This window comes from Maniola hyperantus, chromosome 24 (assembly GCF_902806685.2).
Source record: "Maniola hyperantus chromosome 24, iAphHyp1.2, whole genome shotgun sequence".
In the NCBI taxonomy this organism is placed as follows: Eukaryota; Metazoa; Arthropoda; class Insecta; order Lepidoptera; family Nymphalidae; genus Maniola; species Maniola hyperantus.
In genome coordinates, this window is record NC_048559.1 from 4,119,040 (window position 1) to 4,260,865 (window position 141,826).

The 141,826-nt window shown below is 37.5% G+C and overlaps 3 protein-coding genes across 5 annotated transcripts; 1 reads left to right on the plus strand and 2 right to left on the minus strand.

The window, feature by feature from the left end:
• Positions 1-26,227: 26,227 nt before the first annotated feature.
• Positions 26,228-79,523, minus strand: LOC117993630 (octopamine receptor beta-1R-like). The gene is made up of 5 exons (XM_034981431.2): positions 79,375-79,523; positions 38,840-39,755; positions 35,647-35,844; positions 34,351-34,518; positions 26,228-32,206 (listed from the first exon to the last, which is right to left on the minus strand). The coding sequence occupies exons 2-5, from the start codon at positions 39,631-39,633 to the stop codon at positions 32,026-32,028; spliced, it is 1,341 nt and encodes a 446-aa protein (XP_034837322.1). The 5' UTR covers positions 39,634-39,755; positions 79,375-79,523; the 3' UTR covers positions 26,228-32,025.
• Positions 79,524-88,229: 8,706 nt separating this feature from the next.
• LOC117993404 (uncharacterized) lies at positions 88,230-109,523 on the minus strand. 3 transcript variants are annotated; one of them, XM_069506810.1, is made up of 15 exons: positions 109,155-109,250; positions 107,872-108,653; positions 107,579-107,841; positions 105,027-105,169; positions 98,843-104,739; positions 98,294-98,424; positions 97,421-97,502; positions 96,355-96,503; positions 95,732-95,827; positions 94,865-95,063; positions 93,725-93,873; positions 93,076-93,232; positions 92,728-92,827; positions 92,180-92,290; positions 88,230-91,814 (listed from the first exon to the last, which is right to left on the minus strand). In XM_069506810.1, the coding sequence occupies exons 2-15, from the start codon at positions 108,450-108,452 to the stop codon at positions 91,446-91,448; spliced, it is 8,427 nt and encodes a 2,808-aa protein (XP_069362911.1). In that variant the 5' UTR covers positions 108,453-108,653; positions 109,155-109,250; the 3' UTR covers positions 88,230-91,445. The 3 variants fall into 3 exon arrangements, with proteins under 3 accessions (XP_069362911.1, XP_069362910.1, XP_034837088.1); XM_069506809.1 differs by lacking the exon at positions 109,155-109,250 and adding an exon at positions 109,413-109,523 and having other exon boundaries at positions 107,579-108,653; XM_034981197.2 differs by having other exon boundaries at positions 107,579-108,653.
• Positions 109,524-110,793: 1,270 nt separating this feature from the next.
• On the plus strand, positions 110,794-112,767 carry EMC6 (ER membrane protein complex subunit 6). Its single transcript, XM_034981274.2, has 2 exons — positions 110,794-111,061; positions 111,630-112,767. The coding sequence occupies exons 1-2, from the start codon at positions 110,929-110,931 to the stop codon at positions 111,836-111,838; spliced, it is 342 nt and encodes a 113-aa protein (XP_034837165.1). The 5' UTR covers positions 110,794-110,928; the 3' UTR covers positions 111,839-112,767.
• The last annotated feature ends 29,059 nt before the right edge of the window (positions 112,768-141,826 follow it).

Here is a 141,826-nt window from a genome sequence, read left to right on the forward strand (position 1 = left end):
GAGGGATTGTGTTGCAACTTTGTACACTTGTTGTCAACACTTGCGTGAAGGGTGTTGGCGTGGTACCATCACCATTATCGTGCAAGTCGCATTGCAACGAAATGCCGAGGTAATTTAGGTTGTATTTTATAAAAAACTATCTGACACGCCCCGGCTTCGCTCGGGTGGAGTTTAGAAAATTGAGGGGGAGGTTGAATTTTTTTCTCTCCGTAAAAACCATCCTCGTACTTCAAGGAATATTATAAAAAAAGAATTAGCGAAATCAGTTCAGCGGTTCTCGAGATTTGCGATGAGCAACACATTTAGTGATTCATTTTTATATTATAGAGAAGATACGCTTTCCTTAATGTTAAAAAGTTACAGTAGCTTTCTATTCAAAAAAACTGAAATAAGTATAGTACGCGACAGATCAAGACGGCAATCGGGGTATGAGGTGGGGGGACGCTTCGCACACCCGCAAGTCACCCACGCTCGCCCGTACCGGGTTAGCGCTGGGCTGTGCGTTCCCTGCCCGATTGCCATCTCGAACTGGCGCGGACTATATATAGGTTAGTACCTATATTATGTGTGTATGTATTGATCAATAAAGTAACTTGATAAGGTAGAGAGGAACCGCGATGTGTCGCGTACATTTTAAGCGGTTGTGGTATGTAATGTGACGGGGAGATAGCGTCCACAAAAAAAGAAAAACAAGTAATTTAAAAAGGTTTCAAAAAACCCCGGTTGCGATTTGGACTGCATCTTTTTCAGCCCGCACATTAAAGTACTACATACGAGTAAGTATATACAGTAGTAGACGTTTCAAAAGCACTTGTAAAAGTTTACTTGAATAAAAATATATTCTATTCTATACTTACATAAAACTCGCCAGTTTGATTTTTAAGAATTTTATTTCCATACCCAGTGCCCCTCGCGTGATCAATAAGAATCTAATGATGTATTATTTATCAAAATCGGTTGAGCCGTTGAGTAGTTACAAGCGGACATACAATTGGACATACATACATACAGGTCAGACGTATAAGCCTACCTTTTTTACCTTCGCCGCAGTTGGAGATAATATTTAACAAGTATTTTTGGAATTTGTCATATATGTTTTTAGTGTTTGTTCAAATAATAATTTATCCGAATGCGATAAAAAGCTGCCTAGATGAATTTTCAAGAATCCATTCTCAGCGGATGCCTACGTCATAAGAGCTATCTGCATGCCAAATTTCAGCCTGATCCGTCCAGTAGTTTGAGTTGTGCGTTGATAGATCAGTCAGTCAGTCACCTTTTCCTTTTATATAATATTTAGACTAACAAAATAAATATTTAAATTGTTTTTTTTTTGCTAACCTTACCAACCTATATGTCGGAACGTCAACCTTACTATGATTTTCTTGTGAGTGATATGACGCGTACATAATATGATATGCGGTGTTCGTTATGACGACTTTGAGAGTACTCGCTGCAAATAAATTTTCTATACTATAGTTAAATATTTGTGTGTATGAATATTTATTGCATGCTTAATTATGTGGCTGTGTAACAACTATTATAGTAATTTATTTTTAAAATGGCTGTTTCACACAGACAGACAGACAAACGGAATCGATGAAACTATAAGGGTTCCTTGTTTACCACGAAACCATAAAAATCAAGCCCAATTTTTCCTCAGAGAGCATTGAGAAAAGATACTGCCCCTAAATTAGAGAATGTATTTTATAAGCATTTTTTTGCGGACGCTACATCTAATTACACGCTCCAGTGCGCCTTTGTAATGAATTCAAGCCAGAATGTTTATATGTTGCGGCATTTTACCTTCCGTTTTTATCTACTTGTGGCTTTTTTGTTGTATGTAGTACGTAGGTACCATAATTTTTATTATTATTCATGCGGTCATAAATTACGCCAAAGCAACACGTCACAGGGTGGCATAATACCATCTTTATCATCGTGATTAACTCATCGCTGGATTACTACTAGTTACTTAGAGTACGTACTTTCTCTCCGAATGAGAAGAGTTTAGGCCATACCTACTCCACCTCGCTGGCCCAGTGCGGATGGGCATACTTTACACACCTGTCTTTTCAATTAAACTTCTAGTTTTAATTGAAAAGACAGGTGTGTAAAGTATGCCCATCCTATGGATAGGATGTATAAAGTATGCATCCAAGTATGCTCATCTAGATATTTGAGCAGTTTTCAATTCATTTCTGATTTGGTCACGTAAAGTCTCTCTCCATCGCTCGCTGAACTCAGATTAAAAGACCCAAAATTGTATTAACAGTTTTCAAATAAAAAGCTTGCAAAAGTCACAACATTTTGCATATGCGCCCTAGAGGTTTCTGTATTCAACCGTCGCGTTGCCTTAAATTTAAAGTTAGGTAGGTAGGTAAGGTAATAAAGTATGGAACTAATTCCGAGAACCGGGAAAAGCTAAGAAAGCTGTTTAATAGTTGTACGAAAACTTGGATGGCGCAATCTCAGCTCGGAAGATGCAGTCAAGTTTAATTCGAACTTTCTGCATTGATACCTTATTTACATATTAGGTACTAGATGATGCCCGCGACTTTGTCCGCGTGGATTTAGGTTTTTAAAAATCCCATTGGAACTCTATAATTTTCCGGGATAAAAAGTAGCCTATGTCCTTCCCCGGTATGTAAGCTATCTCTGCACCAAATTTCATCAAAATCGGTTGAACTGTTGGGCCGTGAAAAGCTAGCAGACAGACATACAGACAGACAGATAGACACACTTTCGCATTTATAATATTAGTATGGATTATATTAGGTATTAAGGCGATCCCCTGAGCAAAGCTTTGCGCTAGCGTTTTGTAGCTAGGTTGCCAAAGAGTGCCAACGGAATCCTATAAATAAATAAAAATAAAAATAAAAATCTTTTTTATTCAAATAAACTTTTACAAGTACTTTCGAATAGTCGGATGCACCTACCACCTATCTATAACCTAAGCCTCCGCTGTCCGTCCCTCCGTCTATCTGTCTGTAAGCGGGCTGAATCTCGTGAACTGTAGGTAATAGGTAGAGAGTAGAACTTTTCACATAATGTGTAGTTCTATTGCCGCTATAACAGCGAACAATAAAAATTTCAAAATGGGTGCCATGAAAATTAAAAAAATCTTGTAAGTACGGAAGCCTTCGTGTGCGAGCTCGACTCACACTTGATCGATTTTTTTTCTTCGTTATCTTCTCATGTACATCTTCTTACATATTATTCTCTGAGGACGACAAGAGTTGATTGCCTACGTCGTCGACCTCATATTGTTAGAAAAAAGAAAGAAACAAAAACGTTTATTTTTGAAAGTTTCGCCACACGTCTTATTCCTAAGGTTTTGATTATCCTGGTGCCTCTAACATTTGAGTATTAAAGCCAAAGGTCTGAAGCAGAAGAAGTGCCGAAATAAACTACCTATGATTTTATGCTGATTTCGTGGTTATAACGACATACCTAATAAAACGGGTACATGCCACGATTAATAATAATTACACAGTTGCATGAGTCGATCGGATGAGTGCGTGATCGCTCTTACAAAAGCAACAAAACAAAGTTCGTCAAACATAAAGGAACGTCTTTTCTGCTGCGATTAGCATTTATATTACTTTTCAATGCTCCTTCCCCGTCCTTGTTCATATACTTTAACTTGGCGCAAAGACTTTGAGATTATATAGATACCTAATATACATGCCACATTTTAATCCACCATTGAGTACCTCGTGATTTTAAAACTCTATTACTTTGAGTGAGACCATGATATAAACCTATAGTAGGCGACAGGTTGAAATGGCAATTGGGGAGGGGTTGGTGGCCCCGCACACCCGCACAGCCGCCGCGCTAATCCGGTGCGGGATAGCGCGGGTGAGCTGTCGCGTACTATAGAGCAGTTGAGTCAGTAGACGTAAGAAACTCCCCAAAGTTGATAGAATATCAAAAGACTATAAGTTAGTATAAAGTAATAAACACGACACACGAGTAGATTCTACTCGTGTGTCGTGTTTATAATTGTAGAATTTAGTTTCGTTTCGCTTCGCTCCCAGTGCGCTTACCACGTGTGTATCCATGCCTTTATAAGCGCGAAAAGTAAAGTCAACCTCACTTATCGTCTGACGCTTCAGATTTCAAAGTAAAAGAAAATAAAGGTCGCGTGACTCGTGAACCTTATATTATATAAAGGTCAATACGGTGAATTTATTTGTGTTCTATTCAAGCAAAGTTTATTGTTCTAATCGAGGATTGTGATTTGTGAACTGTGAAATCTGTAGCGAATTAAATTGAAGTGGTGGCGGTAAATCAGGCATTTAATAGTTTTAGGAGAGTTTTGGTTTTGTTTAATACAATATAAACGATTTCTATTGTAGTTGAGGTTTAATTACATTTCAGTTTATCACTACCCATATATATTACTAGCTTATATGCTCGCGACTTCGTCCGCGGACTACGCAAATTTCAACCCCCTGCTTTACCCCGTTAGGGGCTGATTTTTCAAAAAAAAAATAACGTTTACGTCATACTAGTTATCTGCATGATAGCTATTATGACGTAGGCAACCGCTAAATAGGGATTTTTGAAAATTCAACCTCTAAGGGGGTAAAACACGGGGTTAAAATTTGCGTTGTCCACGCGGATGAAGTCGCGGGCATTAGCTAGTTGAAATATATACCTACATTATTTTATTTGGATAAATATTAAATTCAATTGATAAATTTAAAATCCTCTGCCCTCCTGTCCTCCAGTCTGCGCAGTCCCTAATTTGTTAACTATTTAAGGAGGTAAGCTCAGAACCCTCGATTTTGCTATGCGTTATTGCTCTGCTAGATCCATTGACTTATATATTACTTCGTAAGGACAGGGCCATTGAACAAGCAAAATGGCAACGATTCAATGGTCCTAAAAGGTTTATTTAGCACCAATGCAACCCCAGTGACGTCTGGATTTCAAACGGGTCGTTCATTAGTGTCTAAGAGCTGGCGCTGATTTATTTGGTTCCAAAACCGTGAAAAATTTTGTTCGCTTGGGCATATCTTGTCATTTATATCGATGGCTAGATCCAATTTTTTTTCATTAAGAACTCCCAGGTTTTTCATCAAGGACTACTTTGCTCAGAAATAAACTAAGGAAAGCGTACTACAAAGAGCCGATCGGAGATCAATTTGTTCGACGTACAAAGATATCATTCGAATAGAAATGACCCAGTAAGCAATGAAATATTGTACTGTATACCTAAAGTCTTTTTTTGTCGCATAAATAATTAGCTTATGCCCGCGACTTCATCCGCGTGGACTACACAATTCAAACCCCGATTTTACCCACTTAGGGTTGAATTTTCAAAAATCTTTTCTTAGTGGATGTTTACTACATCAGCTATCAGTCCAATCCGTTCACTTCTTTGAGCTGTGCATTGATAGATCAGTCAGTCAGTCAGTCACCTTTTCATTTCATTATTTAGAAGATTACGTCATAGTTTTTACTGCCTAATGCCTTCGGCGCCTCCTCGGTTGGATTTGGTATATGTAAGTTTTACCAATATTAATGAGAACTTCAATAGTGTTATACCAGTTCTCCCTTTACAAGTTCTACAGTAACCTTTTTATTTTGCTTTTGTCCATTTCTGAAAAATAATATTGTGGTTTGTCACAAAAAACTCGTATAGGTAAGTGCTTAAACTTTTTTAAATAATTATTAAAACACTACTTAAAGAATGATGAACAAGGTTTTCGTGTTGTAAATATTTAATAGAGTAAACTTCTTTTGTTAATAAATAGATGAGTAATATCAAGCGCACTGCAATTTAGCACTTCTAGCTTCAGTGATGTTCAATACATCTTTTACAAACATCATTTACTCCAGGAAGTGTATTTCTACAACATACCTACTCTAATTGCTTTGATCGTCTTTTCCAGTGCTAGGTATTTGCTTGAAACGTTTATTTTTGAACGTTTAAAAAAAATTGAAAACTTATTGAACTGAATATCAGCATTCACTGTTGGTTTATAATATAATATACCTAACAGCGTTTGTGTGCCACTTGGATATAGTATTTATACAGATCAAAATAAATTTAAAACTTATTGAAAATGGAATGTGAATCTGATTTATTACAATGATTTATTCAATAATTATCTTCTAAATATATAGAAGGAAAAGGTGACGTCACGTCAGGAAAATTCTCTCAGTAAGGTTTTAGTTTCTAAAAACTACAAGAAATACTTGCGTTTGGTTAGCGTACAAAGTTGGCTTGTTTCCAACAAATCCCTTATTAAAAAGTTCCCGTTTACTATAGCTTATTTGTTCCTCAGTGTTCTTTGCTATACAAAGCTGTATTTTCAGGCTACAGCTTTATCTACTAAATATAGCTTCAGGTTGTTTAGATTAACCAGAATGTTTAGTGTTGTTACTTACATCAATAGTAATATCATTATTCAGTTGCTTTAAAGGCGAATTTACATTCAAAATTGTTAAATAAACATTCACGATCCGTTTTGTTGTATCGTGTTTGAATATTGAGGTGCGGTGCGAATCATAGCGTAACGAATTGAAACAAAACGGCGCTAATCATTCCGTCTCACTCACACACTATACATACCTAATTTTAGTAGGTATATTGTGTAAGTGAGATCAAATGTCAACCCCTCCCCCCATCTCTCTTCCCCGTCATAGGTAGGAGGAGGAATGCGCAGCGCAGGTGATTTTTCTGAAAATCTTTGCTTCGTAGAATCTTTGCTAGTAGAATCTCACTTTGCTTATTGCACTACTTGCTAACCTATATCATCATCATCATCATCAACCGATAGACGTCCACCGCTGGACATAGGTCTCTTGTAGGGACTTCCACACGCCACGGTCCACGGTCTTGCGCCGCCTGAATCCAGCGGCTCCCTGATAGACGGACGACATCAGACGAGTCGCATGGAGCCGCTAACCTAGTTATATGCAAAACTTCAATTGTAAGTAGGTACGCTGTATTATTGGAAGTGGTTATTGGCCTAGTGGATAAGACGTCAGGGGTCGGGGTTCGATCCCGCGCACGTGCCTCTATCTTTTCAGAGCTATGCTGTTTAAATTAAATTATAAGAGGAATTGGAGGAAGCGCCGGGATAATCAACTTTTAGTTTTAAGATGTAACGTGTGGCATAATATTTTAAGAAATATACCTTTTTTGTCTTTTTTCTTAAATATCACTTGCTTTAACGTTGAAAGAAACTGCATGCCTAAGAGTTATCTATAATGTTCTCAAAGCTGTGCGAAGTCTGCCAAACCGCACTTGACCAGCATGGTAGACTGTAGGCAAACCATTCTCATTCTCAGAGGAGGCCAGCGATATGGGTTGATCATAATGTAATGCTGGAAAGGGCCAAGTGTTTACTATACGCTGACGACCTGAAATTGTTTATGGAAATAAAATCTGAGGCCGAATGTGTTGAACTCCAGGATGATATCGATGCTGTCATCAAATGGAGTGACGAAAACAGAATGGAGTTCAACACCAATAAATGTTCGGTCATGACTTTTGGACGCGGAAGGTGTCCAGTTTTCTTCCCGTATAAAATGAGCGGAGTTCAATTGCCCAGACAAACTAATGTAAAAGACCTGGGAGTAATATTTGACCATAAACTGACATTCCATGACCATATTTCTACACTCGCCTCCGAATATTCCAGCGGTTGGGGTTTGTTTTGCGTAATACTCAAGATTTTCAAAATTGTTACACGATAAAACTGCTATTTGACGCTTTGGTTCGTGCCAAGCTAGAAACCAGCGCTTGTATTTGGAATCCATATGAAAGCACTTACACCTTGCTACTTGAAAAGGTTCAAAAAGCCTTTCTAAGGTATTTATATAAAAAATTGCACGGGTATTACCCATTTATGTATCCCACAAAATTTCTCCAAGGGCACTTGGGTTTCCACTCGCTCAAAACCCGAAGAGACTGCGACCAAATTGGTACAATTTGCAAGATTCTTAGGGGTGTGATTGACTGCTCTGAACTACACAACAAGCTCTGCTGCGTTTATGCACCCTCTAATTACAGCTATCTCCGCCACCGCTCCAAATTTTTCGTAAGTCCGTTTAGTCGCACGGTAGCGCGTTCCAGGTCACCCATACCGCGCACTTTGGCTGCGCTCAACGCACTGCTGAAGGAGTCCCCTCGCTGTGACATATTTGCTGACAAATGGGCTGACCTCATGGGTCAGATCTTGCACTTTTGTGAAAATTTATAATTTTGCTTTTTAAAATTTATAATTTTAAGTTGTTAATTTTTGTAAGTATGTTTATGTTAGTTTGTACTCGTATTTTAATTAGTGTAATTGGCTTTATGGCCGTTCTGATTAAATAATAAATAAATAATAATAATAATAATAATAATAATAATAATAATATAATGGTAGTTAGGAAAAATATATGGAAAGTCTCAGCTTACAGTACCACCACACCCTATCTTCAAACAGGCTCTTAACAAGCGCTAGCTTTCGCCTCAATTTCCTTATAATCGCTGGCGTCGGAATTTGCAATTGAATCGAAATATTTAATTGTTATATATTCAAATGTTGGCGTACCGACTTTGCAAAAACATCCACTCAATGATTTCCACCTAAAATATTTATCCATATTCATACTAATCCATACTTCCATATACCTACATATATTATAAATGCGAAAGTGTGTCTGTCTGACTGTCTTCCATTTGTTCTGTTTGACTAGCATTTAACGGCATATCCGTTCAACCCATTTAGACGAAATTTGTTACAGATATAGCTAATATCCCGGGGAAGCACATAGGCTTTCTTTTTATCCCGGAAAATCAATGAGTTCCCACGGGATTTTTAAAAACCTAAATCCACATTATTCATAATTCTGCTTATATTATAGGGATTTTAACTTTGCAAATATATTTACCTAAATCCGAATTTGTTATAACAAAATGAATATTAACCCTCTAACAAATAAACCTGGAATAGCGGTGGAATAGTTATACCTACTCTGTTTTGTCTTTTTCCTTCAAATGTCAAATTACTGATGACAGAGAAAGACAAAACAGAGTATAACTATTCCACCGCTATTCCAGGTTTATTTGTTAGAGGGCTAGTGTTTCTTCTACATTTGTAGAAGTGCATATATTCCTATCGAGACTCCATTGCACATCGTCTGCTATTGCCCTGCTCTAATGCATAAACCTTATCTAATGCATTCACCTATAGGGAAACACATCGTATACCCTGAGGATGTTACTACAATTCTAGTCAAAAAAGTGCTTCTGTATCTGGCGGCCATAGGATTTGACAAGGAAATGTGAAGTGGAGGCGATCACAATGAATCGGAGACGGTCGCTCACAATGAATCGGAGACGGTCGCAGAGATACAGGGTATTCAAGAACCTGCATAGCCTCAAAGTACCTATAAGAAGAAGAAACTCCGAAACCTGCCAAACGATTCAATATGATAGATAAAAGAACTTTATATAGACCTATCATTGGGTAGGTACATACAAGTATTTGCCTATCTTCTTCACATACGGTATAACCCATTGATGTTAGAGGAATACCTTTTCACTGAATACCTGTGGAATGAATTTTCAAGCGATTCTTTTGTTGGCGGCTAATCTGAAAAAGTACAGTTTGAGCTTTCCTTTCTGTAGCTCACTGCATTGCAGAAATAATAATAATATGTATAAGTATGCGACAGGTCGAGGTATGAGGTGGGGGGGACGCCCCGCACACCCGCATGTCACCCGCATTATTCCGTACCGGGTTAGCGCGGGGACTTTGCGGGTGTACGGGGCGTCCCCACCCCGATTGCCATCTCGATCTGTCGCGTACTATATATTAGGTGTATCTTGTAGGTAGATACGAACGGTACGGAACCTTTCGTCGGCGAGACCAACTTGTACTTGACCGGTTTTTACACCTAACGCTCATTGCTGTCAAACCTCCGGCTAGAGAGAGACAGCAAATGAACTATCATTCATCTAAGATCGTATTGCTACTGCTGTCGCTACTGCAATGTTTTACCCCCCCCCCCCCCCCCCCCCGACTTCTTTTTAATGTCTTTTAAAGCCCCAATCTAATCGAATTGACATCGGTTTGCCCAGGATTCCCCTGGAGATCGAGTTTATTAGAGACATGTCTTTTAGCCCTGTGTCACAAGAAATTTTGGCACAAGAAATTGCTTAAAATGATTTGATCCATTAGATTATTACTTTGTGGATTATAAACACAAAGTTTAATCCCGTGAATGCTCAAGAGGAGTAAAATATAATTTCTGTTCTGTTCACTAAACCAGAACTAAGACGATTTAGGAATTATGTTTAGGTACCTAAATCACCAGTTTTAGGTACCAAGGGCAATTTTGTTGCTCTTTGGGTATGGTGGAAGACATTAGGCACCGATTTTGAAGGTCTAAATTTGGCTTCAAAGTCGGTCACCGATCGCTCAATTACGGATTTGACTACATACCTACTATACTCCTTTCATCGTCGTCATCAACCGATAGACGTCTACTGCTGGACAATCTAAGTCTCTTGCAGAGGTTTCCACAAGCGGTCTTGACGTGCTGTCTGAATCCGGCAGCTTCCTACGACTCGTTTGATGCCTATAGCTCTCTCCATTGTCCGCTAAGTAATCTTGAGTTTTCTTATCTAAATATAATCATCATCATGATCAATCCATCGTCGGCCCACTACTCAGCACAGCTCTCCCTTAAAAATGAGAAGGGCTTATGCCATAGTGCGCCACGCTGGCCAAGTGCGGATCGGCAGACTTCACACACCTTTGAGAACATTACGAAGAACTCGCTGGCATTTAGGTTTCCTCAGATGTTATCACTCAGACCCTCACCGTTAACGCAAGTTATAATTACATCAGCAGCAGATTTTTTATGCCTTTACTAGCTTATGCTCGCGACTTCATCCGCGTGGACTACACAAACTTTGAACCCTTAATCTACACGTGCCAAATTTCAGCCAGATCCGTCCAGTAGTTTGAGCTGTGCGTTGATAGATCAATCAGTACGTCAGCTTTTCCTTTTATATATTTAGAAGATTTAAGAGGCACACAATTCTAAAAAGTTAGAGGATCGTGCCCGGAATTGAACCTCCGACCTCCTGAATATGAGGCGGACAGCGAATCTAAATAAAATACATCTAGTATTCCCGCTTCCACTTATGCCACAGACCACAAACAAATCCTTATAATCGCGTTAGTGAAGCGCCCCTCAGGGTCGGCCGGTCGTCAATTCAATTGTGGCTGCCCACAAATTTTGTCACCTATCACTGAATAATCTAGCGGGGAATTATGTTACTATGTTACACAGTACGTCACTGGACGCTACAGATCAGAATAGGTAGGTAGGTCAGAGGTGTCAGACTGGATTTTCTGTGCCATTTACAGAATTTAGGACGTGTAACCCGGCGGGCTAGACGGAAAATAACTAGACACATACTGAATTGGTAATATCTTTATTTAGTTAGAAACATGCTGGCTGATGCCGGCAACTTCGTACGCGCGGATTTAGGTTTTTAAAAATCCCGTGAGAGCTCTTTCATTTTCCGGGATAAAAAGTAGCCTATGTCACTCTCCAGTGATTCAGCCAGTGGGGTGATTCTCTAACTCAATGTCTAACACTATGATGGGTGGTGGAAAAACGACATTATTTTCTTTGTTAACTTTTTATTATACACGTTAGCCCGTGATATGTTAATATTGCAAACCTCATTTTTCATAACTCCAACAAACGAGCGCCGCGGGAACTATGAATGGTGCACTTAGGGTTGTCCCTTACCAGAAAAACACATTACAATAAACTAAACACCAAAAAATTCCTAACTTTTATCTCTGCATTTTATTTTCCCAGGTTTAGCGAACGTACATTAAAACTGCACGTTTCACTTAGAAATATACACGCCAATTTATATTTCATATGTTATGGATATTTAAAAATTCAAGGTTTCTATTGTGAATATAATATTTTATATTATAATAAGTCACTTCAACCAGTCCCTAACCGTTTTACGTCCTTATTTTCGATTAACGTAATCAAATTATCTAATTGCATTTCATGTTTTAATTTTGATTTGTACGAGAAAGGAAAAACAAAATATACCAATCGAGTTAGGTAACCCTAAGTATAGAGCGTAGGCTGAGCACTAAATATAGGTCAAATACTGCGTTGCATATTTTAATATTTTCTACATTTTCAATCAAATCAACAGCTGCACTACTTGATTTTGAATTTTACAGACAGAAAAACCTGATTTTATTTATGCATCATTGGATTTTCAGATCTGATTTTTCTATAAGTGTCTCGAGTTGACTGCAGTGGTAAATTAAATATCTAAGTACATTATGGCTGTCGCTTAAAAAGTCTAATCTATGTAGGTATAGGGCTAGTTTGCAGCTAGTTTGACTCTCGAGTCTCGCTGTTTCCCTATTTTACCTACGGTGCCATTATAAATTTCATTGCATATGTAAGTATAATGTATATTTATTTTCATGAAGTTAGTCCTTAATTATTGGTACATGAATAAATAAATAAAATTATAGGTATTATAAATGCAAAACTGTATCTTTTTATACCTCAACCGCTGCACTGATCAACTTTATACATCAAACAGTTCCCAAGGACTTTTAATAATCTAAATCTATGCGGTCCTAAAGTCAAGGGCATCAGCTAGGACGTAGGAGTGCCTATTTCGGCAGATTTTCCATAAAGTATTCCTGAAAATTATAATATTTGATAATCAAACCCAGACCCTGCAACATTCTGCGAACACCATGTGTATTTGTGTGCATGTGTATGTGTGTGAGAGAGAGAGAGAGAGAGAGAGAGAGAGATTGCGTGCGTGCGTGTGTGTCTTGCACAACAAAATGCCTTTTTAAAAAGGCTGCGCTCTTGTAGAGAGCATATATTGTTATTATATTGAGAGGAATTACAGAATAGAAATTAAGTCATACTTACGTATAAACATTTTGTAACTGAATGCAGTGTACGTGAAAATATGAAAGGTCACTGTAAAATGAACTCGTGCCAAAAACACAGCTCTAGTGAGGTCACACAAAAAGTTGCTTACCCTGGTTCCGTACAGAAAAATGAAAAGTATTTAATTGATAAGAAAAACATGAAAGTTATATTTGGTTACGACGCGACAGAAGAAATACATGTTAAAATTTTTATACTTTACTAGGGTTCCGCACCTCAAAAGGAAAAAAGGAACATATAGGATCACTTCGTTGTCTGTCTGTCTGTCGTGTCTGTCAAGAAACCTATAGGGTACTCCCCGTTGACCTAACTAGAGTAATGAAATTTGGCAAGTAGGTAGGTCTTATAGCACACATAAGGGGAAAAAAATCTGAAAACTGAGGATTTGTAGGTGTTGTTTTTTAAATAAATCTGTTCATGAACATATATTAGTATTTTCAACTAAGATAAGTAAGATAAGTAAGATTAACATACCAAGTGGGGGTATCATATGAAAGGGCTATATCTGTACATTCTAAAACAGATTTTTATTAATTTTTATGCACAATAGTTGTTGACTTATCATCCAAAATGTCAAAAAATAGGACTGTACTACGAAACCCTCAGTGCGCGTGTCTTTCTCGCACTCTTTTGTAGTACTTAGTACTACATTATTTATAATACATTTGAAAAGAAAATTGATAATAGTAAAACATTTTGCTTATAAAATAGATAAAACTGGTTAACCGGTTGTCATAGCGACAATAGAAAAGCACACTCTGTGAAAATTTCATCTCTCTACCTACTACCTATTTTGATTGATAACATGCAGCCCCCTGATAGACAGACGGGTAGACAGACGGACGGATAGCGGAGGGTTAGTAATAGGGACCCGTTGGTATTCTTCGGGTACGGAAACCTAACAAGGTACTTAGCACGGATTACGGAAGGCACGTAGAGATATCGTTAGGCGGACGTCAGGATTTTTTGCGAGCATTAAAATGTTTTGCGTTATCGTTCCAATAGGGGTTTTTTTGTTCCGTTTTCAAGCCAAAAATATGACGAGTGATTTATAGTGATAACAAAATATAACGTTTTGCGTGAAATGAAACTTGCGCTAAATGAGCGTCACCGCCATAATCATCCTCAGCCGATAGACAACTACACTGGAGATAGGTCTCTTGTAGAGATTCCCACACGCCATGGTCTTGCACCGCCTGAATCTAGCTACTCTTTGCGACTCGTTTGATGTCGTCTGTCTGTCTGTCGTTAAATAATGTGTATTCTATTTCTATTCTATTGGTACAGTTAGTAGCCCTATTTATGCACATAGTCATGAATCTTCTATTTCAATTTACTTAGCTAAATTAAAAAAAGCAAATACACATCCCGAAAAAACCACCTGTCACCATTACATTTCATAATATTTCAAAGCCCAACAGTCAACGAAATTAATTTATCATTTACTCGGGACTCCAGATCCGGGACGTCCCGACATGTCCCGGAGTGTCCCAGAATATGCGGAGATATCCCGGGAGACTGTAATGTCACACCTGAGTCGTATTTCTTTTTGCTGAGATATTGCGAATTTAATCTGGTACAACATGAAAAATATTATTTTTTCCGGCCGGTGAGCTGTGTTCAGGTGCTGTTATTATACAATTGCACAAAAAAGAGTGTAATGTTTTTAGGGTTCTTATATGTAAGGTATGTGAGTTCCTTTATTAGAATATAACTTCTAAATGTCTGTACAGATTCGTGACTAGTTGTAAGTACGACAATAAAGCAACGAGTGGGGTTTGAAGCGCTGAGCTTTCGAATTTCAGTCCGCTCCTTAACCTTGAGCTATATATAGCTGAGACTTATAGATTGACGCTTTAGTTTTCCTTAGTTTACTTAAAAGGTAAACAAGCTTCTCGTTGAAATGAGGCGCACTTTACGCGGCCCATACCTTGTTACCGTGAGTTGACAATGAAATTATGATAGAGTGAAAAACCTTACTCCAGAAGCTAAAGCGCCGCCGTGTAAATCGCTTCGCTTACGCGTTTCTCCGAGAAGACTACTGCTATTTGTTTATCTTGCAAACTAAGGAAAACTAAAGCAGGTAGGTACTAGGTATAATATTAATTTCGTTAAACCTTAATATAATTTTGATTGGACGGGGTTGACCTTTTATCTCAAAACTCGTGAATATTTGAGATCCGATGCGATCTGAATAAAATATTTATTTACCTTTCATGTTTGAGGGGCTTTGTTATGATCTATGTCTATTTTGGTCTCTTTGTTTTTAATTTGGTTTTTGTTTGCTTTTGATTTGGAATATTATACGGGTCATTGTTTTGATTTGATTACTTGCTGATCCGCCCCGGCTTCACTTTACGTAGGATTTATGGAAATCCTTTCTTTGTGGGGGTCTACGTCAAATAATATTAGTGACTTACCCTGGTTCGCACGGGTGCAATTTTGAGTGAAGCTACACGCGAATCACGATGCGTTGCGTTGGCATTGGCAGTGCGGCGCGGCGCGGCGCGGCGCGGGCGCTTCAGCGGTGCCGCTGCATCATCCTACTTACAGAAGCAAACAATAAAAAAAACTACTATGTATATAAATAAATAAAAATCTGTTTTAGAATGTACAGGTAAAGCCTTTTTATATGCTACCTCACTTAGTATAGTTATCTTACTTTGAAAATTTAAAATACTTACTGATTATTTGTTCATGAACACATTTTAATTTTTTTTTTTGTGATTTAACCACAAATTCAGACTTGTGCTATAAGACCTACCTATCTACCAAATTTCATGATTCTAGGTCAATGGAAAAGTACCTACCCTATAGGTTTTCTTGACAGACACGATGGACAGACGGACAGACAACGTGACAACAACGTGATTCTAAAAGGGTTCCTTTTTTCCTCTTGAGGTATGGAACCCTAAAAATACCTACCTACTAAGAATAACAGGTGTGGTACAAGCCAAAAAAGGTCTCAGCTCAGCATAATACTGTACCTATGCTTGTTACACACAAGAACCTACAGCGGTCATTTTCAGGAAAACATTCTTATTTTTAACGTGGAGCTAGGTATGTATAGTATAGTTATAAATTTAGGGTTGCCATAACTTCTAGGTACCAATACGGGAAGTTTTCTCCTCCGATGTACTCGTATGTACAGAGTATGCATGAGTGATGTGATCTCAACCGTATCAAAAGTATAAAATGAAAAATCAAAATTATTGAATCAACTTTTTTTTTTTTATTGTAAATAAATGTTTTGCCAAGTCATATTTTGAAGTTGATTTTACTTTTGCAGTAACTTCTTTTTCTTTTTTTATACATATAATCGTAGCACTGGGCGCGCATGTCATTTTAAAATTGCGTGAGCGATCGGCCCGTACGCCGCCCCCGCCGGAGACGGACGCCCGCGCCTCTCACATCTATTTCTGTATTTTGTTGTAAATACGGGACAAAATCGGGGCATGTATTAATACGGTACGGGATGGTCAAATACGGTGACAGTCTCGTATATACGGAACGTATGGCAACCCTAGTTATAATGCCAGCTGGTTATATTCAAGGTAAGCTCGAAACCTCGGAATAATGGGCGAGAAGTAGTCAAGAGCCCTTTAAGGCATGCAGCCCTATGGGTGTTCTTAGTAATGACCGCCACCATTATACCTACTCGCAGTTTCATACCAGCCTAATTGCTGTAATGTTGGTTCTGTGTATTTTCTTTTAAGGTTACACTTAATACGCGTTTCTCCATAAAATCGTAATGCGTATTACGCCGATTATTCTTCTGTTATTTTTGTTTCTAGATCTAAAACTAAGCTGATTACCGATTTATCGCTTAATTATATATCATCATCATCATCATGATCAACCCATCACCGGCTCACTACAGAGCGCGGGTCTCCTCTCAGAGTGAGAAGGGTTTTTGGCCATAGTCTACCACGCTGGCCATGTGCGGATCGGTAGACTTCACACACCTTTTAGAACATTATGGAGAACTCTCAGGCATGCAGGTTTCCTCACGATGTTTTCCTTCACCGTTAAAGCAAATGATATTTAATTAATTAAAACAAAGTCATTATATGCTTGACAATAAATTTAGTAAAATTGCCGTGAAAAGAAAGCAGCAACAGGCAGATAGACTGAGACACTTCCGCATTTGTAACATGCATTTATTTGATTTATTGCGGTTGATATAAACGTTATTACCTACGTCCAAACTAATAATTCGTACATCTTTTTCACTATCTAGATTCAAGAATTTATATAAAAACCGGTCAAGAGCGAAACAGACTCGCGCACCGAGGGTTCCGTACTATATTCGTATTTTAGACATTTTGCACTATAAATCAAAAACTATTGTGCATAAAAACAAATTAAAATCTGTTTTAGAATGTACAGGTGAAGCCCTTTCATATGATACCCCACTTGGTATAATAATCTTACTTTGTTCAGTTGAAAATACAATTATTTGTTCATGAACACATTTAAATTTTTTTAAATGATGGAACCACAAATTCATGGTTTTCGGATCTTTCCCTTGACGTCTGATATAAAACCTATTTACCTGCTAAATTTCATGATTTCATGTCAAGAAATCTCGACCTTGTCTGTCAAAGTTTCTTGACAGATACGACAGACAGACAGACAGACTGACAACGAAGTGATCCTATAAGGGTTCCTTTTTCTTTTTGAGTTACGGAACCCTATAACAGAATTAAATATGCTTAGTTTCCGAAAAAAAAGAAGTGTTTTTGAATTTTAGTACTTTATTTTCGTTACCATTTATATAATTATACATACAAAAAAGTCAAAATATCGAACATTTAATTTATTTTTATTCTAGTTAACAAAATAACTATTCTAAAGTTTATTTACACTTCGGTACGACTCCACTGTCGGGATTCGGCAAATCAATTTTTTTAAGAATATTAGCCATGTTAAATGACTAATCCCTTTCCTCTCCAACTAAGCAGCAGGCTTGTGCTAGGAGTAGGTACGACAATAGTGCAACGGGCGGGGTTTGAACCGTCGACCTTTCGGTTTTCAGTCCACTCCTTTACCGGTTGAGCTATTGAGGCTCTTGGCCATACTATTCGGGATACGGCTCGTGAACTTTGCGATTTTTTAAAGAAGTTCCATTTTTTTCCTGTGGTGTATTAGATCTACTCCAGAAAAACAAGAAATTCTGTTCGCAATCATAATTTGAGAGAAACATTAACGTGTAAACTGTAACGTGTAACGGGTAACGTGTAAATTGGTATTTAAACCTTCGAGCATTTTGGCTAAGAAAGTGTATACATTTGTTAGCGATTCTCTGAAATTGTTATTGTTTTAGGTTTAACTATGTATAGTTTGATTTTAATTTAGTTTATAACGATGGGGCTAGCATATATATCATCTGTAAAAGCCCCTTACAAAACGCACAACAGACGGAAACGTTTAAGTGCGGAAACCAGCCCAGAGCGAAGAAGAAGAAGCCCCTTACAAAATGCCAGATAAAAAAAACCCGCGGGGTTTTTTAAAAGCCTATATTCGCGCCCACCATTCGGGTTAGCGTGAATGTGCGGGTGCGCGGAACGATACGATTGCAGACGTCCACACAAGCGCGATGTCACGAACCATTTGCTGAATTCCGATAGTAGAGTCGAACCATTAGAGGCCCACCAATAAAAAATTACATAAGTACTATTTTTACATATTTTCTTATTCAAGTCAATCAATGTACATAATATATAATAATATATTTTCTTATTCAAGTATAGTAATAGCTATTGTGCAGCTAGTTTGTGAGTAAGTAGTGTGATTTTTTTAGTAAGTATAAGTACTAAGTATTAAAATAAAATTTATCAAATGTAGCATGGAAAACAAAGTAGAATAGTATTCCTTTTAAAAACGTAATATTCATATCAGTACCTACTTGTAAATAATCATCACACTTCACACTAATGTTATGAAGGCGAAAGTTTTTTTTTTTTAATTAGTAAAAAGAAAAAGTTAGTAGTTTGTTTGTGTGTTTGTGTCTATGCGTGTGTATTTGTTACTCTTTCACGTGAAAAGTACTGGATTGATTTAGCTGGGAATGGAGATAGATTATACCCTGAATTAACACATAGGCTCCTTTATATGAATAAATAAAATATTATAAACCCTATTGAAACTTAAACGCTCAATATTATGGACATTGTAACTAATTCCGTTGTACACAATTTCTAAACTAAACTAAAATGACACGTCTAAATCTATTGCTTTATAATGTTGCCTTTCATAATGTTGCTTGCGGAAAAGGATAGCACTAGTTTAAGACCTGTTAATTTAGTTTAGTTTAGAGATTGTGTACAAGAGAATCGGCCCCAGTATATTATTTAAAAAAAAAAAAATCTAAAACCATATAAGATACAAAACATTTTCATTATTATATTCAGAATATTAATAATAATTTATAAAAGAAATATTAGCTCTCTATAACATTCCAAATAGAGCAAATAATATGAACCTTCTTAGAAGGAAAATGTGATAAAAGACGCAATAAAGAAAAAAGTTCAAAGAAAACAAGTCCATTTATGTTATTCATGTTTCTTATGAAATATGAAACTCCTTTAAAGCATTGTTGTTTTTCATTAAAATTTGTAGTACTTTCTAATAGTCAAGGAAAAAATTACCAAATTGTTTTTGGTTCATAAATATTTTTTCATTTTCATTTTAAATTCTTTTACCTTCATCAACATAATATGGAATGTAAAAGTTTGTGTACAACATAAACTTAGTTAAACCTAGTTTTAAGAGTTCTGTGTCCAAAGGGGCCAACGGGACACTGGCGTTCTCCTAATACAACGCGATTACGCAATCATCGCAAGTTCGCGCGTTTACGAACGCGCGATCAAACATTTCGAATGGTGTCCTAATTGACATTTGCGCGATGATCGCGTATTCGTGTAGACGCAAACACGCGATAGTTGCATCGTTTATTCGCGCGATGATCGCATAATCGCGTTGTACCTATTAAGACGACGTTAAGCCTCCGTCGGTGTCTGTCAGCGGGCTGTATCTCATGAACCGTAATAGGCAGAGAGTTAAAATTTTCAGTGTGTATTTTTTAATAAAAACCAAGACGGCGAATTTCCAAATAACCACAATGCAAATTCTATATTAAAAAGTAGTTACTAGTTACATATAGTGTTATTGTTATAATATCTTTTACCATACCATGAAATCATTCGTGTGCGAGTCCGATTCGTACTCGACGGTTGTTTTCCAGTTGTGAAGCATTTTGAACTAAATCTGAAACCATATTTTTCAGAAAATTCACCAATAGATCTCTTGGTTGCCTTAAAAAATATTCAACATTCGAAACGTACCGCTAGAAAAAATAAGGGTAAAAGCTCAATAACGGAGTGAGTTGTAACAGAACCGTGCTTTCCAAAAAGTGAGCGTTGGAATCCAGCTATTGATAAAGTGATGGAATTCCAATAACATCCTCTCCCTACAATATGGAATGCGAAAACTGGAAATCAATAGAGTGAAATCATTTTCAACTTCAACGCAGTGATGTGAAATATTTTAACGATCTCTCTACCTTTAGTATGAGTTTGTAAACTAGTATCGGAACACTATAAAGCCAAGGTAAAAAGGACCTAAAGTATTAAAGTAATAGTAATAGATAGAAAAAGTTTTAAAGTAATAGATAGATTCAGTATGGGCGCTATCTGTAGAGATACCTATAGAAAAGATATTGTACATATTGGAATCTTAAACTCAAGCCTTAAAATCAGGTTATTTAGGTACAAAATTACTTCAGCATTAGGTACCTATAGTGTTTCGAAACTCGAAATTTATCAATGTTGTTGAAAAGTTCGAACACATATTAAGCTTACAGAATGTTAGAGTGTAGAGAATAAAATATGTTTATTAATTTACACAATTAATGTAAACATTTACATAAGTAATATGTACAAAAATATTAAGCGTACTTTAGTGTTTTTAAACAGCTATTATTATCCTACTTCTCTGCATACATGTGCCTTATCTGTTATACACAAATTTTGAACAAAACTAACATGTCTTTTGCTTTGCATATGAAAATTAGCGATTTGTGTAGCTCAAACAATAGGCACCAATCACTGAAATAGACATCTTACAAAAGAATCCATGCTACTAAAAAAAGTATTTATGTGTATTTTTTTTTAACTAATTTGTGTTTTATATACATTTGCCGACTTAGATAAATAGGTATTAGACACATTTTATAGTAATCATTTATTCCAAAATAAAAACTAACTTAATATATTGACTCTTTACAATTCGAATAAACTTTAATATGGCACATAATTTAATATCTCAATAATTGCATTAACATCAATAAATATTTTTATAGATTTACATAACTAATACCTACTAGGTATATTTTATTACTCAAACAGATATGTAAATGTTTTTTTAAATTTACAATTTCTGAACTTATTCTAAATACAACGAAATAAAATTCTAATTAAGCAATAAGCGCATTCGCTTTTCTGAAATAATGTTATTATTCACACATAATAAATACTTAATAATATTACTTATATAAGACTAGATGATACCCGCGACTTCGTCCGCGTGGATTTGGGTTTTTGAAATCCCGTGGGAACTCTTCAATTTTCCGGGATAAAAAGTAGCCTTCCCCGGGATATAAGCTAACTCTGTACCAAATTTCATCAAAATCGGTAGAACGGTTGGGCCGTGATAAGCTAGCAGACATACAGACAGACAGACAAACACACTTTCGCATTTATAATATTAGTATATTAGTATAGATTAGTATGGAAAAAAAATATAGGGCTTATATAAATTATTATCATACATAATATACCTACATCTCATATTATACTTATTACTTAGACTTACCTAAACATTATCTTGTACAATAACTGTTAAAATATTTATAAATAATTATATTTTTATTAAAATTGTAGGTACACCAAACTACCCTATCACACTCAGTTCTATATTGTATTATAACTAAATTAATTAATATTTACACATTTAAAATATAACTAGGTACAATTATATTTTGTGCTCTCTTATGAGTTTTGACAGCGGTTATTCTATGATCATTTTTAAGTTGAGGTTTTTGACCTGAAAGATGATGGTATTATGTTAAGAATATGTTACTCATCTTCATCACTTGTCGCACTGTACATGCTGCATGTACAGTGCGACAAGGCTCTCTTGGCACTTGAACGACGTTGACAGGGGGCGCTGTTGGAGAACAAATGCTTTAGAATATTCAAACAAGAACAAAGGGGAACTTGACGGCAACGTTAGTTCCGATTTTCGCCACGCGCCAAGATATTATAGCCTTGTCGCATTGTAGGTATCTTGTAGAGACTTCACCTAGTGGGGGGTTTGCCAATGCTGCGCTTTCTGGTGTGAGGAGGGGGATTCTAGCCCCTTGGGATCCTAACGTCTATTGGATTTTCGAACTTATTCCTTCCCCATTGCCACTTTAGCTTCGCAAGTCGTAACCCGTTGAGCTAAGTCCGTTACTCTGGTTGTCCGACGGAGCTCCTCATTTCTGATTAAATCACCTAGATAAACTCCAAGGAATAACTCTGTGATAGTTAGCGATAACTTTTTGATTTTGAGTTAAAAATAGCATAGATATATATATGCGTCTGCAGGATTCAAGCTTTATCTATACCAATTCGTAATCTATACGACTTCGTCTATACTACATGGATTTAGGTTTTTTAAAAGTCCCGTGGGAACTCTTTGATTTTCCGGGACAAAAAGTAGCCTAAATGCCCATTTCCCATCTCTGGGATGCAAGCTGTCTCTATACAAAATTCAAAATGGAATGGTCCGTGAAAAGCTAGCAGACAGACAGACAGACACACTTTCGCATTTATAATATTAGGTAGTTTAGTATGAATATTATATAATAAATGAAAAAAAAACCGGCCAAGTGCGAGTCAGGCTCGAGCACCGAGGGTTCCGTACTACAGTCGTATTTTTTCGACATTTGGCACGATAAGTAAAAAATTATGATGCATAAAATTAAAATTAAATCTGTTTTAGAATGCACAGGTAAAGCCCTTTCATATTATGATACCCCATTTGATATAGTTATCTTACTTCAAAATTTGAAAATACTAATATTAGTTCATGACCACAATTTAATTAATTTTGTGTGATGTAAGCCTAAATTCGGGGTTTTCAGATTTTTCCCCTAATGTCTGCTATAAGACCAACCTACTTGCAAAATTTCATGATTCTAGGTCAACGGGAAGTACCCTGTAGGTTTCCTGACAGACAGACAGACAACATAGTGATCCTATAAGGGTTCCTTTTTTTTCTTTTGAGGTACGGAATCCTAAAAAGAGGTAAGGTATATATTATTATGATAAATTCTATAGTGAATTAATCGCGCCCCTACAGAATGGCACGCAACCTTATCTGCGGGGCCATGACATCTCAACATTGCCGCCATTGTGAGGGATTCCTGGCATTCCCGACGCTCCCGCATCGAGCCTCGACATTTAATGACGCCTTAGTTTATAAACTAGTTCATTACCCATAAACTTGGTCTTACTATTTTGTTTATTATTAATTATTATTGCTGACAACTGACAACACAAAGTAAAATAATTCAAAAAAACATACAAGTATCTTAATCTAATAGCTGTAGCATGCAAAGGCAGACTTATTGCTAAAGCAATCTGTTCCAGATTAACTATTATTATTGAAATGAAAATTGAAAACTTCTTTAGATGTGTTGGACGATTTTTGGGATTAATAAAAACTTCAAAGTCTGTGAAAAACCACAAATACTTAGCTTTTAAAATTTATTCCGCATTTATAACGCAACCTTTGCTTAAATTTTTGATGGGGGACATAGTACCTCCTAACAACTCTTATAAGTTTTTAATCACAGCAATTTGTTTTTCATACTATCAGTATTTTTTTCTAGAGTAACCTGATGAATTTATTTAGTCTACTAGACGCCCCCGTGGATTTAGGTTTTTAACAATCCCGCGGGAACTCTTGGTTTTCCGGGATAAAAAGTAGCCTATGTCACTCTCCAGGTCTTTGACTATACCCCATAGAGGTATATTAGTTTAAATACTCTAAGCTATACTCATGCAGAAAATCACGTCAATCCGTTGCTCCGTTGTGACGTGATTGAAGGACAAACTAACAAACCAACAAACAAACAAACACACTTATAATAAGGATACTGATGAAGAAGTTTTTAATCAAATATCACATTCGGCTCTTGAATAACGTTAAACTCAATCGCCAAACTCTTGTCGATCAAAGCGTCTATAAAATTAAAAGCAAATCCATTTTGCTATGAGTACTACCCTCACAAATTAGCAGCCAATAAAACATAATTAATTATCTTGCCCTTATTTCGATAAAAGTTCATAAATCTATCCATAGACTGCAGCACACTTAGTTGATTGAAAAATATGTTGATTAATCCGTAAGCTACTTATTTCAATAAAGTTATTTCATCCTCTAAGCTCACAGACTAGCCTTTAATAATGATGATGCAGCTTTGAAACTTGACTTTTCATTATTTTGAAAACTATAAATTTATACGCGTACAGTAACTTTATTGTTTTAATAAACTAAATTCCTCAAGGAATAGGAACACGATTGGATACAATTTCCTCGATTAAAAAACCGAAAATTGTTCCAAATATCTACATTTTTAGTTTTAATAGAATGGTGATAGTTTAGTAGTTAAGACGTCAGCCTTATATTTGGAAGGTCGGGGTATCCCGGGCCTCTAACTTTTTGGAATTATTATATGTGCGTTTTAAACGATTAAATATAATATCACTAGTTTTAACGGTGATGGAAAACATCGTGAGGAAACCTACATGCCACCAAAATGTTCTCTATAGTGTGAAGTCTGCCAGTCCGCACTTGGCCAACGTGGTAGCAAGGCCTTCTCATATTGAGGAAAGACTGAAAGACTGCTAAAAGCATAATTCTTCCTTTTGGCTTTGCCGTAGTCGGGTTAAAAGAGTTTGAAGGCGAACTCGCCGTTGAAAATAGAGCTTTTTTTATGATAAGTAGGAACAACAAAATAGACCGGCCCGGTCATTGTACTCCAGAATTTCCTCGGCTGTGAAAAAAACGTCGTTGCCTAAAATGTTATTATGGCTATAATAAAATACCAATTCCTTTGAGCTATACAAAAATCTACATTATGGGTTTCAATATTGAAAAGCAGTGATTATTAGAGTTCAAAGCCTTTTATCGATTAATCATCAGGCCTTGAGTGAAAGCCAAAAGTACAAAGGTGGTAAACGGTGGTAAAGGTGGTGATAAAGGTAATAAACAGCTAAAAATTCGAAATAAACGTTGCTGAAAAGGCAACTCGAGTATTATTACAAATACATTTACAGTAAGTACATTTTTAGTAAATTTTTTAGGGTTCCGTCCATCAAGGTTGCCAACGGGACCCTATTACTACTAAGACTCCGTTGTTTCAAACCCGCAATGTATAGCGTGCAAAACTCGAGTCAATGCACCGCCTACGACGCGGCATTGACTCTAGTTACGCAACGTTCGTTGACCTCTAGCGTCAGTCAGATGTTTTAATTGCAATATATTGTAAACTTTTACAAAATGTAAGATTTTTAATATATTTTTTCGCGTTCTTTTTTGTGGTATCATATCAGTAATCATCAGTACTATCGTATTTACCTGTATTCGTTTTTGCTAGCGTTCTGATAACATCCTGTATACCGGAGCTTAAATTCGCTTTCAAGACTGATCGCTCCGTTAACAATGTTATCTTTCAACGCTCCCAAGTCCCAATACAAACAGCCCCCATTACTTTACGTACTCCTATTTTAATACGGTCTACGTAAAGTTCACAGCCTACGCGAACATGAAAGGGAATGGCGATATCCTTTTCGAACACATCAATCCTGTTTATTTTACCCGCGACCAAAGGTGAGGTGTAATCAATATAGTGAGGCATAGAATTTGTATCGTCATCGGTTTTAGAAGTTATAGGTACGGTCCGCAACAGGTCGAGATGGCAATCGTGGTATGAGGCGGGAGGACGCCCCGCACACCCACACGTCACCCGCACTGGATTAGAGTGCCTGTCCACTGAAGCGGAGCGGAGCAGAGATGTGTGTAGTTGACCAATCAGTTTTGTCAGATGACGGAATACGTTATTTACTGGCAATCTGATTGGTCTGTTCAACACATCTCCGCTCCGCTCCGCTTCAGTGGACAGGCACCCTTACCGCAGGGCTGTGCGGGGGTGCGGGGTGTTCCCTCCCCGTTTGCCATCTCAACCTGTCGCGTACACTTTGAAAGACGCCTAGTTCTAAAGCTCTAATATTACTTTTCAAGACATAATTCATCATCATCATTATGATCAACCCGTCGCGCCTCTACTGAGCACGGGTCTTCTCTTAGAATGAGAAGGGTTCAGGCCATAGTCCGCCACGCTAGCCCAGTGCGGATTGACGAAATCTCATACTTTTAAGAGCATTTTGGAGAACTCTCAACGGTAGGTTTATTCACGATGTTTCGAAAGCAAATGGGGACATGAGAAGAGCCTCCCCGCGTGGTGCTTAGTTTTATACCGATCACAAGCACCCGGCATCCCTGGAAGCAGCTACTACATGAACAAAATCAGCAGGCTGACTAATCTTTTCACCACGACGACCTTTAAGACCGAGCTATCGCGGTTGCGGCTTTTTGGGCTGCTCATATGTTTGAGGTGACCGTCGACTCGAGAAGAAGAAGAAAGCAAATGAAATTTAATTGCTTAAAACGCATGTAAAAATGATGTCCTACCTATGATGACGTATGGAGCGGAAACGTGGGCACTGACAGTTCACAACAGACAGGCCTCGTCCACAAACTAAAAGTCGCTCAGAGCGCCATGGAGCGAGCTATGTTGGGTATCACTCTCAGGGATAAAATCCGAAACGAGGACATTCGCAGAAGAACAAAAGTGACCGACATAGCTCGAAGGATTAGCAAGCTGAAGTGGCAATGGGCAGGTCATGTCTGTCGCAGAACCGACGGCCGATGGGGTAGACGTGTTCTGGAGTGGAGACCGCGTACCGGTAAGCGCAGTGTGGGACGACCTCCAGCCCGCTGGACCGATGACCTGAAGAAGGTGGTGGGGAGCGGGTGGATGAGGAAGGCTGAGGACCGTGTTTGGTGGCGCGCTCTTGGAAAGGCCTATGTCCAGCAGTGGACGCAAACAGGCTGAAGGATTGGATTGGATTGAAAAAATAATTGGTAGTCTGCGTTAGACTTTATAAGTTTCTTTTCGTGCTCTGAATGAGGTTGTTATGGACTATGGTCAGTGATTAAGATTTGCGTGTTTATGTTCTTTGCGTGTAACCTAATTTAACAAATTTCCAAGAAAAGCATTTTTCAAATTCTACTAGCTTGTAAATAGTTCACACGTGGAAATATTCAAAGGTCGAATTTTATACTATGTAGAGATATAGATATTAGTATGGATAATAAAAAAAAAGATTCCGACGAATTGAGAACCTCCTCCTTTTTTTGAAGTCGGTTAAAAATCGGTAATTTCAACATTTAATAAAAACATGAAAGACGAAAATTAATGTCCACCTTTTAATCATAAACCCCTAGTACCCTTAAAAATTGGGTTCAAAAATCCATTAGAACGGCGACCTGTAATGAAAAAATAAACGTTCAATCGAATACCAATTTTAGACTATTGACTATAGGATCTTTTTTCGTTTGCTGTGAAAACAAAGATTGTGAAGTCAAGATACTCCATTCGGATTCAACGTTAACCTTCGGATTGTTTTTGTCAGCTATCCGTGAGTACTACAATGGATTGAATAGATAAAGAGATTATAGGGGCTGGATCGATCTCCTTACAAAGATCGCCATTTTATAATAATATCTTTAGAAGTTTAGATCATCGCGGTTTTGAGAGGAATCAGGTCGTCTTAAGTAAGATAGGTATACCTACTTATATTGTAAAAAGATAAAAGGAAATCAAAATGATTTATCGAGCAAAGTTTCGAAAAAAATACCACCCCCTAAATAAAAATAATGCCCATTCATCTCTGAAGTTTATCAATTTTTAAATTATGGTCAATAGAGGTTTATGTATATTTTACAGGAAAAATTTATATTAGCATAGTTTTTTTTTTTATTAACAGGCATAGTTTTTAATATTAAACCTCTACAAACAACGTTAGTTTTGCGGTGCGTTAACAAAAGTGTTCATACCGTTACTTCTGTATATAATCTTCGTATTTCAATTTCTAACTCGATTCCGGTAAGCCAATGAAACCTTTCCAGTCTCTACAATTGCTCTACATTTTTGCTCTACATTTTTACTCTAAATTTTATCTCAATGTAACCAGGGCGTTTTTCATTAGAATAATAAAAAGACCCTGGCCCATTTCTGGTTCAAACAACATAATAATATGGTCGTCCGGAAAAACAGCTCATTTTTCCTTTGTTACCTACAACTATTACTGTTCTTTTGAACTGGACTTTGAGAATTTCGCAAACATGATTGGATTTAAGTAATTAAAATATCACTTGCTTTAACGGTAAAGGAAAACATCGTGAGGAAACCTGCATGCCGGAGAGTTCTCCATAATGTTCTCAAAGGAGTGTGAAGTCTGCCAATCCGCACTAGACCAGCGTGGTAGACTATGGCCAAAACCCTTCTCACTCTGAGAGGAGACCCGTGCTCTGTAGTGAGCAGGCGATGGGTTGATCATGATGATGATGATCATGATTGGGAGAGGGGTATCACGACCTTCAGGTTATACTGGTCATGGTTCCGTAAAAACGGTGATAGAGTAGTGGTTAAGACTTTGGTCTCCTATTTAGAGGATCCGGGGTTTGATACCGGGTACCTACATATAATAGGTACACCTAAGATTTAGGAATTTGGTGTATTACTTGAGCAATCCTTTGGCAGGATCACGTATTGTTAACTAGCTTAATATTGGGAATTATTTTTATGGAGTAAAATTGTAAAAGTCATTTTTGTAAACAATTAAATAAATTGAATTAAATTGATTTTAACGATGAAGGAAAACAGGAAACCTGCCTGCATAATATTCGAGCTTTATTTGCTACTGTTGGGTACTGTACCCGTAGTACAAGATTTTACGTCTCACCAAACCAAACCAAATTCGAGAGTCAAAATACTTCCGCGTTACAGTAAACTGGATCTTAAATGCCTTGTTTTAAAGCTCAAGTTTGTCTACACTTCTACAGCCAGCGCTCCAAGCGGAAACATTGCGAAATTAAAATCAGTGGCATTGAATATTTGACTTCAATTCAAGGCTGTTTAGGTCCATTTTACTGTAACGCGGAAGTATTTCGACTCTCGAATTTGGTTTAGTTTGGTGAGACGTAAAATCTTGTACTACGGGTACAGTATCGATTTCGTCGAATACAATCCAACATTTCACACGACTATTATTCGATTCGATTTTTTATGAAAAGGTCAGAGCGCTCATTCACGCGGTGAAATATTTGTCCGTGTGAACGACACAATATAAACATACGTCATTACATAACGTGTTCAATGAAATCATTGCCAGATTTTTCTAAAGTTCGCTGACTTGCGAGAAAAAATATTTTTTACAGGGACCTCCTTCTGTGAAACTGTCATAACACTGAAGGAGGCAGAGGCGTCTTTACCTATGGTGCAGGGTGTGCGGCGCACACGGGCGCCGGGTCTAAGGGGGTGCCGAGCGCCCTCTAATGCGACACCTCCAATGCGATGCGTCGATGCCGGCGCTTTCAAAGACCCTGCGCTCGTTTTATGGCCGACGCCGTCATCATTGAAAATCATCACTTAAAATTGCGCCATTTGCATCCGAATTTCCGTTTGAAAATATAACTGTTAGTATTCCATTTTGACCCTGCTCCTACTAGACTAGAGGGCGCCAGGGTACTGGTTGCACACGGGCGCCACAAGGGCTAGAGACGCCTCTGGAAGGAGGTCGCGGGAACGAGAGCTGGACGTTGACGCCTACCCGCTCCGTAAATGGTGAGCATAGCGACTCCCGCCTTAGTAGGTGCAAATCTTTTTTGTTCCTGCAAATCTTCAAATTTGAATTATTTATTCAGATTGGTTGTTCAGATGGTATTTATTCAGTTTGGTATTGTTTACACTTTACAATTGCTGAATTTGCAATACAATGATGCAGTGGTGACACCTGACGCGCACTGTGCCGCTGGGTTTTTTTTAGTGGGTATCCTGTGACAGTGCCAGTGAGTCCCACATACCCGCTTTAGTGTGGATTTTTTTTTTCATTTATTGATCACGTAAATTTCAATAATACATTTTAAAATAAACAGTTCGCCATCCTCTAGAAACTGTTAAAGTTTATGTGAGGATGGCGAGTTCGCGTTATACAAATTTAATAAAATATAGGTAAAAAAAAGGTGCGATCAATAAATAAAAATAATTTCGATTCAAAATGAATGCCCTATATAATTGCATGATAAAATCTATTATAAAATAATGTAATACGTAGTTTGCATGTAATTGTATAATAATTATATATTTAGCATGTATGTATTGTTAATGTACCTAACTTTGCAATGCCCTAACGGGGCTTCATGTAACCATGAAAGCAAATGAATAAATAAATCATAAATAAATCAAAAAAACTGTTCTAAAAATAAAAGCTGTTAATTAGTGCGTATTTGTACATATAAAATATCGTTACATGAAACACTTCGCGTATGCGAAATGCGTAAGGGCATTTTCCCCAGCGAAAAAAGGGCTCTATCTAAGAGTGAAAGAATTTTATAATATAAATGTGAAAGTGTGGATGTTTGGATGTTTGGATGTTGAAATTTGACTGAAATTTGGAATGGAGATAGATTATACTCTGGCTTAACACATAGGCTACTTCTTATCCCGGAAAATCAAAGAATTCCCGCGGGATTTCGAAAAACTTAAATCCATGCAGACGAAGTCGCCGGAATCAGCTAGTTATATTATAAGTGTTACTTATGCCTACAGTTATAACTAAAATTTTCGCGTAATATCGCTTTCACTATTTATTAAATATTCAACCAATGTAATTATTAGCATAGACCAAACATTCAAAGTTTCAACGACTTGAACCTTAGTAAAACAAAATTTAAATTTGAAGTCATTACAAGTTAAATTGTATTTCGTCTATGAAACAAATGGCCCAGGGGTAAAATAATATTAGTGTTAAAGGAGTTTTGATTGATTATGTTGACGAAGTAAACTTAAATGGGGTGATGTTACTTGACTTGTTGCTTAATGGTCTTAATTAAGTTTTACGCAAACTCAAACTAAGTAGATAAACTTATTGAATTAAGCCTCGATAGTGTAATAGTCAAACGGACTAAAATCCGAAATGTGAAAATGCCGGCAGTTCAAACCTTTAGTTTAGAATTTAGATTGTTTACAATACTTAGTATTAACTATATTGTACACAATTTCTAAACTGAACTAAGATTTGAAGGTTTTAGGTATTTGAGTGCTTCCATTGACTTATATATTACTTCGTATGGACAGGGCCATTGAACAAACAAAATTGCACCGACTCAGTGGTGCTTTAGCACCAATGCAACCTCAGTGACGTCTGAATTTCAAACGGGTCGTTCATTAGTATCTAAGAGGTGGCGCTGATTTATTTGGTTCCAAAACCGTGAAAAATTTTGTTTGCTTGGGCATATCTTGTCATTTATATCGATGAGTGCTTCACTAATAGGTATATACCTATTCTTTGCTGAAAGGAAGAGCAACTTTAGTACTGTCAATTCAGTTTAGTTTAAAGATTCTGTACAACAAAACCGGTACCTCAAGTGACTAACTTAACAAAAGTAGGAAAATATTAGAAACTAAAAGTCGAAAGTTCTATTTACAAACATGTCACATTTGGGTACATAGTAATAATATTATCAACCACCCAATATAATACCATCAATCTTCAGATCTACGACAAGATGTTGATTTAAGACAATTTAGTTCACGTGTATATACCCTATGGCACATTAAACGCTCTAAAGAAGATTATATTTACAACCTTGTCGCACTTAGGTGCATATAACAACGTCTTCGGGTCTTGAGCAAGACGCTTGGTGAGCCCGGAGCACGTCCGCTGAGGTTGATTTGAAACAGTTGTTCAAATGCATGTCCGATGAGACATTTGAGTGATGTTGCTCTCTACGCGGGAACTGCTGGCAGTAGCGGCGACTGAAGCTGCCACATAGGGACCTAAGACAAAGAAAAAAATATTAAAAACCGATCGAATGCGAGTCGGACTTGCACACCGAATAAGTTGAATAACAACAATAACATGTTTAGATTTAGAAATCTGAGATATCATTAAATTTTTAAGCCCCTTAATTGGCGCTATTTTAAAAAATTCATGTTATTAAAAATTAATAACTGTCTAAGTATAAAAACAAATCAAGAAAAGTTTTTTTCAAAGTAAGCGAACCTCCAATTAACCTTTTTGAAGTCAAAGGACAACGGAAAATCAAAGAAGGTATAAAAGTTATACCTACTTAACTCTTAAATTTGTTTTAAACCGGGACCCAATTAATAAGCCTTCGGTGTCCGTCCGTCCGTTCGTCTGTCTGTCAGCGGGCTGGACCCTAATAGTTAGAGATTTGAAATTTTCTCAGAATGTGTATTTCTTTTGCCGCTTAAATGGCCCCCTTAAAAATTAAAAATATTTTGAAATCTGTTATTTCTTTCATGATGGTACGGAACCCTTCGTGTGCAAGTCCGATTACACTTTTTTTTATTTTACATTATACTTCGATGTGGCATCATTACGCCTAATTTGTAAAAGTTGAATAAATAATTTTATTTTTTTATGAAGAATTTCTCACATCAATTCTGAAATACCTGCAAGATGAATCCAACACCTTCCCGAAAGCGGCTCGAGGTATAAGTTATTAGGTTGCGATCTATAGAGTGCACTTTAACTTTGCTCAGACTTAAGATTGAGTTAAAACGAGACAGATTTATGTAAGAGATATAGCTCTGTCTCGTTTTAACTCTGTCTTCAGTCTAAGCTAAGTCAGACTGCGCTCTATAGATCTCAATTCTCAACCTTAGTTTTTAGGGGCTTAACGCCGAGTGGACGTCACGCAGAAAATACTTAGCTATTGCATTTACACAAGTGAGCGAGCTTTCTCAACGCAAGTTTTAGATATACAAAATTGTTTTTTTCTTCACTGATATTATAGAGCAGCAAGAAGTCGTGAGCATTCTTATGTAGTTGACATCCAGTCGACCTGCACGAAACGTTCTTGTTCAACGTTTGTGTTACGAAAAGGCGTGGAATGCTCTTTGACTTTTGTTTCCTGCTGCGAATAACTTGAGTACGTTCAAGGCTAGAATGATCTGTGAATAGAAATGTAGGCAAGCGCGCTCTAACCTAGATTCCATTGTGGCTTTCAATCAGACGTGATTGTCGTCAATTGCAAACCTATCTTGCAGTGAAAAGTGCTACCCAATATGTCTGCAACATCAGTCTAGGTATTTTTGAACGCGGTTTTAAATATAAGTAGCCATTTATTAGCAGGTTTGATTAGGTCCAAGTTGCTACTTTAACGGACTTCTTCCGTTTTCCCACCCTCAAGCACCCTATGGTGTACACCTACTCGGAAACGTGTGTCCATCTATCCACCTTTTAAAGGATACCTAGTAAAATAAAAGAAGGTCGCTTATACATACTTAGTTCTAATTCATATTATTTTACACATCCTCTGTACTCATATTCAGCAAATAAATTTCATGTCACTTAATTTCATTTCTTTTCAATTGGTTATTGAGTTATTATTTTTAGTCCGGGTTGGATAGACGGACATAAGTTTCCGAGTATACTACCTTAGGTACCTTAGGTAGGTTAGGTAGGATGGTTTAGGTGGTTTTAGGATGGAAAAACTGGCCAAGTGTGAGTCAGACTCGAGCACTGAGGGTTCCGTACTACAGTCGTATTTTTTCGACATTGGGCACGAAAAATCAAAAAATTCATAAAAATAAACAAAAATCTGTTTTACAATGTAAAGATATATGATACCCTACTTGGTATGGTAATCTTACTTTAAAGTTGAAAATACTAATTATTTGTTCATGAACACATTTTAATTTTTTTTTGTGATGTAACCACTAATTCACAGTTTTCGGATTTTTTCCCCTTTACGTGTGCTATAAGACATACCTACCTGCCAAATTTAATGATTCTTGGTCAATGGGAAGTACCCTGTAGGCTTGACAGACACGACAGGCAGACAGGCAACCAAGTGATTCTATAAGGGTAATTTTCCTTTTGAGGTACGGAACTCTAATAAATGGAATAAGCTCAACTCTAACACAAGAGAGAGAGTTATGGGTCATATAAATACCTGCAACATGAATCCAGGGTCTTCCTGAACGCCGCCCTGAAGTCTCTATTGAAGTAGGCATAGATTAGCGGGTTCAGTGCCGAGTTGAAGTAGCCAACCCAGAACACAGCTGCCACCACCGGCGGCGGTGATGGACAGGCTGGTCCGCATAACGCTGTTATTATGTACCTGGTGAAAAAGGTGAATGCTCTTTTAAAAGTGGTAGATGCATTTTTTTTTTTAAAGAATATTAGCCAAGTTAATTGCTGACTAATATTCCCCTTTCTCCTCCAATTAAGCGTAAAGCTTGTGCTAGGAGTAGTACGACAATTAGTGCAACGGGTGGGATTTGAACCGGCGACCTTTCGGTTTTCAGTCCGCTCCTTTAACCGTTGAGTATATTACTTGATACTTCGTATGGACAGGGCCATTGAACAAACAAAATGGCACCGACTCAGTGGTGCTTTAGCACCAATGCAACCTCAGTGACGTCTGGATTTCAAACGGGTCGTTCATTAGTATCTAAGAGGTGGCGCTGATTTATTTGGTTCCAAAACAGTGAAATTTTTTTGTACGCTTGGGCATATCTTGTCATTTATATCAATAGGTAGATGCATCTGACGATTCAAAAATACTTGTAAAAGTTTAATATATAAATATTTTATATAAATATTTTTATTTCATTTTATTTTAAAAAAGCTAGCTTATGCCCGCGGCTTTGTCCACATGGACTACACAAATTTCAAACCCCTATTTTACCCTCTTAAGGGTGGAATTTTCAAAAATCCTTTCTTAGCGGATGTCTACGTCATAATAGTCATCTGCGTGCCTTCAAGCCCAATTCGTCCAGTAGTTTTAGCTGTTGGTTTGCCAAAAGCCACCTTTTCCTTTTATATATTCAAGATATGATCATCATTCATTCATTATGATATCATTAGCGACTGCTTCGTTAGTCAAAAATAAAAATTCTTTACGGGAATTACGCAAAATGGCCGCGACTTCGTCCGAGTGGATTTAGGTTTGTAAAAGCCGTAGGAATTCACTCTCCAGGTCTTTAACTATACCTACCCATGTAAAAAGTCTGCCAATCCACTTTGGGCCAGCGCGGCAGTCTATGGCCTAAACTCTTCTCACTCTGAAAAGAGACCCGTGTGCAGTAGTGGGCCGGTAATAGGTTGATCATGTTGCTGATGATGTGAAAAATCTCGTCGATCCGTTGCTCCGTTGCGACGTGATTGAAACCACAAACAAACAAACAAACAAACTTTCGCTTTTATAATATGGGTAGTGATGACTAGTGATTATACCCTGAATTACCATAAAAAGAAGGGCAGCCAGCACGCCAGAAAAGCGCTCATGATGATGCCCAGCGTCCTCGCAGCTTTGCGCTCCCTCTTCATCTTATTGCTGGCCATCGGCTGCATCTGGATGCTCTGGCGTTCTCGCATCACGTCCCCCATGGATATACCGTTGATTTGCAGGTGCTTGTCGAGGAGTAACGATGCTACTTTGCTCCTAATTGACAATGGAATGGTTTTAATCTATGGACTTAACAAAAAAAAATATTGACTAAAAACAAAACGTATGGACGCTTGCTAATAACCCAATTACAGCTACGTGCGTGGTCCGTAGATTTGTGTATGTGTGTGGGTATGTTCTCTTATATTACCAAAATGCTTATCAGATTTTTATAAATAAAATATCCTTGGCTCTATGTCTAGGCTAGAATTTATGACGTCTTAGCTTTAATATAGCGATATGAAAACAAGACAAGAAAAAACTGAAATAAATACAACGACTTTGGTATCAGACGAAAGGTAGACTTCGAAATTATATGATTTGTATAAAATTTAAGTATGAGTCCGTTTACCTGTGGCATATTTTAGGAGGACTACGTAAGGCTTAAAAGGACTAGATCCCAGAGACGTAAAGCCAGTTAAAAAAGGGCTAGCTACGTAGTTGTCGCGTGACGGAAACGTTTTTAGATTCAAGTTTGATTGGAATAATTTTCACAAAACAGTGGGTAGTAAGCCATTATAGCGCCCCCAACTATAAAAAAACTCAAGACCAACTTAAATAAGCTTCCGAGACATTCAAGCGACTTGATGTCAAGCACGTAGTTTTGCTTAGTTGATGCGCCAGCTTGAGCGGCACTTTTCTCATTTATCGAACACTGTCCAAACGTCGCGTCAAGCAAACATATAAAATCATCAATCACCGTCAAGCACATATAATGCATACAAAATGAGATCTCAGAGATTTTAACTTTGTGTCAATCGTCATGTGAAAAGTATGATTTTAGTCCTTATTTTAAAAATGAACCGTTATTATAATAATTCCTTTAATTGTGTGTTCTTTCCATTTTGTACACAATGTAAAGGTGAACCGTGCTTTTGACATGACAGTTGACACATTAGAGTTAAAATGGTGAGTGACTCCTTATTTTGCACGGGCTACACCTACTCGTAAATGTTTGACTCAAGCATCAAGCAAACATTGTAAACTGTCAACATGCTTGGCTCAAGCAAAAATCTACTTGATTGACATCAAGCCGGTTGACCGTCTCGGACGCCCTTAAAGATTAAAGTAAAGGATTCAACCCAACCCCTTGTTTTACATTATTTATTCATGTACCTGATTTAGTAAGCCATGTTGTCAGTGCGAACAAGAATTTTAGTGTATGGTGCGAACATGTACACGTCTTTTCTTTGAACCCTCTTAGAGCTTACAGGGGTCAGACCCTCGACCTTTGAAAGTGGGTTTTCCGGGCATTTCATGTACGTAGGAGGGTGATAACTTCACTAACTTTAGGTAAAGCTCAAACAGTCAGTAAATATCTATATTTTACTCAGACTAAGAATCAAGGAGACTTGGCATTAAAATAATAATACCTTGTTAGAGCAAGTTAGGTGTGTAGAATAGTTCTGAAGATGATAAAGACTGATAAAGACAAAACACAGTTTTCGTCTTTCCCATAGTTTAGCTTGTTTTGTCGGGCACAGTTTTCATCTGTGCCCAACAAACCTCTGTGATAGTAATTGATTGCGAATATTACGAGTTTTCGTTTAGTTTTCTGTTTTAAATTTAGTATTAAGGGGGTGTAGAAGCCATTTATGGTGCATTGCTGTGTAAAAGTTGTAGCGAACGCAAATTATGAACATAACATATTTTTTTTCATACGTAAGTATGATTTCTTTTGTTGTTTTGTCCCTTTCGGGTATACCTACGAGTCTGACAAGTCTCCTCGGTTCTTAGTCTGGGATATTTTACTACTACTTACACAGTACACGTCATCTCCACCTAGTTATAAGTTGTTCGCTCGGGTAGAATGACTGAAATCCTATTATATCTATAGTATGCAACAGGTCGAGATGGCAATCAGGGTATGAAGTGGGGGACGCGCCCCGCACACCCACATGTCGCACACCCACACCCACAACGCGGGGATGTGTGAGTATGCGGAGCGTTCCCTCCCTGATTGCCGTCTCGACTTGTCGCGTACTGTAGAATGTCACTAGCAATTAGATTAAACCTTTGAACCAAATCTCGGAGATTTTCAATTCGGCTTACATTCCCTTTTATTTTATTGGTCGATTTACAATTCAAAAAGCCCCTAAGCCCGAAATTTTACACATTACAAAGTTAAACAACCTTTGATCGGTCCCTGACCAGTTTGCTCATTTGAAATTCGTAATAACAAACTTGTAAAATGTAGATGGATATCTAAAACATGGTAATTGGTTGAAAACCTCAACTGTCGGACTGGCAATAGTAAAAGTTTTAGAAATACATAGTTTGTCGATAGTTGATCGGACTGTTTCTCCAGTAGGTACGCTTACTACGAGATTTTATGTCTCACCAACGTTGATAGTATTCGAATTTCAAAAACCTTCCGCATTATAGTAAACTGGATCTAAACTGTCTTGTTTTAAATCTCAAGTTTGTCTACACATCTACAGCCAGCTCTCCAAGCGAAATTAAAATCAGTGGCATTGAATTTTTGACTTCAATTCAAGGCTCTTTACGTCCATTTTACTTTGACGGGATTGTGTTTCGACTCTCGAATTCTAGCAACGTTGGTGAGACGTAAAATCTTATGCTTGATATCAATAAAACAAGTGGTTTGATGTTTAAATTAAACCGATCAAAATGAAACTAATAATGCGTAGGTATAATAAGTTTAGAATTTAATATAACTTTTAATGCAGGCTCGCAGAAATTATGCGGGTTTATAGGTTTGTATGTAAATTCTTGAGATCGTGTTCGCTTTGTTGTAACATAATATTTTAACGGTGGATAACCACAGACAGATTTCTTCCTAGAACATATCTACAAAACATCATTGAGTTTGATTGGTTCATATTCAAACGAAAGTCAAACTATGTTTGCCTGGAGCGCACTACATAAGTACAAGCCCATCTTAATATAACACTATTTAACATACAAATTCCTGTGATATAAAAAGCCATTAAGCAAACAAAGAAGAAGAATAGTTCAAAATCCAACTCACCTGTACAACATCCTCTCCTGCCGATCTGCCTCCATATAGATACGATAATACATATAAATCATTATCACACCCGGAATCCAAAAACTGACACTGCTCGATATCACCGCATACACTCTGTTCACTGTAAAACTGCACACTTTCGGATGTCTTTTCCTAAAGTCCAGATGCTCATGTGTGGTGTACCAACCCATAAAGATCGGGAGAAAAGATACCAGTGCAGGACTGAACCAGACGACGGTCAACATGATTCCAAGTTTACTAGTCGTCATGATCAATGGGTAGTCCAAGGGTTGAACGATAGCGTAGTATCTGTCCACGCTTATACAACACAAGTGAAGGATCGAAGCCGATGAAAAGTACACGTCCAATGAATTCCAGACGTCACACATGAAGTATCCGAACAACCATATCCCGTTCGTTATTTCCACGCTGAAGTTGAAGCACATCGCCCAAATCGCTACCAACATGTCAGCCAAAGCAAGAGACACGACGAAATAGTTGGTAATAACTCTTAGCTTCCTATGTCTCATGACAGATACTATGACGAGAAGATTCCCAAAAATCGCAGCCAAAATGATGAACAGCATGATAACGCATTTGAGAATTATTAAAAAGACAATCACAGGATTGCCTGCGAATTGGTTCGTGTAGACCAAATCGTTTGTCGTCTCGTTGAACTCGAAGCTCTTGTTGACGTAATAGTCCGTTAGATACATTGATGTCGATAGATCTCTAAAGTCGAGGGTTAGGTTTTCAGGGGTGTCGCTTAGCACGATATCGATATCCACTCTCATGATTTTCACATTTTGTTCAGTGTTTACCCCTTAAGTTATGTTTGTTTCCTTTGTTAACGTGAATGGGACTGTAGGACCCGGGTGCCTCTTAATTCCTCCGCCCATTGTGCCTCGCTCGTTACCTGAAAAAGGGAAAGTTGTTTGTAAAAGTGATTTCTTTTGTGCGTGCCCGAGTTAGTTGTTGACGGCTCATTGGGAAAGTTTTCCCTTTTTATGTTTTGTGATAACATTGTGACAGCATTTGAGAAATAATCGTTTTGGGCAGTTTGTCGAAGCCTTCATCAGGAAAAGTTTGGAATTGAATTTGAAAAATGGTAGAAAATAAAAAAACTGTTTATTTTTTGTACATAATATTTAGGTACTATGATATAATATTTTTCATGAAAAACCTAAATCCACGCAGACGAAGTCGCGGGCATCCTCTAGTGATTTATAAATTATAAAATAGTTGGTGCGTACTGAGTAGTTTCCTAACACAACTAATTTGAAAATCCAAAAAAAAACCTTTTTTTGATTCATAATTTCATACTACTATTGAAGTTTTCACTTCGGTCGGCAGTACCCACTGACTGACTGTAAATTTTTTTATTAGAATGAAAAGTCAACAGGTGGTTATTTCTTTTATTTCTTTAACTTATGAGCGTAGAGAATAAACAACCTACAAAAAGTTAGCTACAAAATGTCGTCTATAAAACCTATACAGAAATGAATTGGATTGGAAGAGATGAAACACAGTTTACGACGGTTCTTACAGAATCGCTTTTATCTCTCCGTTTCAAATTAAGACGCTTCGATAGAATTTAATACACGGGTCATTTCCGTTAGCCGTGCGATTTATTTCACTAAATGTATAGTCCGCGACAGTTTGAGATGGCAATCAGGGTATGAAGCGGGGGGACGCCCCGCACACTCGCAAGTCACCTTATAATCTTCTAAATATATTTAAAAGGAAAAGGTGGCTGACTGACTGATCTAACACACGGCTCGGCAACGCACGGCATGCAGATAGATAGTGCTATTATAGACATCCGCTAAGAAATGATTTTTTCAAAATTCATCCCCTAAGGGGGTAATAGGTGTTTGAAATTTGTGTAGTCCACGGGACGAAGTCGCGGTCATAAACTAGTATGCAACTAAAGGGAAAAATCCGGAACCGTGAATTTGTGGTAACATCACAAAAAAAGTCTCGTGCGAGTCTTTAGAATAGGTACCCTAAAACCTTAAATCCAAACCCCCTAAAGTCTAAAATATAACTACAACCAGAGAAGAGCGAATTTTGAAGTTTCAGGAATTTGCACGGTCTACTATAAATACATCTAAGATATAATTATAATACATCTATACAACAAATAGGAACCGCCGAGTTTCTTGCTGGTTCTTCTCGGTAGAAACGGCATTCCGAACCAGTGGTAAATTAAACTACCTGACGATTCAAAAGCACTTGTAAAACTTTACTTAAATAAAAAAATATTCTATTCTATCTCTCTGCTTTAAAGCATAAAATAATCTCCCTTTTATCCAGCTTTGCTCTGACGCATAAAAGTGGTCGATTTTTAAACATTTTAAACACCTCTTCCCGCCTTCAAACTCGAATATCAAGTAGGTATAAAGGCTATATAAGCTCAGTAACAAAGACAAATCCTCTATGCATGTATTTGTAGAACACTTGGGTCCTGAGAGCCTTTGAATATTTTACGTCTTCTGGTTTGAGGCATCTCTGTTGAGTATTTTGCATACGTACCTACTATGGTGAGACACTTTAGAAATATTTAAGAGGAATGGCGACGGCCATTTTTAAGCAGAGATGAGCCTTTCAAATTTATTATCCTTTAGAAGTTGTTTTGTAAACTAGAATGTAGGCAATTTTAAATACATAGCAAAAATTACGAACCGGCAGGAATCGAACCCGCGTCTGGTTTTTTTATGTTTTAGAATTTTATTTTAGAATGCACAGGTAAAGCCCTTTCATACGATACCCCACTTGATATAGTTAACTTACTTCGAAAGTTGAAAATACTACTCATTCGTTCATGACCGCAATTTTTTTTGTATGATGTGACCAAAAATTCACGGTTTTCAGATTTTTCCCCTAATGTCTGCTATAAGACCAGCCAAATTTCATGATTCTAAGTCAACGGGAAGTACCCTGTAGGTTTCTGGACAGACCGACAGACAGACAGACAACAAAGTGTATTTGTTGTTCCGTTCCGTTCCTTTCCGTTTTTCCTTTTGAGGTACAGAACCTTAAAAATCAAAGAATTTCCACGGGATTGAACTAAACAAAGACGACCTTTGAACTCACAACTCTCTACAGTGAGTTATATAAACTGAAATAGTTTGAATTTTAGCTTGATCTCCACCAGTCGTGGTCGTTAGCCCAAATTCGCTAAGTAATTACAGAGATCAATATAGGTGCAGCTGGTGTCCGCTTTTAGTTAGGGACACCATGATAATATGTACAATACTTTTATACTGGACTAGCTTGTGCTCGCGACTTCGTCCGCGCGGACTACATAAATTTCAAAGCCCCATTAAACCCACTTGATGGTGAAATTTCGAAAAATCCTTTCTTAGTGGATACCTACTCTTTACAAAGAATACACCCTCCTTTCATATCCACCCGCGGTATATATAAGTCAGTCAGTCAGTCGAGACTTTGAATCTATATATATAAAAGGAAAAGGTGACTGACTGACTGGCTGACTGACTGATCTCTCAACGCACAGCTCAAACTAATGGACGGATCGCTGAAATTCGGCATGCAGATAGTTATTATGACGTAGGCATCCGCTATGAAAGGATTTTTTAAAATTCAACCCTTAAAGGGTTAAAATAGGGGTTTGAAGTTTGTATGAAACTCTGTCAGTTTTGAAGTTAAAATTGCGAAATTTTGCAATTTACACTAATCTATATATATAAAAGGAAAAGGTGACTGACTGACTGACTGACTGATCTACCAACGCACAGCTCAAACTACTGGACTGGTGGTGGGTAACCCTATAATGGTGTTAAGTAGGGGTTTAAAATTTGTGTTGTCAACGCGGACAAAGTCGTGGGTATAAGCTAGTTTTATATATACAGACAGATAAGACTATTTTCAAAGGTCTAAAACTGCCTCTTGCGTTTTTGGTAACTCTTAGAGCTATTAGGTACATATATGGTCGACTAGTAGCTTAGGTATACCTCTCACGGGTCTATTACGATGAGTTGAGTGGTTGATGATGTTAATATTTTTTATCCATTTTTATCATCATCAACTATTTAACTATTGACTACTATCAAGCTATTTTTGTACCCGTCAAAATCGGTTAAACGGATGGGCCATGAAAAACTAGCAGACAGACATTCATACTTTCGCATTTACGATAATATGGATAGTGATGACTTGCTTACGAAGCTAGGAATTTTAGAACAGTACACGGCCGAATGCCTCGGCCTTTATGACATTTCGGCTTTGTAGAGCGTTCTCGCTGTCACTCATACCTATATGACGATTGGTCGGAATCAACGACGACGGAAACAGTGTTCTACTTTACTATCTCCTTCTAAAGGTCGATGTAAATTACTTTCGACCGCGTACTGTACCTACCTACTATGAGTCTAAAGTTAACCTTAACAAATGTCCTTCAATTACTACAACCATGGTATCCATAAGCCCTATTTGTCTAAGTCGACCGACATCTGCGGTTATGATTGCCCAAATACCCAAAGTTATGTGAGTCGAGGTAAATGCCTATTAAAGTAATATAACCCAAACTCAACCCGTGTAAGCTGACTTTATGATTGCATGAATTAATTGGCATACCTAAAGCATACCTACATGTCATTCAAATGTATGTAGGTGTGTACTCTACAGTACTCGGCAGGAAATATTGTACATCGACTATTAGAAAGAGGTTTTGGCTTCGTAGAGCGTTGTCTCTGTCACTCATACTAATGAGACGTTTGTCGGTCTCAACGGCAGTTACAACGCTCTACGAAACCGCTATTTTTTTCTAAGGATCGATGTACAACATTTTGTGCTAAAATAGCTAATTACTTACTAAAGTATTGTAAATTTCATTTTTCTTCAGCATTCTTAATTGTTTTCACAGCAACCAGCGTGTTCCATAGAAGAGTACATTTTGAACTTCAAATAAAATATTCAGGAAAGTTTTATATTTTTGACTGTTTGTCTGTGTGCTTTTTTTAAGTTTAATCGATAATTTAAAATGGTTATTATACTTAAAACTAACAAAGGGCGTGGATTTTACGTATTTTGGAAGACCCTCTATTTAATAATCTTTGAGAAATAGTTTATTTTTGATGTATTCAAATACCCAATTCACTGAACACGGTGAGTTTGCCAAACGAATAGCCGAAAAACAAGTTAAGGGGCATATAAAAGTTTGAGGGTTAATAGAACTAACCTCGTTCTAAGAATGATGGCGGCCCAATGGGAGTTTCATCTCGGCCGGAGCTCTGTTTATCTTTCAATTTCATGTTTGGGAGGTTGGTATGATACAGCAATATTTAGTAGCTCATAAGGTCAGCGAATCCTAATCCTAATCCTAATCTATAATATAAAAATGAATCACTAAATGTGTTGCTCATCGCAAATCTCGAGAACAGCTGAATCGATTTCGCTAATACTTTTTTTATAATATTTCTTGAAGTATGAGGATGGTTCTTACGGAGAGAAAAATTTAATTCAACCTCCCCCTCAATTTTCTAAACTCCACCGGGAAGCCGGGGCGGATCAGCTAGTAATATTATAAATGTGAAAGTGTGGATGTTTGGATGTTTGGATGTTTGTTACTCAATCACATAAAAACGGCTGAACGGATTCCATAGGCTAATTTTTATTTTAAAGAGTTCCCGCGGGATTTCTTATCCCACACCGAGCTAGCACGGGAACTGTGCGGATGTACGGGACGTCCCCACCCCGGTTGCCGTCCCGACCTGTCGCGTACTATACTTATAGAGAATGAATCCCGTAATAACAAGGACCAACCAGCAATTTTCTACCATAAGGATTCATTCGTTTGAAAACCAAAGGATTCCTTTATCGAAAAACCCTTGCAGTGAAAATCGCAAGCAAAAGTCAGTCAACAATAATATCTCATCCTTTATCTTTCCTAAAGTCACGCTGCATACATAGGAATACAAGCAACTTTATTCCACATTCAAATAAAATAATCCTAATTCACATCAAGTTCACATCACATAAATCGTAAAACAAAAACCTTTTTCAGTTAACGACGTTGAATCGGTTCATTAGTTGCAATCAAGCGGGCTTGACGTTTCAACCCGCCTATATAATTCTGCTTACTGCGCATAAATCATTCGTACATATTTAACGGCAGTCTCTCCGTCGTCGCTCCATACAAGCGTAGTTTGACTCTCATTTGAATACTAACAAATCGAACTCAATGAAATTTTGTAGATATGTTCTAGAATACGTTCTGTGGTTTGCAAGATTTTTGTAAAAATATTTAGTTTGACTTAAGTATATGAGTTAAGCTGTGGAAGCCTAGAGGTTAGGACGTCCGCCTTCCAATCGGAGGTCGGCGGTTCGATCCCGGGCACGCACCTCTAACTTTTCGGAGCTATGTGCGTTTTTAAGTAATTAAAATATGAAGGAAATTAAACGGTGAACGAAAACATCGTGAGGAAACCTGCATGCCTAAGAGTTCTCCATAATGTTCTCAAAGGTGTGTGAAGTCTGCCAATCCGCACTTGGCCAGCGTGGTACACTAGGTATAGCCAAAACCACTCACTCAAGCTACTGGACGGATCGGGCTTAAATTTGGCATGCAGATAGCTTTTATGACATAGGTATCCGCTAAGAAAGGATTTTTGAAAATTCAACCCCTAAGGGGGTGAAATAGGGGTTTAAAATTTGTGTAGTCCACGCGGACAAAGTCGCGAGCATATGCTAGTTTAATGATAAATCTACTGACTTTCCTTTTTTGTGGTGAATTGATAAAATAAGTCAAAATTGGCAACTTTACTTCTGTATACTTGCTAATTTAGATTGAGGTTCGGGTTGTTTTATGAATACCGTGCAGTTGCTTTTTAAAAGTTTCTGTTGGACATTTTCTGGTTTTTGGCTGACCGAAATGATCAAAGCAAGCATCTCTAGATTCGCTAGCAATTGACTTCGGAATGTTAAAACCGTCAAAAGCGTTCAGCTTTTATAAAATAACGAAGAACAGGCACGCGCTGGCTCTTAGTCCATTAGAATTTAAAAGTGAAATCAGGAAGAGCGGCTGGTAAAATAAGTATTTAGTACTCAACTTGATGCCTAACTACCTACTTTTATATAATAAGCTTCCAGAAGACATATTGGAGATGTCTCTCAATAAGTTCAAAGTTTTCATAAAACGTAAACTAATTGAAAAATCCTATTACAATGTAAAGGATTATTTAAATGATAAGCAAGCTTGGGAATGAGTTGCTTAACGGCTTTGTGATAGTTCTAATAAGTTCCAATAATTTTGTAAAGTGGTGATAATAAAAAGAATACCCGGCTGAGTTTGTTGTGGGCTCTTCTCAGACCTGGACGCGTTTGGAACCCTCGTAGCTTTAGTTTTAAGTTTGCGCAATAATTATCACCACTATATCTTACAAATCTAACACCAGACCATCAATAAGAGTAATTTATTACCTGTCCATACTAATATTATAAATGCGAAAGTGTGTCTGTCTGTCTGTCGATCTGTCTGCTAGTTTTTCACGGCTCAACCGTTCAACCGATTTTGACGAAATTTAGTACAGGGGTAGCTTGCGTCCCGGGGAAGGACATAGGCTACTTTTTATCCCGGAAAATTCAAGAGTTCCCACAGGATCTTTAAAAACCTAAATCCACGCGTACGAAGTCGCGGGCATCAGCTAGTTTTGAATAAATCATTTGACTTGACTTGACTATAACAGGAGTAGGTATTTCTGTATTCAAAACGATTTAAGTCTGCCACATACTTGGCACATATTTTTTGGAGGTGGAAAGGTCAAAACCTAAATTGGACGGAAAATTGTATTATAAGAGGCTTCTCAACAAATTAGGCTTCATATTATTCAGGATCACAGAGTATTCCCTGTAGATAGTTATATGAAAGAACGAAAAGTGTATTATTACAGTAAGGGTAAGACAAAGAATCAAGTATTACGTAAAAAAAATCCGTCGGACTCGAACACGCATCACTAAAAATTTCATATTAAAAAAAAAAATTAAAATAAGTTTTGTCTACACGTAAATATATATACTTTTCTTTTATATTTAGAAAGACAGATGGCCACCATTAAAATTAGGAAAAAATTATAAAATGTCATTTCTTGTACGATGGTACGGAAGCCTTCACGTACGAGTCCTACTCGCACTTGACCGATTATTCTTAAAGTTATGGCGTAAAAGTAACAAACAAACAGATACCTTTTGACTTTATTATTTTAAATACTAGCCGACGCCCGCACTATGGCCGCGTGGATTTAGGTTTTTAATAATCCCGTGGGAACTCTTTGGTTTTTCGGAATAAAAAGTAGCCTATGTCACTCTCCAGGGTTTATTTATACCAATGCAAAAAATCACGTCAATCCGTTGCACCGTTGCGACGTGATTGAAGGACAAACCAACAAACCAATAAACCAACAAACAAACACACTTTCGCATTTATAATAAGGGCAACTGATATTGAGTTAAGTAGTTACATAAGTATATTTTTTATTATTATTAACGTGTTGACTTCTAGTAGGCACTGATTAAAGTCCTGGGGCTCTTCATTAGGTAATGTGTCTTTGGGGAATATACCCTGCCGCCATAATATGAATGAATGAATGAACTCAACCTCGATGTTTATTCCCAAATGTATAATACTAAGATACATTTACAACTCACACTAATTTGTTTAAAGTGAATTCTAGCGAGTGTGACAGGATAAGTAGAAATAAAGTAGATAGTTATTTGTTGTTTTAAGTTTTAACGCATTTAAGAATCAAGTGACTTTTTTTTCATTCACTTCTATTGATCGTAATTATTTCAGATTTTTAGATTGGTAAACTTTGGAGATAAAGGACGACGGTAAAGGGGGCACGGTATTTTATTCAACATTTTGCACGATAAACCAAAAACTATTGTTTAAAAATAAATAAAAGTCTGTTTTACAATGTTTCTTGTGATGTAACCACAAATTCACGGGTTTCGGATTTTTCCTTCACTTATGCAATAAGACCTACCTACCTGCCAAATTTCATTTCTATTCTAGGTCTACAGGAAGTACCCTGTATTGTTTTTCTTGACAGACACGACAGACGGACAGACAACGCAGTGATCCTATAAGGGTTCCTTTTTCCTTTTGAGGTACGGAACCCTAAAAATTAACGGAAAGGTAACCACTATCATATATTTACATATTATGTGATGTATTTATATAAAGAGCCGTAAATAAAAAGTTCCCTCAAGCAAGAATCAACCAGACTTAAATCAACTTATAGAAAACATTGTTAAAGAATTGTTAACTGAATTCAATTTAGAAAGGAGGCTTGGCTCCCTCCGTCGTCAGTGTTGGAAGGACTACAGAAAATAAGATACAACAAAATACTTATACAATAAAGTTCACCCAATTTGTTTGCCAACCTTTTTTCGTACGGTTTCTTAAAGCTTGATACACATACAACAAAAACGTTGCTCTGCGGCCCATGTGAGATCGGGTGCGTCCTGCGCGGTGGCCAGCGGGCGCGAAGCCATACTCTCCGCCCCGCTCTCGATTAGGACGCGTCCATGCGTCTTCCTTCCAATTTCTTGAGTTTGTCCTACACGCCTGATCGCCTCGCAGGGCGCACCCGCTCCCACCTGGGCCGCAGACTAACTTCTTCAATAACAATAACTTCCAAACGATACAAGGAGCTGTATGAAGACGGCCTCTCTTCGTATTAAATGACTTCTTGAAACGGAGAGCGCTTAGATCTTATAGGAGGTTCTGGGTTTGGTTCATGACAGAGCCTTACTTGTTTCTGATCTGATCTAGTTGGGAAATTTGGCCATAGGTAACCAAGTAGCTTTTTTTTGTTTGGGGAGGAGGAAAATATACCTATGTATCCATGAGTATTTTACCCCTTCAAATGGAGTCGGGCATGACTCATGGATACCTATCCATTATGTATGTCCGACTCCATTTGGGGTGCCGTCCATCGGCCAACGGACTAAAAACCTCCTCCCCTCCTTCGCTCTATCTTTCAGGCAAGGCCTTTGCATTGCATCTGAAAGATGGCTTTCTTTAGGCGCTATCTTTTTTCTGCCTATCCCATTCGACCTTGAATCTTCTTTTTATAATAATAAAAGCTAAGTGCCTACCACCCTACTATGGTCTCGCAGCGTTCGTGTGTGTTCATTGTTTCTTCCTGCCATTCAGTCAGAGTGAACTAGAGTAAGGGAAGTTCGACCCTAAATCGATGATATTTCAAATATTGGGTGACGTGAAATCAAAGAAAAATAGGCTATTCATAGGCCAACTAACGCCTACCAGTGACGTCAAAGCCAGGTACCTAACTGTCGTGAACTTGATTCAGTCGTAATCACGTCGAACTGCTTTCACGAATCACGCGTCTTGTTTGTCTCAGCCTTAAGCCTTTTCATTTAAAATGTCACGCTAATGCTCGGTAGCGTTGCAAAAAAAGTTGTGAGTACTTTTGCTTTATTAAAACTAATGGTGGCGCCAGATGTTTAAATTTATACAAGGGTTAAAGTAAATACGCGACATTATTTGTGAGATACATCACACGTATATTAGGTGTGTTTCCACAGACGCGGAGCTAGACGGAGTGGAGCGGAGCGGACCGTGAATTGGCCAATCACAGTGCTCGAAATATCCACTCCGCATCAGTGGAGCGGACTTTCAAATCACTACCCATATTATTATAAATGCGAAAGTGTTTGTTTGTTGGTTTGTCCTTCAATCACGTCGCAACGGAGCAACGGATCGACGCGATTTTTTGCATGGGTATAGGTTAAGACCTGGAGAGTGACATAGGCCTATGTCACTCGGATACTATGTTTTATCCCGGGAAATCAAAGAGTTCTCATGGGATTTTGAAAAACCTAAATCCACGATGAACATGCGACCCCGAGTCGGTGCCGGTGCAGAACGGAGTCGAGCAGGCTGTGGTACCGAGTGGAGGGCACGAAGCGGAGGGTAGGGAAGACAAATTTGACTGATCGGAACACGGCTCAATGCAGCTCTAGTCTGCTCAGCTCAGCTGCACTCCATCCCGCTCCGGTTCAATGGAAATACTTACCACTTTCACTGCTCTCCTCCACTCCATTCCACCCAGCTCCACGTCAGTAGAAACGCACCCTTAAGCTTGTTACAACGATGTACCCTTTTGTACGATGTACGAGGAGCCCTTTTTTAAGACAAAAAGCCTCTCCTCGGCTCTGCAAAATTTGCGTGTTAGAAGGACAAACCAACAAATAAACATTTTTCATCCCTATCCATCACTACCCACTATCACTATAATCCGAAAGTGTGTGTGTTTTTTTTTAATAAAAATAGCGAGCAAACGAGCAGGCGGATCACCTGGTGTTGAGTGATTACCACCGCCCATGACATATGCAGTACCAGAGGAACTGACAATGCGTTGCAAGCAACGGATCGACGTGATGGACAGGGGGAATTTTTTGATCCTGGAAAATAAAGAGAATTTTGAAAATCTAAGTGGCGAACATGAGCTAATTTATAATTTATTTCATCTAAAATGACATGCTAAACCTATGTAACCTTCGAAAAAATAGAAGGTGAAAATTTATACAAGATCTCAAGACCGGAATACATCTAACGGAATTTACGTTATCAACCTTAAGTCTCATAATTATGTTCTACTCTATCTACCACACTTCAACGTATATTGCTTGTCTTTGGTATATTCAGTTCACAGGTGGGGTCCTAGTAAAATACATTAAAATATAATGCTTTCAAGGCAAGCTTGTAAGCCTGCCTTAAAAGCATTAAGCTTAAAAATTATTTCAAGTAAAATACGTAAGATAGGTACTTATTGTAGAAAATAAAAGTATTTTTCATTTTTAAACTAAAGCGAAGTGGTTCTTAATACCAACGGAACCCAGGGATCGTTAATGGACGAAAAGTTGCGACAACTTTCTCAAGAGGGGCCTATTTTGTTATTTTGTTGCGAAATTTTAAAATAGGCCGCTTTTTATAAGTAGAGCCTAGAAAATGAATAACAATAATTTGGTTGTGACCTTTTTACACGACTGCCTTTGGGCAGAAGGAGTGTAATATTTTCAAGATTCGTGTAAGTATTCGGGTACCTATGAGTTTATTTATCCCACCATAACTAGGTACTTTTCATTGTAGCGTAGTTGTACAATGAACGCTACAATGAATATAAACTGCCACTCTACATAGCGTTCATTGATTACTCGAAAGCTTTTGACTCTATCTCACACGAGGACCTCTGGAGAGCGCTAAAACAGCAAGGGATAGAGACGAAATACATAGATCTGTTACAGGCCATATATCAAAATAGTAGAGCTACTGTAAAATTGGATCGGATGGGCACCTCATTCCCCATAAAGAGAGGCGTTAGACAAGGGGACCCGATCTCACCGAACTTGTTTACGGCCCTACTAGAGCACATTTTTTCAAAATTGAAGTGGGAATATTTGGGAATAAAAATAAATGGAGAGTGCCTAAATCATTTAAGGTTTGCTGATGATATAGTGTTGATAAGTGAAAACCACGAGGATCTCTACTACATGCTCAAAACTTTAGACCACGAGAGTCAAAAATGTGGTCTAGAAATGAACCCGAGCAAAACATGCATATTGACTAACTGCGCAGAGATCCCCACGGTAATCCAAGGTCAAATTATTAATTACGTGGAAAGGTACATTTATCTCGGTCAAAGCATATCTTTCGTTGACCATCCTGTAAAAGAAGTAGAAAGAAGAATTAAGATTGCTTGGGGAAAATATTGGTCGATGAAACATATATTTAAGTCTAAAATTCCACTATCTTTGAAGAAGAAGGCAATGGACTCTACAATCCTCCCAACATTGTTATATGGATGTCAAACCTGGGCGCTAACAAAGCGAATAATAGGGAAAATACAAATATTTCAACGGGCGACCGAAAGAAGCATGTTGGGCATAAAACTAAGTGACCGCCAGAGAAACCTGGATATTCGAAAAAGAACACAGGTTACTGACGCTGCGGAGCTCGCATGTAAACTTAAATGGAGGTGGGCGGGCCATGTGGCTCGGGCAAGAGACGGTCGGTGGAGTGAGATGGTACTACACTGGTGGCCGCGCGACCACACCCGGCCGCGTGGGCGACCGCGCGCCCGCTGGAGGGACGACATCGAGGATGTAGCAGGACCGACATGGACGAGACTCGCCACGGAGAGATCACAGTGGAGCAATATGGAGGAGGCCTACACCCAAAGATGGGTACCCAAAATATAAACTAATACAACCAAACTAAATAATAGGTGCATCCTTTGTTTTAAATAATATGTTACATCTTTTAAATTTTTTGATAACTAATACTATTAATGGCAAGTAATAATAATAACAATGAAATAACTTAATTTAGTTTTAATAAATAATTTACCAACTTTGTATAATAATTTAATTGAAGCAATGACATAAGAAATTTATATAGATCTTACAAACTAGACAGATAACAAATAATCTAATAATGTACCTACTTAGATAACAATTGTAATTATGTATTTTGGAAATAAATGGCTATTTATTATTATTATTATTATTATTAACTAGGTACTTTTAGAATAGGCTACTTGACTCATATCTAATTTCGTCCAATAAATGATTATTTATATAGTATTTTGCTTAAAACAACGAAATATATCAATAACAATTATTAAAAACGCAGGATGGATATATAAATCCAATTTAAAAAAATACAATTTTTATTTTTATTTGAAACGCAGAAAACGCTGTCAGCCATGATGTGACGTCATTAAATATGTAAACAAAGAAATGTCATTCCTATGTCACGCGGGGACTAACGTAGTATCCATATATATAAAATTTAGAGTCCTGACTAACTTATATATCAACGCACAGCCTAAACATCTAAACAGCTGGTCCTAGATACATGAAATTTGGTGAGTGTGTTCTTTGTAGGTAAAGAGAAGGTATCCACTAGGAAAGGATTTTTTGAAATTCCACCCCTGAGTGGGTTAAATGGAGGTTTGAAATTTATGAAGTCCACGCGGGCGAAGTCACGAGCATAAGCTAGTTTTTATATATTTCTAAAAACTCATAGTAAACGTAAAAAAATATCGTTTTCTCTTTATAAATTCAATAAGTTATTAAGTAAGACTTACAACAAAGTGATCTTTGCAAAAATAAATTTGGGTTGAAGTCGTTAGTCATATAGGATCCCTTTAAGCAAGTCTTTGCGTGTTACGTATATTTATTTCACTGGGCACTCTAATCCACAACTTTCCTGTGGTCTTTATCGATGCGTTTTTTACATTCTCGGATGATACAATAACGATAATTACTATATTTTTCATGTAAACTAGTATAGAAGTCATGTTTATTAAACTTTGGTAGGTTATGCTCAGTATATATAATGTACTCTGTGGTTATGCTGTTGTTTACAAATGCATGACGTCAGAGCACAGATAATCTATCGGCCAAACATGGCCGACAGTGTTTTCACCTGTCTAAGAAAAATATTTTTTTAAATTAAAGTTTTACGGTTTTTAGGGCGCAAAAAAATATAGTGTTAATTTTTTTGATATAATAGGACAAATATTAACCATTTAAGACCAACTTAAAAAAATTGTCAAGTAGCCTATTCTTTACATCATCCTTCTATTTCTTAACATCCTAAAATACCTACTAATATAATAAAGTGGTAAGATTTGTTTAATTATTGTTTCGATATATAATATAATATATATATAATCGATAAATCCTAAAACTACTCAGCTGATTCAAACACTTCTTTCACCGTTAGAAAGCTACTTTATCCGGAAGCAGGCCTGTCTCACTCTTGGTACTTGCGAGACATAAGTAACTACAATCGCGCTACGCGTGTAGGGCGTAGGACGAACTTGAAATAGGGCTGGCGCGTTCTAATTATTTGTTCATGAACGTTTTTTTTTTTTTTTTTGTGATGTAACCACAAGGAGACGGTCCATTTTGGGTGTAAAAATTTGATTGATTTGATTGGATTTTTCCAAACGTATGTAGGTACATTTATGCCAAACATTTTCCAAATGTAAGTATGCCCGGTTCCATACAAAAATGTTCGAACCCTTTTCATTGCATTTTTTAGGGTTCCGTACCTCAAAAGGAAAAACGGAACCCTTATAGGATCACTTTCTCTGTCTGTCTGTCGGCCTGTCAAGAAACCTACAGGGTACTTCCTAGACCTTCCTTGACCTAGAGTCATGAAATTTGGCAGGTAGGTAGGTCTTATAGCAGACATTCGGGGAAAAATCTGAAAACCGTGAATTTGTGGTTACATCACACAAAAAAAATTAAATTGTGGTCATGAACTAATAATTAGTATTTTAATTTTTGAAGTAAGATAACTATATCAAGTGGGATATCATATGAAAGGTCTTCACGTGTGCATTCTAAACAGATTTTCATTTATTTTTATGCATCATAGTTTTTGAATTATCGTGCAAAATGTCGAAAAAATACGACTGTCGTACGGAACCGTCGTTGCGTGAGCCTGGCTCGCACTTGGCCGTTTTTTTTGGTTGAATCAGACTTCCCTTGTAGGGGGCGAGCTCGAGAAAGACTACCTCCTGATTTCCTCTGAGGTAGTAAACAACACGCTTAAAGTTTGTAATCTACTTTGATAGTTTAGATACCTCCCAAGTCCCAGACACCTAAACTAAGCTAAGTGAAACTTGGTGCAAAAGTGAAATCGCATTGCAGCGAAAACTTTCGCATTACCTCTCTTTCTGAGGCAATTAATTAGATTACTTGTTAGAAAGAGGTTTCGGCTTCGTATAGCGTTGTCTCTGTCACTCATTCCTATGTGACGTTATGTCGGTCTCAACGACAGGACAACGCTCTACAAAACCGCTCTCTCTTTCTAAAGATCGATGTACAATATTATCTGCCACGTACCTTACATTATTTACTTTTGTATTATCATCTTCTTCGTGTTATCATCATCCTCATGATCAACCCAATGCCAGCTCACCACGGAGCATGGTTTTTCTTTCAGAATGCGAAGGGTTAGGACATAGTCCGCAACGCCTAGTGCGGATTGACATCCTTCACACACCTTTTTATACCTCTCTAAGGCTGAGCTGGGCGTGAAGCAGTGATAGCCTTGTGGTTAGGATGTCCGCCTTCTAATCGGAGGTCGGGGGTTCGATGGATGAGGTGCGTGCCCGGGACCTCTAACTTTTCAGTATTATGTGCGTTTTAATTAATTAAATACCACTTGCTTTAACGGTGAAGGAAAACGTCGTGAGGAAACCTGCATGCCTGAGAGTTCTCCATAATGTTCTCAAAGGAGTGTGAAGTCTACCAATCCGCACATGGCCAGCGTGGTAGACTATGGCCGAAACCCTTCTCACTCTGTGAGGAGACCCGCGCTCTGTAGTGAGCCGGTGATGGGTTGATCATGATGATGATGATGAAGGCTGAGCTACCGTTTGTGAGCCCTCGTCTATACCTAGTATTATAAGCTCAGATTATAAGTCAATGATTACAATAATCTTTTTGACCCAGTGGACCAGCACTATGACAGGAAAACGATGCGTATATAATCTATTCAAAAGAGGCCGTGTTGCTCTTTGAGACGACCCTATCAAGATCTGAATAAACGATCAAAGGAACGAGATTCGAAAAAACAAATTTTGATAAAAAATAATTTGGGATAATCTTCAATCGTCTGCTGATACTTATCAGGCTTAGAATCTTTGTACTGATGAAGCCAGGAAGATTCTATAATGACTTTTTGATTAAGTAGGTAGGTAGCAGTAGGTATGTGTACTTATTTTAGACATGTAACAGAGTAAGCTTGTTTCGGCAGTAAAAATTACAGAAATAAATAAGCGTGTAGAATATATTATGAACTGAGCATAATATGAAAAAAAAAATTTTTTTTCAGATACAAATTATTAGCCCTCGACTGCAATCTCACCTGGTGGTATAAGTGATGGTGCAGTCTAAGATGGAAGCGGGCCAACCTGGAAGGGATATGGCAGCTTTTTTGTTAAACCTACACCCTTTGGTTTCTTTACGGCATCGTACCGGAACGCTCAATCGCTTGGCGGCAAGGCTTTGCCGGTACGGTGGTAACTAGCCACGGCCGAAGCCTCCCACAAGACCAGACCAGAAATTTTAAAAATTATAAAATTCCAAACCCCTGCCGGGAATTGAACCCGGGACATCCCACCAATAAGACAACAGCGCTTACCACTGCGCCAGGGAGGTCGTCACAAATCTGATGTCAATTTTTGGGTTTTGAAAATGATGTAGAAACTATTTAATTTTCCGGGACCAAAAGTATCCTTCTCTATCCTTCCCTGGGATGCAAGCTATGTTTGAAAAAAAACACGCCGTGACTTCGTCCGCGTGTATTTAGGTTTTAAAAATCCTGTGGCATCTATCTGATTGTCCGGGACCAAAAGTTCACCTACGGGATGTAAGCTAACTCTGTACCTTTCGTTAAAATCGGTTAATCGAATCGGCCGTGAAATGGAGCTTGCATTCCGGGGAAGAAACATAGGCTACTTTTAGTCCCGGAGAATCAAATCATTACAAGGGTATTTTTGTAAAATCTATTTGGTACAGAGATAGCTTGCATCCTGGAGAAGAGTATAGACCAAGGGATTTTAAAAACCTAAATCCACGGGGGTGAAATCTCTGGCATCATCTACTCGTAGTTAAAAATATTAAAAGGCTAAACATTGGGTAAATTTGAACTTGTAAGTATACTTACGTACCTATATAATATCGTTCAAACTATAAAGAAAGAGATGCGTCTCCTTATAGTTTGAAGAATAACTTATTATAATACTTATAAGTACGTTAGGTACTGTCTACAGACAGACAGATGGACCTTGAACAGCGGAGGCTTAGTAATAAGTTCCCGTTGGCAACCTTCGGGTACGGAACCCTAAAAAATGATTACACTGGAACGTTGTAAAGCCGCAGATAAAAGCTGGTGTTTTCATACACTTATTTATTTAAAGCGGGTTAATAATAAATGAGAAAGGTAAATCACGTAATCCTGCTTTTCATTACGCTCAAATTGCTGACCCGCTGGCACGGTCCACTGGCTACCGATTAAGGTACGGAAGGGACAAAAAATATTACCTTGAAATTATGAAAAAATCTTAAAATCTTCATGAATATCGGAGGCATAATACAAACAATGTACCCTTTGCTAATTTTATTTTCTTTATTGGGTTTACCAACAGCTTAGTCATTCACAAAAACAGTCACAAAAACAATTTAAACTATTTAAAATACATTCACAAAATGACAAGCTTATTATAGGCAAACACAGCATGCATACAAATTATCATACATTTCCTAAAGCTAATTAACAAAATTAAATTACATATTAAATACAGATTAATGATTATTATTTACATACAAATATTTGCAAGAAGATTCAAAACACAATTCCACAATTAGTATTTATTTATTTATTTAATTATTTTTAATCGTCATTTCGTACCTATTGCTTAATACTATGTCAAGATTTTTTTTTAATTTTTTTTTGAAGCTGGAATTATATCTGAGATACTACATCAACCCATTGACTTATATATATTAGGACAAACGACATGACTATGACAAAAACTCAGCTTGGATACGGGATACGAGAACTTTAACGATTTTAAAAAAGAACTGAAATCAGCTTAGTTTGTGAAAACTTCTTCAGATGAGTTGGGCGGGATTGAAACTTCAAGGTCGTGTCATAATAATCATGACGTGTTGCACGTATGATACATGCGCGTTTGACAGTGTATTATTAGCTAATCAAGACCTAATCACACTAATATCATAAGGGCGAAGGTTTGTGTGTGTAAGTGTGTATGTTTGTTACTCTTTCATGCAAAAACTATTAGACGAATTTGGCTGAAATTTGGAATGGAGATAGCTTATACCCTAACTTAACACATAGGACACTTTTTATCCCGGGGAATCAGAGTTGCCGCGGGCTTAAAAAACCTAAGTATATTTACGCAGACGAAGTCGAAAGTATCGTCTAGCATATATGTATGTGCAAAATCTTAAGTTAACATACCCAGCGGTGTGAGCTATTTATTTACATTGATCTGCCAATCAATCACTTTCTTCTCTTGTATGTATATAGGCAAGATAAATATTATTATAAGATTTGCTTTGAGTAGGCGAAAACTTTGTTCTATCCCTTCCGGACCTTTATCCCATCTAATGGACTATCTCCGCCGGGCAGCAATCTGAGCGTGGAATAGTCGATAATACCCATTATTATTAAACCTCTTCTTTAATCTTTTATTTCGATACCCACCCCGGCTTCACTTGAATAGAATATCTGAAATCCTTTCTTAGTAGGTCAATATATGTAGGACCTATAAGTCAATATAGATTACAGATATATAAAATCGTACTTTTGAAATGACAGTTGATACATAAAGTTAAAATGGCGCGTGAGAACTCATTTTGTACGCATTATATAGAAACAGCTTGCATCCTGGAGACGGACGTCGACTACGTTTATCCCAAAAAATCATAGAGTTCCCACGGCAAAAATCTAAATCGGCGCAGATGATGACGAATTAAGAGGTAATAGCGTTTACTAGTCAGTAGTTTTTTTTTTAAGATTTTTTTTCAAAGAAGAAGCCATGTTAAATGACTAATATTCTCCTTTCCTCTCCAACTAAGCGTCAAGCTTGTGCTAGGAGTAGATACGACAATACGACAAACCGGCGGGGTTTGAACCGTCGACCTTTCGGTTTTCAGTTCACTCCTTTACCCGTTGAGATATTGAGGCTCAAGTTAACGCTATACCTATTAATTTTCTTATCGAATGTTATCGACAGTAATTTAATTGCACATTAAACAATTTACGCAAGTATAAACATACCAGAAGTAAAGTTAAATATTAATTACGACCCGCAGAGGCTTATCGAAAGTTTTACCTTTTATAATAACCTAACTGCAATATAAACTTGATTAGGGCACAATAATTGCTATTGCAACCACTCAATCAAAATGGCGACCTAAAAACAAAAAACATTTACTATAACGTTTGAGTCTCGAGGCGGAACAAGACAACCAACCTAAAAACTTTTATTTTTTTTAAACCTAAAAACTATCAATCACCCGCATTTATACAATTGACTCAAGATGGCTTCCCCGCAACGTGCCCGCAACAGATCGCGTGACTTTCGTTTCAAAAGGCGACACCAGCTACAAATAAGACAACATTCGAAATCACAAACAATAGAAATATCAATAAAGATCTTGAAGAAAATATAACAGGCGTTAGTACTTACCAAACTACTTATCTTAACGGCCATTGAGTGCAAGCGACTCTACCATTTTGCTTTAACGACTTGTGATACCATTAAATGCAGTTCTATTGTATTCAAATGTATATTTAGGTTCCTCTGGTGCTACAAATGTTCATGGGCGGTGTTAATCACTTAACATCAGGTGACACGCCTGCTCGTTTTCTCGCTATTTGTATTTTAAAAAATGTAAGGTAAGGCCGGTCGTCCAATAAATCTCATTAAATCAGAGCACTCGAGATGACGCCGCTCCAATTATACTATCGACAGGTGCTCGCATAACCGCTCGTTAAGCCCGCCATTAACATTGTAATATTGGCTCACACCTAGGGCGCTTTTCCACATACGACCGTACGATACGACAAAATGCAGTTACGGCCGTAACTAGCAGCAACGTTGCAGATACCATAGATGAAAATCCGACACGAAGTCTATGCCGACTAGATCCTACAAAGATCTATACCTAGGTCAGTTTTTTTATTCCATTAAGTACAACTTATTTTTATTTCTTATTTTTATTTTTCATGTACTGAATTTGTAGTTACATAGTTGTAATAAATTAAGTTACATTGGAAATGCTTATCTCTGAAAAGAGATTTTATGAATACTTCAAGCTACCACTGCGGTCCTTGAATAAAATAGCAGCAGCCACACTGCACCGGTCGTATTGTGATCGCTATACTCCGTAATATTAGCCTCCTAATTTACAAATCCTTAATTACGACTCCTAAATTACGAGGAGATCCGTAGGAGAACTAGAGTAACCGATATAGCTCAACGGGTTGCGAAGCTAAAGTGGCAATGGTCAGGGTACATAGTTCGTAAAACCGACAGACGTTGGGGTCTCAAGGTGCTGGAATGGCGACCTCGCACCGGAAGACGCAGTGTTGGAAGACCCCCACTAGGTGGATGGACTAGTCGCAGTGACCCACTGGATTCAGGCCACTTCAGGCGGCGCAAAACCGTGGTGTGTGGAAGTCCCTACAAGAGACCTATGTCCAGCAGTAGTCGTCTATCGGTTGATGATGATGATGATGAGGATGATGAATTTACGAATATAAGCTAGAAAAATGCTCCTAGTTATTGGCTGACCATGATGCTGATGTGTCGGGTATTGTGTCTCGTGACGACAAATCGTGTCGTGTGGTGGTGCATGGAGAAACGCCCCACGTTAATGGGTTTCAGGTAAAATTCATAATTAATTTTAACTTAACAGAGCAACATGTGTGGTAGATGTGTGATTGGTTTTCATATAGGTAATTTGATTATTTGATACATATTTCGATGTTTGATAGGTAGGGTATAAGGCGGGGAGACGCCCCGCACACCCGCACATCGGCCGCGCTCGCCCGCACAGTCTCCTCTCAGTATAATAAGGGGTTGGCTATAATCCACCACGCTGACCAAGTGCGGATTGGCAGACTTCACATACCTTTGATAACATTACGGAGAACTTGCGTCTTTCAGGCATGCAGGTTTCCTCACAATGTTTTCCTGATATTTAATTTCTTAAAACGCATATAACTCCGAAAAGTTAGAGGTACGTGTCCGGGATCAAACATAGACCTCCCGAATAAGAGGCGGACGTCCTAACCACTAGGCTATCACAGCTTACCACGGCCATTACCGAAAGAACGTGGTTTATCTTACTCTCCCTTAATGTTTCATTACTGTTTCATTCCTCTTCTATTTCCTCTTCCCAGTATCAGATCGTGGTCGGTACAGATAATGAATTGCTCTGGCATCATTTATTTATGTTTCATAATAAAATTCTGAGCGTGTTTATACAAAGTGATATTGCAAACTCGGAATATCATTGTATTAGTTACAATAACCAATACAATGATATTCACCTACCTACTTCAAAATTTCTTGCGAGTTAATCTTGTTATTATAATATTAAACAGCGGTACTCAGAGTAGCTTAATCGTTACTTATGGCATTCCTTATCCATACTAATTAATGCCTTAAGTAACGATTAAGCGACTCTGAGTACGGCCTAAGAGTCGCTTAATCGTTACTGAGAGTCATGCCTAAATAGCCTACCAGTAACCAGAGTCCGTGAATTCCAAATATTATCATATTGTAACGATAGTCCATACAAAATGAGAACTCACTCGCAATTTTAACTTTATGTCAACTGTCAAGTCAAAAGTACGATTTTAGTCCTTATTTTAAAGGTGAACTGCAGAGTAAAAGCTGACTGAGTAAACTACTGGACGATTCGGGCTGTGCATGCAGATAGCTAATATGTATCGCTAATATAACATAGACAACCGTTAATTAAGGATTTTTGAAAATTCCACAGGGAACAGCCCTTTCACACTGAGTGCAGTTTTTTGCTATCAAACGGGATCCTGCAAAAAACTGGACGCAGTGTGAAAGGGCTGTAAGGAGGTAAAATAGATGTTTGAAATTTGTGTTGTCCAGGGCGAATGAAATCGCGGGCATTAGCTAGTCAGTACCCTTATTATAGTATAGTACCCTTATTATAAATGCGAAAGTGTGTCTGTTTGTTGGTTTGTTGGTTTGTTGGTTTATCCTTCAATCACGTCGCAACTAAATATATATAAATAAAGACCTGGAGAGGCTTTTTATCCCGGAAAATCAAAGAGTTCCCACGGGATTCTTAAAAAACCTAATTCCACGCGGACGAAGTCGCGGGCATCAGCTAGTCTTTTTATAAAGTAAGAAAGCTAGACTCAAGCAGGTATAAACTTAAATCAAGACACAAAAACACACACGAAACCATTTGTTTGCCCAACGGCTAAAAAAACGTGCGAGCCGGGTAATTTTTCCCTGGGAATTGCTTTTTACCTAAAATAAATCTTCCCGGGTAAAAGGGTTGATAGCTCTTACCTACACACACGATCTCAATGTGTTCTGGAATGTGACCTCTAGACAATAAAGAGCAAGTTATTTAGTTATCTCATCTATCGGAATTCCGCGCGCGGAATTTCTGCGGAAATTGATTTTAGGATTCAAGCAAATAATAATAATAATAATAATAATAAAAACCTTTTATTCAGCCAAATTTACAAATAGGTAGAAACAGGTAGGGTGCCGTAGTCCCTGGGGAACCAAGGAGCCGACCAGTGTCCATGCTCCTTGGTTCCCCAAGACCCAGGCACCCACTTCTTAAAACTAGCTTAGAGTCTATCTTGGCCGAACGGGGCGCTGCCTCAGCTTATTGCTGCAGCCGGTCGACTGCAGCGCTGATTTTCAGGCATGGCCCCCAGTGATATCACGGGCCGATCGGGAGCGCGAACATCCCGTGCCTATTTTATATTGACACATGCCGAGTTACTTGCTGGTGCTCTTTTGGTAGTAGGTAAAGCAATTTCAACCCAATACATATATCTAGGCTTTAACGAATCAGATCTCTATCTATTTAATCTATTCTATTGAATATTTTACATTTATATCTATTATGTCTTTCTATCTAACTACTTAACTATCTATTTATCTTTCTACCTATCTATATAACTAATCCATCGAACTACATATATAATAAAATTATCCGCTATCTATTTATAAGTCGCTTAATGTTGTCCTGTAAAATTTGAATGAAATTGGACGTCCAAAAAATGCTGTCTTACTCTTACAATTGTTTTTGTCTTTCTAGTAAATTTTTCAAATTTTTTTTTTTCTAGTAAATCAATCAATTAAATTTTATTTCTTCATGTAGGACCACTAGTGTAGTCTGTCCACAACACATTAAGATGGCAATCGGGGTATGAGGCGCGGGGATGCCCCGCACACCTGCACGTCACACGCGCTCGCCCGCACTGGGTTAGCCCTGGGGCAGTGCGGTTGTGCGAGTCGTTCCCTCCCCGAATGCCATCTCGACCTGTCGCGTACTATACGTCTGTGATTTTACCACCGGTACGGAACGCAGATACAGAATGCAGTCCCGTACCCGAAGGGCAAAATGGAGCCTTAGCGCGCTCCCCACTGCTTTCCATACAAACGTAGTTTGGTTCTTATTTGAATACTATCTTATGCTCACGACTTCATCCGCGTGGACTACACAAATTTCAAACTCCTATTTCACCCACTTAGGGGTTAAATTTTCAAAAATCCTTTCTTAGCGGATGCCTATGTCATAATAGCTATCTGCATGCCAAATTTCAGCTCGACCCGTCCAGTAGTTTGAGCTGTGCGTTGATAGATCAGTCAGTCAGTCAGTCAGTCACCTTTTCCTTTTATATATTTAGATTAACCAATAATGTCTTCATTGAGTCTGATTGGTTTAATATTAAAATGAGAATCATAAGCTTTAAAAACAGCGAAAACCATTTCTATTTATTCACTTAGAATTCTGTGGAAGGTGGTCTATATACTACAGCTTTAAGTAAGGAATCGCGGCAAAGAATCTGTTCAAGTTATCGCTTAATTAGGCATTCCAATGAAAAATGATGAAACTTAATTAAGCCCGCTACGCTGCAGATATTTTACAAAACAACGTAGGTGTACCAACTTGAATTTTCTCAAAAGAATTTTCCCATTATTAATTTTTGAACGGGTCTGATTTCTAAGTCTTCGTATTTTATTATCTAGATATAAAATCCAATAGAAAGAGTTTCAAATACCAGGTCTTGTAATTGGTATGATGCAGTGTAAATAATACTTTTTTACGTAAAAATATCTACACTCATCTTTAAAGGAACTAACTTCTATCTTAGTTTATCATTTATCATATTAACTTACCTACGAAATTCTTGTTCAAATATTTGCATTTCAGATCTCGGATTATGTGAATATAACATAAAATTGTTTTATACAGCGCTATAAAAACCTTTGTTTTATCTTCTTATTCAAAGAAGATGATGTAAATCCCTGTATTACTTAAATACCATTTAAAAATACATATGGTGGTAGATAGAACATTAAATTATATAAATTTTAGGTGGATAAGTGATTAATAACATACGGAATACTACTTGATAAAGAATAGAACATCATTCTAATAATATTAAAACACAAAATTCAATAATAATTTTCAATTTGTCCGTAATGTACCTTAAGATTATTCAATTTATTTTGTTTAAATTCAAAATTACAATTTTTAGGGTTCCGTACCCAAAGGGTAAAACGGGACTCTATTACTAAGACTCCGCTGTCCGTCCGTCTGTCTGTCCGTCTGTCTACAGTTGAATTTTTCACAGATGATGTATGGTGATGATGACGATGATGTGTTTTACAATAAACACTAAAAAACAGAATAAAATAAATATTTAAGGGTTCTCCCATACAACAAACGTGATTTTTTTTGTCGTTTTTATAGATAGTGGTACGGAATCCTTCGTGCGCGAGTAAAACTCGCACTTGGCCGGTTTTTACGGACGCGTCTAAAGTGAACAATTAATAACTCTACCGCATTTGGGTCTCATCTGTAGCTATCTTCTACTCTCGTGAAACATAGATGTGTGCAAATCTGGCCAATTTGTTCGTGAGCTGTCATCTCTTCCTACTACATTTTACATCAATGTATAATATCATTAGTGTTACCTAGCTTTTATATAAACGTTTTTCATTGTTTCTTTCTAAGTACATAAACTCCAGTGAATTCACGTAGCCAACATAATTAGGCGGTCACAAGTGCTGTTGTGAATCCTACGAAGTAGGTTAGTCGGCCACGAAGCCACAAGTGGACTGTGGAACTGATTTAGATTTCTGCGATTTTTCCGTGGAAAACTTTTATAACACATCCTTTTCTATACATTTTTTTAGTAGGTACAATTTTCAGAGCCTTTTTATCACCATGTTATTAGATAAACCTTTTTAAATATATCCTATTCCATTCATTTGCCTAAAAATATTCCGTGGAAATTGTTTAAAAATACGCCAAAATCTGAATTAAATATAGTAGATCTATAATATTTTCTCCGTAATGGTTTTCCTGTGTAGCCAATAATTGTCAGCACTCAGCAGTCCTGGAATAAAAGTTAAATAAGTATGTTGCTTGGTTTCGATATTTTCGATATTTACGGTTCACTCAATAAATTATTTTCGATAAAAGCCTTTGATGAAAATTTACGAACGAAATATTCTGAAATTCTGCGATCGGAACCGATCACTGTGGTAATAATATCACAGGACTTCAATAAGTCATGTGAAAACTGATGTATTTTTATCAGAACAACACCTAAAATCACTTCAGAGTAGGTATGTCTATCTGTCACAGATGCTTTATTCAAAAACTATTAAGTACTTACAAGTTTATTAGTAAGGACAATATTACGGAAATTTGATTATCATTTTATCCAATCGTCGGTCCACTACTGAGCTCAGGTCTCCTCTTTAAGGGTCTAGGCTAGGCCATAGTTCATCACGCTACCCAAGTACTAATTGACTTCACACACCTTTGAGAACATTATGGAGAACTCTCAGGCATGCAGGTTTCCTCACGATGTTTTCCTTCACCGTTAAAGCAAGTGATATTTAATTAATTACTCCGCATATAACTCCGAAAAGTTAGAGGTGCGTACCCGGGATCGAACCCCCGACCTCCGATTAGAAGGTGAACGTCCTAACCACTAGGCTATCACAGCTTTGTGTGTAATGAACGAAGACCTTTATTTGCCACTACAACGCGAAGCGTTCAACTCATTTCATTTCAACGCAGCTACACAATACACATTATTTAACTGTATACAGTTCTGTGGTTTGTTCAATGCTATATGATTTACGCTACATCAAATGCCAAATGATTGATGTGGCAATACCAGTAATCGATCCAATGTCAACTGCCCCATACACACCACCTATACTTATACATCCCGGTGCGGGCGAAAGTGGTGATAATAAAAAAAGATTCCGACGAATTGAGAACCTCCTCCTTTTTTTGAAGTCGGTAAAAAAAAGCTTTTCACAAAACAACTTCGAAAGCTACTGCAAAGTATAAAAATATTTTTTGTCTGAAGTGAACGTGTAGGTATGTTAAAGTGAAGTCAGTTGAGCGTACAATTTTTTTTAAATTCTCAATATTCCCCTTTTCCTCCAAATAATCGTAATGCTTGTACTGGGAGTAGGGATGACAATTATAGCGCAAAGGGTGGGGTTCGAACCGTCGACCTTTCGGATGTCAGCCCGCTCCTTTAACCGTTGAGCTATTGAGGCTTATTTTATACTAGCTGATGCTCGCGACTTCGCACGCATGGATTTAGGTTTTTTAAAAATCCCGTGGGAATCTTTAATTTTCCGGGATAAAACGTAGCCTATGTCCTTCCCCGGGATGTAAGCTAACTCTATACCAAATTTTATCAAAATCGTTTAACCTGTTCGGCCGTGAAAAGCTAGCAGACAGATCACAGACAGACACACTTGTGTACTTATAATATTAGTATGGAAATATGGATGTAGATATAACTAATGATACTTTTTTTTTTATCTATTACATATATTATTATTACAATAAAACTTAAAGCTAGCCTTATCTAATTACTATATAAATCATGACCGCGTGGAATGGTGCCAAGAACACTGGCTGCATTTCCGCGCTAGACAGCCAGGCTGATCCGTTGCGCAAAAAATGAGCCAGCCCTTCTGTCACCAGATGAGGCTATTAATCGCGGTGAAATGAGTACTAATGATACCCGTGACTCCATGTGAATATAGGTTTTAATCCCGCGGGAACTTTTTGATTTCCCGTGCTAAGTCAGGGTATAAGCTATCACCATTAATCCGTCCAGTAGTTTTTACGTGAAAGAGTAACAAACATACACACACATGCAAACAAACTTTCGCCTTTATAATATTAGTGTGATAAGTTTACTTAAGTCTACAGAGGTTACCGACCTTACATTTGATAATATAAAGAGGCTATTAATCACGAGCGATGGAGATAAAAACGAATAGTGTGGCAATAACAAATGGACTTGGAGTCATATTTTTTGCTACGCAAGTATTCACTATGATTTACGTCTCGATGGTTTTGCAATCATTAAGCTCAGAGTCACTCAGCGGGTGATGGAGAGAGTCTATGCTTGGAGTTTCTCTACGTGATCAAATCAGAAATGTGGAGATCTGTAGGGGAGCCAGAGTAACCGACATAGCTTATCGGGTTGTGAAGCTGAAGTGGCAATGAGCATATAGTTCGAAAAATCCAGTAGACATTGGGGTCCCAATCCCAAGCTTTTTTATTTTTTTATTTAGATACAAGTTAGACCTTGACTGCAGTCTCACCTGGTGGTAAGTGATGGATGCAGTCTAAGATGGAAGCGGGCTTACCTAGAAGGGGTATATCAGCTTTTTATTAAACCCACACCCCTTTGGTTTTTACATTGGTTCTCTGATGGGTTCCAATACGCCGACGCGGACGAACAAAATTAATGATTTTCAAAAAAAATATAAGAACAAAACCGCCCTGTTTTGTCGGGCAGCTGTAGCTTAAAATATAGAGTTTTTGCAATAGATTTGTCTTAAAACAAACATTTTGGGACTTAATATTACCTTTCAGTACTTAAGCCAGGGAGAAGACAGGGGAGAAGAAGGAGACATTGTGCTCACCTTCTCCCGCCCTAGGTATTGGGTATAAACCTGTTTTATTTTATTAGTGGGTATGCTAAAGGTGGTTAAAAATTGCCTGAGTCCCACATACCCGCCCTTGTGCGGGATGCGTAATATTTACCAGCGGAAAAAAAGGTAAGCAAGGGTGGTTAAATGGGTTATTCCCGTTGAGTCACACCCCCGTGTGTAACACTGTGACACAAGGTACCAAAAATTTCAAAACATTCCCGTTGAGTAACACTGTTACACAACGGGAATTTTTTGAACTTGTTGGCACCTTGTGTCACACCTACATAAATACATATTATTGCGCGTGTATCAAGTATTAACTGATTGTGCACTTTTCCGGGATGTTATTTATTTATAAATCCAAGATGGCGGACATGATTTTTTTTTTTTCAAAAAATTGACATGGGTGTCGTTTTCAGGGTTTTCGAGGGTGCTGAATTTGATGATGACATTTATTCTGAAATCCAAGATGGCGGATATGTTTTTTTTTTTCAAAAAATTGACATGGGTGTCGTTTTCAGGGTTTTCGAGGGTGCTGAATTTGATGATGACATTTATTCTGAAATCCAAGATGGCGGACATGAATTTTTTTTTCAAAAAATTTACATGGGTGTCGTTTTCAGGGTTTTCGAGGGTGCTGAATTTGATGATGACATTTATTCTGAAATCCAAGATGGCGGACATGATTTTTTTTTTTTAAAAATTGACATGGGTGTCGTTTTCAGGGTTTTCGAGGGTGCTGAATTTGATGATGACATTTATTCTGAAATCCAAGATGGCGGACATGATTTTTTTTTCAAAAAATTGACATGGGTGTCGTTTTCAGGGTTTTCGAGGGTGCTGAATTTGATGATGACATTTATTCTGAAATCCAAGATGGCGGACATGATTTTTTTTTCAAAAAATTGACATGGGTGTCGTTTTCAGGGTTTTCGAGGGTGCTGAATTTGATGATGACATTTATTCTGAAATCCAAGATGGCGGACATGATTTTTTTTTTCAAAAAGTTGACATGGGTGTCGTTTTCAGGGTTTTCGAGGGTGCTGAATTTGATGATGACATTTATTCTGAAATCCAAGATGGCGGACATGAATTTTTTTTCAAAAAATTGACATGGGTGTCGTTTTCAGGGTTTTCGAGGGTGCTGAATTTGATGATGACATTTATTCTGAAATCCAAGATGGCGGACATGATTTTTTTTTCAAAAAGTTGACATGGGTGTCGTTTTCAGGGTTTTCGAGGGTGCTGAATTTGATGATGACATTTATTCTGAAATCCAAGATGGCGGACATGATTTTTTTTTCAAAAAGTTGACATGGGTGTCGTTTTCAGGGTTTTCGAGGGTGCTGAATTTGATGATGACATTTATTCTGAAATCCAAGATGGCGGACATGAATTTTTTTTCAAAAAATTGACATGGGTGTCGTTTTTAGGGTTTTCGAGGGTGCTGAATTTGATGATGACATTTATTCTGAAATCCAAGATGGCGGACATGATTTTTTTTTCAAAAAATTGACATGGGTGTCGTTTTCAGGGTTTTCGAGGGTGCTGAATTTGATGATGACATTTATTCTGAAATCCAAGATGGCGGACATGTTTTTTTTTTTCAAAAAGTTGACATGGGTGTCGTTTTCAGGGTTTTCGAGGGTGCTGAATTTGATGATGACATTCATTCTGAAATCCAAGATGGCGGACATGAATTTTTTTTTCAAAAAATTGACATGGGTGTCGTTTTTAGGGTGTTTGAGGGTGCTGAATTTGATGATGACATTTATTCTGAAATCCAAGATGGCGGACATGATTTTTTTTTCAAAAAATTGACATGGGTGTCGTTTTCAGGGTTTTCGAGGGTGCTGAATTTGATGATGACATTTATTCTAAAATCCAAGATGGCGGACATGATTTTTTTTTTCAAAAAGTTGACATGGGTGTCGTTTTCAGGGTTTTCGAGGGTGCTGAATTTGATGATGACATTTATTCTGAAATCCAAGATGGCGGACATGAATTTTTTTTCAAAAAATTGACATGGGTGTCGTTTTCAGGGTTTTCGAGGGTGCTGAATTTGATGATGACATTTATTCTGAAATCCAAGATGGCGGACATGATTTTTTTTTTTCAAAAAGTTGACATGGGTGTCGTTTTCAGGGTTTTCGAGGGTGCTGAATTTGATGATGACATTTATTCTGAAATCCAAGATGGCGTACATGATTTTTTTTTTCAAAAAGTTGACATGGGTGTCGTTTTCAGGGTTTTCGAGGGTGCTGAATTTGATGATGATATTTATTCTGAAATCCAAGATGGCGGACATGAATTTTTTTTCAAAAAATTGACATGGGTGTCGTTTTCAGGGTTTTCGAGGGTGCTGAATTTGATGATGACATTTATTCTGAAATACAAGATGGCGGACATGATTTTTTTTCAAAAAAATGAAATGGAAATTATGGTAATCGTCTTCAAAAATATAACGTAGCTCGTAGCTTTAGTTTTAAGTTTGCGTAATAATTATCACCACTATATCTTAGAAATCCAACATCTGACCATCAAAAAGAGTTATTTATTACCTATTTTGAATAAATCATTTGACTTTGAGTTTAACATTTGCATAACAGAACGCATTAAAAATGTTTTATTTTTGAACGCATCCATAATTATTTAAATTCCTAGAGAAGTCCATGCTTTTTCTAAACTTTTAATCGATTTTATTTCAAAATCGAAATAGATCCAATCGCATGTTAACCGTATAAACTGATGTTAAATATTAAACTAAGACAAGCTATTAACATAACCTGGTGTTACAAAACCCTGAAAACAACACCCATGTCAATTAAAAAAAAAAATCATGTCCGCCATCTTGGATTTCAGAATAAATGTCATCATCAAATTCAGCACCCTCGAAAACCCTGAAAACGACACCCATGTCAATTTTTTGAAAAAAAATCATGTCCGCCATCTTGGATTTCAGAATAAATGTCATCATCAAATTCAGCACCCTCGAAAACCCTGAAAACGACACCCATGTCAACTTTTTGAAAAAAAAAATCATGTCCGCCATCTTGGATTTCAGAATAAATGTCATCATCAAATTCAGCACCATCGAAAACCCTGAAAACGACACCCATGTCAACTTTTTGAAAAAAAAACATGTCCGCCATCTTGGATTTCAGAATAAATGTCATCATCAAATTCAGCACCCTCGAAAACCCTGAAAATGACACCCATGTCAATTTTTTGTTAAAAAAATCATGTCCGCCATCTTGGATTTTAGAATAAATGTCATCATCAAATTCAGCACCCTCGAAAACCCTGAAAACGACACCCATGTCAATTTTTTGAAAAAAAAATCATGTCCGCCATCTTGGATTTCAGAATAAATGTCATCATCAAATTCAGCACCCTCGAAAACCCTGAAAACGACACCCATGTCAATTTTTTGAAAAAAAAAATCATGTCCGCCATCTTGGATTTCAGAATAAATGTCATCATCAAATTCAGCACCCTCGAAAACCCTGAAAACGACACCCATGTCAATTTTTTGAAAAAAAAATCATGTCCGCCATCTTGGATTTATAAATAAATAACATTTCGGAAAAGTGCACAATCAGTTAATACTTGATACACGCGCAATAATATGTATTTATGTAGGTGTGACACAAGGTGCCAACAAGTTCAAAACATTCCCGTTGTGTAACAGTGTTACTCAACGGGAATGTTTTGAAATTTTGGGTACCTTGTGTCACAGTGTTACACACGGGGGTGTGACTCAACGGGAATAACCCGGTTAAATGACCGGCTGGTCAAATAGCCGCCTCGATAAATCATACGGCATATTATAAAAGCGGCAATTTCAATATACTATGTATATAATAAATCGAAGCGGCCATAGCCGGTTATCACCGGTGAGCGTCTAGCCTTAGTTTTGGTTCGTTCCCGGGAATTAGCGGAGGCTTACTCATTAATCTAAGCCGTTTTTTGGTAGACATCTGTTCAAATTAACACGCAAAGCTCATTGATTGCAATCTGGATTTGGCGACCTGTAGCTTTGTTTTAGAAATGATTTACTTTAGTTTATCTAAATATATAAAACGAAAAAGACTGCCTGACTAACTGACTGATCTATCAACACAGCTTAAACTACTGGACGGATCGGGCTGAAATTTGGCATGCAGATAACTATTATGATATAGGCATCCGCTAAGAAAGGATTTTTGAAAATTCAACCCCTAAAGGGGTGAAAAAGGGGTATGAAATTTGTGTAGTCCACGCGGACGAAGTTGCGAGCATAAGCTAGTTTATGATAAAAATTAAATTTTAAGTGGCCGTATGGTGCAGACTAACTTGGGGGTCTCTCTGAGACATAGGTTCCGTATTGAGAAAGTTCGTCGGAGAACGAAAATAGGTGACATAGCCCAGAGGTTTCATCGTCAACCGATAGACGTCGACTGCTGGATATAGGTCTTTCGCAGGAACTTCCACACGCCACGGTCTAGCACTGCCTGAATCCAGCGGCACCCGCAAAATCTTTATTCATTGTCGTCTATCATCCTAGTTGGGACTTCTGACACTGCGCTTCTTTAAATATAAGGCAAAGGTGACTGACTGATCTATCAACGCACATCTCAAACTACTGAACGGATCGTGCTGAAATTAGGCATGCAGTTAGCTATTATGACGTAGACATCCGCTAAGAAAGGGATTTTGAAAATTCAACTCCAAAGGGGGTGAAATAGGGGTTTGAAATTTGTGTAGTCCACGCGGATGAAGTCGCGAGCATAAGCTAGTCGTATATAAAATCGGATCGGATCAAATGAAAATCGACACCGAGTTAATTTTCACAAAATAATATCAAACACGACGGGATGTAGTAGGTACCTATTTATATCTGTAAATGTCAGAGATACAATATGTTTACATTATGTATCAGGCTTTTCTTTGATCTACCCACGTTTTTACTATAATAAGTATATTTTGTTTTTTAGTCATAAAAAGAAACAAACTGGGAGAGAAAATAATAATTATTCGTATAAAACAGAATATCATAAAGGAGTATTATGTTCTTTGTTGGTGTTAATAATAATAATGGTTTCGCTTTCATTCACGCTCTGCTTTAATAGAACTGTATTCATTATATATAATATCTCTCACCCGGCTATACTCACGTGTTTAGTCGACGCTAGCCCGACTAGTTTCGAACCCATCCGGGGTCCTTCTTCAAAGGGGAGTCAGTTCGCGCACGCGTCGCGGTTAAGACTCCCCTTTGAAAAAGGACACTGGATGGGTTCAAAACTAGTCGGGCTAACGTCGACTAAACACGTGAGTATAGCCGGGTGAGAGATATTATATACAATGGAAATCACTCACGATAGTTTAAACGCTAAAAAAGAACTGTATTCGTTTGTTTGGTTTATATGTATAAACGAGCATTCACCCAACCGTCATCGCGAGATGATCTGAAGCCACCTCCTCGCCAACCGCAGCCCCCTCATAGCGTGCCTTACGCGTCGCAGTCCTCGCTGCCTCCTGTTCACTGCGTCGCGTAGGTACAGAAACTACAGAGGCCCATGAATGAGGAAAACCAAACCCTACTCGTTAATCAATGTGAATGAAGTCGCAGACCATCTGGCACAGAGATCCGTCCTGGATATGAACAGAGGGTTCTTTTCATCCCGGAAAATCAAAAAGTTCCCACGGGACTTTTTATAACGTAAATCCACGCGGACGATATCGAGGGAATTATCTAGTAGATATATCCATCAATACTAATATTATAAATGCGAAAGTGTGTCTGTCTGTCTGTCCGTCAGCCTGTCTGCCTGCTAGCTTTTCACAACCCAACAGTTTAACAGATTTATTTACATCCTGGGACATAAGGCTACTTTTTATCCCGGAAAATCAAAGTATTCTACGGGATTTTTAAATAAGTAAATCTAGCAGATATGTATATTAATATTATAAATGCGAAAGTATGTCTGTCTATCTGTCTGCTAGCTTTTCTTTACTCATCCGTTTAACCGATTACGCCGAAATTTGGTACAGAGATAGCTTGCACCCCGGAGAAAGACATAGGCTATTTTTTATCCCAGAAAATCAAAGAGTTCCCATGGGATTTTTAAAAACCTAAATCCACGCGGATGAAGTCGCGGGCATCATCTACATAGTACTTTATAAAAACGTCTAAAACTTTAACATTCTCAATCTGAGATTTATTCTGAAAGTCTCAACTCGCAAACTTCATCTTGCCAAATTCGACATCCTCTCCCGTCGGAAACTTTTGCAAATATTCCGAAGTATATGATTTATCATACTTTCCCTACATGTTCTTAAAAGATTCAAGAATATGATTATTTTGGCTGTAGGTACCTATTGTACTCAGCAACAGTCATCATCATGATCATTGATCAACCCATCGCCGGTCGAACACGCATACCATTAGCTAGACCAATGAGGTGAAATACTCTACTACTACAGATATGACTCCATAATAATATCTAAATATATAAAAGGAAAAAGTGACTGACTGACTGACCTGACTGATCTATCAACGCACAGCTCAAACTATTGTACCGATCGGGCTGAAATTTGGCACGCAGATAGCTATTATGACGTAAGCATCCGCTAAAAAAGGATTTTTGAAAATTCAACCCTTAAGGGGTGAAATAGGAGTTTGAAATTTGTGTAGTCCACGCGGACGAAGTCGCGAGCATAAGCTAGTAGTAATATAATCCACACTAGATTGTCTGTCTGTCTGAGATATGAGCGATCATGACGAAATTAGGAGGGAGATACCAAGTGGTGGAAATGCCTAAATTAAATAATATCCATATCAAGATAAGGCAATTACTTAACATTTATGTAAGATACACAGACGTAGACAAATAAAGATAGTAGAGGGGGAGCCAGCGCGTGCCAGACCTTCGTTATTTTATAAAAACTGAAAGTTTCTCTGCGTAAATTGTCTCCAACACAGGGAGCAACCTTTGCTTGGATCATGGTTATTGGTGGCTTTGGGAGATAATGGATAGTAAAGGTGTAAAAAATCTTACGTCAAAGTATGAAGTCTATTTTTTATATTTTCTTCGGAATAGTATTAGAAATCACTTCATGCATTGCCAGACACTAGTGTCGTGGCAACCCCCTGCCAGACACCCTTTAATTTTAACAATTTATTAAACTTGAAGGGTGTCTGGCAGGGGGTTGCCATGATATTCGCTATTTTATAAAATAGCGAAGGTCTGGCACATGCTGGCTCTTAGTCTATAATTACATTACATTGTTTGCATGGGAAGAGAAAACGTTTATGATACTTGATTTATGTTCCTGTAACCTGTGTATCTAGTAAATGATTAAGATAAATTTTCCTAGCGTTCTTCCCAGCGCTCTCCATACAAACGTAGTTTTGTTCTCAAAACAATTAAAGTCAATGAACTCTTCGTAGATACGTTTTAGAAACTAATATCTGTGTCTGTGTTTTGCCAAATTTCCGTGAAAATGTGTATTTTCAAAGTTCATTATTATAAGCTCATTGCCGGTTCACTACTGAGAACGGGTCTCCTCTCAGAATGAGAAGGGTTTGGCATAGTCTACCACGCTGGCCATGTGCGGATTGGTAGACTTCACACACCTTTGAGAACATTATGGATTATTATCTCAGGCATGCAGGTTTCCTCACGATGTTTTCCTTCACCGTTAAAGCAAGTGATATTTAATTAATTTAAACGCAAATAACTCCGAAAAGGTGCGTACCCGGGATCGAACCTCCGACCTCCGATTAGAAGGCGGACGTCCTAACCACTAAGCTATCACAGCTTATCAGGTATAATATTGGTGTTCAATTTCTACGTATACAACAATAGAAATACTCAGAGGATTTTTTTTTTCAAATAAACCTCGGAAGATTGTTACCAAAGGCGTACAACCAACCTATACAATCTCCGCAGGTATGAACGTGAATACAATCGTACTCAATTTTGAAGGCGGCTGTGATTGCAATTGGAACGGAGAAAACGCGATTAGAATCATAATAATTAAGCGTGCCTACTGGCTGCTTGATTACGGAAAAGCAGCATCAGTCGTTGCTACGACCTCAATAGGGTCTTGGACTGTCTGTAGTAATAAATGATGTGATTTTTTGTATAACGGTAGTTTATGGGCCTAGAGAGATAATTTTAAAAAATCGTGACTGTAATTCATTTTAATTACTAACGTCACATGAACGTCACGAAAGGTCGGCGGCGGCGGATCAAACCCCACCCGTTGCACTATTGTCGTACCTACTCCTAGCACAAGCTTGACGCTTAGTTGGAGAGGAAAGGGGAATAGTAGTCATTTAACATGGCTAATATTCTTTTAAAAAAAACACTTTGTCGTGATTCGTGAAGGAAAGTAACACACGTCCAATCTCTCACATTTAAAATCTAAATACCTATACAAATGAAAAGGTGACTGAATGACTGACTGACTGATCTATCAACATACAGCTCAAACTACTTAACGTATTGGGTTGAAATTTGACATGCAGGTAGCTTTTATGACGTAGACATTCACTAAGAAAGGATTTTTGAAAATTCAATCCCTAAAGAGGTAAAAGAGGGGGTTGAAATTTGTGTAGTCCACGCAGACGAAGTTGAAGGTATACCGTATAAGCTAGTATAATATGAAAGGAAAAGGTGACTAAATGACTGACTGACAAGTTAAAATAATTTTGGCGTAGTTGTGTACCTAAATAATACTGGAAATTTTAGATTAGATATTTAATAGACGCTAACAAAATGCGTAAATATGAGTTAATTAGATACTTTAGCGTTTTAACTTTATACCTAGCTAATCCGTGATGATAACTTTTGATAAAGTTAATCCTTCGCTTTTTTATGTTTGTTATACTCTGCATAATAGAAAATACTAAATAGTTGCATATACAACCACCATGTACATAAACCTAAATTTTAAAGTCTGAAAGTCTATAGTCGATAGGTCATAGGTTCAGATCCTATCCGTTCCACTATTGTCATTATCTTCTCCTACCACAAGTTTTATGTTTAGTTGGGGGAGAAAGTGGAATATTTTCAAGCATGCCGTATTAAAACTAATAGTGATATAGGCTGTTTTTTATCCCGCGAAAATCAAAGAGTTCCCACGGCATTTTCAAAAACCTAAATCCACGCGGCCGAAGTCGCAGGCTTCAGTGAGATTTTTCGAAATTCCACCAATTCAATGATTATAAAAATTATCACTTGACCAAAACTGGGGCGGGTCAGCTAGTAAGTTTATATTGGAAAAATATTAGGACGAAAAGGAAAAGGTATACGATTTATATAGGTATCTAATAATTATGAAACATAGGAGTAATATTGCATGGAAGAAGCGTAATGCCTGTGTTATAATACAGTCTTCATGCCTATGCAATGTGTCTTCATGTAGCGCTTACAAAGATTTACGTTCGCAACAATGCCGCTGGTATATTAAGCACCTCATTACAGCACTTTGTTACTTTTCTGTGCTTAATTATGACTATAATTAAGAAAAATATGGTACAAGAATAATTACTGCTTGCGTAGGAACTTATATAGAACCGGTTGGTTGTTACACTATTACATGGTTTTGGCACATCCTCGACAAGCAATCCATACAAGCGATCTGATTTATTGAGCGAATTACGGACAGAAAAGGTGACTCACTGACTGATCTATCAACGCATAGCTCAAACTACTGAACGGATCGGGCTGAAATTTGGCATGCAGATAGCTATTAGTATGACGTAGGCATCCGCTTAGAAAGGATTTTTGAAAATTCAACCCCTAACGGGGTGGAATATGAGTTTGAAATTTGTGTAGTCCACGCGGACGAAGTCACGAGCACAAGCTAGTGTATTATAATCTTTACCTATATAACAAGTAGGACGTAGGTAATCTATTATTCTTCAGAAAGCTATAAACTCCGGGTAGAGTAGGTAATTGGCTGTGGGAAAGACGGATGTCAAGTGACTTAATTATTTAAGACGGGTTTATTCGTAGTGCACTATATACAAACGTACCTAACGCGACAGGTTGATGTAGCAAACGGGGTGAGGACGCCCAGCACACTCGCAGACGCACAGCCTCCGCGCTTACCTGGTGCGGGCGAGCGCGGTTGACGTGCGGGTGTGCGGGGCGTCCCCCCGTCTGCCATCTCGACTAGTTAGTAGTTTGGCTCTCATGTGAATACTAATCAATCAAATTCAATGTTTTGTAGATACGTTCTAGGAACTAAGTAATAATATTAGTTTTTTAGAACGTTAGCTGCGAAATTTTATCGAGTTTGATTGGTTAATTCAAATGAAAACCAAACTATTTACATTTGTAAAGAGAGAGTGACGGAGAGAGACCGCTGTAGAGTAGACATTTTCGAAGTGGCATTTATTTATTATACCTCTCTAGGCTGAGCTAATAAGAGCTGAGTGGTTAGAGAACCTGAAACCTTTACTAGGATATATCATCAACCCCTCGCCGGCTGACAACTGAGTATGGGTCTCGGTTCAGAATGAGAAGCGCTTACTCCATAGTCCACCCCGCTGGCCATGTGCGGATTGACAGATTTCATACATCTTTGAAACATTATGGAGAACTCTCAGTCGAACTGTTTCAGATTAAGGACTATGAATCGGGCAAACTTCGTGATTCTTCATAAAGATTTGGCAGTGTCAGGTTTTTCAAAATGAAAACTACACTAAGGGAGCTGAAGGTAAGAAAAAATAATAAAAATCCAGTCAAGCGCGAGTTGGACTCCCACACGAAGGGTTCGTACCATCGTAAGAGATATAAAACTATGACTTTTTACTTTTTTCTTAATATGCATAGCTGCCATTATTATATGTAACGGCAATAGAAATACACAAATTTTAACTCTATACCTATTACGGTTCACGAGATACAGCCCGCTGACATACAGACAGGCGCAAAGCGAAGGCTTAACCCTAAAAAGGCTGTAATATATTATGTCTCTGATAAAATCATATACGTACATTTAGAAGAAAAATAAAAGTTTTCATTTATATACAAAAGGTAGACAAAGGCTTCTTTAGTTAATATAATTTTATTACAGTTAATTTAAGTATTTATTTTCCTTTAAAATCGCATGAGGACGTATTTTGTGAAGTATTCAATTACTTAGATTTTGTCTCAGTCCCAAGTAATTTACGTTCATGCCGTAACTCGTAGCGTCAGCTAATTTAATGAAACACTGCTGAATACTTTACATAATACGTCAAAAATAAATACGTTCTTGTTTTTAGGGTTCCGTGGCTGAAGAGAACCCTTACACACAGAGACAGACGGATAACCAATTTAACCAGAAAATTTTACAGGTGTCAAGCTGAAATTTAATAGAGATATTAGAACCTTTTTTGACTGGCTCATGAAAATTTAGTATCGATAGAATAGCGTATCAATAATTTCTAAAGTAACGCACAGTACACGTCATTATCAAAAATAACTTCCATTAAAAAGATACACACCTAGTTATAAGTAGAATCATTAAATAGCTGATATTATTGTTGTAGAAAATTTACTAAGAATTTAAGTAGGTACAATATATTAAAGTTTACTTAAATAAAAACATTATAAAAACTTAATTGGTATCTACGTAATTATATATTTATTACTATTATTTTATATTAAATAAAAAAGTATAAAGTAATTTTAGATTAGGTAGGTACTCTGTTTAAAAAAAAATTAAACTTACTTTTAAAATATGAGTTCGTTTGCACTTCCAAAGTTTATTTAATAAGTAAGTCACAAAAACAACTGTCACTGTCACAGAAACACTATTTCGCGCTGTTTTTCCAATATTTGACTATCGAAGTCTGATAAAGGAGCGTACAGACGCGCGGCTTGCCGGGATCGAGACATGAAACTGGGCTTGCTGCGGCAACTCGTGTTCGGCGCAGATTCCTAAACGCGGTGCATGTATACACGCGTTTTATGATGCAGTAATGTTTGAGAAGGAAAATATTTACTTTAAAGGATGTTTTTTCCTTTTTCTATAGAACTGAAATTAGCATATTCAAATTTGAGTTTCAGGTAGTTTCCTAAAGTGTAGTTAGTGTAGCGTTCTTTCTTTTTAAATTTTAGTCAATAGATTTGAGTATTTTTTAGTTGTTGGATTTTTTGGTAAACAAAGTTTCATTGGCCACCTGAAGCTAGTGTAAGTATCTAAAATAACGCAGGATTTCATGACGATATCTTAATTTCGGAGTAATGTGTGTTTTAAGCATTAAATATCAATTGCTTTAACGGTGAAGGAAAACATCGCGAGCAAACCTGCACGCCTGAAGGTTTTCCATAATGTTCTCAAAGGTGTTTGAAGTCTGCCAACCCGCAATTGGTTAGCGTGGTGGACTATGCCTAACCCTTCTCATTCTGAGAGGAGACCCGTGCTCTGTAATGAGCCGATCATATTATAGCCGATGTTGCTTCTGCTATACTAGGGGCGGCACGGCACGTTCCCAAAATTCAACGTATTTTTCGTAGCATCGTAGCTACGCAACGCAATTGTAGAGCATCTACGACGGACTCTACACGACTACTTTTTACCATTTTAATTTTTTAAACTCTAAAATAGCTTTGTAAACAGTAGGTTTTTAACCAGGCACAGCATATTTTTATTCAAAAAAGGAGGAGGTTCTCAATTCAATTGTATGTGTTTTGTTTATTACGCGATTTCTCCGCCAAATATGAACCGATTTTGATGATTCTTTTTTTTGTACCACACATGTCTTCCAGCGTACTTGTTCTAATAGAGGGTGTCGAATTCTAGTCTATACACGACTAGGAATTGATTTTGGTAGTCTTTGTTCTGGGTGTCCATCAATATGTGAAATGTTAGAGACTAGAGTAGACAAAGCCTTTACACCTGCATAGAGCGCTCAATCACTTGATTGCGAACCCGGTATTCACAGTAAACTATATCGGGTGTTATTGAAACTAGTAATCGGCCATTGAGTTAAAGTAAATTAGACTATGGAATGGCAAACTTCATACTCCAGGTATCAAAGAATTGAGATTTGAGAAACCACCTCTTTTTTGTAAGTCGGTTAAAAAGCGAGCGGTTTTTGCCTCGCAATCGCAAAATTTGGATTTTTTTGTTTGATTGCTAGGACAAGGTTTAAAATTTAGATGACAGATTTTTTTAAAGAAAGTAAAAGACAGTTGCCGAGGGATACGAATGAAGTCGCGTGCAACAGTTAGTAAGAGTATAAAAAGATGTTAAATAGGTTTCTACAGTAGGTAGGTTTCGTTGCGCGTAGTAGAACTCTTTCCCCTAACTGCGAGCGCTGCTTGGTCGACAGTTGGTTGGTTTCCTGCTTAGTTTTCTGCAAGGAGAAAAAATACAGTCCTACTTTAAAAAATTAGTCACAATAAAGGTCTTGGACTGTAGTAATAAAATGATGTGATTTTTGTATATCGGTAGTTTATGGGGCTAGAATTCATTATAAAAAGAATAATTTTAAAAAGCATGAGTTTTACTTATTTTTAACATAGTTAATTATTAACGTCACGCTGTACAGAAAGCAAATAATGACGTCACAATTCGTTAGCGACAAATATTTTTCAATTTCTTAACATAACCATAGAGTAATTTCTGCTGGAAAATATTTTACTCATTGTGACTTCATTATTTGCTTTCCGTACAGCGTGACGTTAAGAATTATTTTATGTTATAAATAAAAATCATGATTTTTTGAATTATTATTTTTAATAATGAACTCTAGCTCCTATAAACTACCACTATACAAAAAATCTCATCATTTTATTATTACAGTCCAAGACCATATTGTTTCTATTTAATGTAATGCCCAATAAATTACTCTCACTGAAATAACGGTTTATATTTCAGAGTGGTAAAAACTCGTAAATCGTTGGAATTTATCCCAGAGGCGGCCGGGTGCCTCTAACGCGGTAGCTATGACTCAATGTAAAAAGTACTCTGTGCTCTGACTGAATACGACCCACAGGGTTAGTACATACTTGTCAAACAGAATATTTAATAGCACCTTGTGGATTAAGAGCCAGCGCGTGTCAGACGTTCGTTATTTTATAAAAGCTGAAAGTTTCTCTGCGTATTGTCCCAAACACTGGGAGGAACTTTTGTTTGGATCGGGGTGGCTTTGGAAGATAACAGGTAATAAAGGCGTAAAAAATCTTACGTCAACGTATTAAGTCTAATTTTTATATATTTTCTTCGGAATAGTATTAGAAATCGCGTCATGCCTTGCCAGACAATTAGTGTCGTGGCAGCCCCTTGCCAGACACCCTTAAAGTTAGTTTAAGTTGATTTTGAATATTAAAAAGAAAATGCAGATACTCTAAATCTAGTTTAGAGAAATACAAGAGAATCGGCGCCATTATTCCTCTAGTAATATGACTCTCTTTTGTAGGTAGTTTCGAATGCTAGTCTATACTCTACATACAATTAATACATACAGTTGCTGCCAAGATCTCAAGACTTTCAATAAATCTTTAATGTTAGTGAAAGCCGGACTGGTCTCCATGTAGACGAGTCAGGTTTTAAGTTGATTTTGAGGGGCATTGTAGCTCTAGTAATATGACTACTCTCTGCTGTAGCCTGTAGGTAGTTTCAAATGCAAGTCTGTAAGTAATGATCTAATAGCCGCAGTGCAGTTGCTGCCAAGTTATCGAGTCTATCGGTGAACTCTCGATATTACAACTGTGATTTAAGTTTAAGGGATGATTTATGCTAGACCGTGCCAGGCCCGAGCCGTGCTACGTCTGAGCCACGTCCGACGCGCGGACTCTCCACGGATTGCAATTTTGTAGGAAGAAACGTAACACAGACGAACTTCGGACAACTTGGACACGGCACGGTCTGATGTGATCTCATACAAATTCCCAATCTGGTGCCTCGGACCGGTTTACCATAAATCATCCCTAACGGTATTCACTCACTTCTCTGATGTCGGTTAAGCCAAAAACACACTTTTAATATGCGATGCAAATTGATATGTAACGCATGTTAGTGCTAATTTTCATGTTTACTTTATTGTCTTTAAGTTAAACTCAAAGATAGTGTAAATTAGGATACTATTTTACCTATATTCTCAATATTCAAAAGCAAATATCTATTCAATATATTTTATAGTACCCTCAGCTGCGTATTGCGATAGTTCTCAATAAGAGCACCACTCTGAATATTGTACGTAGCTCCCGCTTCACGACCGCCGCTCGGGCCCGAGTGATTTGAACATATTGAGTGCACTTGTACCGAATATAATGAAGTATCGATCAATAGCCGTGTTGTATTTTAAATAACTTACTAGGTAAGTATCTGTATGTATAAAATTCCCGAGTTTAGAATCCTGAGTATAGGAAAACGTAGTGATTACATACCTACTCTTTTGATAAGGATGTGTTTCTATGGTTTACATGAAGGTATATTATAATGGATATAGAAATATATTAGTACTTAAAAATTCTTAGAGGTAAATTAAACGAGACATTGGCATTACGTGCTTGACCGGAAATATAAAAACTTGCTCTGGGGACGCCACTTATAAATGGTCTACAAGGTCTACTACCTATTCACGAATGAAAATTAAAGTATATACTCGTAGGTATGATCTAGGTATAAATGCTGATCAGAAAATCTTTGGTGGGGGCATGGTTAAGATGGTGGGGGTCTCTACTTTGGTCTTATCTATGGTTTAAAGAATTTTTATTCAAGTTTTACATAAAGTTTTACTTGTTTTGTCCTTAGCATAGATATCATCTAAGTTCCCTGTGCCTTAGTTAGACCTTCTATCTATGGTTCGTGGTAGGAAACTAAACTATTAAGAAACTGAAAAACTGTAACTTGTGTCATCATCTTTTTACCTTTGCTTTTTATCATGTCAAAAATTTCTATAAACAAATCAAATTGAATAGGTATTTTTGATTGGGTTTATTAAAGTGATTAAAATTAAGAAATTCAGAGCCGTTAGTATAAGATGAGACTAAAAGGATGTGTTTATTTAACATGTAAGCTATTTTAAAAATCCGAGGCCTTATCAAAGAACTTTAATCAAGTAGCCGCTTAGAATACTAGCAGGTTTCCGTGTCAGTAATTCCATAACAGTTTCTTTCTTCTAACAGCGTTAAGTGCTGCACATGCTCTCCCGTCTCGGAGTCCTTCGAAGAGTTTAAAATAGAACCCAAAAGACGTACGCCAGTGGATAGTTTCGGGTATAAAACTAAGTGCTGTAGATGCATTAATCTCAAGCTAGCGGCTATTGTCATTGGGGTAATTTTTATGGTAAGGATGGGGTTATTCAATGGGCGGATCAACAAATACCTGAAAAGCCGACAGCGCATTGGCGATTCCTCTGGTGCTGCAAATATTCATGGGTGGCGGTAATCACTTAACATCAGGTGATCCGCCTGCTCATTTGTTTTGACTTCAGGCGACGTTTTTTGAAATCATTGAAGCTGGCCGTATATGTGATTTATGAGTTGTGGTGCCTTCCATTCCAATCACTATGTAAACAGGAAAAAAACAGTTTGTCAGTTCAAAAACGTACCTACAGCAATATTATGTCAGACTACATTATTAGCCACTTGTCCTACCGCCAACGATAAAGCGACTGGCTATCGACTAGTTTTTCGCTGAAGATACGTACAATCAATGTGTGATTCTATGTCCATCATGATCATCATCATGATCAACCCATCGCGGGCTCACTACAGAGAACGGGTCTCCTTTCAGAGTAAAAAGGGGTTTGGCCATAGTTTACCACGCTGGCCATGTGCGGATTGGTAGACTTCACACACCTTTGAGAACATTATGGAGAACTCTCAGGCATGCAGGTTTTCTCACGATGTTTTCCTTTACCGTTAAAGCAAGTGATATTTAATTACTTAAAACTCATAACACCGTTAACAAAGTTAGAGGTACATGCCCGGGATTGAGCCCCCGACCTCCGATTAGAAAGCAGACGTCCTAACCACTAGGCTATCACAGCTTATCGTCCATAGCAGAGTTAAATACGTTAATAGTTGATCGCTAACTGTGCACACTGTGCAAGGACACTTTCTTTACTAGTTTGTCGCAGTGACAAGAGCTATCAGAAAAAAAAACTCGCTGGCGCACATCACATCATCATCACATCCTGTCAAAGTAAAATGGACCTAAAAAGCCTTGAACTGAAGTCAAAAATTCCATGCCACTGATTTTAATTTTGACACGTTGGAGCGCTGGCTGTAGATGTGTAGACAAACTTGAGCTTTAAAACAACGCAGTCAAGATCCATTTTACTATAATGCGGAAGTTTTTCGACACTCGAATACTATCAACGTTGGTGAGACATAAAATCTCGTACTGGAAAAATTTGTAAGTCTTAAGTCACTTTTCAGAGATAGTTTTATTTTAGTTATGGGCAGTTCTACTGATGGTTTACGCGGATAAAATGATGTCGATTATAATACCGGACAAGCAAAGCTCAGTCTTCTATTACAGCAAGTTTGCATACATGCTTATTGCTGCGGGTCTGTTCCTGGTCACTGGTGTTCTCTTACTTGGCATTATAATGGTGAGCTTTTCCTTTTGAGGTACGGAACCCTAAAAACATTTTCATATTTCACGAAATAAGATGTCGTTGGCTACGTCGTAGGCCATAGGCCGTAGCGTTCTACATTCTACGCAGACTGACTCTAATAAAATTATTACCTATGTATAGAGTTTGGTAACCAAGCTTTTTTATATTGTGTCTTTTATAATGTACCAATATTATTACACTCTTCATGGTGGTACCTATATTTTATTTAAAAAAAGGAATCGAATTTTGATAACGTATTTTTGCTTTGTTTGTCTTCCAATCCGCACTTGGCGAATTTGATGGATTATAACCAAACCCTTGTCAGGAGACTCCGCAGTAGTAAGCCGGCAGCGAAACGGGATTGATTATGATAATTTTGTTTCTTTCTCTATTTACAGAACAACTTCGATATTATAAACATATTTGTATGGTACGGGTTCATTTTCAACTGCATATCTATTGCTTTGAATATAACTGTGTTTGTATTGAACATTCTTAAAACAGAAGGAAAAATACTAAGACCTGTTTTACGGGTGATTTTACTTTTAACATGGAATTTTTGTAAGTATTATGTATATCTAGATTCATGGTTACGTATAAGTAGTAATTTATTAAATTTCATTCTTTTCAGTGATATTTTACTTCCTTGTAATTGTAAACAGTTACAAAATAACGACGTTATGGACGTACGGAGTATAAAGTACCTAAAGTACTAAGTAGTATAAAGTACTAGTACTTTAAGTAGCACCGTACCGGCAATGTAATTGAAAATTGTCATCAAAAGAAACAACTGGATAAAGACAGTTTTCATTATGTACCTACTTAAATAATAAAATCATCGCTGTATGATATACCTATCCTATGTCGATGAATAAAATGAATAGGGTGGTTTAAATTGGATGATACATTGCGGCAAGAAATGCAAGCATTTTTCTGCATACATCTGAAGTACAAATAGCGTAGAACAAAATAAAAAAGGTTGAGTGATTTCAGATTATAGGTACCTACCTACTTAGCGTAACTTTTTTTAATTTAAAGACTAGCACTTGGCTGAAATCAGACTTGCTGGCAAGTTATGATGCAACCTAAAATGGAGTACGCTATACTTATGAAATGCATATGTATTACTCTTGTCTTAAAAGTGAGTAGGTAATATTAAAAGTGAAGGGGAACACTGATACTGGAAGTGTTCTATATCCTACCAGTTAAAATTAGAAACGAGGAGGCAAATCGTTTTGTACGTGTCCGTGGAATTTTGACTACATATGGGTGCAGACCCTGACGATGCCTTGCGGTACGATAGAAGAAAGATGAAAAAGCAACCAGCGAAGTGATTCGCTAACTCAGTGTCTAGCACTGAATGATACCCACCGAGTTCATTTGACATTGGTTAGTTCTACATTGCTGCTTCATTGAGTGTTATTAAAATATTTTTTCGTAGAAAACTCTTAATGAATTAAATGTCAAATGAGTTAGGTGGCTATAGACACTGAGTTAGCGAATCAGTAGGCAGGTCAAAAATTTCTTGGGCACTTATTTCCTTTACAATGACAAGACACTAGACAGTATGGTCTGATTTCAAATCTAAACTGCCTATTTGAAAACACAAGTATTGTTGCTTTTAACGATAATGGTTTCTTAGTTCCTTGATTTTGTTTTGCCTTTTACGCTGACAATTCAGGATGAAGTCTCGGATGAATCGTTTTGCTCGTTTCTGATACGAATTTCCTGAGCAGAACGCCCTTCCGGCGTCCGGTGTTTCCCATACATTTATCTATGTCTTATACTATACAGTTGGATTACTTAAATAAGTAGGTACCTGTGGAGGTACCTTACTTACCTCTGGTATGAATCAGATTTTGGAGATTTTAGTACCTATGTATCTATACTAATTAACAGCTAATGGTTGGAAAAGTTTCTCGTTTATTTCCTTTACAATGACAGATTAGATCGCCACACTCAAGAGTCGTTTAAAGACTCTAAACTTTTTGAAAACACTCGAGTACCTACCTAAGTAATGTTGCTTTTAGTGATAATGGTTTAGTTCCTTGGTTTTGCCTTTTACGCTGACAGTTCAGAATGAAGTCACGGATGAGTCGTTTTTGCTCGTTTCTACGTACGACGGTACGAACCGCTAACGGAGTAGAACGCCCTTCCGGCGTCCGGTGTTTCCCATACATTTATCTATGTCCTATATTATACAGTTGGACTATGATAAATCTATGGTGATTCCTGCCACGTATAACTTCAGTTATAGTATGCGACAGGTCGAGATAGCAGTCGGGGTGGGGACGCCCTCTACAGCCCCCGCGCTAAACAGGTGCGGGATAGCGCGGGTGTGCGGGGCATCCCCCGATTGCCATATCGAACTGTCTCGTACTACAGGTACGTACCTAAAGATACGCTTACACGAGCAATTGAAATTTCGCTATTCCAGACAATTTAGTAAATTATGACGTCACGACCACATGAAGCAATTTACCGCAATACCCAGCCAGCAACACCTGAAAATTTCAGCAATGTTATCCGAAATGTTGTGTCGCCGAGCAACAATTGCTTAAAATCCCATATAAGCGCACCGCTACAAGAGGTAAGTAATGAATGGTGCGCTTACATGGGCAATCTTTTAAGTGGAGCAATTATTTTGCATAACAATGCTGAAATTTTCAGGTATTGCTGGGTATTGCACGGTAAAGCACTCCATCAGGTTTTATATCTATTGTATTTTAATATCTATTGTTTCTACCATTTTTATGTGTACAAGTTTTAAGGAGTCTGTCTTGTCCAACATTTTCTTTGAATAAATAAAATATTATTATTATTAATACAGTAAATTGCTTCATGTGGTCGTGACGTCATTATTAACTAAATTGTCTGGAATTGCTGAATTTCAATCGCCCGTGTAAGCAGAGTTGCTAATTTTTGGATAGTGTCATTTTTGTTTTCAGTGTGCAATATTATGTATATTGTTTCTAGATGTCTTAATTCTCAGAAAAAAATACCACAAATATTTGAATACGTACTTTATTCTGCGGCTGATATGTAAAAAGCGTTAACTAAAAATATTTACAAGTAAAATAAAATCCATGATTCTCACGATACAAACGAAATAACTATCTGAACACTCGATTCTATACAATTGGTAAATATTGTTCGTTCATCGTAACTTGACGCGTGCGGCGTGAGTAATATTATGTTGGCACCATTGAAAATCACACAATAATAAACCCTAAGCCCTAAGGAATAAAGAAATAAAACAATGATGCCAAAATATTACTCCACGCGTCAAGTTACGATGAACGGACAATAAAAAGCAATCGATACGGCCATTACGTCAAATGTAGAGAAAAATGGATATAATATTGCCATCTCTTTCTTACATGTGAATGTGATACTAGCTCCACACGCTCGCCGAGTGAAGGCGAGCGGCAGCGTGTGCGAGCGAGAGTACCGGCCGTTCTCTCGCTAGCACTCGCTGCCGCTCATCTTCGCTCGGCGAGCGTGTGGAGCCCTATAAAACCACTTCTCTCTATTCACTCTACGGGGACTATAAGCTCGTTTTCAGGGTTCCGTACCCGAAGGGTGCCAACGGGACCCCATTACAGTAGCCGATTTTATTTAATTCAATATAGGCTTGCGTTCGACGACAATATCTTAAGCTCATTTCACACTACGGGATATAATAGTGGTTTATGAAACGGTTGCATAATGGGTGTTTTAATACCTAATTTTGTAGAGTTTGATACACTACTTTGTCTTAACTCATATTATTATCTTAAAATCCAAACCATAAAATATTGGTAACATATTTTGTCAAAATTCATTTTAATTTTTTACTAGCTTATGCTCGCGACTTCGTCGGCGTGGACTACAAAATTTCAAAACCCTATTTCACCCCCTTAGGAGTTGAATTTTCAAAAATCCTTTCTTAGCGGATGCCTACGTCATAATAGCTATCTGCATGCCAAATTTCAGCCCGATCCGTCCAGTGGTTTGAGCTGTGCGTTGATAGATCAGTCAGTCAGTCAGTCAGTCACCTTTTCCTTTTATATATATAGATTGTCGAGTATAAATATAAGAAAAGGAGCTGACTTTTAGAAACTCTGTAAGATCGTGATCTCCATTTCATGAGTAAAATATTTTTAAACAAAGACACTTTTCAAAAGTCCTTATAAAAGTCGCTAAAAGTGAAACAAAGTCACTCGCGTCTTCGAAATGTCATCAAATCAAGCGACTAAGTTGTTAAATTGGCAACACTACCTACTACTTTGAATGTCTATTTTGATCAGACTATAATATAATTTATGTCCCGTAGTGTGAAATGAGCTTTAGCCGTATCGATGCCATTTTCAACATAACATAATGTAGATTTCGATTAAATTCTCAGCTCCACAATTTCTTTGTACTTAATAACTATTTCTTATGCGATACAATCGAATTTGGGTTCGATTTTCTTAACTTAACTACTACGATTTTCAGTTAGGACCTAATATGAGTAGGTACTTTGCAAAAAAAAATTGTAAAGTTCTTGGTTTAAAGAGCCCAACGCAAACGTACATACGAATTGCTAACGCATTTGGCCAACTTGTCCAATGTGCCACAAGATGATTACTATACTCTATCCACGCAAAGAAGTTAGTAAAGCGCTCTTTCTGGTACGTAATACCATACAAATGACAGAGCCCAAAATCTCAGTGGTCGTTAACCATTTTGAGGCACCTACGAAACTATGACTTAAATTTAATTTCGAATGTCCTTTGAAAATATTCTCGAATTGAATTTTGATTGTACTTTGAAAACATCTTTTTTTCTTACACTTTATCTTTTCCTGTTTTTTCTTCTTACCTTTGTATTTCTTTCATAGGCTTTTAGTTCTAAGTTCTTTTTGCATGCTGTATCCGCCTATAATTTAAATCATATAATAACTTAGCACCTAGAATTTGAATAATGTAAATTTTTTGGTACAATTCTGTAGGTGGTTCAGTAAAAATAAAAAAATAAAAAAACATTATTGTGGTTGGTTGGTGCCTCAAAATGGTTAACGCCGTCATTTGTATGGGATTACGTAACAAAGAGAGCGCTATACGAACTTCTGAGCGTGGAAAGAGTATCCAGTTTCGAAATTCTTTGGTACTTGTCTCACAAACAACATTAAAAATATTTTTTTTTTTATTTGTGTTATATAGTCATTGCTTTAATGTTTCAATAAAGATTTTTCAGTTGAACTCAATTAATATTTCTTTTTTTTATATCATATTTCAAGAACAGCATTCCGAACCGTGGTAAATTATTTTGACGATTCAAAAGCATTTTTGAATAAAAATATATTCTATTCTATATTCATGATTATTTAGCGATTGAACAGTATAGTCACACAGATTATTCATATTATCAGTAACTGTATGTACAGATGTTAAAAGTTATTGATTTCTTTTTTCAGTTTAGTATATCATGATAATTGGTAACACTTTTTAAAACATGATTTTAATAAACTTAGTACTTAAGAATTCAGTAATAAAGTGTGAAAAAATCTTAGTTGAACTTAATCAATAAAATCTTGATGCTGATGCTGAGATCTATAGAGCGTACTTTGACTTTGTTCAGACTTTATTTAGAGTTAAAACGAGACAGAGTTATGGCGCTAACATAAACCTGTCGTTTTAACAGTATCTTAAGAGGGATTCACTTAGCGACCGCCAGGCAAAATTAGGTTCAGTACGCGGCAGAAAGTTATGTACATCGACCTTTAGGAGATAGCAGATTTGTGGAGCACTATCTCTGTCTTTGAGACCGACAAAACGTCATATAGGTATGAGTGACAGAGACAACGCTCTATAAAGCTGAAATGTCATTCTGAAGATCGATGTACATTACTTTCTGCCGTGTACTGCATCTGACATTTATGTTGCTGTTCCTATCATGATGACGATGATGATGATAGTACTTTTGCTGCGACAATGAGTTTCAGCAAAAGTACTATGAGCCAATAGCAAAACAATATTTATGTTAAATAATTTTTGATATGTATTTAAAATTATTTAGTCATTTCCTTGAAGGTGTAGGTAAAACACTAAAAAATTATACATAAAAAAATTATGTTCTTTTTACTTTTTGTTCTTTTAGTACTGTCGTTAACATTTGAACTTTTATTTATTTATTTTATTTATATCTGAGCAAAGTTAAAATAGGTTCTATAGATTTCAGCCTTAGCGTTTTCCGGCAGATCTTAAATACTTATTTTCTCAGTCGAAACCTCTTGATACTTGGCATCACTTTCTTGTGTGACGTCTAGTAGTTTATCAGTCTTGATTTTCTTGGTACTGGGTGACAAAGTATCTTCTGTTCTTTTTCGCTTCATACCCTTAGAATCTTTACTATCAATGCTCAGTCTACTAGATTCAGAATCACTAGAGATGCCGTTGCTAGCACTTTTGATTATTAACAGGTCTTTCTCGATTTCGGTTAGCTCTCTAGGTTTGTACGGCCTGGGGGCTCTCTGTTTGGGTTTGGGCGATGGTGATATTTCTATATTTTTTCGCTTCTTATAAGTGCGTTTGGTTGGTATTCCTGGTTTGTTTTTCTTTGGTTGGTCGTCCTGGAAAAATATTTTTTTTAAATCCCGATACAAGTTTTTTAATTGTAATAATTTGTAATCTCTATATATAAAAATGAATCGCTAAATGTGTTGCTGATCGCAATCTCGAGTACAGCTGAACCGATTTCGCTAATTCTTTTTTTATAATATTCCTTGAAGTACGAGAATGGTTCTTACGGAGAGAAAAATTAAAAACTTTGAATCGACTGTTAGGCGGTACGAAGTTCGCCAGGGCAGCTAGTTGAATAAAAAACCTTGACTTTTAAAGATAATAAAGAGAATCAACGACCGCTATCTCTGTATTACAGACATATCTTTTCCTTTTTAAAGAATTCTATGAAAATAGGACTAGCGTAAATATTTACCTGTTTGGGTTTCTCTCCGATGTAACCCGAGCATCGTTTAGCGCCGCACATGCACTGCTTTTTCTCGATACCCGTCGATTCCAAGTTATAGTTGAATGTTAGCTCACTGTTCTGAAATGTATAAATAACACATAATAATCACTACCTCACCTACCACACCATATGACAACTAGCTCATGCCCGCGACTTCGTCCGCGTGGACTACACAAATTTCAACCCCCTTATTTTTCTACTTAGGGGCAAAATTTTTCAAAAACCATGATGCACTTTTTCTATGTTTATAACAATTAGTGTAAATACACAATTTTACGATTCTAACTTCAAAACTGACAGACTTTCATACAAATTTCTAACCCCTATTTTATTTCTTTAGGGGTAGAATTTTCAAAAATCCTTTCTTAGCGGATGCCTACTTCATGTTAGCTAATTGCATGCCAAATTTCAGCCCGATCCATCCAGTAGTTTGAGCTGTGCGTTGATAGATCAGTCTGTCAGTCAGTCACCTTTTCCTTTGATAGATTTAGATGATGAACATAAAGCATACTTACAGCAGGTATATCAAAGATTGCAAAAAGCCCAACACGGACGTCCCCCAAAACTGTCCACTTCTGAGTTTCACAATTTGGCTCGCACGAATGGTTCATAAACCTTAAAAGAAAATAATTCAATTTATATATTACTCTGAACTTCGAAAAATTAGGTATTGTCAATTGGGATGATGCTTATGTCAAAAATAAATTATTTCTTAGGAATTGTTAAATAGACTGCTTTCGCAATTTCGTAAAAATACAAAAACCCATAATTTTACGTATTACATAAAAATTCGTAAAATCCACGTCTCCTCCTCGTCGATCAACTAGCCCACGGGCTCTATCGCTCTACACTCTATGGCTCACCTCGCCAAGTTCCCCTTGGGCCCGGCGTCGATCATGCGCTCCTTGTCCAGCGTGAGGTAGTAGAAGTTCTCGTCGCGCACCTCGTGTTTCCTGCGCATGCGACGCCGGAACTCCTCCTCGTCGATCAACTCGCCCACATACTCTATCACAAATTGACCTACAAACAAAAACTGTGTTGAAGAAATTGCAGCAATCCACACTAATATTATAAATGTGAAAGTGATCTGTCTGTCTGTCTGCTAGCTTTTCACTGCACTGATTTTGATAAGTTACAGAGTTAGCGTACATCCCAGGGACGGGAGGCTACTTTTTACCTCGTAAAATCAAAGAGTTCCCACGGGACGTCTAGTCTTCCAAATATATAAAAGGAAAATGTAATTGACTGATCTATCAACGCACAGCTCTAACTACTGGACGGATCGGGCTGAAATTTGACATGCAGATAGCTATTATGACGTAGGCATCCGCTAAGAGAGGATTTTTGAAAATTCAACCCCTAAGGGGGTGAAATAGGGGTTTAAAATTAGTGTAGTCCACGCGGACGAGTATAAGCTAGTAATTTATAAGTATTTTTAAGTTTTAACGATTCAAACGTCATTCCAAACACTAGTGTGAAATAGGGTTTGGATAAAAATTATTAGGTAGGTACCTGCTTTAATATCCTCGAGGGTTTTCAGCCCCCATCCCCTGTGCGGTGTCCTGTAGGGGGTCAATTTAGGGTAATGACGTTTCTCGAAAGCACGATTATTGCATCGGTCACCAGCGCGACACGTTGGCCCGCATTCTGTTAGTAACATCCTGAAACAAGAATAACATTATAGGTATAGTCCGTACAAAATGACTTCTCACGCGTTATACAACTCATTAAACTGTTATGTCAAAAGTATGGTTCCCTTTTAAATAAGGACTAAAATCGTACTTTTGACATGACATTTGACACAAAGTTAAAAGCCGCGTGATAAGTCATTTTTTACGCATTATATCGGATAATAGCTTATGCCCGCGACTTCGTCCGCGTGGACTACACAAATTTCGAAACCCTATTTTACCGCCGCGCCGGAGGAAAAATATAATTTTACATAAGGCATTCTTCGCTACGTTCTATACGTGTATTGGCTACACGCCGAATAAATTCGCGTAACGTTCGAGTGGACTACACATTAATTTACTTCCTAGGCGTTGAATTTTCAAAAATCCTTTCTTAGCGGATGTCTACATCATAATAGCTATCTGCATGCCAAATTTCAGCCCGATCCGTCCATTAGTTTGAGCTGTGCGTTGATAGATCAGTCAGTCAGTCATCTCTTCGTTTTATATATTTAGATTATTATTTTTTAGTGTTTAAACTATCGTGAGTGATTTCATGATGGGTTCAACTAACGTCGACTAAATACGTGAGAAAGTGTGTTTGTTTGTTGGTATGTTGGTATGTTGGTTTGTCCTTCAATCACGTCGCAATGAAGCAACGGATCAACGTGTGTTTTGCATGGGTATAGTTAAAGACCTGGAGAGTGACATAGGCTATTTTTTATCCCGGGAAACCAAAGAGTTCCCAGGGGATTTTCAAAAACTTAAATCCACGCGTACGAAGTCGCGGGCATCAGGTAGTAGCAAAAAACAAAATGGCGAATTTAAAAATGGCCGCCATGCAAATCAACAAATTTTTTCTGTTCACAGCTAACAGATAGACAGCAAAAACACAAAGACGACATTCTCTCAGACGAGAGTTCTCCTATACGTCCATCCTCTTCACACACACAAAGACAAACTTTGTCACTACACCACTCACCTGTTAAGACACTGTGTGTAGGGGCCGCAGGGGTCGAGCTCGTTGGGGTCACACTCGCACTGTGTGAGCGAGCTTTCCTCTATATCTATCCTCTTCCCACACAGCGAGCCACACGGCTTGTTCACTTTCAACTTGACATAGTGCGGCGGTAGAAGTGATGACGCTATGTCCATCGATTCTTCTTCATTTGGTGACGCGGCTTAAAAAAATTCAAATATAATAATAGTAATAAAAAGAGATACTCGACAGAAACGTCTTTTTTAGGGTTCTGTAAGCGGAGGTTTTATTATTGTGTATGTAGTTTAATTTTTTTTTTCTCTTCTTTCATGAATCTTTATTTCAAATATTTCTATTAATTATTAAATTATAAAACATAAATTAATATTACAAGTTAGTAAGTATTGTTAAATATAAAACATGAATAATTACTATTTGATTATTATTTACTAATGGAATATGTGAATATCGTGTAATGTATACTTTTCATTAAGGATTAGAAATAAAGGCTTTTTTTATTTTATTTAACCGAAGGATGCCAACTGGACCCTATTACTAAGACTCAATTGTTCGTCCGTTTGTCTGTCAGTGGGTTTTATCTCGTGTACAATAATAGTTATAGAGCTGAAATTTTGAAATAATGTGTCTATTGCCGCTATAACAACAAATAATAAAATATTCAAAATGACTGCTATAAAAAAGTGTTATTTCTTGTACGACGGTACGGAACCCTTCGTGTGCAAGTCCCACTCGCACTTGACCGATCTTTGTAAAATACAGTCATACGCCTCGTATTCTTGCACTACTCGTTTTACGCCAACTGTAAAACCTAGTTAAAATTAGAAAGAAAGATTGCAACTAAATACTTACTTTTTAATATTTCACAAGCCCTTTGCGCATGCTCTATCGCCATAGTGAATGCAGCGTCTATTTTGGTTTTTTGGGTCGACACTCTGCCAGAGTCCCCTAAAAAGTAAAAAGAACTTAAGAACCTATACTTTTTTAAGGTTCCGTACCCGGAAGCTGCCGACGGGACCCTGTTAATAAGCGTCCGTGAACCGTCCGTGTCTGTCAGCTAAATCTCATGAATCATAGGCATAGAGTTGAAATCTTCAGTGTATAATTATATTGCCGCTATTAGTACCCTTATTTTAAATGCGAAAGTGTGTTTGTTTGTTGGTTTATTGGTTTGTCCTTCAATCACGTCGCAACGGTGCAACGTGATTTTTTACATGGGTATAGATATAGACCTGGAGAGTGACATAGGCTTTTTATCCCGGAAAATCAAAGAGTTCCCACGGGATTTTTAAAAACCTAATTTCACGCGGACGAAGTCGCGGGCATCAGCTAGTAGCAAAAAAACAAAATGGCGAATTTAAAAATGGTCGCCATGCAAATCAACAAAATTTAAGTGCTTAGTGTACTACATGTACGATTGTACGGAACACTTCGTGTGCGAGTCCGACTCGCACTTGACCGGTTTTTATATTTACCTTCTTGGAATGGAAACACCCGTCCTCTATTTACCCAATAATAGTCATATTGTCCGAAGAATCGAACTACGAATTCGCCCTGAGAATGTTTTACAGCCAGGATGTTCAGCGGGATCTCTGACGGGTGCAGGATTATGCCCGGCCACCATCTGAAAGGAATTGACATGAAAACATATTTAAAACGAGCTTAATTTTTATTTTTTTTTAATTTTTTTTAATTTTTTATTTGAAAGGACAATCAACAGGTTACACAAAGAAAACTTACAACTACACAACACAAAATAGATACATATAAATACTATTACGTAGACCCACTTAGTAATTGCCACAACTTGCGATGAGCAAACTAGATAGAAGGAGAAAAACAAAAAAGGAAATAGGGACAAGAGAAGAGATGTTAAAAATTAGATCCAGCAAGCTGAGGCAATTAGCTAACTGGATCAGTGCCACTAAGAAAAACATACAATCAAGACCAAAACCAAATTTAATCTAAATAATAATAATAATATTATATAAAAGGAAAAGGTGACTGACTGACTGACTGATCTATCAACGCACAGCTCAAACTACTGGACGGATCGGGCTGAAATTTTGCATGCAGACAGCTATTATGACGTAGGCATCCGCTAAGAAAGGATTTTTGAAAATTCAATGAAAAAGGGGGTGAAATAGGGGTTTGAAATTTGTGTAATCCACGCGGACGAAGTCGCGAGCATAAGCTAGTGCATAATATGTTGACGAAGTCGCGAGTAAAAGCTAGTCAAATTGGACTAATTTTCTAAAAAAAATTGATTCAAACCACACTTATGAATTTCCAAGCAACATTATTTTTAGAAAATTCCCGTTTTTTTTTCAGTAACTCAAAAATGTTTTTTGCTGTAAGTAACAGCTTTTCAGTTAAAAGACGGTAGGTATAGTACGCGACAGATCGAGATGGCAATCGGTGTGGGAACGCTTCACACAACCCCCGCGCTAACCCGGTACAGGCGCTGTGCAGGAGTACGGGGCGTCCCCCCGCCTCATAACCCCGATTGTCATCTCAACCTGTCGCGTAGTGTATACTCACCTATAATGTCCTAGTTTAACCCACACCATCTCCCCATACAATGGCAATCTTCCTGTTTCACAGTCTTCACACATGTAACCACCTAAAAAAAGATACAAATAAGTATTTAAGTAACTAAACAATGGAAAAAGCTCTGTAAACTAAGTGACAAGTCTAAAATTAGCTATCCTTTTTGCATTGAGGAAAAAAGCTATTACACAATATACTGGTTCTATCAATTTAGTTAAGAAAGTGTACAAACAATTAACAAATAAGTATTCCAAAATTATGATACTGGGGCCGATTCTCTAGTACACAATCTCTAAACTAAACTAAATTAACAGGTCTAAATCTAGTGCTTTCCTTTTCCGCAAGCAACATTATGAAAGGGATAGCAATAGATTTAGACGTGATATTTTAGTTTAGTTTAGAGATTGTGTACAAAGGAATTAGCCACACTGTTAATCATATTTCTCTAATTAGGTATTTGCCTACTTTTGAATTTGATAAATATTATTACTTTATTATAAACTAGGATAAAAATAATGACGTACGCTGAAAAAAATATTAAAATCGAACAAAGAGTTACAAAGTTACAGGCATTTTAATTTTGGAGTGGGAGGGCGTTCTATCCCTTTCTCGCAAAACGAAAATTTGTATGTAAACCGCACGAAGCTACTATGGCGTTAGTAAGGTGTGACGTCAAAATACTATATCGCTATCTCTGTCTAATCAGAAATATTTAAATGCTTATAACTTTTTTGTTATTTGATCGATTTAATTTTTTTTTTTTCAGTTTACGTCATTATTTTTATCCTAGTTTATAATAAAGTAAATAAAAAATTGGAGTCAAATACCCTATTAATTTTATAATTCGCTGCAAGTTATAGTTACCTTCAGGCGGGTCTATGTTAAGGCACTCGGCGTGGAAGGACGTGGGGCAGTACTCGCAGCATATCAACGTACCGCCCAGCGCACATATGAAGCACCAACCCGTGTTCACGTGGCAAGGCACTTTGCCCGGCCTGGGAAAGGTAGTTTGATGTACATTTCAATGTTCTAAAGAGGCCAAAACTAAGCCAAAACTGTAGGATAGATTTATCGTCTGTGGTGTACTGAGAAAGAAATGGCAATAGAGCAATATTCTCTGCCTTAGGATCAAAATTATGTAGCATTTTCAAAATAAACTAAATTCATTGATAATCCACAAAGTTCCACCTAAAATTAATTAAATTAGTAATTCCATTAAAATAATTAAGTTTCCCAATAAAACTAAAATTTTGACAGTTTGTGGAATTTTTTCAATTTATTTTACATGAGAAATTTAGATTAAATACCCAAAACCATTTAGAATTATGTAGAATAGAATTAGAAGTATGTTTACTATTAAAAAAAACATAATTTAAGGACTATTTAAATATAGTGCATTAAAATAAATCTCACCTGTGATCATAATGACGCGGGCAAATAATATGTGAAGCAGTCAATATTTGAGTGCCCGCTGGAAGACATTTGGTGAACGTATGGTATGTAGCAGGACACCTCACACATCGAGCCAGCTTGTCCCCACTGAACCTAGTCTTACAACCCCGAGGGTCATCACACACGCACGTGTGGCAAACGTGCCGCGGGCAAGTCAACGCCTCAACTAACTGATTGCTTTTATTTATTCTCGAAAGCTCCCCAGCGACGAACTGAGTCTGTGGCCAATGGTCCAAACACTCCATGTGATAGTACTTATGGCAATGTGCAACTTGACACTTTTGTCTATGTTCCGCTTTATCTTTCGGTGACACCGCTGATTTACAAACGAAACAAACCGGATTATCGTATTTCTCACAGTTGTTGCATTTAAAATTAGAATAGTCGATGTCAATTTCGCGCTCTTTCTTGCGTGGCAACACGTCCACAATCTTGCATTCGCCATAGTCAATGTCATTCCAATCTAGTTCGTCCGCGCTAGAAAACGACTCGTATTCTTTGCTTTCGGGGTTTTCAAGGAGTTCCTTCATTTTCACGGCCAACTGAGCTTCAAAATCATCAGCATTTCCTATCACAATAGGTTCTGCTTCGTTTTCTATAGACGTGTTTTCAAGTTCGTCAGATGCGTTGAGGTCTTGCGATCTCTCGTCACTTTGGCACTCGGAGTCTAGGCTGTTAGAGTGGTCTTTCGCCTTTCTACCTCTGGGTTTCTTCTTCTTTTTTCTACCTCGAACCGTTGTCACCGCTTCGACAACTTCAGGCTTTTTTCTCACACAGTCAACATGAAACATGCAGTGGCAACCCTTGCATTTTATTAGATTGTAACCTTTCTCACAAATTTCACAAACTTTTTCTCTTAGTAAACCTTTAAATACATTCGGCTTTGGTACAGTCAGTTGTCTAAAATATTCCTCTACTTCATCTATTTCATTTTCCTCTACGTCGACCATTTGGATGCCTAAACTTTGCTCTTCAGCTCCCTCTATTTTAGTAGTTTCCGTTAGAGCTGAAACTGGTGTTGGTGTTTTGGATGTTGGCTTAAATATTTCGAAAAATTCGATATCATCTTCTATATCAGAAAAATGTTCTCTGTAAAAATATGGTTTTATAATCTTCCGCTTAGACTTTTCTTTGCGCGTCATATCCTCAGAACTTAGATTGAAGTCTATCTGTTTATCTTTTTCGACTCTCTTTTTACGAGCTCTCTTGACTGGTTCGACATCTTGATTCGCACTTTTAACTAAATTAGTGACAGTTTCAATATCATCCGCTTTTTTTACATCGGTTTTCAAGTTTTCTTCATATAACCATGTTTTATACAAATAATTTTTTATTTCTTCTACAGTTAGCTCAGGGTGTTCATCGATTAGCGTGTCTTGTTTTAACTCTAGATATTGTAAAAATTCCGGTTCTTCTAAAGCTTTTCTTTTGTCAGAAGACATTTTATCTTTGGCACGTAATTTTTTAGTAAGAAACGATATTTCACTATTTTCTGCTTTTACTGATATATTGTCTGTGTCGTCTTCTTCTTTTATGTCTGTAGTGTTTGTATTTATTATTTCACCATCTGCAATACAAGCAGATTGGTTTTCGGAAATTGTTATTTGTAGCTGGTGCGCTGCTAGTGATCCCTTAGCATCACAACCATCTAAAGAGGCATTACTCGGTTTACCTTCGTGACTTACATTACGCGTTGCAAGCTCGCTGACTTTTGGCGATAGGTTTTCAACACAGTCAGTCTTGTTAGATGAATGCAATTTTTTATCTTTCTGAACATTTTTATAACCATTTTGTGTTGACGATTTACTAGAAACTGAAACTTCTTTACAAGTATCGTCTTCGTTAGCATCAATTTCTATTTTAATCTGACAGTTATCTTTTTCTTCTACTTTGCATTCTTTTGGTATCAATTCGAGAATGTTGTTACTAAAACTGTCCTTTTTAACACTGCTAAGAAAATATTGTTGAAAACTACTGCTGAAATAATTATTTCGTTTTATACGTTTGCTTCTTTTTGGCGATGATTTTGTCTGATTTACACAGTCATTTTGTTTGTTTTTATTTATATTGTTTAAATCAGTTTTAATTTTTTCATCAAATATACTAACAGGAGTATTGTCATTATTTTCATTGTCATTTGTTATTTGAACCTTGTAAGTTTTTCTATTCTTTTTACTTGATTTATTAAGAGATAGCTTGATTTTTATAGGACTATGCTTCAAACCATTTACTAGTTTAGAATTTTGTATATCATCAGTTTTCTTGATATCAGTTTTCAAACTCTCCTCATACAACCATGTTTTATACAGATAATTCGTTATTTCCAGTTCAGTAAGCTCGGGTTGCTCCTCGATTAACGCGTCTTGTCTTAGTTCTAAATATTTTATAAAATCCGGATTTTTTAGAAATTCTCTAGTGTCAGACAATTTATGGTCAGTATGTAAATTATTTTTTTGTGGCGATGTTTCACAATCATCAGAACTCATTGCATTCATTTCTATACTTTCATTATCGTCTTCATCTAAGATAGTTTCTGCAACATTAACAACTATCAACTCTTTCTCAGTATCATTTTCGATAGCAGATTCTTTTAGCAAGTTTGTTTTATTTAATGAGATTTTCTTTTGAGTTTCTTCAGACGAGTTATGCTTATCCACATTTTGGCTTTTAGTCTCTATTGCAGCATTCTTTTCAGTTATATTACTCAAATTTTGTAGTGAAGATTTTTCTTCAAGCATTAGTTCATTTTTTATTTCAACTAAGATATCCTTGCTTTGCTCTTTTTGTGTACATATTTCTTTTTCTGGTGAACCTATTTCTATTACATTAACCAATGCGTTTTCGTTTGGACCGTCAAGAATAACTTTTTTATTTGCATTTATTTGCGTACATTCCGGTTCATCGTCAGAATCAATTTCGACAACTTCATCTATAATTTTAACTACACCAGTGGAATTTAAAAACTTAAAAGACTTATTACAGGATAAATTTACGTTAGATTTTGGTGATTTTTTATTCGATAAACCAAAAATATTATATAATTGAGTTTCAAACTCTTTAAGTTCCCGGTCATTTTGTCGTAGACTCTTTGATTCAGAAATCAGATTTTTTTCAAAGTTTCTTGTAGACACGTCTGGATAACATTTTATGTTATTATCAACATATTTCTTTGAGTTAATAACATTTGACACTTTCAGACTTTTTGTACTCTGGTTAGCAGTTTTGTATTTTATTTTTGAACTATTTAAATCTGCTTCTTTGTTCTGAAGTAAATTTTTCGTCATAACATTATTTTTGTATGCCTGTTCTGTAGTTTTTACTACAACATTTCCGGATATGTCAGAAAAATCTTCAATCCCATCATCAGCACATTCCTTTAATTTCACAGAGTTTGACACTTCCACGCTTTGAGTACTCGAACTAGTTGGTATGTTTTCAGCGCTAGACTTTGGCTTAAGCTCATTCATGTTAATATTAATTCCTTTATTTGGGGTTCCATGTTCCGTCAGTGGTTTTTCTTTGATAGTTTTGGATACATCAGGAAAATCTTCAATCGCATCATCTGTACCTTCCTTTAAATTTACGACGTTCGAGACATCGGAGCATAGTGAGATCAAACTAGTCAATTTACTCTCAGTGCTATTGTTTGAATTTAACTCTTTATTTAGAGCTAAATCATCTTTTGTTACAATTTGTTTGCCTGGTGCTATCTGTTCCAAATTGTTTTTATCTAAGATATTTGTGGATTTGTCAGGTAAATCTTCAATTACTTCACTGGCATACTCTTTCAAGGTTGAAAAATTTGACACCTCGGAACTTACTTTACTCAAACTAGTCAGTTTCTTTTCATTATTGGAGTTTAATTTTTTCGTCTTATTTGAAAGTAAACGTCTTTTTATTACAGTTAAGTTTTTTTTATTTTCGGGTTCCGAAGGAAAATCTTTGATTCCATCATCAACATATTCGGTCACATTTATAACATAAGGTACTTCTAGGTTTTGTGTACTCAAATCAGTCATCTTGCTTTGAGTGCTAGTATTTGAGTTTAACTCTTTTAGAAATAAATTCGGGGTTGTGTGTACTGTTGTTTTGGGTCCGGTATACTTAGGTTTGTTAGAAAAATCTTCAACCGCGTCATCAGCGTATTTTTTCATGCTGAGAATATCAGACTCTTCTGGGTTTTGTGAACCCAAGTTAGTTGTCTTGTTTTCACAATTATTTAAAGCTAGCTCTTTGTTCTGAAGTAAATTTTCCGTCGTAACGCTTGGCTGCGTTAAAGTATCTTTATCCAAGATTTCAACGGATACATCATGAAAATCTTCAATACCATCATCCTTTAAGGTAACATTTGGCAGTTTATTGATTTCAGCACGAATGTTTGACTCTAACACATTCTTCTGAGATATGTTTTTTATGAGAACACTTTCTTTTTTTAGGTTTGCCTGTCCTAAGATGTTTTTATCAAAGCCATTAGAAATAACATCAGGGGTTGAACTTTTAGTCAGCTCATTTTCATTAAATAAATGAACCTCATTATCTACTTTAGAATTCGTGTCTTGCATGTTGCTTCTGAAGTCACTTTGTTCCTCTGTTACAGTTCTAGTCTCTATTGCTACATCCATTAAGACGTTATTATGATCAACGATTGTGACTGAATCAATATCACTCTTATTATTTGTTGTTTGAGTCTGTGATTCACGTACATCAACACTTTGGTTATCTATGCTTTTATCATCTAAAATAATTGTACATGGTAGATCACAATCTGAGTCCTTCAATATTACTATATCAGAATCCTTGATCGATAATGTCTCTAAATTATTTTCATGCTTTCCAGTGTCTTTTGACGCAATAGTCTCAACTAACTTAAGTTCGTTTTTATTATTTATTTCCGTGACTTTCGTGTCATATCTAAAGAGGGATGATTCATTATTTCCTTCTTCAAGTACTAAATTATCTGTATCTAATGATAGTCCATGATTGTTTTGTATATCAATTTGATTTTCAACATCCATATTTTGCATGTCATTTGCGTCATTAATTTCTGTTATAATTACGTCATTTTGATCATTGATGTCAGCTTGTTCTTTACCAAAAAGCGTTTCGACTTTAAAAATAACACCTAATCCTGATCCCGGTTCTATAACATCACTTGTAAGCATTTCAGCATTTTCGTATTCAATTTCAATGTTGTCTAAAAGAATAGGTTCATTAATCTCGCGGGCACTTAGGCTATAATCGTGTTCATTTTGATGTGACAACAGTTTATATTCAGAGTGAGATTCAGTGATGGTTTTTCTAAAATGATAAGGTTTGTTAGGTAGAGATTTTTTGGGCAACTTTCTTTTAAATTTGGCTGTATTACTTACTTTAGTATCTTTCTCTATTTTAAGAGACAGTGATCTGAGATGAGATTTTTCTGGGGTTTTAGATTTCGCTTTTTGCAGCCACCTATCCATATGAGATTGCCTTTGAATCTTAGTAATGCCAGTTTTGGCTGCCATGTTATCCAGACAAGCTGTAACAACCTCAGAAACATCAAAAGACCTATTCCTGCTTTTGCTTCTTGATCTATCTGCATCATTTCCTTTCGAGTCATCTTCAGAAAACAATGTATCTAGCAAACTCTCACTTAGAGACACATCACTATTTGTTCTTACAATTGTCTTGCTTGTTTCATGTTTTGGGGTGGTTTTTATTTCTCTAACGTTTTGAAGCATGTCATTTAAAATGTCAATTCTTAATCTTTTTGGCTCTTTCAACAACATTTCTGCTTCATCGACAGAAACCTGCCACTGTGACATCTTTTTCTCTGAAATAAAAAATGCGGCATGCAATCTGGGATCCTTTTTCTTAACCTGCAAAAAAGAAAAAACTCACAATGAACCAAACAAATAACAGTATGATTTTGATTCACAAATAGAGCAAAATTTAAAATTTGTATTATCTGACTGACGCTAGAGGTCAACAAACGTTTACCTAAGTTAAAAAACGCTGAGTTTTTGCTAGCGTTCTGGTTACACCCTGTATATCTTCACTCTTACCTTGAAGGTATTCAAATCAAACTTGGCAGGAAACACTGACGCCGGAAGGGCATACTTAGTACTTAACTATTAATATTATTATTATTGAAGAAAATAATAACCTCAGGTGGAAAATTTGCCCTTGCAGCTTCAAACTCTAGCTGACCAAGAAACTTGCGGAGCATAGTGCCCACGATCCAGCCGCGGCGTCCGTTGTCTCCGAAGAAGGTGACATGAAGCACGTCCCGTTCTATACGTCCAAACACTGTAATTAACGTATAAAAAATTACAGAAGTTATATAAATAAAGCAAAATTAAAAAAAAACCTGTTATTTCTTACATTTAACAAGATTTTATATCTCCTTTTTACTATATTTATATTTTTATGAGTCTTTTTTACCTACACTTCAAGGAAATTTCTGAATATTTTTTAAATACATAATAATTCAAAATTGCAGAACCGGTAGGGTTCGAACCTGCGTCTCCTGGGATCACAATTTTTGATATCCGTAAAACCTGCTTCAATCAGTGTTACAATCGCAATTGTTGTGATTGGCTGAATTTATGGTATATGGAATATATGAGGGACAAATAAACAAACACACCTTCGCATTTTTAATATTAGCATAGATTTTCAAGTTTTGCAATGACAGTATTTAAATTAAAAACTCATAACATTATCAACCCATTGCCGGCTAACTACTGAACATGGATCTCCTCTCAGAATGGGAAGGATTTGGCTATAGTCTACTAAAATAAATGTTTATGGACTTTGATGTGAAAACGACATAAACCTAAGAGTGGTTTACCACTTTTATGGTAGATCTTACAAGTAAAAATAAAAAAAATTGTAATTGAATATTTTAGGCAACTTTTTAATATACAAATCAAAATATTTTAAACCAATTAGTTAAGTAGTTTGTTCATTACTTTATATTTTTATGTAGATGGTGGAATCATTTTAAATTAATATAGTAATCATCATTATCATGATCAATCGCCAGCTCACTACTAAGCACAGGTCTCCTCTCAGAAAAAGGGTTTGACCATAATCTACCACGTTTGGGAGTATACTAATATTTTATATATATTTTAACATTTAAGTAGGTACTTGTATTGTAATAAAACCAAAACAATTTTAGTATGTAACATAAATTGCATTATCAATAATTATCATAAATATAGATAAGTATAGTTATGTTTATGCTAATGTAATTTGTTTTATCATGCTAGACTTTAATGTGATTCAAACAAAACTATACTTACATTGGATCCGATTCTCTTGCACACCATCTCTAAACTAAACTGAATTAACACGTCTAAATCTAGTTCTATTCTTCTTTATTGTCATTTTAGTTTAGTTTAGAGATTGTGTACAAGAGAATCGACCTGTGTCTTGTTAATACGAAGAAAATGGTGCATTATAAACTTAGAATCATGTAACTATCACAGTGAAAAAACTTGATCATTTCATCAATGTTGAATTGATGTTTAATTCAAGAGCCTCAATAGCTCAACCGGTATAGGAGTGGACTGAAAACCGAAAAGTCGACGGTTCAAACCCCGCCCGTTGCACTATTGTCGCACCTACTCCTAGCACAAGCCTGACGCTTAATTGGAGAGGAAAGCGGAATATTAGTCATTTAACATGGCTAATATTCTTTTAATAAAAAAAAAAAAAAAAAAATATCTAAATATATAAAAGGAAAAGGTGACTGACTGACTGACTGACTGACTGACTGATCTATCAACGCACAGCTCAAACTATTGGACGGATCAGGCTAAAATTTGGCATGTAGATAGCTATTGTGACATAGGCTTCCGCTAAGAAAGGATTTTTGAAAATTCAACCTCTAAGGGGGTGAAATAGGGGTTTGAAATTTGTGTAGTTCACGCGGACGAAGTCGCGAGCATAAGCTAGTTTTTTATAAAGCACAGTACACAGTTAAAATATTTTTAAAGTACCTGCCTATATTATGTGTGAATGGTCACCTTTGCATAAATATATTTGTCTTTAATTAAGTAGGTAAGAAGAAATACACATAACAAAGTACAGAAATTCTGTGCACATCAAAACTGACAAAAAGTTACTAGTAATAATTAATAGAATAGATCTAAATATATAAAAGGAAAGGTGACTGACTAACTGATTTATCAACACATAGGTTAAACTACTGGACAGATCGGGCTGAAACTTGTCATGCAGATAGCTATTATGACGTAAGCATCCGCTAAGAATGGATTTTTGAAAATTCAACCCCTAAGAGGGTGAAATAGGGGTTTGAAATTTGTGTATTCCACGCGGACGAAGTCGCGAGCATAAGCTAGTTATATTATATTTTAATTAAAAACAACTTTTACAACTGCTATATGTTATATGAATCATGATCAACCCATCGCCGGCCTACTACAGAGCACGGGTCTCCTCTCAGAGTGAAAAGGGTTTTGGCCATAGTCCACCATGCTGGTCAAGTGCAGATTGGCACACTTCACACACCTTTGAGAACATTATGGAGAACTCTCAGGCATGCAAGTGTCTTCACAATGTTTTCCTTCACTGTTGAAGCAGGTGATGTTTATAATTACTTTCAAAAATATGAATCAATGAATATGCTGTTATCAGTTATGTATGGTAAATTTTAGTTTGACAAAAAAAAAATATAAAAATACTTACACTTCTTTTTAACAAACATTCCACTCAGTGGGTCTCGGGTAATGATGCAAGGCCAAAATGGATAAGTTCCCATTCTTGCCCATGCCAAGTCTCCAACTTGGTACTCACACTGTGCCTCTAAATCAAACAACTCACTTTTTGACAAAACAGCCTTTTTCTCTTCTTTCTTTTTCTTTTTACTATCAAAGTCCAAAGTTTTCACAACGGAAGATGTATTTAAATACCCATTTATTGGTTTCCTCATGTTATACTTTTCAGAAGATCTCTCTTTCTTATTAAACTTTTCAGAAGACCTCTCTAAGTAGTTGGATAAATGAGTGTTAGACTTTTTTGCACTCTTTGACGGAGAAAACATATTTTTTATGAGAACAACAGTGTCATCCTCTTTATCTTTACTCTGTATCAGATCTTTTCTTATATAGACTTTAGGGGATTTCTTCGTTGTCGACTTGCAAGCTTTCTCCTCAGAACCAAAACGACTTAACGAAATGTTTTCATTAAAGATATTTTCAATTTGATTTTCCAGAGACATGTCTCGTTTTGGAGTTTCAATTCTGACAGGAGAGTTTGAGGCATGCATTTTATAGGCAGGCGACTGTACTTTGCTAGGTGACTTGTCGAGTGCAGGAGTCTTGTGAAGTTTGGGTGCACTTTTCTCCGAGTCGCAGAAATCAGAATTGGATTTAATTCGGCGAGCTCTCCCATAGCGACTTGTGCTTGTTGCATCCCCATTTGTTAAAGGCGATGTAACTCGCGCCGTCAAACTCGTTTCCAATTCTCTTTCAACAAGTGACCTCTTTTTTGGCTTAGCTTTGATGAGGGTGTCACCAAACTTGATTTCTTCAGCACTCATATTGTCCTCAGATTCCTCCATTTTGTACAAAGGCGAGGAGCCATTCGCTGGTGGGCGACTGACGTAACGCTCACATACAAAGCTAGAACGAAAATGTCGTGAAATTGTATTCCTCAACAGAACATTTAAATCGCCATTTTATTGTCCATAACCAAATTGAAAATACGAAGTCATGTTCCAACAAACAAGTTTAGAGCCCCAGAAATCATTTACATCTGATTACTGAAACAAAAAAATCGAAATGAAGTTGGGCATTTTGTAATAAAGGTTATTCAAATGAATCTCTGTTTATACTAGCGTATTAAACTGTGGTGTTGTGTTTTAATCAATATAGACCATAGTATTCAATTTATCAAAAAATCCTAACACAATAATACTCCATTCGCCAAACGATGCACTAAAATGAAATGCAAGATTCGGTATCCATAATGGACTATCTATGTCATAGTATCGAAAACTTAATTTTCTTTTTTACAAACCACTTGTACCGCCAAAAATTAATTTCACGTCTGTTTTAGAGAGAGAAATATTAGCAGGTACAGAATGTTTAATTAAAAAACACAACGCCTTGATATCGTTCGACCAAAGTCCTATTTTCTTACGACCTGGGATACATAAGAGCCGTCATCCACGCGCCATCACTGTTTCAATATGCTGATATAATTGATAACTCGACCTTTAACACTGTTCAAAAATATTTCTACGCACGTTAACATTAATTACCTCCAAATCACAATAATGTAAACCAATATTATCACTTCTTTTATGCTTTTTAAAAGAAATTAAGTTACCGACGCTCTAGTACCGCGAAAACCACCATAACCGATATGTCAATGTGTGAGTGAGAAACACATATTATGGAATGTCACTCACACTTACAAAAGAGTTCATTGGCAGTGCACTCCAATGTTTTTAAAAATCATTAAAATTTTATTTTTCGAGGTGTAAATTTTAAGTATATAGGAAACAAACCATACAAACCTGTTCATTTAATCATATTAATTCGAAAATAATCATCGTCATGATAAACCCATCGCCGGCTCACTACAGAGCAGTCTCGCACGGGTCTCCTCTCAGAGTGAAAAGGGTTTTCGCCATAGTCCACCATGCTGGCAAATTATAATGGACCAGAAAATAAGATGAAGAATTTAATAGGTAACTAGGAACATACTAATACCGCCTTTCTAAAACATAATTTATTAAAAATCTTAAAACTAATAAAACTATATTATTTAGTTCATTTAGCATTAATTTTGGTATTTGAGACGATCCAATTTTATTCCAATCAATTATTAATTTAAAACCTGAGCCATCAAAAATATTATTAAGTAGATAATATGATTTTTGTTTCCATTTTGAGATTTTAGCAATCATAACCAGTAAACCACCTTTATGCTTTATAGACTCGTGCAAGTCGCGGCTTGAACCTACTAATTATATAAAGAGGCATATTTTGCTTGTTTGTTTGCTTGTAATCGATAAACTCTAAAACTACTGAACCGATTTTAATAAAACTCTTTCACCCTTAAAAAGCTACTTTATCCGGAAGTAGGTAGCATATAGGCTATAAATTACCTAGTATAAATATTTCACCTGAGTGAAGCCAGTAGTGATTCTATACTCTTTGGCTAGGTGGATCGTCAAACACTTGTCAAACACGTTTGTTTATCAGTTTGACACTTGGCCGTCACTTTCGACGCAGAATCGAAAGGGATACATAGGTACATGGATACTGCGCTGAGCATAGGGGCTGAGTGGTGAGCACCGCGGACAAAGGATTTCTTGCATTAACAGCTTTAACAATGCGTTTAAAAAAAAAGGAGACGTTGGGCTCGAGAATGATTAAAACAGTGAGATATATTCACACATGAAAATTTACTGAAAGAAATATGGAGCTAAAATGGTACATTTGTTTGACAAACATAGCCGTACACCTTCTCTATGCCGTACACCGTCAAGCATGTTTGATAAATAGACCGTCAATCAAATTTGCTAAACATGTAGTTTGTTTGACAAGCACGTAGTTTGTTTGTCAAACACGTAAAATTTGACAAACATGCTTGACCGTCTGCGGGGCCTGTTACTTTCGGCCGCGTTCTGTAAATAGCACGGACTATAATAAATAGTCATATAGGCTTGCAGTGCCCTGTAAACAGTCAAACATGTTTGTGAAACAAATTACGTGTTTGGTAAAGATTGTGGATTGATGGCGTGTTTGACAAACATGTTTGGCCGTTTATGAGGCACTTAAGAAATGCCAGAAATGCTGACAGAAGTTGACATGACATTGACACTTGACAGTTGAAACAAGTTTTAAGCTGTGCCTCAAGTGTGCCCCATTGCCCTTAGCTCTGTGAGAAACACCGACCAGAAATAAAAGGTGAGAAATACGGAATACGGATTACTGGTCTGTGGTGGGAAATTAAAAAATTGTAAATCAAAATTTTTATTGTTTAAAAGTTTTTTTCGATTAAATTACATTTAAAACATTTATGCAATGTCATCTTCGACGAAACTAAAAGATATAAAACCTGAACCAATAGCGTACAGCGAAGCTGCACTTAGAAATAATGCGGCGGTTGTGGAATACTGTAGGACTTCAATGGCAGCTTTATCGGGGTCCACTGCAGGTAATTCTCTAATTTAATCATGCGGATATTACGCTATTGTACATACACGTTCAGTGATCACTTCACTCACAAACCTACGATTTAGTTTTTTTTTAATCTCACGGGAACTCTTTGATTTTCCAGGAAAAAATACTTTTTATCCCGGAAAATCAAAGAGTCCCCGTGAGATTAAAGAAAACTAAATCGTAGGTTTGTATGGTACTCCATATGCCCCTCTTCAAAATGGAAACTATCTCTGTACCAAATGTATGACACTTGCTATTGTTGGTCATGTGGATTTAGGTTTTTTTTAGAATCCAGGAACTCTCATTTTCTGGGACAAAAAGTAGCCTATGTACCCCTGGGAGACATGCCCCTCTCCGCTGAAGTCTTCACTCTAGCCATCCAAGCTTGCTTCAGAAGTCAAGTAAACTGCGGGATGCAAGCTATCTCTATACAAAATTTCATCAAAAATGATTTTACAGATGGGCCGTGAAAAGCTTGTAAACCAACAGACACACTTTTTATAATATTACTTAGTATAGATTTTCTTGAAAAATGTTTATCAATCCTATTTATCTGCTTCCAGGTATCCTGGGGTTAACAGGACTATATGGTTTTGCCTTCTACGTATTTGCAGTACTCATTCTATGGGTGATGTTTATGATCAAAACTGGCCCGAATTGGCACAAGTACTATGTATCAAGACAGAGCCTTTTAACAAACGGTTTCTTCGGTGCACTGTTCACCTATGTACTGTTTTGGACTTTTATATATGGTATGGTTCATGTGTATTAGAGTATGGTTACTGTGTAAGCGAAAGTTAATATTTTGTTTTGTATTTACGGATGTTCGACTGGGATGTTTATATACTGTAAGTTTTAAAGTATAGCGAGCTTGAAATCATAGGAGCATAATGGCACTGATTCTGTGCACACCTAAATTTTAGAGAATTTGCATCCTCTTCTTACTAATGCATTTAGAAAAGGATAAATACAGTTTGACAGTTTTAAATTTAAGTTAGAGCTGTCAAACCTCGTGAGTTTAGCTGTCAGTCGCGAGCCTATTGTTTAAATTTGTAGCGTGCACAAAAATTTAAAGTCTTTAAATGTAATATTCATGTTCCGTCCCTTTTCAGCAATATTAAAAAGAAAAAGATGCAGATAGTCTAAATTTAGTTTAGAGAAAGACAAGAGAATCGGTGCCATTATCCGCACTGTATACTTACTTTGCTGGAGATAAATACTAGTAAATAACCAACATGATCGTAGGTCTAGGCTGTCTCTCACTAACATATTATGTAGAAGCATTTTTGTTTAAATACTCCTATGGTTTGAACCCCGCTACATCATTAAGGAAAGAGTTATTTATTATTTAAAATGAACAACAGATGATTTAGAATGTCACGAATGTACAGTACACAGCTGAAAGTAATGTACATCGATCTTTAGAAGGAGATAGCAAATTTGTAGAGCACTGTCTCTGTTGTTGAGACCGACAAAACGTCATATAGGTATGAGCGACAGAGACAACGCTCTACAAAGCCAAAATGTCATTCTAAAGGCTGATGAACATTACTTTCGGCCACATACTGCACAAATTGTAATATGCAATGTATTGTAATTGTAATAAACATTACTACATTAGCAAGTCGACTACATAATACATAGTAGTAATATATTTAATGTAACATTATAATAGTGATATATAAAAATGTTTTTTTTGTTCATCCATAACTATTATTTTAGAGCTAAAATTATATACCTACTGCAAAGTTTGCCTGCCAGTATGGAAATTGTAGTCTAAATCACACCTTCATCTAATCCATACTAATATTATAAATGCGAAAGTGTGTCTGTCTGTCTGTCCGTCTGTCTGTCTGCTCGCCTTTCACGGCCCATCCGTTCAACCGATTTGACGAAATTTGGTACAGCGATAGCTTGCATCCCGGGGAAGGACATAGGCTACTTTTGGTCACGGAAAATTAAAGAGTTCCCACGCGGACGAAGTCGCGGGCATCATCTAGTTCAGTATAAAACCAGTATTTATATCATTAGTTTTCACAAAATTGCAGGACTACCTACTTCTATAATGCATTAACATAGCTGATCACACATTACAATAATTTTGAGTCTGGTTTCACATGGCATCAATGAAAAATACTTTTTATCCCGGAAAATGAAAGGGTTCCCACGGGATTTTTAAAAACCTAATTTGACGCGGATGAAGTTGCGGGCATCAGCTAGTCTTTCTATAATATAAAAATGAATCACTGTGTTGCTCATCGCAAATCTCGAGAACAGCTGAACCGATTTCGCTAATTCTTTTTTTATAATATTCCTTGAAGTACGAGGATGGTTCTTAAGGAGAGAAAAATTTAATTCAACCTCCTGCTCAATTTTCTAAACTCCACCCGAGCGAAGCCGGAGCGGATCAGCTATAGGGTTATTCCCGTTGAGTCACACCCCCGTGTGTAACACTGTGACACAAGGTACCAAAAATTTCAAAACATTCCCGTTGAGTAACACTGTTACACAACGGGAATTTTTAGATATATATATTATATAATCATTAATCATTATTATACAATCATCTGCAATCTATTTTGCTTTGGCCGAATTAACAAGTACCTAATTTAAAAAGTTTTCAAAAAAACTGTAATGATAATATATTTACCACTAGCTTATGTTCGCGACTTCGTCCGCGTGGACTACACAAATTTCAAACCCCTATTACACCGCCTTAGGGGTTGAATTTTCAAAAATCCTTTCTTAGCGGATGCCTACGTCATAATAGCTATCTATCTGCATGCCGAATTTCAGCCCGATCCGTCCGGTAGTTTGAGCTGTGCATTGATAGATCAGTCAGTCAGTCAATCCTTTAATATATTAAGATATTTTGATAAATAGATTTTATGAACTATCATAGGGATTTTAAGTCAAAGCAAGCTGCAAACTACAGTTTATTATGTTAGCTGTTAGCTAGATAAACCGATTACCGGTGGCGCGGCGCGCTATTAGTTAGCTGTTGTCGATAGCATCGCTTGATGCGATTATTTGAAAACCATTAGCTTTAGTTCGAGCTTCTAAAGTCTAAACACATTGCGACTGTAATTTACTGACGCAAAATAGGCAAAGTGCGCTCAAAACAAGTAGGTAATTCAATCCGAAGGTTGTAACACGGTGGTTTGCGCAGGTATACAACGGCAAGTCAGTCAAAGGCCGTTTTCTGATTATTAAGTACAGCAGCGGTTCGACATCAGCCCGCTCGGTAGACGTGATACCGAGCGCCCAATATTTCTTTGGATCACTCCTGGTTGGTGCGGTAAGCGCAGCAGAGGCCCGCCGCATGGTACATATTTGTTTTACTGCGTTAACGGCGCGGTATGCTTTCGACATCCGAGCGTAGGTACTGATGTCGCATCCCACCGCTGCTGCACCGACTAATCAAAAAGTGCCTTAGAGTTTAGACAGATCTATAGAACGCACTTTGACTTTAGAAACGAGACAGTGTTACATCGCTGTCATAAAATCTGTCTCGTTTCAACTGATACTTTAATCTGAGCAAAGTCAAAGTAGGTATACGCTCAATAGATCTCAGTCTAAAGGACTCTACTCATGTGACTTATAGTCCGCGACAGGTCGAGATGCCAATCGGGGTATGAGGCGGGGCGACGCCGCGCTCGCCCGCACTGGGTTTGCGCGGGGGCTGTTTGGTGTACCCTCCCCGATTGCCATCTCAATCTGTTGCGTACTAGGTATATGTATGTGTTATTCATGGGTGTACTTTAGTTTTTCTTTGTTTGCTTAAAAGCTTTTCGCTGAAATGCGTAAGAGCGCTCGCTAGTGCTTAAATCAAAAGCGGTAGACTTCGTTACCTGCAAATGCGTCGGTTTTAAGTTTGTAGCATAAATATAAAAAATAAGACGGCATTTTTTAAAGTTATCTATACTTATATTATAAAGAGGTAAGTATGACTTCTAACCAAGAGGGACACCTCCACCATGATTTGTTTGCGGCTACGTGCCTTATCTAAATATAGAAAGAAAATCTTCGCTTCCGGTATAAGCGGTTGAAAGAATATTTGGGAGAAAATTTTCTCATTTTACTAACACAAAAGAGGCATTATTTATCCTATCATGTGAAGTAATAGAACCAAGTCAAACATCTACTCAAAAATCCGCAATCCTAGAAAGCAATTAAAAGTAAGTCCAGTTCTAGACAATGTGTTTAGACGCGTAAGTCCAGCGTTTCAAGAGAATTGCTAACATTGGGACACTGTTTTATTTACCCACTTTCGGTGGACTTATTTTCCAAAGCACCATTGTTAAATAAATCCAATCCATTTTCTGGTCCCGGCTATATCTAAGGAAGGAAATGCTAGGTGCTTAGAGGCTAAGTCAATGTTAATTACCAACTATTGTAGCTTTTAGTACCTATGTATATAAATTATACTAGCTTATGCTTAGTCCACGTGGACTACACAAATAAACCCCTATTTTAGGAGTTGAATTTTCAAAAATCCTTTCTTAGCGGATGTCTACGTCATAATAGCTACCTGCATGCCCAGCCCGATCAGTCCAGTAGTGAGTTGACAGATCAGTCAGTCAGCTTTTCCTTTTAGGATTGCCATTAAGCCTATGCCAGAGATAAAAGATCTTTGTATATAGTCCATACAAAGTTCCATACATAGTTGATTGATCTATGGTTAATAAATATTTTTTCATTCATTTTCATTTTCATACAAAATGACTCCTCACGCGCCATTTTAACTCTATGGTTCACTGTCATGTCAAAAGTACGGCACACCCTTGGATTTTTTCTTTCATTTTCTTTTTCAGACAAACTGAAACGAAAGGAGTAGGTACCTACTTACTTTTAGCTACAACACTTCTTTGATGTTTTAAACTAGTGCCCTTTTGTATAATAGAAGCTAGTAGCAAAGCAAGTACCTAGGTTACCTGCCTACCTAGCTAACCAAACGTCACGTTTCTAAAGCTAGAATTTTTCCTTGAAAAATAGGTAAGGTACAAAGTAGAGGAAGTAAAGAAACATGATTAAAGTCCTTTAATTTCCTCGTTACCTTTACCATTCGAGCTCTTAATTAACTAGGTATTAGGTATAGGTAGGTACCTAGACCTACAGCTGTACAATTTTTTCTTAGGAAAACCTAGAAATTAAAACTGGAAGTTTTAATTTAACGGCCTTTCTATCAATAAGTATATAGGTAGTTACTTACTATAAAATTAATGAGTTTTCATATTATGTACGGGGTGTACTAAGCTGTGATAGCCTAGTCACTAGTGGTTAAGACACCGCCTCCTAATCGGGGGTCTGGGGTTCGATCCCGGGTACGCACCTCTAACTTTTCGGAGTTATGTGCGTTTTAATTAATTAAATATCACTTGCTTTAACGGTGAAGGAAAATATCGTGAGGAATCCTGAATGCCTAGATCTCCGTAATGTTTTCAAAGGTGTGTGAAGGCTAGGAACCAATCCGCACATGGTCAGCGTGGTAGACTATGGCCAAAACCCTTCTCACTCTGAGAGGAGACCCTTGCTCTGTAGCGAGCCGGTGATGGGTTGACCATGATGATGATGATGGATGAAGTTGTGGGCATAACAAACCAATAAACCAACAAACAAACACTTTCGCAATTATAATATGGGTAGGCACTGATGTAGAGAAGCTACGATTCGGTTGCTACGAAGCTACGTAACTAATAAAATAAACGCACGCAATGTTCACACGTCGTCGCGTCGACGGTAATTTATTAAGGCTATATATCACAACGTCCCTCCCAACTTCGGTATCCCATCCCAATGATTTAATAAGACAACTCTCTGCAGTAAGTATCTAATTAAACTGCATAATACTAGCTGATGCCGTAAACTTCGTCCACGTGGATTTTGGTTTTAAAAGTCCCGTGAGAACTGTTTGATAATCTCACTCTCTCCAGGTACCTATTTACCTAAGTACTTACACCCATTCAGAAAATCACGCCAATCTGTTGCTGATTTGCGACGTGATTAAAGGACATACCAATAAACCAACACAACACATTTTCGCATTTAATAATGTGGGTAGTGATCTAGGTACCTATTGCATTCATAAGATTTCACTGGATGAAGCTTTTTTTGCCATTTTAGATTTCAATCATAGATTAGTTATTGGTCTCGCTCCATGATTTCAATATAATATTGTTTTTTCACAGATTTTACCAGCTGTAGATTATTCACTATAATCTTGAGTTGAGTCTGAAATCGAATATGTAATACCCTGAAATCGATTTTGATTGATTAGTCTTTAGGCTTTATGAATTTGTGATAACTTTTGAGATGCCATGACAATGATCGACTAATTTGTTTAGTTAATGATTACAGGCAATACAGGATTAGGGTCCTTTATAGACAAACTAGTGACTTAAAGGGTCGTCACTCTATAATAACAGGGTCACATAAATTCGTAATCTCAGTTCCCCTATCTTTACGCGTGCTACCCGTTTTGTAAAGACGCCGATACACAATGCACGAAAGCAATGTACCTAAGTATATCATTATCATGATCATTCCGTCACCGGCCCACTAATGAGCACGGGTCTCTTAGAATGAGAAGAGTTTAAGCCATAGCCTGGTCATAGTGCGAGCGAGAAGCACTGAGGTAGCTTAGCTTAGCGCTGTCCTTGTCCCGCTTGATTGGATTTGCTCAGACCTCGGCCCTACCATGACACAAAGCCCAAATTTTGCCGCGCGGCGTCGCCCAAGTGTGCTTTGCTCGATACAAACTCATAAAAGTTATTTGACGTGCCATGTCGCGTCGCGCAGCGCAGCGTAAGCGCGTTTGGACCATAAATCGTGTGCGAGCAGGCCGGTGCTCCGGTAGTAGTACCTAATAGGTAATTTAATCAGTTCACTTAGAATGAGTGTCAGGGTGTAGGTGTGTAGGTTATAGGTATATAACGCACATTAAACATGAAACATTATATTTCTCGAATTCAGTGAAGGCCAGTCATCAATAAGTACAAACAGTGTTTCCATATTGTCCTCATTCCTAGCTGATATCGGTATCTGGTTTGTTATCGGTACATGTCTAGCGAAAACCTTTTCAATTGTTTGCATCGTTGTTTGCTTGGAAATTGGTTCGAAGTGTTTGCCCACTCAAACGGAAAATATTCTTTTTCCAAGAGACTTTTCAATATTTTTTTGAATCGTACCTACGATTTTTTGTTTGTTAAGGGCTTCCGAGGCGGCCAAGCGAATTGATGTCAAGCACGTATTTTTGTTTTGCCAAATACTAACAAATCCACGCTCTTTTAATTTCATTAATTACCTAGGTACCTGTAGTCATTTACCTGGTAGGTATCTTGTCACTAAAATATTAAATTTTCTAACTCGGCATACATCACTCGGTTAATAATTGCTACATTCATAGTTCATATCATTCCAATCGCCTACGCTAGCGCTAATTTGGAGGGCTTCAGAAACTTACTGTTTATAGTGGACATTTTTTCAACTTTTCCCTTATAGGAAATCATGCTCCTGCAGGGTGATTCGCTAACTCAGTTTCTAACACTGAATGATAGCCATCTAGTTTGATTGGTTCTACATTGCTGCTTCACTGTGTGATATTAAAATATTTTTTCGTAGAAAACCTTCAACGGATTTAAAAATGAGCTTGGTGGCTATCATTCAGTGTAAGAAACTGAGTTAGAGAATCACCTAGCTGGTCTCTACAATCCATAACCAGTAAAAGTTAAAACCAATAACTCACTAACTATAACGCTACACAATATACATTTTGCTCAGACTACTCTATAATTCCTATAGGACGATAGGGCCCACAGTTTTCGCAAATCTTATTGGACTCTCGTAAGTCACGTCAAACGGCGTGTACTGTATACCTATTCTAAAATAAAACTATAAGGTAGGCAAAAAAACAGCATATTACTTACAAGTTACAAGGATATTTCATATTTCCCCGTTTTCTTCACTTCCCTGTGTTTGTGTGATACGCCTAACCGCCAGAGGCTCAGCCTCTTGATATTAGGCGTCAATAGATTTAGGTTCCGCAAATGATTAGGGTAAGACAATTCGGACGTTATCAACCCGTTCCACTTCCACATTCACACTTAACTGCCATAGCTCTTATTGTAATAGAATTAAGGTTTATTTTGATAAGTATTTCTTGAGTTTTGGGTCGGGATTACGGTATGACATTATTTTGAGTGACCACACTATTATTGGAAACAGATTTTGAGAATTGAGATTAATAACTATGTAAAGGTTTGTAAAGGAGCAGTCCTTGATACCTACTCGTGTGCAAGGCAATGTATTTTTTTTTTACTAGCTGATGCCCGTGACTTCGTCCGTGTGGAACTAGGTTTTTTAAAACCCCGTGGGAACTCTTTTGTTCTGACTTCTGGTTAGAGCCTGTATAGCATACCGGGACGATGTGCGATGTCACGAAAATTTTGAAGCTAAATTATGCCAATATCCCAAGTAATAATATTAAATGACACTTTCCGGGACACTAACGCGTAGCTAACTATAGGCAATAAATAGTGTAGCTGTCCCGCACACCGGCTCTGGACTCTGGGGCCATACATCAGTCTATTATTACTTAGTCACTTTAATATTTTAGCGTCGGTAAAAATCGGCCAAGTGTGAGTCGGACTCGCACACGAAAGGTTTCATCTTACAAGAAAATAACATTTTTTTTTTAATTTCACGGCGGCCGTTTTATTATTTGTTGTTGTAGCGACAATATAAATACACATTCTGTGAAAATTTCAACTTTCTACCTACTTATTATACGGTTCGCGAGATACAGCACGCTGACAGACGGACGGACGGACGGACAGCGGAGGCTTAGTACCTAATAGGGTCTAGGCCAGCAACGCATTTGCGGTTCCTCTGTTGCTGCAATGGTTCATGGGAGCTGGTAATCACTTAAAGTACCCGGCAGGAAATATTGTACCTACATCGACCTTTAGAAAGAGATCGCGGTTTTGTTGAGCGTTGTCTCTGTCGTTGAGACCGACAAAACGTCACATAGGTATGAGTGACAGAGACAACGTTCTACGAAACCGAACTCTATTTCTAAAGGTCGATGTACAATATTTCCTGCCGACTATAACTGTAAGATCAGGTGACCCCCCTTCTAGTTTGCTCGCTATTTTTTTTATTTAAAAAAAAAAGTCCCGTTGGCAGCCTTGGGGTACGCAACCCTAAAATGCGGAGGCGGGGGCGGTAGCGGTGGAGATAGCGGCGGTGATAGTGGTCAGAAGCGGTGTCGGTGTCAACGACGACGGCAGCGGTGGCGGGTGCGGCAGCGGCTCTGCAATTTTCACGGAATATAATGCCAGTAGGTATAGTTCAAGTAAATCAAATTCAGCCGAAGCAGACATTCTCCTATCCTAAATCCTACTACCTAATAGGATTTCACATTTATGTTTAAACTAACTTATGCTCGCGACTTCGTCCGCGTGGACTAAACAAAATTCACACCCCTATTTCACCCCCTTAGGGGTTGAATTTACAAAAATCCTTTCCTAGCGGATGCCTATGTCATAATAGATATCTGCATGCCAATTTTCAGCCAGATCCGTCCAGTAGTTTGACCTGTGCTTTGATATATCAGTCAGTCAGTCAGTTAGTCTCTCAGTCAGTCACCTTTTTTTTATAGATTAAGATTAACGCACCAATTAACTCGGTGTTGACCGAAAAGCTTTATAACACGAAAAGTTACCGGCAAATTCCCGTGACACTCACAACTCTGCATAAAGTGGCACTGGATAGTCATTTATGGTCCTAGACTAGACTACTAGCTACCTAATAGCCCTCCTCCCCCTTTTCCCCTCCTCTTTCCCCCTCGTGCCAAGGGATACTAACCGAGGCGTCTTTACCTATGGTGCAGGGTGTGCGGCGCACACGGGCGCCGGGTCTAAGGGGGCGCCGAGCGCCCTCTAATGCGACACCTCCAAAGATGCGTCGATGCCGGCGCTCTCAAAGACCCTGCGCCCGTATTATGGCCGACGCCGTCATCATTTAAAATCATCATTAAAAATTGCACCATTTGCATCCGAATTTCCGTTTGAAAATATAACTGTTAGTATTCCATTTTGACCCTGCTCCTACTAGACTAGAGGGCGCCAGGGTACTGGTTGCACACGGGCGCCACAAGGGCTAGAGATGCCTCTGGATACTAAGTCCTACCCAAGAACTTGGTCATGATTTTGATCTCGGCGAACAGTAGTCATATTGTGTCAGTAGTATAAGTGCCGCAAATTGCTAATGTGCGTGGCCGCCATTTTAGTAACGTCAGCACTAGACTGAAGTTTCGACCTGATGGTATATTTATATTTCGGCTGACGTCAAAATGACGTCAATTCGATGTTAATGAGACATGGTTCCAGCGCAATAGCAGTTAGCGGGACTTATAAATACTTTGAATGGCTAAAACTTTATTTATAATATTAAATTGAAGTACCAATTAACTTGGTGTTAACTGAAAAGGTTATAACACGAAAAGTTACCGGCACATTTCCGCGACACTAACTCAGCACAAAATGGCACTAAATACCGCCTGTCACACACACCGGCGCATATATATCAAGTCTATTGTTCAGATAGTCGTTTATGGTGCTAGACTAGACTATTAGCTACCTAGTAGCACGTTTCGTGTGCGTAAATTGAAAAACGGCCAAGCGCGAGTCAGGCTCGCGCAACGAGGGTTCCGTACTACAGTCGTATTTTTTCGACATTTTACACGATAATTCAAAAACTATGCTGCATAAAAATAACTAAAAATTAGTTTTAGATTGCACAGGTGAAGACCTTTCATAATGATACCCTACTTGATATAGTTATCTTACTTCGAAAACTGAAAATTCTAATTGTTAGTTCATGACCACAATTTAATTTTTTTTGTGTGATGTAACCACAAATTCACGTTTTTCAGATTTTTCCCCGAATGTCAGCTACAAGACCTACCTACCTGCCAAATTTCATGATTCTAGGTCAACGGGACCTGTTAGGGACTAGCAGTGGCGTGCACAGGGTTTGAAGCCAGGGTAGGCACTAGTTAAGTAGGAGCCTGTTTACTGGCAGGTCATTATGAAAAATATGCATTGAGCTATTCAACTGGGGTAAGCAGTGCATTTATGCCTCTATGACCTGCACGCCACTGGGGACTAGTACCCTGTAGGTTTCTTGACAGACCGACAGACAGACAGACAGACAACAAAGTGATCCTATAAGGGTTCCGTTTTTCCTTTTGAGGTACGGAACCCTAAAAATAAAGCTATCCTGGCTAGACTTTGGTTAATTATTATTATCAAGTAAAGTTATACCTAGATTTTGTTTTCTAAACTGGATTTACTTATCTTAATCACAGTTCACGACAGTTAGGGCGTTTGTGCACTCATCCGTATTCGGTTCGTATTCGTGTTTTTTATGTAGGCAAAAAAACGGTTTGCCGTAATTTTGCGATACCTAAAAACAGAATACGGATGAGTGCACAAACGCCCTTAGGAGAGTTATAACTATGAAAATTCGTATTTGGACTTTCGGTTACAAATGAAGAAAATATCACGATTTTTGAAAATTGTACCTACACGCAGATTTTCTAAATTCCATTCGAGCAAAGCCGGGGCGAGACAGCTAGTATGTATTTTATAACAGTGTTGAAAATCTACTTAAATGTGAATACCAAGAATGCCGGCTGCATTTCCACGTTGAATCGGCAAGCTGTTAGCTAAGGTATTGTTTGCGCAAGAAATGAACCAGGCCAAGCATTTTATTACATACCTACCTGAAATGTAAATACTTATGCAGAAGCTGAAATCTTTCCCAAGATAGTTTTCCTCCATTAAATCAAATTCAGCGCTCCTAGCGGTTGGGCAGGGAACTTTAGGTTGAGATATAATTTTATTATTTAGATGGTGTTATTTCATACTAGCGACGTGCCCCGGCTTGGCACGGATGAAGATTTTGCCGACCTATATCCTATAATCCGTCGCTGGCCCATTACTGAGCACGGGTCTCCTTTCAGAATGAGAATAGTGTGGCCATAGTCTACTTCGCTGGTCAAGTGTTGATAGGCAGTCTCCGCACACCGTTGAGAATATTATAGAAAACTCCCAGGCATGCAGGTTTCCTCACGATGTTTGGCAAGTGATATTGAATTGCTTAAATTATAAGTATATACTATTAAAATGAATTTAGATGTAATAAAACACATAGGTATGTAGTAGGTAGTCATTGCTTTCCAAGTTATTATTTGAACGAGATCATAGAAGCCTGGATCACTCATAAGTCATAATAGTCTAAATCGAGTTTCCAAAGTATAAAATTAAAATAGAATTAAAACCTTTCATTTTATATTCACGAAGTGTAAAAAAATAAGTCTCCCGCGGATTGTTTGCGACGCATACAAAACGATTCTGCTTATTGTTACCGAGACCTAATTACGAGCATTCTTCGTCAGCAGCCCAAAACCGCGGAACTCTAAATTATGTAATAGAAATGTTAACTAAGGATATAACGTTAAATTATTGGCAAATGTTTTCAAGATAATAGTACCTAAATAGTAATTAAGTATAGGTACCTACGCTTAACCATTTTATATTTATAAAGTGTACAAAGACATTTTTTTGTCGCGCATTTTTTTAAGCGCATGCTTTTAATACAAGTTTAAAAGATCTATTAAAAGTATGCTTATAAAAAGTATTTTAAGTTTACCTGCATACAATCGAAGATTTTATGTATATAATAAAACAGCGTGGATTGACTGGCTCCAGTTAACAAGCCCAAAGATCTACATACAAATCTTTTAGCCCGTAAAAAAAATAGAAAAATCGTGTATTTTTTAAAAGTTCGCAATGTATTGCAATTTGCAAATAAAAAATCTGACTGACACTAGAGGCAGAGTAAACACTCACGGTCACCCTAGTGAGGGAATTAGTTTGATCGAATCGACGATGTGTCAAATATATTATGGCTATGGTGACGTAAAATCAAAGAAAATGCTACTACTTTAGGGCTACCTGCGTCAAATGTACCTACTAACATTTGACGCCTGCCAGTGACGTCGAAGCCTCGACGTTTAGTTAGAACTTCTAATCTGAAGTATATAGAAGTTCCTTATTTGTCGTGAAGAGGCCTGACACGCGAACTTATGTTTCACTGCACATCAGCGCGGCGACAACCTTGTACTCTTTTAGCAGTTCTATACGTCGTATTCTGATGTTTGCACTCAGAACACTCTGGTTTCATACAGCTCCCGTTTAGTTTGAATGACAATCTTGTCGGGACAATGGCTTATTTCAATTAGTTTTCGAAAATAATGTTGCTTTTATAAAACTAAATTGTACTTACCTATTTCTGACAACCACTTAGGTACCGAGTTATAGAGGAATTAGCTTATGCTCGCGACTTTATCCGCGTGGACTACATAAATTTCAAACCCCCATTTAACCTACCATTTAGGGGTGGAATTTTGAAAAATTCTTAGTGCATACCTACTATTTACAAAAGAACACACCCTATTTTCATGTCTCTAGGACCAGTGGTTTACGCTGTGCGTTGATATATAAGTCAGTCAGTCAGGACTTTGAATTTGATGTATTATTCAGGGTCAGATAAATTCGTAGGTACCTATTTATAAACATTTCGGTTCTTATATGGTTCAAGTCAAAACGCATGTTACTCAGCTTAGGTACCCATATGTATTTTCTTTTTCTGATTGGGTACTGGTTTGGATTTTGATCTGCGTATTATTATTGGATAACAGCGTGGAAGGACCTGGGAACCCACGCATAGTTCATTGTTAATCCTAGAAAATCTGATCTTCTCCCCAGACCCAAGAAAATGATCGGATGTGGTGTGTATTGCTTGCTTTTCTTGTTTCTTTAGTAGTGAGAGGGCGGGCGATGCAGCGATGCATATCGCATATCTACTGCACGTCGTCGTACCATACGTTAGCAGATTATAGCGAATTAAGCTTGGGGCCCTCTGTGTACCATGCACTTCCGCAAAGTAGGTAACGCCTGCTTCTTAGTTCTAAGCAACTAAAGTTGAATTTTTGCTACTATTTTATGGGAAAGCTAGCTGATGCCTCGACTTCGTACGCGTGGATTTAGGTTTTTAAAAATCCCGAGGGAACTCTTTGATTTTCCGGGATAAAAAAGAGCCTATGTCACTCTCCAGGTCTTAAACTATATGTATATACCCTTGCAAAAAAATCGCGTTGATCCGTTGCTCCGTTGCGTCGTGAATCGTGATTGAAGGACAAACCAACAAACAAACACGCTTTCGCATTTATAATATGGGTAGTGATTCAGGAGTGGGAAGCATTATTACTAGGGGATTTTTTTAAATACTGAAAATACTTTAATCTCTACATAGTGTAAAATAAAGTCGCTTCCCGCTGTCTGTATGAAGGCTTAGATCTTTTCAACTACGCAACGCATTTTAATGCGGTTTTCACCATTAGATAGAGTGATTCAAGAGACAAGAAGATGGTTTATAAGAATAGTTTAGTATTGTTTTTAATTGTTCAAAAATCCATTTACGCGGACAAAGTCGCGGGCATCAGCTAGTAATATCTAAGTTACAATATAACTTTAAGCTAGGCTAGCTTTAAGTATCTAATTACGTGCTAATTACTGTACAAATCATTGAGTGCATTCCCGCGTTGGACAGCCAGGCTGATCCTTTGCGTTCTTAAAAATAAGTCAGATTAGACCGAAGAAAAATCTGCAAGGCAATCAAAAAGTTTACAGCACCTACCTAGTTACCTACTTTGAAAATAAAAGTTATTTTACCAGTTTTATTAGGATAAAAGAACCTTCCACGAAGCACCACAATATTATTATTTACGTGCAAAATTGTTAAGATAATGAAATTACACATTCATAAATTCCATCAAATAGAGAACCACCTCGAGAAGTCTCTTTGTCATGGAGGTGTGAATTAATTCCAGTGTTTTTGTTTTATCTTTCTCTACCCGCGGTAGGGTGGTAAATCATGTGTGTAATAAGTTATCTCTGTGTGTACAATAATAGAGAGAGAGAGCCAGCGCATGCCAGACCCTCGTTATTTTGTAAAAGCTGAAAGTTTATCTGCGTATTGTCCCCAACACTGGGAGTAACGTTTGTTTGGGTTATGGTGGCTTTGGGCGATAACATGTAACAAAGGGGTGCGAACCCCTGATCCCCCATTGGGGGCCTCCTAAATAGGATGTTTTAACCGCGAAAAAGAATTAGCTTCGTTCAATTAAAATAGAAACAGGATAAAAATATTTATAAACTTTGATGCGCCAAATAACGACGGCAAAACATGGTCTCATCAATCAGCGATTTTTCGCCCGCAGCTGCCGCGTGCCAGCATGTTTTGCGACAACTATGTATTTCGACGCTGGTCTAGTGTGCGCAAAACATATTAATAACCTTTTAAAGCATTACGGGTTAAACTCGTATCAACCGACAGTAGAGTTTATAACCGAACGTTTTCGGCTGATCGATTCAGCCAGCATTTATGCTTGCTCAACCGATCAGCCGAAAATCGATTAGGTAGAAACATTTTTTTCTGTTTTATGTATAGTGATATCCCTATAATTATATAACACACAAATACAGAGTGTAACCAGAATGCTGGCAAAAACGAAGACAGGTGAAAATACTGATGATTACTGATATGGTACCACAAAAAAACGCGAAAAAATATATTTAAATTAATATTCCTATATTTTGTAAAAGTTCACTATATATTGAAAATAAAACATCTGACTGATGCTAGAGGTCAACGAACGTTTCGTAAGTAGGTCACTCAGAGTCATTGCCACGCTCGCGCTATTGCGGTTTTGAAAATAATACTACATTACTAAAACTACAAAATGAGGCAATTTGGTATTGGATTGTGTTTAGCTAACAATAACGCTAAGGTTTTGCTAGCGTTCTGGTTACACCCTGTATAATAGGTACTACTAAGTACATAGGTACCTAAGTAGGTAGGTACCTAATACTAAGTACCTACAGACTACATTTCGCCGCTGCGGCGTAACAACATTATGCGCTTATTACGGCGCTGAACATGCTCTTTACTAAATAAATAATATATATTATAGGGGTCTAGGCTCCGAATATGAATTTGTCCCATTCGGTGTCGAGACCCTTGGTCCGTGGGGTCCTAGCGCTATAAGACTTTTTAAGGAAATAGCAAAAAGGTTAGTTGACATCACAGGAGACCGAAGAGCTGGCAGCTACCTCGGACAAAGAATTAGCCTAGCTATTCAAAGGGGGAACGCTGCCAGTATCTTCGGAGCCTTGCCTAAAGGGGCTCCTTTTAATAATATATTTTAGTTATAATATTATATTTTTTAAGGTTTTAGTTTTAGTTTAAATTTTTCAAGATAGGGATTTATTGTAAGTTAACATGAGCTTAGCTTATAAATGCAATAAATAATATTTATTGATAGTCAATAATATATTATCTCCATGTAAATTGACTTGAGATGGCCATATAAAGCTAAATATTTATATCGTTAAAACATCTACTTGCAAAGTTTGTAACGTAGTGTCGGTTCAAAGAGCTATAACTTACTATTTCGCGTGCAGTTACCATCGCGTGACATCTCCACCGCATCCTCTGAAATCTGTAAGTGCTCCAGTCATTAACTGTTAACTAACTGTGTACCCTCAAGCGTAACGTCTATATGTTAGAAATTTAAATTGCCTCGGGAAACTTTGTATCAACTTTACTAGATACTTACTTCACTATTTCTCATATTCAGATAAGTATTGGATATGGATGAGCGCAGCTCCGTATTACCCGTTGGGTACGGAACCCTAAAAATGATTTTGAGTTAATTTCAAAAGGAAAAAAGGAACCCTTATAGGATCACTTTGTTGTCTGTCTGTCCGTCCGTTTTAAAAAGTAACACTATTTTAAGAATTTAAGTTCTTACAGACGCTCGGCTCTACCGGTGTGCCTTGCGCCTTACTTTGACATAAATTGCTCATTTCAGCTGCACAATTATTAAGGGACGCATTGTCGCAAGATTTTATTTTGTAGTATTTATGGTTCCTTATTGAAATATTCATTGATATTCATTGCAGATAGAAGAAATAAATTCGCGTTTCTCCTGTTTATTTGTGGCCTTTATTTCCCTTAAATAACGTTAACTGTGTAATTTCAGTTATTTATTTGAATCATTGGCCTCATTTAAATAAATAGAGAAAAGAAAATGCGATTAGCAGATGAAGACGCTTTTCATGTAAATTACGTGACATATTGCGTTAACGTAAATCTGTCATTTACTTATTTACGTATCTAGTAGCTTAGATGTCTAGTAGATAGGTCAGTTTGATATCTCTATAGGGAACATTTTGACAGGCTAGCATAGGTAGAACGTATCTAGTAGCTTAGATGTCTAGTATAGAGGTCAGTTTGATATCTCTATAGGAAACATTTTGACAGGCTAGCATAGGTAGATAATCGTTTTTTAACTAAAAAACTTTAAAACTTAGATTTATACCTAACATGACATTTGCTGATGAAACTTTTAGAGGATAATATTTTTTAAGTTGTCTTTAACTACTATAATACCATAATACTTATATTTTCAATATTGCATAAGGCAGGGAAAGAGACTGGATGTGTTTTTGAAAATTTTTCTTCAATATCTACTAGAAAAGATGACAAATTTACGCAACTAGAAAAGTACGAACTGCAGCGGGTACAACAAAGTGCAAACCATTAAAAAAATTACTTCGTGCCAACATGAAATAAGGCACGAAAAAGCGTTCTATTACGAATTATTTATCCTTCCAAAGGAATATCCCTAAGTGTATATCTGACGTTTTCCATTAACGTATTTTATAACTTCCCCAAACGAAATTATAGTGGGGCAAAAGTTCGGAAAATCAATTTGGCTTCGCGACTTTTTCTTCGTCTTAATATCATGTTACCGGTATTTTTATGGATTATAAAATAACCATTAGCCCAGTCATTTTACCTTAATATAAGGCCTGACGAAGCCGTGATAGCCTAGTGGTTATAACGTCAGACTCCTATTCGGGAAGTCGGGGGTTCGATCCTGGGCACGCCCCTCTAACTTTTCGGAGTTATGTGCGTTTTAACCAATTTAATTGTGACAACGTTGAAGAAAAATCTGCATGTCTGAGAGTTCTCCTTGATGTTCTCAAAGGTGTGTAAAGTCTGCTAATCCGCACCTGACCAGTGTGGTAGACTATGGCCAAACACTTTTCATTCTGAGAGGAGACCGTACGTACTCAGTATTGAGCCGGTGATGGTTTGATCATAATGATGATGAAAACGCCTGAATCGAATGGATAGATTTGAAAATTTATTTAGGTACCTGCATTCCTACCTAGTACATAATATGTAGGTGAGTTGAAGATTCGCTGCCAACATTGAAAATATACCCTAATTTAAAACTAACCCCATAATGGGGTTAGTTGTTGGGGTTGTAATTGTTAACTTTTATCTTTTAGTTAGAAATCTCTTTTTATGTAAGTACTTGTGTATGTATGAATGTTGTTGGTTAGTCAAATTAAAAAAACCCTTTGTAAACTAAAGTTGTTTTAAAAATATTATTCCTAGGTATTGGAATTTATTGATTTTGTAAGAAATTTAGAAAATCTTTATTAGTGCAACTCAGTAGGTGGGTAGGTATTACAGCACAATACATTTGTAATCATGAAATTAATATCATTAAAACTGTGTAAAACTATATATTCTCGTCTTCATGCCTAATTTATTCATATGTTTAAAATTATTTTAAAAGTATATTTGACCTATTTTCAATAGCTCAACCAGTAGGGCGATTGTCTAAAACCTGCATCAATCATTTATTACAATCTCAATTGTTCTGATTGGCTGAATTTGTGCGATTCTTGTTGCAACAATGCATTGTAGCCAGTAGTGAGCGAGCATTAACCAGTCAGAGATGATTGCGATTGTGACATTGTAGCTGTCAAACAACCGCGGTAGGGCCACTGTAAAGGAGTGGACTGAAAACCGAAAGGTCGACGGTTCAAACCCCGCCCGTTGCACTATTGTCGTACCTACTCCTAGCACAAGCCTGACGCTTAGTTGGAGAGGAAAAGGGGAATATTAGTCATTTAACATGTTATACTACAAACTAATACTTATTTTTTTTTAAATATTGATATAAAATAAATATAGGTAATATACCGACTTGTTTTCAGATTCTCCCTCCCTTCGGTAAATCAAAAGTAAACCAAACCAAGTATTAAAGTCTACTGTTTCGGTAGTCGGGATTTACATCGTATTTTAAGTGATCATAAAAAGTAATCTACTCGTTGAACCCAGTTCCTTTAACCTTGATGTGGTTGAGTTCAGATAAGCAAACATTCTTCTAAATTATATAAAAGGGAAATCTAACTGACTGACTGACTGATCTCTGAATTATGAGGATATTTGAAAAGTCAAGTAAAATTGACTGATTGATGCTTTCGCTCATAGTGCCAAAGGGAACAAAAATTAACGCAAAATAATAATTTCATCAATAAATATAAGCACGAGAGAAGCAAGCGTGAAAAACTATCTTTACTTTTAAAAAGATTTGGAATCCTGATAGGCTGAGGGCCTTTCTGCGGAGCTTGGTAGCGGAGCGGAGTGACAAAGTGATGCGGAGCGGAGTTGCGGACTGTATCTGTCCAAAGACGCAGAGCTAGGTAGCGGAGCGGAGCGAGAACGTAATGCGGAGCGGAGTTGCGGACTGTGTTTTTCTATACGGGAGCTTGGTCACACGAGTCTGTGACTAGGTTGCGAGCACGCGACGAGTCATTGAGCTACTGGCGGCGGGCAATTGGTTTCTCGCCCCGCTTCCCCGCTCTGCCTCACTACTATGTTTCTCATATGCGCGGCTCCGCTCCGCGTTGAAATGTATGATTTTTAAACTAGTCCGCAAATCTTTGTCCACTGAAGCGGAGCGGGAGTTTTATGCAATTATTTGTACAGCTCCGCACCGCTCCTCTCTTCTCCGCACCAGTGGACAGGCAGTCTAATACAGCCAATACGACAACAGTATAAGTGAAGTTGTTCGAATCCAATACCTTGCTAGGTAAAGTGGTTCAATACACGATATATTCTTAGTCATCCTTTTGAGCTGAAGCCTTTGACCGCTCCCTGTCCCTCGTACCACTCTGCGACTTAGCATTACGGATAGCATGTTGAAAACCAGGATTATGACCTTTTAGTAAACCAACAGCGATGGGACGCTATTTCTGTGAAAATCAAATCTGTATTTGAAGATAAATTGAATTTTAAAATCAAACGGGTCAATGTAACGCGGCATGCAGTCGCGTGTTTGTTATTTATATGGATTCACAAAGCAGCGTGGCCGCAGCGCTGCAGCCGTGCTGCCTACGCAAAATTTATTAAGGTAGGTACCTATAGTACACGACTGCTCGGGATGGCAATCGGGGTATGACACGGGGGGACGCCCCGCACACCCACACGTCACCCGCGCTATCCCGCATCGGGTTAGCACAGGGGCAACTCGGGCGTCCCGACTTTGGCTTAAAACGAGTAATGACTACCACTGCACTGGTTCAGAAAGTAGATTCTACTGCAAAAAGTTGGCAAGAACTCAGCAGTTACCTACTCTTTTCAAATTATTAAAAAATGTTATGATTGGAGTAAAAATCTGACATACCTACTTGTACTTAACACGCAATTTAAAAAAAAATTATGACGTCACGACCACATGAAGCATAAATTGCCGTAATACCCAGTAATACCAGAAAATTTCAGCAATGTTAAGCAAAATAATTGCTGAGTCCAGATTGCCCCACTTTTTTGCTCCAGATTGATTTATACGTGACGTCGAGCAACAATTGCTTAAAAACTTGTTCATGTAAGCGCACCATTAGATGATAAGATAAGATAAGATAAGTTTATTAATTGCAAAATTGTATGTACATAGGGTCTTAAAAATATAAAAGTCCAATTACAATCTGCCATCAATGGCGCGCAATTTTAAAATAGTGTCAGTTACACGTTTAGTTACAATTAACATAGGTACAAAAAAAAAAAATTAAAATATGATGTCAGAGAAAACCTAAAATAGTCTTATTTAAGTGCATGTTAATATTAACTTAATAATAAATTAATTACATTGATGAAATTGATTACTTAATGAAATCTCGAAATTAAGCCGAAATCAGCCACTGCATAATATTTTTTTTCTTGCAACTATTTTTTTAATTTATGACAGAATTGTTTAAATGGTATGACTGATGTATGACTGACTGATGTATAGAATATCCTATTACATTTTTGTCACTAGGGTCCAGGGATGTATATTTTAGTACGTTTGGTATCATAATACGTAGATTACAGTTACAGTTATAATGATCATATTGTTTAGAAGTCCCATTCGTCTCATAAATAAGAATAAAGACCGTAAACGGTATAATCGGCGTATAACGTCGCTCTCAAATATACGTAACTGGCGAAAACGCACGTTGGCTTAATGGGACTAAAATACAGATTCCTTTATTTATATTTACATCGCGGCTTTCGTCGTTTGTTCACCTGTGGTGCGAGTTCATAGAGATTGGCGGGGATTTATTTCTGAAAAGCCGTCGTTGATATCGTCGCTTTAACGCAGATTTCGTCGCTTTCTCGCTGATTTCAACGCATGCTGCGAATCCTTCTTTGGTTGGGCACTTACAAGAAAGAGTGGTAATTAAAAATATATCACGAAAGTTGTATGTGTGTCTGTGTGTTACTCTTTCACGCAAAAACTACTGACCAGATTTGGCTAATTTGGAATGAAAATAGATTAACATAGGCCTCATTTTATTCCGTAAAATTCCATGGTTCCTGCGGGATTTTTAATACATCCGTCGCGGGCATCATCTAATATATTTTATTCCGCTGCCACCTTTTACTTGGGCATAAGTTTGTTTATAAATGGCGCCTGCATTTTCCGGGGGTATTTCTCAATCCGTCCGCGCTTTACCGCTCTCGTGTATAACAATAATGAGTGTAAACTGCAATTTAAAAATAAACTACTGCGTTCGTCATTCTGTTCTTCTTTCGTGACTTAATTAATCGTATCCATTTTTCCGTTTCAAAGTCTTATGTGAAGCGCATTTTATGAACAATTTGAATTTAGGTTGAAAGATAATTTACATCAATTTTACATCGTAGAGAAATTCAGCTTGACAAGGACAAAGGTTCTAAGTAAGTGGTTTTGTGTGACTTATGACTTTTGACGTTGTACACCGTTCAAGGCAGGTTCAAAGGAATCTTAGATGAAAGTCAAATAAAATAAATAATTATTATTCTTGTATAACATGACGTATAATTACGTAAGTAAGTAAGATGTTTAATATGACGTAGACATCCTCTAAGAATGGATTTTTGAAAATTCAACGTCTAGGAGGTAAAAATAATGTGTATTCCACGCGAACGAAGGCGGGCATGAGTTAGTTAGGTACAGTACGCGGCAGAAAATAATGTACATCGGCCTTTAGAATGATATTTTGGCTTTGTAGAGCGTTGCGACTTTGTCACTCATTCCTATATGACGTTTTGTCGGTGCTCTACAAATCCGCTATCTCCGTCTAAAGGTCGATGTACATTATTTTCTGCCGCGTACTGTACCTATCTATGTTCATGAAATAATGGTAAATTAGCAAACATTTCCAAGATATACGTTGAACCATTTTATATTCAGTTTACAAAGTGTAACTTGAAATATTCTCTCGCGAATTGTTTGCGACGCATACAAAACGATTCTGCTTATTGTTACCGAGACCTAATTACGAGCATTCTCCGTACCGCACCGTAAGCTCAAAACCACAGAACTCGCGGTCAAAGGCTAGTATTAAAACTGAAGGCTGAAGAGGTTTTCGATTATTAATTTACTTATCTCAGGGTAAGAACTTCCTAAGTCGTAAGGCAAATCACAGCTTATTACCAAGCTGCAAATAGATATACTTAATTTTCCAATCCAATCCAATCCATCAGCCTGTTTGCGTCCACTGCTGGACATAGGCCTTTCCAAGAGCACGCCACCAAACACGGTCCTCAGCCTTCCTCGTCCACCCGCCCCCCACCACCTTAATCGGGAATAGCAGGGCTGCCGGGAACTGGGGGCCTTTGTCTGTTGGCGCTGCTCATTAGAAGTAATGCTCATACTGACCACGCTGGGCAGGCGGGTTGATCAGCGCAGGGCTGTAGGCCATTTCGCACCAGTGACGCTGCTGCCTGTCTCTGGTCTGTGTTATTTAAAGCCAAGCCATTTGGAATGGTTATCCCGCCATTCTTCGGTCGTCATATCCTCGTTCGCTGATTCGCAGGGGGTACCGCGTGCAGGTGAAGTTGACATTTGGGGTGCTAAGATGTTAGTGCACCCCCTTAGCCCCCCTTTAATTTTAATTTTATTATAACAAAAATAATCTAAAGGCTGGGTAACTTAAATATAAAATCAAATGGTTTATTCAAAATAGGTAATAAATTGCACTTTTTGATAGTCGGTTGTTGAATTTGTAAAATTATAATAATAATATAGTGGTGATAATTTTTACGCGAACTTAAAACTAAAGCTACGAGCTTGCTATCAAAATATAGTACTTCCATAACACACCAAATAGGCTGACTACACACACACGCACCACCAGTCTTTATACTTAGATCCTAATCAAATGGGAGTTCAGCATTTCTATATGGAAACTGGCACCGTCAATTGAATATAGCTACTCTATTTCCATAAACCCCTAAATAGGCTGAATATCAAAGTATAACTCTTTCCTATGTACGTTACTAACAGACGCCGACAGTTTTATATACTTAGGTACTTAGATACTACGTCGTAGTCAAATGTGAATTCATCATTTCTTTATAAAGTCCTGTTTGACACACTGTTAAATTTAAATATATAAAAGGAAAAGGTGACTGACTGACTGACTGATCTATGAACGCACAGCTCAAACTACTGTACGGATCGGGCTGAAATTTGGCATGCAGATAGCTATTATGACGTAGGCATCCGCTAAGAAAGGATTTTTGAAAATTCAACGCCTAGGAGGTAAAATAATGTGTAGTCTACGCGAACGTTACGCGAATTTATTCGGCGTGTAGCCAATACAAAAACGCAGTGAAGAATGCCTTATGTAAAATTATATTTTTCCTCCGGCAAGTGGTCTGCTGCTGAGTCAGATCCAAGCATCGTGTTACCTTTGCATGTACCTACTCCTACAGATAAACCTAGGCCCATTGCGTTGGCCCAACAATGTGTCCTATAGGCATAACAAAAACAGTCTAATTTCGATGAATACCAGCAGCACAGAGATTTAGTACACAGTCAGGTGTCCAGAATGTTCGCAATTTATGAGCCGTATTTGATTTCGCCTCGTCAAAAGATAGCGATCTCAGATTGACGGCGTTTACGATCTTCGCGGTAAAATCGCGATATCAAGATTAGTTGGTGTCTTTATTCACTTTACTGCTTATTGCGTGCTTTTACGGTACACTAGGCTGCCTGTCCACTAGTGCGGAGCTAGGTAGCGGAGTGGAGCGAGAAAGTGATGCGGAGCGGAGTTGCGGACTGTGTTTTATGTTTATCTATACGCAGAGCTAGCCCCACTCCGCTTCCCCGCTCCGCTTCCTCGCTCCGCTTCCCCGCTCCGCTTCCACGCTCCGCTTCCACGCTCCGCTTCCACGCTCCGCTTCCACGCTCCGCTTCCTCCTCTCACGACTTAGGTACCTACCTCAAAATAATAACTACAAATTATCATCTATATTCTAAAAAGGAGGTAGGTACACTTAAACAATTTCGCAGCTCATTTATATTCTAAAAGAAGCATCAGACTTTTTCATTCTCAAGTCTACTCCGTATAAGTACTTTACAACTTGAAATGAATTCACTTTTAAAACAGTCAGTTTTATTGTCACGTGCTCTTTAATTGAAGAAACAATAAAATGAGATTGGGTTTCAACGGTCTCATAAATAAATTATTACTTATTAAGATTTAGTTGAAAATTGCATACAAAATTCAATGTTAAAAGCAGTAGGTAGGTATTTAATTCGAAATCTTGAATCGAAATTCAAAGAAATACTTTAATTTATGCCGCGATCCTATTCAATACTCAATTTTATAAATGCGAAAGTGTGTCTGTCTGCTGGCTCACATCCCATCCATTTAACTGATGATTTTGTTAAGGTTAAGTAGGTACAGAGAGAGCTTAGGTACTTCCCGGGGAAGGATATGTAAGTATGGGCTACTTTTTGTCCCAGCAAATCAAATATTTAAAAAAGCGTAAATCCACGTGGATGGAGTCCTAAATCGATCCAGTGGGCAATCAAATCATGTACATTAAAGCAAATAAATAAATAAAATTAAATGAATCTAGACTCTCAAAGACCACAGCGCACATCACTACGCAAGAGAAGTCACCTCGAAAAAGTCCTAAGTTTGATTACCTGTCAAAGTCTTTTAGTACACTTACCAAATGTACCTACCTGAATAATAAGTAAAGTAGGTACCTATAGGAAAAACATTCATTCCAAATCCCAGCCTCATTTCCAACTTATATAAACTTTTCGGCCATCACCAAGTATCGTTAATATTAAACGGGCCAACTCCCTTTTTTGGTCCGAATCCCGAAAATAGCATACTACTTCCAAAAAGTTTACCACTTAAATAGGGTTGCCAGTTGCCACCGTACTTAGATGAAAATTGAAATTGGTCAAGTACGAGTCAGATTCAGTACAAGAAATAGCACTTTTTAATTATTTAAATTTTCATCATTTCAGCCATTTTGAAATTTTTATTAGATATTTGTTATCATCGTCGCTACCGCACCCGCTCCCGCTCCCGCTCCCGCTTCTGCTCCCGCACCCGCTCCCGCTCGCGCTTCCGCTCCCGCTTACGCAGCATTGTAAGGTCTACATCTCCTGAGGATGCTCCGGTGTCGGAGCGAAACGTGCGTCGAGTGTGTTTTGGGATTTGTGTGGTGCTGCGTGGTGGTGGTGCGTATTGCTAGCCTGCTGGTTCTTCCTGCATGTTTAGCAGTGGGAGGGCGGGTGGTGCATGTTGCATTCTGCATGTTGCACCATACAGGTTCGACTTGTTTCAGCGGATTATAGCAAATTAATCTTTTGGTTCATTTTATATTCTGGGTTGAATTTCGATAAAATATGTTTCTTGGCGTCATAAAACGGAACTGCTAAGTATCTTGTAATTCATAAGTCTAGCTTTTGCGAATAGCGTTACCGGATATCGTTGTTTGTTTTTATTATACCTAGATCTTATATAAGTTAAGAAAATCCTTAACAAGATCGTAAATTCTTCCTCTTTCTGACTATAGGGCTTTTGAAACATGAACCCAACGATATACCTTTAATCAAAGTAACAGAAATCTTTGGGAAAGGACCCTTATGGTAACATAACTTAGGATCATTTTGAACAAGGACCCTTTGGACAAAAGTAGAACCAGTAAGACAACGCTTCGTCGATAAAAAGTTTTGTCGGACTGATAATTAATTATCGGGCTGCCGGCTGTAGGATAGCTGCCACAAAGAATGACACCATGCTTTATAATGCCTCTGAAGAACAAACGAATCCTTCCTTAGTCTGGGCACTAAGGGTGAGATCTATAGAGTGCACAGAGCTATATCTCTTACATAAATCTGTCTCGTTTTAACTCAATCTTAAGTCTGAGTAAAGCCAAAGTGCGCTCTATAGATCTCAGCCTAAGGGTGAGATCTATAGAGTGCACTCTGACTTAGTTTAGACTTAAGACAAACTTAAAACGAGACGGAGCCATATCTCTCACAGAAATCTGTCTCGTTTTAACTCAATCTTAAGTCTGAGCAAAGTCAAAGTGCGCTCTATAGATATCTCAGCCTTAAACATTTTCTGTCGAAATTAAAAATTTCTATCGAGGAGCAACATCTGATAATCTAAATTTCCAGGACTTCGGATACGCTGATACTGTTTCACAACTTATTTGTATTCTACAGGGAAGCTTGCCGTTTTCAACCAAGTAGAACTTTACAAGGTCGTAACTCCTTTACGGCACGAAGTAGATTCAGTTCTGAAACAATTTTATTGATACTTGCGACACGTGCGAACACGATCAGTGTAGTAATTAGTTGGAAGAAAAGTTTTGACGACCCTTGTCCATTGCCTTTGCACATGACCACAGTTCTAACTTGCAACTTCTAACAAAACGTCGAGGTCTTGACGCCACTGGCAGGCTAGCGGCTCAATTGTTAGTACATTTGACGAAGGTAGCCCTAAAGTAGCCCTATTTTTCTACGATTGTCCGTCACCATAGCTTAATATTTGACATATCGTCGATTCAGGATCAAACTCTCGGTTCCCTCACTCTAGTGTACTCTGACTCTGACATGACGATAATTAGGTATTGTCCGCCAAAAAGACTAACGAAGCGAGTGGTATAGGTATACCTAGTGTCCTAGTATAAACTAGATACCTAGGTACCGAATAGCATCAAAATCAAAATTTATTTATTTCATGTAGGTATTTTAGGTAATGTACCTACATATATGTATAGTACGCAAGAGGTTTTTTTTTTAATAAATTCCCCCGATGTGTTAGTCGGAGACTGTATCGGCTTAATTATTTTGTTTCGAATTATTTATTATGACAGTTTCAGTAGAATTATGCTATGTTTTCGAATTTCGTTATAATTTTGTGACAGTAGGATCAAGTCCTGTCCCCGCACACCCGCACAGCCCCGCGGGTGATCTGTGGATGTGTAGGGCGTCCTCCCGCCTCATACCCCGATTGCCATCTCGACCTGTTGCGTACTATACCTAGTGTCTTTTATGTGACTCTACCACCCGGTTCGGAATGCAGATTCTACTTAGAAGAGCCGGCAACCTCTATGATCAAATGTGTGTGTGATGAGATGGTATTCAAATGGAAAGTAGTTTTATCAAAAACTAGAGGATACTACTCGTCTACTACGTCTACGTGGATTTATGTTTTTAAAAATTCCGATAAAATTTTAATTTTCCGGAACAAAAAGTAGCATAGTATTATTATCTTCGTCCCCGGAATGCAAGCTACCTCTGTATCAAATTTCGTCAAAATCGGCTAAGCACAATATGGGCCGTCAATAAGCTAGCAGACAAACAGACTCTCACGTTTATTATACCTAGTATGGATTACGTATATTATATAGGTACTTTGAATGTTTTGCAGTTTTATTCCAAAATTCGTTTTCTCAATAAACCAAAATGATACCTACATTTTTATACGATTTTAATTTCGTGACACTTCGGTTTTAAATTTAGCCGGTAATAAATAATATTCGGTGCTAACCAGTAACGGCTAACGAATGTTATTTATTGCGATTTGCGGAACGATTCCGCACTTACGCTATTTGTTGCGGAAGATTTACAGGGACGCTCGGGACTTGTAGCTTTTAGATTCTCGTATGTGTTCCAAGCTGTGATAGCCTAGTGGTTAGGACGTCCGCCTACTAATCGGAGGTCGGGGGCTCGATCCCGGGGACGCACCTCTAACTTTTCCAAGTTATTATTGTGTGTTTTACTTATAAGCAAGCAACTTCACTTGCTTTAACGGCGAAGGGAAACGTAAACCTGCATGCCTAAAAGTGATGATGCACAGTAGTTTTTGTTAAACCCACCCCCTTTTTTACCCCTTTTTTGGTTTCTACGCAATATCGTACTGGAAAGCTATACGTATCACTTGGCGGCACAGATTTGCCAGTAAGATGGTAACTAGCCACGGCCGAAGCTTCCCACTTGACTAGACGAGAGACGAGAGACGTCTAGTAATCTAGTCAATGTTTAGTAGTGAGTACCTACGCGTCTATTTCAGAATTAAATCAGTTTTTTTTTCAATTTCTCCTATCCAAACGCCTACATGGCACACAAATTATTATTGCAATAAATATTCATTAGTATGACACTGTTTTTCTAATAATGTTCGGACCCCTAGGAAAGTACACACGATTTTATTATCACCTTTTTTCGAGCACTGGCGTCCGACCAGCAACTGACGTTATATAGTGAGAGATTCAATTTAACAGAGCTTAGTGATGTTACGTACTTAGTTCAGCCCCCCAATTGTGTAAGAATAACCATTTCATGGTTATCGCAATCGTCAAGAAATTCTGCCCTTTATTTTATTTATTTTATTTATTAGGAACACACACAATACATTAATTTAACACAAACTACGACACTTATAGACAAACACAGGCTGATAAATGTATCTATATACCTTTGATTGGTTGATTCGCTGTTTACATTTTTTCACAGCCAATCAAAGGGCAGAATCCTTGACGATTGCGATAGCCATGAAATGGTTATTCTTATACAATTGGGGGGCAGATGTCGATATTAAATTGTGGGCCTGCACGTATCTAGCTTTTATACATTCATACCTGTAGGCTGTAGCTCTGCTTGCCTGGATTATGATGACGGCTCCAGCGATGAAGATCAGCAAGAACTGTCGGAAGACGATCTGCAGCTGTCGTCGCTGCAGCTGCAGATTTCGAGGTTAATTATTGTACGTAGATATTATGGGTTGCATATTAATGTATATTATAGTTTTATTGTATCTATTGTATTTGTGATTGATCGTAATCCTATTCGTTTCATTAAGTTTAGATTGGTTTATTATTATATCTACTAGCAAACTGTTTGACTACGCAACCCTACACTGCGCGTGGCCCGCTACGCACTTCGCCGGTTTTTTTTGTATATCGACGTTTTTCTAAACCGTGTTCCCATCCCTAACGCTTTAGAGGTCATTGGGATTGGCCGCTCGAGGCAATTTTTCTCAATCGCTAAGCTTTCCTCCGCGAAATTTCCTCTTCGAATTGTTCCGCGTTGATTTAATATATCTTTATGTCTCGATTGATTGCAGCGGTTAAAACACATTCGCTCCTTTACCCACTTTTACCCTGGAGATGTGGATACTTCCTATAGTACGTACGCGACAGGTCGAGATGGCAATCGGGGTGCCGTGCGGGTGTCGTAGACTATACTTATAATATAGTATCTTTAATCTGTGGATAATATGAGCAGAGCCTGGCTTAGATCTATAGAGCGCACTTTGACTTTGCTCAGACTTAAGATTGAGTTAAAACAGGACAGATTTATGTGAAAGATATTGCTCTGTCTCGTTTTAAGTCAGAGTACGCTCTATAGATCTCACCCTCAGACATTGGTCTGGGGTTCGATCCCGGGCACGCTCCTCAAAGTTTTCAGAGTTACGGAGAAACCTGCATGCCTGAGAGTTATCCATGATATGCACAAAAAGTGTGAAGTCTGTCAATCTACACCGGGCTAGCGTGGCAGACTATGGCCTAAACCCTTCTCACTCTAAGGAGACTCGTGCTCAGTAGTGGGCCGACGATGATTGTAGGGTTGACGACGATGATGATGATACCGATTAAAACTGTCAGAGTTTCCTACGAACTGCCGTACTCCTTTAAAATCTAGACTACATTATCACTTACCATTAGGTGATATGGCAGTCATGATGAGATAGCACAGCTGGGCAGCACGTCTTTGCCGGTAGGGTGGTAACTAGCCACGGCCGTAGCTTGCCACCAGAAACAATTCACCAAACTTTGCCTGCCGAAAATCGAACCTAGGACCTCCTACTCATAAGCGCTTACCACTGCGCCATGGAGGTCGTCAATGTCGTTATAGAGTGATTTTTCTTGCCAGTAGATAATAAATTACTCACTCTGTTATTCAAAATAGTTGAGTGAATCT

Coding starts and splice junctions, on each gene's coding strand:
- LOC117993630 (XM_034981431.2), bottom strand. CDS start 39,633: ATGAGAGTGGATATCGATATCGTGCTAAGCGACACCCCTGAAAACCTA. Junction 35,845..38,839: donor CAGGAGAGGATGTTGTACAG/GTGAGTTGGATT, acceptor ATTGTCAATTAG/GAGCAAAGTAGCATCGTTAC. Junction 34,519..35,646: donor TGGCTGCCCTTCTTTTTATG/GTAATTCAGGGT, acceptor CTTTTTCACCAG/GTACATAATAACAGCGTTAT.
- LOC117993404 (XM_069506809.1), bottom strand. CDS start 108,452: ATGGAGGAATCTGAGGACAATATGAGTGCTGAAGAAATCAAGTTTGGT. Junction 105,170..107,578: donor AATGTTTGTTAAAAAGAAGT/GTAAGTATTTTT, acceptor CGTTAATTACAG/TGTTTGGACGTATAGAACGG. Junction 95,828..96,354: donor GGTGTTTCCATTCCAAGAAG/GTAAATATAAAA, acceptor TTTACTTTTTAG/GGGACTCTGGCAGAGTGTCG.
- EMC6 (XM_034981274.2), top strand. CDS start 110,929: ATGTCATCTTCGACGAAACTAAAAGATATAAAACCTGAACCAATAGCG. Junction 111,062..111,629: donor TTTATCGGGGTCCACTGCAG/GTAATTCTCTAA, acceptor ATCTGCTTCCAG/GTATCCTGGGGTTAACAGGA.